Source organism: Schistocerca serialis, chromosome 5 (assembly GCF_023864345.2).
Source record: "Schistocerca serialis cubense isolate TAMUIC-IGC-003099 chromosome 5, iqSchSeri2.2, whole genome shotgun sequence".
NCBI classification, from domain to species: Eukaryota; Metazoa; Arthropoda; class Insecta; order Orthoptera; family Acrididae; genus Schistocerca; species Schistocerca serialis.
In genome coordinates this window covers 454,988,959-455,133,137 of record NC_064642.1, presented here as the reverse complement: position 1 = coordinate 455,133,137, position 144,179 = coordinate 454,988,959, and the positions used below count along the sequence as shown (strand labels likewise).

Sequence of the window (144,179 nt, the reverse complement as noted above, 5' to 3'; positions counted from 1 at the left end):
GCTGCTGCTGGTGCAGCTGCAGCCACTGCTGTTGCTGCCATTGCTGTTGCTGTTACTGCAGCTTTTGCCTCTGGACCTCTTCTATTGCCTGCTGGATATATGCTGAAACAATAAGACATGTATTCAGTACGAAATTGTTAATGAAAAAAAGTCACAGTTGCCAATTTTGATCCCTCAAAATCATCTACAGACTCGTTGGTCACACCAGTACTACAAAGACAAAATATGCACTTACAATGCTGATGATGCTGCTGCTGCTGCTGCTGCAACAGCAGTTGCTGCCACTGTACCTGCTGTTGCATCGCAGCACTCATTTCATCCACGATTTGGTGTTGGTGCATACACACTGAAACAATAACAAGAAATGTATTCAATACTTAGTGGAAGAGTTACTGATTTCAGTCTGTACTTACCATGTAATTCCCCATCATGCTCTAATGGTCTCTACCCTTTGCCACCATTGGCACTGTACATGGTGCTTAATTCCGCTGAACGCTTCATGTTAGATGAACCAAACTAACGATTAATGCATGCGAGTGAGAACAAGACAACCGTCTTCACACTACGTAGGATGATGGCAGCATGACGGCAACTGCTGCTATTATTTATATGTAATATATTGAAGAATCAGCCTCAGTTGTGCAAATTTTCTGGTCTTTACCAGGTTCCGGCTAAATTAATCTAGCCTTCTTCACAAGTATAAAATTACTATAACATGCCAGAGTAAGGTACAGTCAACATTAAAATTAAAATCTATAGTACCATGGTACCATGTCGAAATCTAACTGCTTAACTGAAGTCCAGCCCCAGCATCTCTTCACCACACAGTCGGTTGGCAGTAGCAACTACGTTGGCACTGACCGTTGCACGCGGAAATGCACTGAGCACATAGTAACTCATACGCGTGCGCATATGGAGAGTCAAGGCTGTATATCATTGGCTGTCTGCATATCACGAATTGGGAGCTGATAACCGTAATTGTAAGCAAACTCAGCATAATGTAGATGAAGTCCCTATGTGTATTAACTATACACAAATTGTATTAAATGGTAGGAAATTTAGTTGGTTGGGTATATATAGTTTAAGGATAACTTTTATGACTTTAAGCACATAAGGTCATCGTGTAAAGTATCCCCACTGAACATGCCTAATAGCGAGCACCCTACTTGTCTCACTTGTTTAAAACCTTAATCATTATCTATAATTTAATTAGGGTGTAGCTGGGTGTACAACACCCCTGTCATCACACTAAACTAGTATTGACCGACATAGGTCAAGCATATTATTTAAAGTGTGGTGGAGGGTACAACATCTCCACCGTCACACTTACTTGCTATTGACCGACATAGGTCAAGTATACTAAAATATAGTCTATGATGTACATTAGACAGGAAATATTTTCTGTAGGTAACATTGTGAGTAATGTGATACACATGTAATGTTATTGTTGTCATTAAAAGGGGAAATATTTAGAGCAGCTAAGTTCTACTTTACTTTGGTGCATAATTGTTAAATTCATCTATGGTAATGACAGACATACATCATGCATATTAATTAGAGAGTGGCAGAGGGTACAACATATCCGTCATCATGCTTATGTGCTATTGACCAACATAGGTCAAGTGTAATAACATATAATCTACAATGTAAAGTTCATCTATGCTATTGACCGACATAGGTCACCATATTAATTAAAGAGTGGTGGAGGGTACAACATCTCCATCATCATGCTTATGTCCTGTTGACTGACATAGATCAAGTGTACTAACATACACTCCTGGAAATTGAAATAAGAACACCGTGAATTCATTGTCCCAGGAAGGGGAAACTTTATTGACACATTCCTGGGGTCAGATACATCACATGATCACATTGACAGAACCACAGGCACATAGACACAGGCAACAGAGCATGCACAATGTGGGCACTAGTACAGTGTATATCCACCTTTCGCAGCAATGCAGGCTGCTATTCTCCCATGGAGACGATCGTAGAGATGCTGGATGTAGTCCTGTGGAACGGCTTGCCATGCCATTTCCACCTGGCGCCTCAGTTGGACCAGCGTTCGTGCTGGACGTGAAGACCGCGTGAGACGACGCTTCATCCAGTCCCAAACATGCTCAATGGGGGACAGATCTGGAGATCTTGCTGGCCAGGGTAGTTGACTTACACCTTCTAGAGCACGTTGGGTGGCACGGGATACATGCGGACGTGCATAGTCCTGTTGGAACAGCAAGTTCCCTTGCCGGTCTAGGAATGGTAGAACGATGGGTTCGATGACGGTTTGGATGTACCGTGCACTATTCAGTGTCCCCTCGACGATCACCAGTGGTGTACGGCCAGTGTAGGAGATCGCTCCCCACACCATGATGCCGGGTGTTGGCCCTGTGTGCCTCGGTCGTATGCAGTCCTGATTGTGGCGCTCACCTGCACGGCGCCAAACACGCATACGACCATCATTGGCACCAAGGCAGAAGCGACTCTCATCGCTGAAGACGACACGTCTCCATTCATCCCTCCATTCACGCCTGTCGCGACACCACTGGAGGCGGGCTGCACGATGTTGGGGCGTGAGCGGAAGACGGCCTAACGGTGTGCGGGACCGTAGCCCAGCTTCATGGAGACGGTTGCGAATGGTCCTCGCCGATACCCCAGGAGCAACAGTGTCCCTAATTTGCTGGGAAGTGGCGGTGCGGTCCCCTACGGCACTGCGTAGGATCCTACGGTCTTGGCGTGCATCCGTGCATCGCTGCGGTCCGGTCCCAGGTCGACGGGCACGTGCACCTTCCGCCGACCACTGGCGACAACATCGATGTACTGTGGAGACCTCACGCCCCACGTGTTGAGCAATTCGGCGGTACGTCCACCCGGCCTCCCGCATGCCCACTATACGCCCTCGCTCAAAGTCCGTCAACTGCACATACGGTTCACGTCCACGCTGTCGCGGCATGCTACCAGTGTTAAAGACTGCGATGGAGCTCCGTATGCCACGGCAAACTGGCTGACACTGACGGCGGCGGTGCACAAATGCTGCGCAGCTAGCGCCATTCGACGGCCAACACCGCGGTTCCTGGTGTGTCCGCTGTGCCGTGCATGTGATCATTGCTTGTACAGCCCTCTCGCAGTGTCCGGAGCAAGTATGGTGGGTCTGACACACCAGTGTCAATGTGTTCTTTTTTCCATTTCCAAGAGTGTATAATCTACAATGTACCTTTGATGGGAATATTCTTGCACAGGTGACACTGTAAGTAATGCGTCGTGTGTAATGTTATCATTATCATAGAAAGGGAAAGTATTTAAAGCAGCTAAGTTTTATTTACTCTGCTGCATAATTGTTAAATTCAATAAATAATAATAAATTCAATAATTGTTAAATTCAAGCTCTCGTGAAAGAGTAGTGGGCCAAACTTAAATTTAAAGGGTAGCGTGAGGCTTGATGTCTGAACACGGTATGCGACAACCAGGAGAGAAATATGGTGGTTGATGTAACAGGGATAAATTAAACCAAATGTAACAAATATTGGACACCTTCGAAAAAGTTTTTATTTCCCAGCAGCAGCTGATGGTTCAGAAGGTTTTCTTTATTGGATAGCAAGTGTTTAAAAATCTGCATCTCCTCTAGAATATCTAGCCTTGTTCCTTCTACCTCACAGTTCAACAGCTCAGTATTAGTTGGAAGATTGGGTGCATGGGCCATTTGGACAGGGTTCTTGGCAAAAGCCGAACCCTGTGTGCCATCACCACTTCTCATTGGCATATCCTCTTTCTATCTTGCTGACAACGCTCTCCCTGTTTGGCTGATATAAAAGCTAGGGGACTCACTGCATGTCATTTTATATACCCTGGAGAAAGATAGTTTGTCCTTAACTATTTTTAAAGAGTGGATTAAATTTTTCTTAAGGCTGTTATGGGTAGAATATGCATTGCCACTGCCAACTGACTGCATTGTGAAGAGATGCCGGGACTGGACTTCAGTTCGGTAGTTTCAATTTGACATGGTACGATGGTGCTATAGGTCTTAATTTTAATGTTGACTGTACCTTACTCCGGCATGTTATAGTAATTTTATGCTTCTGAAGAGGGCTAGATCAATTTAGCCGAAACCTGGTAAAGACCAGAAAATCTGTGCAATTGAGGCTGATTCTTCAATATATTAGTCTATCACAGTTGCTGGTGGGGATGCAATATGTTAAAAATTCTTAAATTCCTATATGCCTTTCCATTTGAAGCACCACAGTGCTTTGCCCGTCTGACTTCTAGCATGGCTAAATCAGTGTTTGAAGATAGCTTTTTTTAATTCGTTGAAATTATTTTTTGCATGCATGACTGTATGTCTGCATTTGTTAGTCCCTAAATTGTCTGGTTAGTGTGGGTATTGATCTGTTATCTGAAGCATTGGGATAATGTGCGCCTAGTTGATGTCTTTTCATATAAAGTTACTGACTTTCTTTTAAAGTATTTGAGAATGGATGGTTTGTCTAACAATTCTTTGATATGTGTGTTAGCATCTGCTTGGTGTGGATGATACAGTTTTGCAGAGTGCCAACTCTGTGCAGATGGGTGTCTGTCACCATCGACCAAACTTCTGATCCATATAATGTAGAAGGGAGGATAATGGCTCTGCACAGTTGCAGCTTTGTTTCTACTGTCAACCCCCCACCTTTTATCTATCTGTAGTCCTTGGTAGGTTGCTGATCCGCTCCAGTCGATGTCTCTGCCTGCTTGGGGGAGTTAATTTTCTGATGAACATTATTGCTACTGTTTTTCCTGGATTTATTTTAATATTCCATGTGTTACAACAGCTTACTATTTCGTCCAAATGTTCTTGTAGTTTCCCCACTATAAAGCTGAGATTCCTACTGGAGGTTGCTACTTCTTTTACATACAGTTGTATCATCAGGGTAAAGCACCATTTCATTGCCTGCCAATTGTGAATTGTCATTTGTATATAGCGAGTACAGTATGGGGCCCAGAACTGGCCCCTGCAGGACCCCGGCCACAGCATCCCTGAGGGTACTGACATGATTGCTACAGCTAACAGAGTATTGCCTCCCTGCTGGAACAGCTACCTCTCAATCAAGTAACTCCTCAGTTTGTCTCACAGGGGCTGAGTGCACCCCGCTTGTCAACAGCGCTCAGCAGACTGGATGGCCACCCATCCAACTGACAACCCAGCCCGACAGCACTTAACTTTGGTGATCTGGCGGGAACCGGTGTCACCACTGCGGCAAAGCGATTGGCCTAGGAATTCTATAGTACTTCTAAGAAACAAAACACACTTAGTAGACCTGGTCGGGAACTCCATAACCACGATGATATAAATTCACGTCGAAATTTGAAATTCCAGCTATCATTTCACACATCACTGCTTCTAGTTGTAACGTCAGATAATAATAAGTATGGATTATTTAATGAAATTTCTCGCCAGAAACATAACACTTTTGTTTATGCATGCACACTATAGTGTCAATCTTTTTTATTTTGAGTAGTGTTAAACTGTGTGTATGTGTTACGTGTGTGTGTGTGTGTGTGTGTGTGTGTGTGTGTGTGTGTGTGTGTGTGTGAAGCAAATTGTTTAAACGCCTCTATTAACGATTTAATATTTGTTGTGGCACATCTTCTCAAGCAACATTCGTAGAATCTTCAGAATATGATATTCTGCACCAGATTTAATAGCTCCTCAAGCAGTTCGTGAAGTTTACCGCAAGAAAGTTCGTCAGGAAGGCTAGTTCCTGTGTCATCTGTATGTAAAGCAAACTACAGCTCTCTCTGTCTTCTCTCTCTCTCTTCTCTCTCTCTCTCTCTCTTGGTGTGCAACTATCTTCTTTTTTTTTCTTTAATGTATATCCCGTAATCACGATCATGTGACCGAAAATTAATTATTTATTGACTTCAGCAGTAATTCTGGATAGATTGTCAGTCAGGCATTTGCTTTGGAAGGAAGGCATCTCTTGAGTGCGCTGGTATCTGATCATTTGGTTCACGCATGTAGACCACTTGAGATGATGGGGTACAATGAGAAGAATTTCTCAGGTATCAAATATCATAGGACTGCCGCCACCTGAAGTTTTCGTTACTGGGGGTTAGCTCGCTGCTACTTGTAGCGGCCAGCATGGACACCGACGGTTGCCAGCTGGTGTGGTCGAGCACTGTAGTCTGGAACCCGCGACCGCTAAGGTCGCAGGTTCGAATCCTGTTTCGGGCATGGATGTGTGTGATGTTCTTAGGTTAGTTAGGGATAAGTAGTTCTAAGTCTATGTGACTGATGACCTCAGATGTTAAGTCCCATAGTGCTCAGAGCCATTTGAACCGACTGTTCCAAGTCCCCCCGGCACATACACTCGGGCGTGCTGGTGCATGGGCTGTGACCCAGTACTAACCACCACAGATAAACTTTGGAACCAGGTGAATGCAGCATGGATGGCTACACCATAGGACGCCACTCACGCATTAGAAGCGTCGATACCTTCAGGCATGGAAGAAGTAATCAGAACCCGTGGCAGATCCTTTGCCTACCAGGCAATAGGACACACGCTGAACTGAGGTGACTGAAATGCTAATCATTTCTGCAGAACACACTAATGTACGTGTCCTGTGAATATGAACGTCATATCTCTAATCGGTCAAACTGTTCTGTGTTTTCTGGAAAAAATTTGGAAATTTGTGGTAAGGTCTTATGGGACCAAACTGCTGAGGTCATCGGTCCCTAAGCCTACACACTACTTAATCTAACTTAAACTAACTTACGCTGTGGAGAACACACACATAGCCATGTCCCAATGGGGACAGCCGCAAGGACCGTGACAAGGTGCCTTAGACCGCGTGGCTTGTTTCTTCTAAATATGAGCGTACAACTCTTAGGTTTCTACAAGAAATTTGTTCACCCTAAATTTCGAAGGTTTTACAGGCTCGCACCGACGAGTATGCCTGTGTCACAAATCATACACATATATTTGTTGCTTGCTTCAGCAACGGATGTAAATCAACTTACTCGAAACTTTTTTCTTGCATTTATTGTATTGGCCTCATCGTCTGTAAATGTGAAATCAAGCAAGATGACACAGTAGCCAGCACAATGGTCTCACATTTGGGAGGAGGGCAGTTCGAATCCCCTTCCGTTAATCCAGATTTTGGTTTTGAGTGATTTCCGTGAATCGCTTAAGGCAAATTCCGGGATGGTTCCTTTGAAAGGGCGTGGCCGATTTTCTTTCCCATCCTTCCTTAATCCGAGTTTGTGTTCCGTCTCTGACGACCTTTCTTTCGACGTGACGTAAAACCCCAACCTCCGTTTTAGGGTTCTGCGCTTCAGTCGGTATAAACAGAACCCTTGTAGGATTGTTTTGTTGTCCGTCTGTCTGCGCAACTGTAAAAAAAACCGTTTTCCTCACGAACGGATAGACGTATCAAGTTGAAATTTGTGTCTATGGCCCCTCAGAGGTGTGAAAAACAGAAACTTCTAATTCAATACAAAAAAGATATCTTCATTTACAGCACGTATTTTAATACTCGCAAACTCAGTCATCAACACATGCAGGGTACTTCCCATTGACCTAGAATCATGAAATTTGGCAAAAAGGGAAGCTTCACAGTACATCCAAAGGAAATAATCCGAAAACTCTAATCATACCGCACGAAAAAATTTTTTTTGTTGTGTCTCATCTGATTGTTTGTCTATTCGTCCGTCTGTTAAGGCCTCTTTTCCTTGGGAGCGAGTAGACGTATCAAGTTAAAATTTATGTCAAATACCACACCCTACGGTCCCTTGACGGTGTAAGAAAAGGGAGGCTTGTAAGTCAATGCAGTCAAAAGATACGGCGGTTTATATCACGAACGAAAAAATGGCTGACATCGAAATAAGTGTCCAAGGAATAGAAAAGCAACTGAAATCACTCAACAGAGGAAAGTCCACTGGACCTGACGGGATACCAATTCGATTCTACACAGAGTACGCAAAAGAACTTGCCCCCCTTCTAACAGCCGTGTACTGCAAATCTCTAGAGGAACGGAAGGTTCCAAATGATTGGAAAAGAGCACAGGTAGTTCCAGTTTCCAAGAAGGATCGTCGAGCAGATGCGCAAAACTATAGGCCTACATCTCTGACATCGATCTGTTGTAGAATTTTAGAACATGTTTTTTGCTCGCATGTCATGTCATTTCCGGAAACACATAATCTAACCAGTAGGAATGAACATGTATTCCGGAAACAGCGATCGTGTGAGACCCAACTCGCTTTATTTGTTCATGAGGCCCAGAAAATATTAGATACAGGCTCCCAGGTAGATGCCATTTTCCTTGAGTTCCGGAAGGCGTTCGATACAGTTCCGCACTGTCGCCTGATAAACAAAGTAAGAGCCTATGGAATATCAGACCAGCTGTGTGGCTGGATTGAAGAGTTTTTAGCAAACAGAACACAGCATGTTGTTCTCAATGGAGAGACGTCTACAGACGTTAAAGCAACCTCTGGCGTGCCACAGTGGAGTGTTATGGGACCATTGCTTTTCACAATATATATAAATGACCTAGTAGATAGTGTCGGAAGTTCCACGCGGCTTTTTGCGGATGATGCTGTAGTATACAGAGAAGTTGCAGCATTAGAAAATTGCAGTGAAACGCAGGAAGATCTGCAGCGGATAGGCACTTGGTGCAGGGAGTGGCAACTGACCCTTAACATAGACAAATGAATTGTATTGTGAATACATAGAAAGAAGGATCCTTTATTGTATGATTATATGACAGCAGAACAAACACTGGTAGCAGTTACTTTTGTAAAATATCTGGGAGTATGCGTATGGAACGATTTGAAGTGGAATGTTGGTAAGGCGGGTGCCAGGTTGAGATTCATTGGGACAGTCCTTAGAAAATGTAGTCCATCAACAAAGGAGGTGGCTTACAAAACACTCGTTCGACCTATACTTGAGTATTGGTCATCAGTGTGGGATCCGTACCAGGATGGGTTGACAGAGGAGATACAGAAGATCAAAAGAAGAGCGGCGCGTTTCGTCACAGGATTATTTGGTAAGCGTGATAGCGTTATGGAGATGTTTAACAAACTCAAGTGGCAGACTCTGCAAGAGAGGCGCTCTGCATCGCGGTGTAGCTTGCTGTCCAGGTTTCGAGAGAGTGCGTTTCTGGATGAGGTATCGAATATATTGCTTCCCTCTACTTATGCCTCCCGAGGAGATCACGAATGTAAATTTAGAGAGATTCGAGTGCGCACGGAGGCTTTCCGGCAGTCGTTCTTCCCGCGAACCATACGCGACTGGAACAGGAAAGGTATGTAATTACAGTGCTGCGTAAGGTGCCCTCCGCCACACACCGTTGGGTGGCTTGCAGAGTATAAATGTAGATGTAGATGTATAAAATTTGATAACTCGCAAACTCGCTCATCAAAACTAATAGGGTACTTTCTGTTAGTTTAGAAACATGAAATCTGGCAAGAAGCAAGGTTTCACAGTACATCCAAAGTAAAAAACACGAAAACCGTAAATTTTTGATTATATCACATGCATTTTTTTCATTTCTTATCTGACTGTCTGTTAAGACCACTTTTTCTTGGAAGCGGGTAGACGTTGAAATTTGTCGCATACTAAGATCTAGAGGTCCATGGTTGTGTAATAAATGTGAGCTTCTGTGTCATTGAAACCAAAAGCTATGGCCATTTAGATCACATATGTTGATACCCGCAACTCTCACCAAAATCTATAGGGTACTTCCCGTTGGCTTAGAATCATGAAATTTAGCAATAAGCAAGGTGTCACAGTGCAAGTAAAGGAAAAAATCCGAAATATGTTAATTTGTAACTAATCACACAAAAACTATTTCTTTTGTCATTTTTTACCAGATGTCGAATTTGAAATTCAGAAATCATTAGTTATGCGTTCAGGCTGACCGCCGATGTTTGTTCCACACACAAGTTGAAACGCCATATCTACATGCAGTAGCCGCTCGTGGATACTTGATGATGGATAAATTCCGAAACGCACCATATTAGCAATAAAGTCATTCCTTGCCTGATGTTTGCCTTTCAACATTGCGACGCAATCAGCCTGAATGCAGAGCTGCTGATTATATTTATAATGGTAGCCTGCCTCCTCCATAATTTTATGTCACGTTTACATTATTGAAATTAAAACATTCTCGAAAATCTTGGAATGCCTGGGACTAACATCTTTCCAGTATCAATGTCGGTAACAGGCAAAAATGGTCGAGATTCTCGACTCCCAAAATGGATGAACTGCCTATATACATAATTAAATTTGCACGTAACCCCCAGCGTGCGAGTTCCACTCGCACCTGGCCAATTTTTATAAATGTTAACAACATTAACAATAAGTTTCCGCACCTGTCCACGAAGACATTCCTGTTTGAACAACGCGGTGTCAATGTATAATGCTTCCGATTAGAGCGGCCAAGTCAGATCCCACTACGGTCGCACCCACTGATCGCTCTGTTGAACAAAATTAACCTTCATAAAACTTCACAGGTTTCTTGCTGCACAAGATCGCACTGTGAGCGAGACGTTCTGGGAAGGCTACTCTCTCTTTGCCTCTTTTGGCAAAGACGCAACATTCACAGTCGATGTTGGAAGAAGTGTGGTATCGATAGCTACGATGCCATGGCGTAGGTGCAAGTTAAGTTGGCACTATGACATACACCGACGATAGCGCCCTCTAGCAGGCGCTGTTGAAGTCCAGGAGCTCCGCTCCAGATTCAGCCCATTTGATCAAGAGCAGACGGCCAGGACACTTCGCTTGCTATTGAGACTATGTACTACTGACGATGGGTCTAAGGATTCACACCTAACTACAAAGTTATGTATGGCTCTGTATATATTCACGTTGTCATGTATTTAGTTACTATTGTGATACAGTAAAACCATTTCTAAGAGCAATACCGAGAGATTTTCACCTTTTCCTTCTCCTACTCACTTTCTACATTCGGCCTACCCTTCAGTTTACAGGAGCTGACCCACGCGCCGCCATCCAGGCGGGATACAAAAAGAAGTACATACACTGAGGTGACAAAAGTCATGGGATAGCAATATGTGCAAATACAGACAGCGGTAGTACCGCGTGAACAAGGTGTAACAGGGCAGCGCACTTCCGGAGCTGTCATTTGCACTCAGGTGATTCGTGTCAAAAAGTTTACGACGTAATCATGGCCACAGGAAGGGAATTAACAGACTTTGAACGCGAAATGGTAGTTGGAGCTAGACCTATGGGACATTCCATTTCGGAAATCGTTGGGGAATTTAATATTCCAAGTTCTATAGTGTCAAGAGTGTGCCCAAAGAACCAAATTTCAGTCGTTACCTTTCACCACAGACGGCCTTCAGTTAACAACCAAGAGAAGCGGCGTTTACGCAGAGTTGTCAGTGCCACAGGCAAGCAGCACGGCCTTAAATAACCGCAGCAATCATGTTGGGCGTACGACAAACATATCCATTAAGATATCTCGCGTCAGTCGGCCGTCGTAATTTAATATATATATATATATATATATATATATATATTATTTTTTGTTATTATTATTTTTTGATTGTTGCCGACTTACGTGGTGGGCCTTAATAAAAATGATATTTAAGTTGAACAATGTAATAAACTTTTCATATTACTTTCCTCGGCTAGTCAGTTCACTTTAAAGCAAGAAATCTTTAGTTATTAATTAAAATTGCGGCCCACACACGCGCGAGAGTATTTTTCTTACCTTCGTTGACCATTGTATTGTAGTCGGAGTCCTGGCTCTGGGTCTCGGCTATGGTACTGAAAATAAGAATCTTAAAGCTAAGTATTTCTGCAACTTCATGCGGCTGTGGAGAAAAATTAATATTATGCTAATAGCGGGCGAGTTTTCCGCTTCCGCTAATTTTTCATAAGTTAATATCGCCACGTAATGGCGTCGTTGGCTGCATCGGCCGCTGCGATTGTTGAACTGTAAATTACTTGAATGCAGGTTAATTCAAGGAAGGCGGACATGAAATCGGGATCACCTCTCACAAATTAAAATTGCACAATAATATTAAATCGGTACATTATATGCTTAACTCATACAAATATGCTTACATTTGCCAGCACTCGCAAGATGTTGTACGTACACAATAAAGACAAGAGAAGAAGTGAAGTCGACTAAAAAATTAACAAAAGAGCGTATCTTGTCGTCTCTTTAGATCATTCTGTCATAAATTATTTCTTTGCAATCTAAACCTACACAGAGAAATTATTATTTTACGGCTACATGATAAAAATTTGGCACTGGGGACGCTATAGATAGTGCGGCGAAATCGGGCGTTAATGGGGCATGGCAGCGGAAGACCGACGCGAGTGCCTTTGCTAACATCACATTGCCCACAGCGCCTCTCCTGGGCTCATGACCATATCGGTTGGACCCTAGCGGACTGAAAAACCGTGGCCTGGTCAGCTGAGGCCCGATTTCAATTGGTAAGAGCTGATGACAGGGTTCGCAGACCTCGTGAAACCGTGGAACCAAGTTGTCAACAGGGCACTGTTCAAGCTGGTGGTGGCTCCATTGGCTGTGTTTACACGGAATGGACTGGTTTCTCTGGTCCACTGAACCGATCATTGACTGGAAATCGTTATGTTCGGCTTCTGGAGACCATTTGCACCTGTTAATGAAGTTCATATTCCCAAACAACGATGGAGTTTTTATGAATGACAGTGCACCATCTCACCTGGCTACAATTGCTGCTATTGGTTTGAAGAACATTCTGGACAAATGATTTGGCCTCCCAGATCGCCCGCGTGAATCCAGTTGAACTTTTATGGGACATAATGGAGAGGCCAGTTCGTGCACAAAATCCTGCACCTACAACACTTTCGCACTTATGAACGGCTATAGAGGCAGCATGACTCAATATTTCTGCAGGAGACTTCCAACGACTTCTTGAGTCCATGCCACGTAGAGCTGCTGCTCTACGCCTGGTAAAAGTCGGCCCGACACGATATTAGGAGGTGTCCCATGACTTTTATCTTCTCATTGTGAAGTGGAACTGAGACTACAAATTGCCCAAATGAAGTGTGTGCCTGCAGGCAGCAGTGTGCCGTGTTGTGCAGAGGCGAGAATGGGAAAGAGCTAGTCGACAATTCAGTGAAAAGGAAAAATAGGACAGTCAGCATTATTATCCATTGCGGTGAAGGAGTATAAATGTGTAACAAAGGCGTATTACTATTACTGAAAACGGCTTATTGATGAAGAAATATTACATGTATACAGTACTACTTACGTTAAATGTTTGCTTCTTGTTGTTTCATGTTAATTCAAAGCACACAGCGGAGTGTTCACTCACTTTAGCACAGCTAACAGAAAAAGCGCTGAGAATACAAGTTACCAATGCTCAAGGAAAAGCATTCGAGAGAGTCAACAGAAAAAAAGCTATTTCAAGTCTTGGTGAACAAGTGTTTCACAACATCTAGTAACGGCAATATAAAGTATGTACAAGAAAACTAATATCAGAATTGTAGATGACACCACTCAAATTGAGATAACCGATGGTCTTCGACAAAAATAGCTTCTGTCACTCACACTACTTCATTTTTATATTGATTTCATTAATGAGTGGCAGAAGAAAAGTCCTATACATTTTAAAATTAATGACATCATTCTAAACATAATGCTCTCTGCAGTTGGGTAAGTGATGTTATGGACTTACAAACTAGAAGACTATCTCCAACGAAGGCCACAAATAAATACGCAAACACCACAGGAATATAAATTGAAGACCTTTACAACAAAGACCAAAGTGATGGCGTTCAGAGGAAGTGAGACAATTTGGGCTAATATATGTAGTTAAGAAGAACAAAACAATATAGCAGGTCAGCAAGTCCTATGTCTGACGAGTTGCGACGTTACTTATACATCACATCGTGACATTATATCAAAGCTTTTGTTACAGATTTTATGTGGAACAATAAAATGGAACTTCCGGAATAGCAAACGGGAGACATTTCTAAAATTTTAGAAAGTAATGGCAGTGTTATCACTGCTTTGTCAGATTGAATGCTGGACGGACACTAACGCAACAAGAGACCAGAAGAATACAGAGTGCAGAAATAAGGTACCTTAGAAGCGCGGCGGACAGTCTCTTACTGAACAGGAACCAAAATGAAGACATTAGAAGACAACTGAATACATATAACCTCGATGAAGAAATAATTAAAAAAAAAAAACAGAAGAAAATGGAAGGATCAAGTGTCAAGAGCAGACAGGGTCAGATACTGGAGATACATAGAGCAAAACGTTGAATGAATGGGCAAGTCATGGCTAAACAAATACTTTTGAAGGCAGAGCAAACAAATAATATCACGATGATGCTTCACGTCTCATCTGCAACATGCACAGTGTTCATAATTGAAGGGGTCGGCAAAAGAAAATACTAACCATCAATGTAGTAAGGCTTGGTCTGATCACATTACATGTTGAATTTTTGAATGCACCATATATTAGTAACAACTTTTTCCACATGTGCTGCTAGAAAGAGCTCACTTTGAATTTAACCAAACACATAATGTGGAACATCTCAGAAAACGTTGTGGATCAGCACTTTCTTACGCCGGCCCCTTCACTTGTCGAGAGGGAGACGCTCATACAGGTCGCATAAATGCCGCAGTTCGAAAATAGGCCTTTCACGCTCCAGGCACACACTTCGCTTTGTTGAGTTGTACTACATTTAAATCTTTTGCAAACCCTGTCAAGCATTACCCAGCCGCTTACTGCAGAACTAGCCTTCAAATTCTTTAGTTCAAGAATAGCAATGATAGCAACACGTCAGTTCTGACCTCTAATAAACAGAGCGGGCGAATCAGACGAGACAGCAGGGCTGTTGCAAGGGGCACTGCCAGGAAAGTATGCGTTCACAGTAAAATAAGGCAGTCAGATCTCATCACACATTGCAGGGAAGGTACAAACTGTGGGCAACCTTCAGAAGAACGATCCAAAGACGTAGGTAGAGGGGTGGGGGGTCCGGACTTCCTCCCCTCCCGCCAATCATCTAAATGACATTACACACGGCCTTGTTACCACGTAGTTAAATTGAAAGATACACTAACGGAAAAAAATTGCAACACGTAGGAGGAGTTGTGCGACATAAACGGAAGTTGAACGGCGTGCTTCTGCATTTGAAAGATTATGTCTGTGCAAATTCTATGCCAGTCGCTTAAAAGTGGCACTAGTAGCGCCACTGTGTGGGTCCAAATCAGGTTTGCTTTAAACACACATTGTAATGGTCGTGAACGTTAGTTACGTTTGAGATTGGACTTCGTGAGTTGATGTTAGCCAAAGAATGCCTTTAAGGCGACAAAGATGCCACTATCAGACCTCACTGAATTTGAAAAAGGTCGCATAACAGGGCTACGAGAAACTGGGTGTTCCTTTGGCGATACTGTAGAAAGACTTGGCAGGAATGTACCTACAGTACACGATTGCTGGTAGCGGTGTTCATGAGAATGTACAATTGCGAGAAGAACGGGCTCCGGATGGTCGCGTGGCCAGAGGGAAGTAGATCATTGTTTTTGGCGTATGGCTCAGGGGTATCGTACACCTGCAGCATCAATCTATGCAACAATTGGCACCACAGTGACACAACGAAATGTTACATATTGGTTACTTCAAGGACAGTGCTGAACCATATGTCCTGTAGCGTGCATTCCATTGACCGCAAACCACCGCCATTTGCGACATCAGTGGTGTCAGTAGAGAGGTCATTGGTGAGCAGGGTGGACATCTGTTGTGTTTTCTGATGAAATTTGGTTCTGCCTCAGTGCCAGTGATGGCCATGTGTTGCTCAGGAGGAGGCCAACCTGTCTGCATGCTAGACACACTGGACCTACACCTGGATTTATTGTCTGAGGCGCTATTTTGTACGACAGCAGAAGCATTGTTGTGGTTATCCCACGCATCCTTACTGGAAATCTGTAAGTCAGTCTGGTGATTCGACCTGTTGTGCTGCCTTTTATAAACAACATTCCAAGGGCGTTTTTCAACAGGATAACGCTCGACTACATACTGCTGTTGTAAAGCCAGTATGCTCTACAGAGCGTCGACATATTGTGTTGGCTTGCTCGATCACCAGAACTGTCTCTAGTTGAGCATATATGGAACATCATCAGACGGCAACAGTAGTAGAGCTAGGAGAGAATGACCCCATTCTGTTAGTGCGGGTTGCCTACATCAGGGGCAGGTATGCACTCTCCTTTGATTGACAGGTCCTTAACCTGTGGTTCTGTTAAGTGGTTTTCCATGACACCACATGTAACCTGTTGTTCCCCCATCCCTTCCCACTCCTCCCCCCCCCCTCAGGAAAACGCCACCCCTCCCTGCTACAGGTACACTTTCAGGTCTGCGTTAACCTATTGTTCTCTTAAGTGCTTTTCCATGTCAGCCCCATTTCCTTTTGATTGATAGGCACATAACCTAATGTCCCCCCCCACCACCTCCTCCTCCCCCAACCCCCTCCCTTCTTGCTGCTACAGGTACACCTTCAGGTCTGAGTTATTGAAATAGGCCCCTCTCTAACTCTTATCAATTTGATGGACTACTGAATTAAGTTGATCAATTAATTAACCTCTCTGGTGGGAAAGTGCTATGCCCCCCTCCACGTCCGCCTGGTGGGAAGTTCAAATTCCATTGGGACAATGCAACCTCTACTAACTTAAGAAAATGGTGGGAAGATAGGTCTCTTGGGCTACCTCCACTAACCTAAGTCATCCGACTGCCATCTCTTCCTAGGAAATGGTGGGAAGAGAACTCGACCTGTGCTGGATGTAAGTCTTTATTATTTTGCATGCACTACTTATTTAAACAATTAGCGGCAGTACATCCATACAGTGTGTTAACCATGAGGCCTGGAACCCAACTGACCGAGTACAAGTACTGCCACCAGAGGACGCTGTGATCCGTTCCATGACGTAATCCAAGATAGCGGGTAAAATGGCAGGAAATAGTGTGGTCGCCATGGGCTCCGGAGTCCAACTGATCTAGTACACAGTACCATCACCAGAGGGCACTGTCATCCATTCCGTGACTTAATACAAGATGGTGGTCTGGTGGTTGAGAGGATGGGTCTCATAACAGGAAATCCAAGGGGATATTGTGTATTTTTGTGGGGGTTGGATTTCTCTTGCTCATCATTCTCTGCTGTTTGGAAATATGTTGGTCTTGTAAGAAGTAATTACATGGAGCAAACAAGTTGCATAACCTAATATTTGGCACTGTACTCTGGGTGTCTTAATCTAATGTTTGGCCCTTTGTCAAGACTTAACCCATTGTTCCGTCAAGTGGTTTTCCATGTCACCCCCATTTCCTTAAACTATTCTACCGATTTTGATACCAAATTAAGTAATAAGTTATGTGCTCCCACCATTTCCTAGTACACTTTTCGAATTTCACATGCTTTTGACATGAATGCCACTTCTGGTCCATTCTTCTTTGTCACCCTACCCCTTAAACTATTGTACTGTGTTTTACTTAAAAATTATGCACATTAACCTATTATTCTGCAGTTAACCTGCTGTTCTGCTCCACGTCACCCGCTCACATACACTCTCCCCTTAACTATTGCACTGTTAACACCACATTGATATAAAAAAAGGTATGCAAATTAATTAAATCGGTTTTCTTCACATGTATGGGTAGTTTTTCTAAATTTGCAGCATCCTATTTGTCGGTGAATTCGATGGAATACAATTTAAACAGAAGATCGCTAATGAAAAACACATCCCCCTCCACTCGACGCCTGACGTAGCCGCCGTCAGCTGCCAAGCGACACGTAGGTGTCAGTTCGAGTCCCACAAGGATGAGGCGGTGACATCTCTTTCATACATGACACCCGAGAAATTCCTGTCGAAACATGTATTCAACTAGGTACCATTGCTGCTGTGATGATGCATAGCTGCAGTGCAGGACTAGCTCCAAGATAGATGCCCCAGTGCTCCCAGAATAGCACAAGGTACATCATCCCTTGCGATCCTAACAGAACTCGCGAGCTGTGTCTAGCGTGCACGAGTACCCACCACAGCTAACGCTTCATGACAAAATGTTTGTCTTGCTGTCTCAGAAACGTTAAACGTTCACACCGCTAAAAAGCCTGTGCACTAATGCAAAAACACCATTAATCATAAAAGCATTCTTGTTGTTTGGAAAGAGTTCACTGTCTAAGCACAAACAGGGGAAGTCAGACCAATTACACAAACAGAACTCGAAGCACTGTCATACAGAAGAGAAAACTGTCCTGAATTTTCTGTATCCTACAGTTACAGGTCTGGGGATGTCCTAATGGCACAGTGGAGGATGAGTGACGGCGTCCCTGCCAGAGATGGGTGGTCTGCTTCAACTTGTCTTTGAACATTTGCTTTCTCAGAACTTTCCATACATACATTACCTCCATTCTTGTTCAAATCAGTTTGTAGACACTCCTATGTCCCAGCATAAAGGATGTCTTGTGAATTAATAGAGCAATATGATTGCATTTTGTACAGATCACCGTATTGCATCGACAATTAAGCCCTGCAAAATGCCCTACAATCGTCAAATACGGAAAGTTGTTACTGAATTAGACTGCTCTCCCACTGACGACAGGAGCTTGAATATTAGAGCGCAAAACCGATATCCAATTGTGTCAATGAGGTAAACATACAATTCGTATTCTGCACCATACAAAATCATCCCTTTTACATCATCCGTACATATACCATGAAGACAGACAGCGCCGTATATACTCCTCACAGCACTAGATATTTCCCTGCGAGGTATGGCGGTCATCCACTCCCAATGGGTGACTAGAGCGCCCTCAGCAGACTGAAGTCACTCTCAGAACTGTTCTACAAATTCGGACTCGTTCCTCCTTGGCACAAACGCGTTACTGTTTCTGGTCCGGATCTGCTTGCTTTTCTACATCCATCTCCAGACTCTGGGATTACAAGAACAAATGTATTTTTGCATGGTTTGCCATGATATTATACCATTTTAGCGGTACTTCTCGATATTAAGCACACAACAGTAGCCTATCGATCGCTCACGCAACATAATTCTGAAGATATAGACTGGAAATTATTTCTCTACAAACCCAAAACTTAAGCACTTATCCCGTCTGCAAAGATCTTTACGTGAAAACTCGAAACAAATAGAGGAAACATATTTCCACTCGCGAATATCGATGTCTGTGATGTAACAGATTCCAAATCATCTCTATAATTTACAAAGTCAACTAACGTCTTTCTCATGTCTCAAGAACCAGCAAACATGTCTTTCACCTGCTAGATGCACAGACCACAATCCATGTTCCCTCAAATAAATAAAGGCGCGAAATGTGCAGAAGCAGCCAACTGAACAATTTACATGGGAGGGAATAACGGTCCAGCGCAAACACACGTCCCTATTCAATCTTCTCAAGTTTCCACGCGATCACAAAAGCTGCCCAACACATACTAAGTATCAGTTCGCTATTCTGCCCTCTAGAGGACGACAAAGTTAACTCATCTACATTCCTGCATTCCAACAGGTCTTTGCATTCGGACAGCTCCTGCCATTAATGGGAAACGTTAGTCATTCCTGCACGGGTCACCAGCACTGCAGGCCAAGCACACATAGACAGAATGATTCTACGAAATTGTTCACATATATATTTTATCCCTGTACTTACAACTAAATGTTACCATTGTGGTCTCACTTGAATGACACTAGACAGTGAGCAAAGTATCGGAAATACACCCTGCTGACGGCTGTGGCTCTGGAAATAGAAATATCGGTACCCATTCTTATGACTTGACATACTCTTCCCTTGCTGTCACAGTACTCCACGTCAAATCCATACCTTCATTGCGACTGGTCATAGTCATTTCCTATGCACATGTTGGAACAAAATCACATACTTTATAAGCCTGATGCTCAAATGCGAACCTATCACACACACCCTACTACTAAGTATAATACTTCATCAATAACTGATCGCTGGCGATATGAAACAATACTGAGAGAAAATTAGTCCTGGGTGGACATGTCTCAAAAGGTTTTCTTGTGAGTGCTACCACTCTGTCTTAGAATGAGAGGTTTAATCGTCTTACAAACCGCCAGATGTTAAAAAACCCGATCCCAATAACTACTGTGTATTACTGTCCACAAGGGGTATTGGTTCTACAGGTGCATACAAGTATCCATGTTAAAAGCTATATCGTCCTAGGTTATCTCTGAATGAGGTGGTCCTTTGTCCAGACAAATACCATGATGGCAATCACTGGAGTATATAGTGTCAGACCAACAGGGCGCTTACACATGATCGATAGTGCAACCTCATAATAAAATTACCCAATGTAATCAGTGATTTGGCTAAGGAACCTGATATGAAACCGGTATTTGCGAATCCCTAACGCCACTGCAGCTAAATATTTCTACAGTATTTGTAACGCATTCTGTCTCGATCCCATATCAGATGTTTGGTGATATATCCACTGGGCTATAGACGGTGGTTGATTGAGAAGAATCACAAACAATAGGTGGTGTGCTGATTGAGATCGTAAGAAATGTGGACTAATTTTTCAGATTTCTAATGCTGCGCTATCCGCTAGAAAATGCTGTCTGGGATTTGCAATCAAGTCTTTCCATTCAACCACATACCTGCGTTCGATCCTATGGAGAAGTCATTTAATAATTACAGCTACAAGTGAATCATATTTGTGGCACTCTCATATCTCGAAATGAGTCACTTTTCACGAACCTGTCTGCTACAGTAAAATTTCAACGTGGTTTTTGTCAGTCCCTACACATCCTGCATCTGCTGCCATTTCCGCAGCTTTGTGCATGTGATCGTTCCAGTTTAAGTCGGAACCGGGTAGAAGTCAGAGAACATCATAGCCACCACCTCATGCAACCTGTGTAGAAACAGAGCGACCTGAGTTAGTGCGACAGGCTGTGTTCTGACCATTCAGTGGAAATGGGTGCATTGTGGCACGTCCCCAAACTAGATACAGATACCACAGATCCACGTCCATTCGCATCTATCTCCCCAACATGCTATCGTTATTCTGCTCCATCCATCAGAGAAAAATTATGAACTATAAAAGCTCAACTAACTTCATCTGATACAGAACTAGATAAGATTTTAACACACCTCTCTCCTTACATATAGCGGAACCAAATACTTGATGCATGCAGGATCGAGCACCTGTGACGATCCTATTAAATATACATCAACTGCACAGACAAGTTTAGAGTTCCATCATCTGTACTCTAGGAGGATGGTTGTATCCCGTGGACTATACTGTAAGTCGCAACAGATGCCCCCGTCTGTGGCCCTGTCTCATTGTTTGAAACATTATTTTCTAACATGCTTTGTACACTGCCAAACATTTAATTTTTATACCACGACTCTGAGGTCTGTGTCAGGTTCTATACTGACTTTAAGACGTTCTGATCCAAGGCCTCTCACAGACAACGACATCACCCCAAAGTACAGTTATCCAAGATGTTGCACTGTGATGCGATTGACGTCATTCAAGATGGCTGCTGTGACGTCAGCTGATGACGCAAGTACTATTACCCAAGATGGCGGGAAAGTGCCATCCCCCCCCCCCTGCCAAGCGCCCCCCCCCCCCCTGGCAGAAAGTTTGATTTTCGGAGGGAAGATAGGTCAACTGGGCTACCTCTACATTTAAACTCATCTGTCACAGTGACAGAATATTTGATGGCTCTGCCTTCCATTTCGACTGATTCCTCATACTGTACCCATGTACGTGACCACTGTTTCAGTGCTAGCAACCCCCAGAATGTGTCACCCATCCACAAAACTCTTTCCCCAACTCAAACATAAGTTGTCAGTCAATCATCATGTGCCAACCAATAGGCTGTCAGTGGATGAATGCGATGGAAAAGACAGCGCCGATGTACTGTAATAATAAGCATCACAGTTGATAGCGCAAACAATTTTAGCAGTTTTACAGTAATTTCAACAACGGCCAATGACGTGACAGCGTGTTTCCCCAATTTCAGTATCATAGCTAAACTGCCCCTTCTCTACTTTGCTAGTATCATTGCAAATGTAGATAGATGACTGTGCAGTATGTCCATTCATTGTTAATTCTCGAACACATAAATCATCAAAGCATACCAGACAGTGCTCTACATATTTCTAACACCTCGAGCATAGTGCATAATCTACGATCTAGCTCTAAGCAGATGGGAGTCATAGAGCATTCTTACAGTCTTAGAATAAAATTAGAGACTGAAATACCTCCCCGAATTGTCTTTGACCAACCCACCCTGCAGCACCATTACCAATTTAATCTGTAGCTGACCAGAAAGAGACCGCTACATTCCACATCTTGTGAATGAATGGAGCTTGCCGAGTCCTCACCCATACAAGTGCACAAGATTTCCCCAAATGCACCCATGTCGAGGAGGTTAGCACCCCTTATCAGTGTATAGTAACAGGTTTGAAAGTGTTGTGATGAAATAGCACAGGGTTAAGAAGAACAAGAAACAGGTGATTTTTATTCATGTTGGAGCTCCAGACAGATGGAGTTCGAAGAATTTTACGTAAAAGAACTACGCTATCAACTCTAAAGTATGGTTCTAGAGTCCAGGATCAGTACCGGGGAGGTATTGGTAAGAGAGAACATAAGCACCTGCACTCCTAAGACTACAACATTCCACGCTTAAAACATGCTATAATGTTAGATCGCTTGAGTTTCCTACCTATCAGTCATGTGGAATGCAGCGCTATTAATATTCCAATGTAAGAAATATATTTCCAGCGCATGACATACATCGTTCTTGCAGGTTTCTCTACGTTAAACTATGGTAACAAACTGTAAAACACTGGCTCTTTGTGATACATGGACGATATAGCTTTCCAGAGATGTATACCGGCCACTGTCCACATCCGATCACGGTTCAGAAATTATACTATGCCCACATCAGTTCTATATAAAATGATCGTTAATAACTGAGAATACCTCTTACAACGAAACAGATAAACACACAGCAGCGGTATCCAGCATGTGAAATTACAAGTCTTGCCGCCACTAACTCTGTAAACAGCACATCTGTCAAGCAGGTGTATACACGGGGATTGCAGTGTCTCTCAAATGCCTATCGCTAACTTAGTTATGAGACTAAAGTATCCTGTTTAGTCCCCCTTAAACATACCAACAACCAACAACTAAAGTATCGATTTTACACTTAACATGCGACAGGGGAATGGAGTACATCGCATAAATCTTCGTTCATTTAGAGGAATGTGTCACATTTCATCACACGTGAGATGGAAGTCCTCTGATGAGCGAGAGGTTTACTGTTAACGATCGCAAGTAGACACTGCTCTAAGACCCACACAGAACAAGCGGTTGTATACGAGTCGAACGCAGGCTATATGACACACATCTGATGCATCCTGACGGAACATCAGCAAAAAAATTGTCAAATGACTTGCAGCAACTTACCCTCTCTCTCTCTCTCTCTCTCTCTCTCTCTCTCTCTCTCTCTCTGTAGAATATATCATCAGTCTACCATTAAATCGCACCTCGTTACAACCCCATCTCAACCGACCAATCCATTCACTCTATGTCGTCCTTTAATGCAGATGCAAGTGAGTTTAGAGGCAGATGGTTCTCTATATTCCTGAAAAGCGTCAAATACAGTAGTCAACTCGCGCGTATCACTGTTACATCAATAGACATGCAGTAGAATGCTGCCTTGATGGAAAAAAAGTGACTGTTTCCCCGCTGCCCTTCGCTTTCATGTCGATGTTTTCTCGGATACCTCTTGCTGTTGAATGCTTGTTCCCATATATAAATTGTTCTGCGCCAAGTAGAAGACGCGCAAGTACTTCCTCAATTTCCCCGCATTTCGGTGTATATTCGGTCAATTTGTCAACTAATGTCCACCTAACACAGCCCAAAAAGATTTCCTACAGTAACTTTACGCTAAGATACGCCATCCTTGTCACTTTAACAAATTATTTTCCAAGTTTATCGTCTATACCTTAAATGTCCGATGAATATTTTGCCAACTTGCGGATTCCAATAAACTTGCGATTTAAGACAATAGATTCCAAAATTATCCTGATTATGATATTTTTCATCCTCAGGATGCCGCAAAATCCTAATTGGCTAAGCTTATCAGTCTCTCACTATCCAAGTTCCGCCTCGTGTCCGCTATTATGAGCGAAGAATACCAACTGATTCGAATTTAACTGATTTGAATCTCATTGTCGTCCGAAATCTGTACGTTCGAGCGATGAAATCGGCTACATTGTGAACGCGAAAGTAGTGAAGTACTGTTTTGAAATGATCGGCCGTCTTCGGTCGATGTCGGACGTCAGCGGAAGCCACTGATATCGGTGCCGCTGTAACCACAGCATGAGTTGCCGTGAGCTATCCGGTTGCTCCTGCTGTTGAATAAGCACGAAGGAAGGAAGGACGATGAGGTTTAATGGCCTGTCAGCATCGACGTCTTTGGAAACGAAGCACACACTCGGAAGGAGTCAAGGATGGGGAAGGAAATCGGACTTGCTCCTTCAACGGAACCATCCTTGTGTTTCACTGGAGTGATTTAGGGAAATAACGAAAAACCTGAGGGCGGATGTACACGAGTAGTGGAACAAGGCCAGCATCAGCACACATTACAGGTTGTTTACATCAAGGGCAAGTATACATTCAGGGGCAAACCTATTGTTCTCTTTTGATTGAGAGATACTTAACCCATCGTTCTGCTAAGAGGTTTATGACCCACTGGCGATAATCCATCCTTTTGGTTGATGGATCCTTAACCCATTGTTCAGTTAAGTGGCTTTTCAAGAAACCCCCACCCCTTCTCCTCCCCTTCCTGCTCCTCCTCCTCCACTAATATGGGAAATCCCCTCCACAATACAAGCACACATCAATTTGATTGACTAATTAATTAAATCGATTACTTAATTAACTCCTCTCCCTCTGGGAATCCCCAAGCCCTCTACCTCCCCTCCCCCACGTGGAAATTGGCAGGAAAAACACTCAGTTGATTGGCCATTTGCCGTGTATGGAATTTGGTTAGAACAATTTAGACAGTATGTGGAAAATTGTTTATTTAAACAATTTATGGGATACAAGGGAATTTATAGAATATAGTTTATTCACTTACTACTTTACTTAAAGAATTTGCTTTGAAATCGATTGCAACATATGGAATATTGATTAAACAATATCTGGTAGACAAGGTACTGTGCAGAATATTACTTATTTAAAATATTTGTTGCATATGAGATGGGATATGAAATATAATTATTTATTTATGTGAAGATTTTAGCGGGAAATCGCTTGAAGTGCCTGAAAAACTGTTTAAAAAATTTAGACAGTTGATGGATAGTTTATTCACTTATTTACAGAATTTGTCTGGAAATTTACTGCAGTGAATGAGATACTGTTTATTTAAACAATTTACGGGACACAAGCTGATGTATGGGATATAGTTTATTTAAAGAATCTGTCAAGAAATCGATTGCAGTGTGTGGAATATTTAAATAACTGCAGCTTTTTTTCATTCCTATTGCATATAGAAACACGTAATTACACTGTTAAAGAGTGCTTAAACATTTCTGAAAAACTCTCACATGTCTCGGCATCTGCACAAGGTGCCCAGATTCGGGGCTCGCCGCAACACTGTTGGCTGCTCCACAGCTAAGTGAAGTACTGTGCTAACCCCAAAACAAAAGTGTCACGCGGTGGCAACCCTTTGCCACTGATACTTCAGAAATTTTTGTCGAAACACGTGCTCTTTCACAGGGGGCCACATCACGTCACGTGCCACTGTCAGACCTGCACACACCACCAGTTGCAGTCGGACTGAACCATAAACAAAGCAGCGTTTATCTAGTAAACTCCCAGCTGTGGATATCTTGGAAATATTCCCTCACGCTATCAAATTGATTGACTAATTAATTAAATCGATACACTTTGTGCAGGACAGTTTTTAGTTGCTTCCTATTGATGGATACTAGGGTTGGAATATTTGGTGAGATTTCATCCTGCAACCCACCAAGTTCCAAACCCTACTGGATTTGTTTTCCCTTGCTTTGATCTGTGGATACTGATGGAGGTAGTTGAAAATTGTCCTTAAACAATTTGGGGGACTGGACACGCATGCTCACAATATAACTATCAGAAACAGTAAATTGATCAATCAATAATTTAATGTCGTGATTGGGTTTTTCAAGCAATATAGCATTGCTGAACTGGTTCTCTCTGCTACATTTGGAAGGAGGAAGAAGGGTTTATTACTTGATGGGATACTAACAACAACAAATACCTATGCAAAACAGAGTCCACTGTGATGTATTGAGAAGCACTAAAAACAAAACACTTAAACTGTGGTCAATCCCTAGTAATAAGTTGTCAGGCTACATGTCAAAGATCGCTGTCAATCGGAATTTGACATCGCGATTGTGTTTTAATGCGCTTTAGAATTCCTAAATTGGTTCTCTCCTCTACATTCGGAAGGAGGAAAGCCCTACTGCATGATAGTAAAGAGACAACATCAAATACCACTGCAAGAGAGAGTCTACTGCGATCTATTGAGAAGCACTAAAAATAACGTACTTAAACCACAATCCAGTCTGTACCAGTAGTTGTCATGGCTAGATGTTAGAGATGGCTGAAAAATTTGCACATCCTGCGTGCTCATGTCCTGAAGTCCACACACAGTGTCGCCAATCACCTCATACACTGCTAGCGCCAACTCTTAGAGGTTAGTGAAAACTACCGCCACTGCTGCACCCACAGTCATGGACTCTTGTGTATGCCAGATTACACCACCTCTGGCCATGAAGACATTAGGGATGAATGGAGTGGTAGGAATTCAGGTGTTATCAATACGTCCATTGCAAAAACCTGTCATTTTGAGTGTCCTCTCATGCAATACACATGCTCACTTCTATCCACACTCACCCAGCACACTGGTCACTTCACTAGCTCCCACTAATGCAGACAAGAGCAGTCAGGTCTGTACCTAACTGGTCATCACAGGATGAACTAATCCATTACATCTGGTTGCCAGCTCCTCGTGCCCACTCTTGAAGCCATCCACAGTGAACTGCGAAACAAGCAACTCCAGCTTGGATGTATACAGTAGTTGTATTCATTTCCATCCAGACATAGACCCCTCCAGTTTAACACATCCACTTTATCCAATCTGAGACAGCGATATTGCTGACCATACACTCGAATTTCTCATGCAAAATGTAGGTTTCTCCTTTTTATACAAATTATTTTCGTACACGGAATAAATCGGGGCATACACACTTTTTCACATCGCTCAAGTATCGTTACTTGTTGCGAAAATCCTGTAACAATATGGCACAAGGCTACATTTCCTCTAAGTATTTTCTCATCAGCTAGAAATAAATCTGTATTAATCAGCCTAATACCTATTACGTCGTGCATCACATGACTAGAATATTAAACTCATTTTTGGCTCATGATGGAGTGCTAAGACGTACCTTCCCCACTGGCACAGTACGCCTCCTCACTTTCGAACTCCCTTGACGTAGCTGAATGCCTAACCACATACAAAGTCTCATAAGGTAACAGCACAGAGAAGTTGTAAATATCAGGTTTATACTACATATCACTTTGTAAATTTGGTAATACATCAGAATTTATTACAATAGTCATCTCTCCATGTGTAGGCAGGAGATTGAAATCTCGTTAAAAGATATCACCATAACGATGAAAAGTGCCTGATTACCCCTCCAAGTTTAGATTCATATCCTTCGTACCATACTCATCACTTCCACCTTCCAGACGGTTCGTCATTGATATCAGATTAATAAACTACATAGAAAGATCATGACAGTCATTTTGCATGGGGACTAATTTCGTTTCTGCAGTCGAATTGCACTCGCCAGATAGCTCAAATCGGACCCCTGGAGGTAAGACGATTTTCCTTTCGAGGAACGCTATTGAGAACTGACATTTGAAGCTGACTGCGGGAGGATTCTACAGTTGTCAACATGAATTTCGCATAAGGACTGCGCTATTAAATCACGATCACAATGACTATGTTACCGTCACTCTGCATAAAAAGCAGTCTTGGTTCAATGGGCACACACAAGAGTTGCTGATAGTGTTACGTTTTCTGGTAGAAATGCTGTCTGCAATTTGGAATCAAATCTATCCATTCAACCACATACTTGCATTGAGTCCTATGGAGATATCTTTTATTGATTGCAACCACTGGTGAATCATATTTGTACCAATCTCATATCTCGAAACGAGTCACCTTTCTCGAACCTATCTGCTAAGGATCCTATACAGCAAAAACCCCAACCTGATTTTTTAGACAGTCCGTCTGCATCTTGTAACTGCTCCTCAGTCTCTGACCCGCCCTCCTGCACCGTTGTCCATGTGACCATTCCAATGTAAGTCAGAACTAAATGGAAGCCAGAGAGCGATATATCTAAGAAGTTCTGCATCTCGTGGAGAAACAGGGTAAGCTGAGTTAATGCGACAGGGCTCTGTTTTGGCCACCCAGTGGAAATGGGAACATGTTGTCATAGCTCAGCCAACCACGTACAATGTGTAAGGCTAGTGCCAAACGAAGCATTCTCATCCAACAAAAGGTAGTGGAAAAGACTGTATGAGCATGTTGTTGGTGTTTCTTATTAGAGAAATTAGGAAGACTCCACATCATACAGGAACTAGAAGAAGGACGAGGAGGATTTTGGCACTGCATTGCGGCATGTCTCCAAACCACACACAGGTACTGCAGTCCATAGGAGATCTCTGTCCCTCAGGGTGCATTCATGTCTGTCACCTAAACATTCTCTCCCTCCTTGTTACTATCCACCGTCCAACACAGGAAAACCATGAACTAGAAAAACTCCACTAACATCACTGGATAAGAGATTACCATGTCCCTGTCTTCTGATATATCGAAAACATATACTGTCTACGTTCTAGCATGGAGCATGTGTGGCGATCCTACAAAAATTACAGTTGTTGGTTCCTTAGGGCAGGTGGCTCATGATCGAACTCGTTTCCACATACCAGTGAAAAGTTTTGTCACCTGTACTGTAGGAGGACCATATCCCACAGACTATCAGTCACAAGACGTCCCTTCATTGTTGTTTATTACATTGTTTTTTCTGCTGTAACACTTCCAAGCAGCGTATGACCACAACTACACACAGCACCATCACTTTGTTTTTTCCACCACAACTTCCAGGTCTGCGTCAGGTGCTAAACCTACAATAACACATCTCGATCCATTTGCTCCCACGCAAAACTGAACATTGCATGGTGTAAATTATGCTGCTGCTGCTTCCACAACACTTACAGGATGATTGAAATAAAAGACAGAGTCAGTGTTTCTTATTGACAAAAAAATGCAGAAGACATCATGACATATGGGAACTGGAAGAGTTTTGAGGCATTGTGAGGCATATCCAAAGAACTGTCTACATTTTAAGTCATCTTTCAGTATCAGATGTTTAGATGTTCTGTTTCGATTGATCCCTCATATTGCTGTCACCTCTGGAGGGTGTTCCTCCTACCAACACTCTCTCTACATCTCAAACAAGTAGTGTCAGTCAGTTATTACGTGTAATCAACAGCGCACCAGTGGATGGATGGGATGGAAAAGATACCATCAATGTACTGTAATAAGCACCACAGTTGATAGTGCCATCAATTTCAGCAGTTTACCAATTTTTCCGTTATTTCACCACTGACCAATGATGCAGCAGGATGTTTCCCAGTTTCTGTATCATAACTATGTCACCCTTCCACTAATTTGTGAGTACCATATACTAAATTTCGAATGTAGATAGATGAATGAGCAGTCCGCCCATTCATTGTTAATTCTTGAACATATGTATAACAGACTATACTGATCTACATATTTCTAGCACTTTGATCACGTGCGTAACTTACGATTACAATTGCCCATTTTTCCCAATTAAGATGGATATCACAGAGCATTCTCGCATTCTTAGGATAAAGTTTTAGAGTATAAGATCTCTCCTTGTTATGCAGTGCACCATAGCTTGCTGCAAGTGTGGTCACGAGGATCCGTCAATCGGAAATAATGAATTAGTTCATCCTGTGATAGGCAGTTACGTACAGAGAATGCGCAGGCCTGTCTTGTCTTGTCTGCAGTAGTGGGGGCTAGCGAAGAGATCTGTGCGCTGGGTGAGCCGGGGACAGGAGTGGTGATGTGTGTTGCATGAGAGGAGATTCGAAATGCTACGTCTTTGCGCCATGACGTTGTGATGACTTCCGAATTCCTACCACTCCTATCATCCCTGATGCCCTCCATGACCAGGGATGGTGCACTCTGGCATACACTCGACTACGGCTGCAGCTGTAGCGCTAGTTTTCACTGACCTCTGAGCATTGGTGTGGCGAGGTATGAGGGGATTGGCACGCTGCATGTGGACCTCGGGATATGAGTGTGCAGTATGTGTAAGTGCCTTAGCGATCTCTGATATCTAGCCATGACAACTACTGCTATAGAAGGGATCCTGGTTTAAATGTGTTGTGTTTAGTGCTTCTCAATACATCACAGTGCACTCTGTCTTGCATTGGTACTTTTTGTTGTTACTAGTCCATCAAGTGGTAGATCTTTCTTCCTCCTTCCAAATGTAGCGGGGAGAATCAGTTTAGGAATTCTATAGTGCTTATAAACGCAATCGCGACATCAATTTCCCGGCTGATCAATTTATTGTTTCCGATAGTCGTATCGCAAGCATGCATCTTTCCAGCCTCTCCCGCAAATTGTTTAAGGACATAGCATGCAACTGAGCTGAAATTTGAAATTTTCCGCTACTTCCAGCGTAGTGGACTTATTACCAAATGACCCTCGCCAGTATTGACAAATAGAAGGCAAGGGGAAAAAAGGCCATTAGGGTTTGGAAACCGTGTGGTCGCAGGATCGAATCCCACAAAATATTCCAATCCTAGTACCCACAACAGGAAGCAATGAAAAACTGTCCCACATAAAGTGTATCGATTTAATTAATTAGTCAGTCAATCTGAGAGAGTGAGTGAATATTTCCAAGACATCCACAGCTGGGAGTTTACCAGGTAAATGGTGCTTTGTTTATGGTCTGGTCTAACTACAACCAATGGTGCGAGCAGGCCCAGCAGTGACACAGGACATGAAGTGGCCACTGTAGAGAGATAGTATATGTTGCAACAGGAAATCCTCAAGTATCAATGTCAAAGGCTTGCTACCACTTGACGCTTCTGTTTGGGGATTAGTGTGGTACTTCACTTAGCTGTGGAGCAGCCGACAGGGGTGCTGCAGGTCCGCTGGCATTTGTAAGTCCCTTTGGCATACACTGACTCTGAGCAGGCTGTGCAGACAGCGAGAAGTGAGAGACCTTTTCAAACATTTGTAAGCAGTCTGTGACAGTGTAATTATGTGTTTCACGTAGACGATCGGAATGAAAAGCTGGCCGGTGTGACTGAGTGGTTGTAGGTGCTTCAGTCTGGAACTACGGACCGCTAAGGTCGCAGGTTCGAATCCTGCCTCGGGCATGGATGTGCGTGATGTCCTTAGGTTAGTTAGGTTTAAGTAGTTCTGAGTTCTAGGGGACTGATGACTTCAGATGTTAAGTCCCATAGTGCTCGGAGCCATTTGATTTTTTCGGAATGAAAAAGCGCCTCAACTGCTTAAATATTCCACACACTGCAATAATAGATTTCTTGAAAAATTCTTTAAATAAACTATATTCTATACATCACCTCGTGTCCCATAAATTGTTTAAACAAACATTATTCCATACAGTGCAGTCAATTCCCCAACAAACTCTTTAAATAAATATGCAAACTACATTCCAAACGTGTCTTGTATCCTATAAATGGTTTAAACAAACAATATTCCAGACATTTTCTACATTGTTTAAACAATATTCTATGTGCCGTCTCACACCCCATAAATTGTTGAAATAAACAATATTCTGCACATTGCCTAGTCCAACAGAAACTGTTTTAAAAATATTCCTTATACTGCGACCGATTTCCCACCAAATTCTTTAAATAAATTAATAAATAAATTAATTATATTCCATACATTGCCTTGTATCCCATAAATTGTTTAAATAAACAATTTTCCACATATTGTCTAAATTGTTTAAAGAATATTCCTATACAGCAATTGATTTCCCATCAAATGGCCAATCAACAGAGTCTTTTTCCCACCAATTTCTAGGTGGACAGGGAGATGGGGAGGGTTGGAAAGTTTCCCAGAGGAGGAAGAGCTAATTGATTAATTAATTTAATTAATTAGTCAATCAAATTGATATGAAAAGTGTGCTTTTATCAGGGAGTGGAATTCACAGAGGGGTGGGTGAGGAGGAGGGAGAAGGGGAGGAGGAGGAGTGTGGGTTTCTTGGAAAACCACTTAACCGAACAATAGGATAAGGACTTGTCAATCAAAACATAGATTATCCCCACAGAGTCATAATCCTCTTAGTAGAAAACTAGGTTAAGGACCCGTAAATCAAAAGAGAATAGTAGGTTTGCCCCTGAATGTATACTTGCCCCTGATGTAGGCATCCCACAAAGTATTCTGATGCCGGCCTCGTACAATTACTTACATAGTCCTTTTTCATAGCACGAATAGACACCATACTGCAAAAAGCACGCCAAAACGCAACGTGTACGCGCGAAACAGTATGCTGTCTACTCGCAAGGCTTCTTTCTGATAATGCAGCGCGAGTAAACTGTAGTGGGGAAGGAAGGGAGGTATTAGCTGGCCGGCCGAAGTGGCCGAGCGCTTCTAGGAGCTACAGTCTGGAACTGCGCGACCGCTACGGTCGCAGGTTCGAATCCTGCCTCGGGCATGGATGTGTGTGATGTCCTTAGATTAGTTAGGTTTAAGTAGTTCTAAGTTCTAGGGGACTAATGACCTCAGAAGTTAAGTCCCATAGTGCTCAGAGCCATTTGAACCATTTGGTATTAGCTGGTGGAGGGGAAAGCTTGTAGCTCACCCCAGCTTCGGAACTCGCATTGACTAGCCCCACTTGCACTCATGTTTCTTTGAAAGTTTTGATCACCCAAGCTGCAAAAGCCAGGCCATTCAGATGGAAAGACCGCAAAACTATTGAGTTCACTAAAAAAATATAAAACTGATCTATATTTGTGGGATACTAGCTCGAACCTTTACAAAAATCGTGACGCTAGTTAGTCCGCCTGCCGAAAAATGGTGGGAACAACTCGGCATATCCGACGTTAGTGTCAGTAACATTAAAAATAAAATAAAAAGTATCAAATCTACGTATCATCAGGAGACAAAGAAGATCAGGGCTTCATAGGCTAGTGGAAGCTGTGGCAATTGCTACTTACCATGTTTGCCTTGGTTTAATCTGATGCAAGAAGCAATGGGAGGCCAATTGACAAGTGGATCTACTTCAAATATGGTAATCATTTATTTAAAATCTGTATTTACATCAGTGAACCTGAGAGAAAATTGATCTTTCAATGAATTCTGCCATGGCATTGCACCAGCGCCATTGAAGTAGTTTACATATTGTTCCCTTTCCCAATTAGCGTGATAACAATACTTATTCACTCAATGTTGTGTGATGTCTTGGAGACCATTTGCTCTGTGATTTAACTCCAAGCCCACAATTTCAACACTGCCATCTGTAATCCTTGTTGTAATGTAGTCTGAATCTGTTTTGCGCAACCAGCTATGCAACTCACACGTTGCCTTCACGATTTTGTCTACTAATCCAAGTTTAGCTTGTATTGGTTTTTCACACATTCGGATCTTCATGATTAATATGCCAAATGCACTTTCCACCATCCTCCTTGCTCTGGAAAGGCCGTAATTAATAATTTTTTCTCTTGTTCTTCAGCAGTTTTAGGAAACGGTTTCAGCAGATATGTTTTGAGAGGCAAGGCACTATTACCACTGTATTTGATGGTATATTCAGAGAGTTTGTTTCCATTTTTTCGTACAAAGTTGACCTAAGAAACATCCCACTGTCTGAAGCCCTACCATTGCATGCACATCCACGTATGTATATGTAGCAGTAATTGTCGGCAACCCAGGCCAACAATATAATACTGTTTGATAATTTAAAATAAAAAAGCCCGATCCCAAATTTGGAAGTGCTCTTATAACGACATGTTTGCTGTCTAACGTTCCTAAACATTCAGCAAAATGTCTTTTGGTTCTGAATCCATGTTCAGTGTACTTCATTTCTTCTTGATTTGTTGGCACCTGAAATAAGAATGTGACATATATTCTTCTGTCTAACTGCCTAACTCACTTTGTTTCTTCTCAGACACCGAATTCAGATAACATCGTCTCCAACACGAACATAGAGCATATGGGATTCGATGAGTCATCATCTGCAGACTTTCAGTCTACATCCTATGAGTCACAAGAGCAGCCTGTCGTTACATCTCCCCAACATGAACATGTGTCCAGAAACGCATCGTTGCCATGGTAGATGGCGCTGACAAATGAAAGTTCCTGTGACCACGTACCATGTATTCCTTGTGTGCTGCAGGCTGTGTTATTGATGTAACATACTGTAAGCAGCAGAGTGGTCAGTATTCATGTTGGGAACAACCTGAGGTGGTGCTTGAGTATGGTCAAGCAGAAGGAAATGGTCGAGAGGCAGCACAGTTAAACCAAAACAAGTACCCACACAGACACCAACCACGTCACACAACATTTCTAGCCATTTTTGGACGTTTGTGTGATCATGGGTCCTTTCAGACAGACGAACGTGCAGGGAGGCGGGAATGTGCATACACAGATTTGGATGACTGGCTTCTACAGGATATTCGGATGAACCCTACTACCAGTTCTAAGCAAGTGTCCTGCCAACATTATGTAAGCCAAAGTACGATTATGTGTATCCTGCTTGACAGGAGTAATTCTCGACTACCATCCCTATCACCTATAACGAGTTCAAGGATTTTCAGCAGCGGATTTCCCCCTATGGGAAGAATTTTGTCGATTATTTTTGCACCAACTATCAAAATTATTGGATTTCTGTAATCAGTTCTCTTTACTGACGAAGCAACCTGTACCAGAACTGGCATCATGAGACTGCACAATCGTCATCTGTTTGTCTATAGACAATTCCCAGGAATTAGTTGTGGCAACTCGTCAGTGTTGGTTCAGCATCAGTGTGTGGAGGGGGGGGGGGGGGAGGATTCTTGGTGACCACATGCTTGGATCGTTTACTATTCCACAACACCTCGACAGAGGAACATACCTGGACTCCCTGCAGAATACCCTTTGGCAGAATGACAGCTTATGTGGTTTCTGCATGACGGAGCACCACCCGACTTCCACATTACTGTTCACCAATACCTCAACAACATCTTCCCTGGACGTTATATAGGATGTGGAGGCCCCGTAGCAAGGCCTGCTTGATCACCAGACTTAAACCCCTGGATTTTTACGTCTGGGGGCATCTGGAAATCATTGTGTATACTGAACCAGTTCCTGGCGTGCAGGTCCTTCAACAGCGTGTTCACATCGCCTGTGACGCTATTCAGAGAGATGTTGGTACGTTCAATAGAATGCGGGAAACCATGATGCGACGTATGACCGCGTGCATTGCTTCTCATGGAGTCCACCTTGAACATCTGTTGTGACGTGGATGCGATGCAGCTCTGTACCGTTTTCATATACGATTATTTTCTCTTGCACACTATCCATTTCCGGATACATGTTCATATTACCTTTCTTTCCTCTATTTCCAGTCAGGAATCAGTTCCTGCGGTTTGTCAGTTTTATTAATGTTCACCCTCATAGTGTTAGGTGTTTTTCTCGCAAGAAAGTCGGTATTAGGAAGGTTTTTAATAGGATCGGAATTGGAATTTTTTTATGGCTGCTTACAAGTCCCATTCGTCTTCCAAAGTATTAAAAAGTACTCCATACCTCCAGGTCTAGCGGCAACCCCCCTACCATCCCCACCCCCCACCCCCACCCCCCGCCCCCCGCACCACCACACTCCCCTAGAAAGTACTGTATAGGCGGTCTTGCACATATTTCACGCGAAATAACCAAACGATAAAGGTTAACAGATAGTCATACTGCTCGTCCACCTTTCGCAGATGGGACAAGAAATGGAGGACATTTTAGTGGTTCACAAAGTAGCCCCCACATAGATCGACAGTGGTGTAGAGAGAATAGGTATTTCAAACTCACTGTGCAACATTTCTTCTGCCTCCATGATAAATCTATCTTAGAAGCAATAAGAATAACAGAGTACAGTGTACTTACGGAGGCAAGCAGACAGTCGTCTCCCCTCATTCTTCGCGCAAATGGAAATCAACAACGGTTGATATTAGTATTTTGTACCCAACGCCGTGCAATGTCAGTGGGATACAGAGGATATGTGGATGTACAAGTTGGCTGACCCCGTAAGAACAACAAATTGAATCACTAGCTTGGTTAAGAATGCACTATCTCCGGCACACCGCGATGCTGTTGAAGTTCAAAAATCCGTTGTGTTTTCTACGTCCAGGAACCTGTGTTGAAATTTCACAAGTCTCTAAACACAACACCGCAGTTCAGAATTAAAGTCCATGAAGCTAAGGGGAAATTTCAGAAGTCTACAACCATTCTACTGTTGGGAGTTAAAGTCCATGTGTGCAAGTGTCAGCCGGCCAGTGTGGCCGTGCGGTTCTAGGCGCTTCATTCTGGAACCGCGTGACAGCTACGGTCGCAGGTTCGAATCCTGCCTCGGGCATGGATGTGTGTGATGTGCTTAGGTTAGTTAGGTTTAAGTAGTTCTAAGTTCTAGGGGACTGATGACCAGAGATGTTAAGTCCCATACTGCTCAGAGCCATTTGAACCACTTTTTTTTTCTTTTTTTTTTTTTGTGCAAGTGTCAAAACTTTTGTAAGTTTCCGAATCCCTGCAGAAATTTTGCACCACTGGACTTATCGTCTGAAAACTTTTAAACACTTTGATCGCGAATGACTTGCCACTGATCAGCACATGTTCATATGCATCATCTTTCATACCATATGGACACCCAGGCCAACATCGCTGCTGCCCTTATGCACTGGTGTCCAAAATTAAAGCAACAAACCGCTATTTCCCCGTTGTTGTTGTTGTTGTGGTCTTCAGTCCTGAGACTGGTTTGATGCAGCTCTCCATTCTACTCTATCCTGTGCAAGCTTCTTCATCTCCCAGTACCTACTACAATCTACATCCTTCTGAATCTGCTTAGTGTATTGATCTCTTGGTCTCCCTCTACGATTTTTACCCTCCACGCTGCCCTCCAATGCTAAATTTGTGATCCCTTGATGCCTCAAAACATGTCCTACCGACCGATCCCTTCTTCTAGTCAAGTTGTGCCACAAACTTCTCTTCTCCCCAATCCTATTCAATACCTCCTTACTAGTTACATGATCTACCCACCTTATCTTCAGCATTCTTCTGTAGCACCACATTTCGAAAGCTTCTATTCTCTTCTTGTCCAAACTGGTTATCGTCCATGTTTCACTTCCATACATGGCTACACTCCATACAAATACTTTCAGAAACGATTTCCTGACACTTAAATCTATACTCGATGTTAACAAATTTCTCTTCTTCAGAAACGATTTCCTTGCCATTGCCAGTCTACATTTTATATCCTCTCTACTTCGACCATCATCAGTTATTTTACTCCCTAAATAGCAAAACTCCTTTACTACTTTAAGTGTCTCATTTCCTAATCTAATCCCCTCAGCATCACCCGATTTAATTTGACTACATTCCATTATCCTCGTTTTGCTTTTGTTGATGCTCATCTTGTATCCTCCTTTCAAGACACTGTACATTCCGTTCAACTGCTCTTCCAAGTCCTTTGCTGTCTCTGACAGAATTACAATGTCATCGGCGAACCTCAAAGTTTTTACTTCTTCTCCATGAATTTTAATACCTACTCCGAATTTTTCTTTTGTTTCCTTTACTGCTTGCTCAATATACAGATTGAATAACATCTGGGAGAGGCTACAACCCTGTCTTACTCCTTTCCCAACCACTGCTTCCCTTTCATGCCCCTCGACTCTTATAACTGCCATCTGGTTTCTGTACAAATTGTAAATAGCCTTTCGCTCCCTGTATTTTACCCCTGCCACCTTCAGAATTTGAAAGAGAGTATTCCAGTTAACGTTGTCAAAAGCTTTCTCTAAGTCTACAAATGCTAGAAACGTAGGTTTGCCTTTTCTTAATCTTTCTTCTAAGATAAGTCGTAAGGTTAGTATTGCCTCACGTGTTCCAACATTTCTACGGAATCCAAACTGATCTTCCCCGAGGTCCGCTTCTACCAGTTTTTCCATTCGTCTGTAAAGAATTCGCGTTAGTATTTTGCAGCTGTGACTTATTAAACTGATAGTTCGGTAATTTTCACATCTGTCAACACCTGCTTTCTTTGGGATTGGAATTATTATATTCTTCTTGAAGTCTGTGGGTATTTCGCCTGTCTCATACATCTTGCTCACCAGATGGTAGAGTTTTGTCATGACTGGCTCTCCCAAGGCCATCAGTAGTTCTAATGGAATGTTGTCTACTCCCGGGGCCTTGTTTCGACTCAGGTCTTTCAGTGCTCTGTCAAACTCTTCACGCAGTATCTTATCTCCCATTTCATCTTCATCTACATCCTCTTCCATTTCCATAATATTGTCCTCAAGTATATCGCCCTTGTATAAACTCTCTTTATACTCCTTCCACATTTCTGCCTTGCTTCTTTGCTTAGAACTGGGTTGCCATCCGAGCTCTTGATATTCATACAAGTGGTTCTCTTCTCTCCAAAGGTCTCTTTAATTTTCCTGTAGGCAGTATCTATCTTAGCCCTAGTGAGACAAGCCTCTACATCCTTACATTTGTCCTCTAGCCATCCCTGCTTAGCCATTTTGCACTTCCTGTCGATCTCATTTTTGAGACGTTTGTATTCCTTTTTGCCTGCTTCATTTACTGCATTTTTATATTTTCTCCTTTCATCAATTAAATTTAATATTTCTTCTGTTACCCAAGGATTTCCATTAGCCCTCGTCTTTTTACCTACTTGATCCTCTGCTGCCTTCACTACTTCATCCCTCAGAGCTACCCATTCTTCTTCTACTGTATTTATTTCCCCCATTGCTGTCAATTGTTCCCTTATGCGCTCCCTGAAACTCTGTACAACCTCTGGTTCTTTCAGTTTATCCAGGTCCCATCTCCTTAAATTCCCGCCTTTTTGCAGTTTCTTCAGTTTCAATCTGCAGCTCATAACCAATAGATTGTGGTCAGAATCCACATCTGCCCCTGGAAATGTCTTACAATTTAAAACCTGCTTCCTAAATCTCTGTCTTACCATTATGTAATCTATCTGATACCTTTTAGTATCTCCAGGATTCTTCCAGGTATACAACCTTCTTTCATTGTTCTTGAACCAAGTGTTAGCTATGATTAAGTTATGCTCTGTGCAAAATTCTAGAAGGCGGCTTCCTCTTTCATTTCTTCCCCCCAATCCATATTCACCTACTATGTTTCCTTCTCTCCCTTTTCCTACTGACGAATTCCAGTCACCCATGACTATTAAATTTTCGTCTCCCTTCACTACCTGAATAATTTCTTTTATCTCGTCATACATTTCATCAATTTCTTCATCATCTGCAGAGCGAGTTGGCATATAATCTTGTACTACTGTAGTAGGCATGGGCTTTGTGTCTATCTTGGCCACAATAATGCGTTCACTATGCTGTTTGTAGTAGCTAACCCGCACTCCTATTTTTTTATTCATTATTAAACCTACTCCTGCATTACCCCTATTTGATTTTGTATTTATAACCCTGTAATCACCTGACCAAAAGTCTTGTTCCTCCTGCCACCGAACTTCACTAATTCCCACTATATCTTACTTTGACCTATCCATTTCCCTTTTTAAATTTTCTAACCTACCTGCCCGATTAAGGGATCTGACATTCCACGCTCCGATCCGTAGAATGCCAGTTTTCTTTCTCCTGATATGGACGTCCTCTTGAGTAGTCCCCACCCGGAGATCCGAATGGGGGACTATTTTACCTCCGGAATATTTTACCCAAGAGGACGCCATCATCATTTAATCATACAGTAAAGCTGCATGTCCTTGGGAGAAATTACGGCTGTAGTTTCCCCTTGCTTTCAGCTGTTCGCAGTACCAGCACAGCATGGCCGTTTTGGTTAATGTTACAAGGCCAGATCAGTCAATCATCCAGACTGTTGCCCCTGCAACTACTGAAAAGGCTGCTGCCCCTCTTCAGGAACCACATGTTTGTCTGGCCTCTCAACAGATACCCCTCCGTTGTGGTTGCACCTACGGTACGGCCATCTGTATCGCTGAGGCACGCAAGCCTCCCCACCAACGGCAAGGTCCATGGTTCATGGGGGGGGGGGGGGGGGGGGGGTATTTCCCCGTATTGCGTCTAATACACGGTATAATCATACGAAACGTCAACAGATGTCCATGCAATTATGTTCTGCACGAAAGATGGCGTTCCAGTTAGCGAAAAACCACGTCAACGATGACGTCAGGACACCTATCAAACAGATAGTGTTTGCCGGGTAGTCCCACATCCACAATCACTATATATACAGCGACAGACGGTGCACTACGGCGCAAAGAAGATGCCTGTCAGACTCTCTGCAGTGAAGGGCCATAAGAAGAATGGAAACAGGATAGTAGCAAACTGACGTGGCCCAAAGACTTAATGTATAGAGACCAAAACAGTATCACGCAGAACAGGGCAGGGCCGACCACGTGTGGTATCAGAAAGAGAAGACCGTTATTTGACCGTAAGAGCACGACGGTACCGCCTTAGTACTGCACAGCAACTGGCATCTGACATGTGACCTCGAAACATCCACTGGACGTGTTGTATCGAGACAAACGGTGTACAGAAGGCTTCAGCAGAGTAGCCTTTACTGTCGGAGAGCTTCTATACGTGTAACTCTACTGCGTCTTCACAGAAGGGAACGTCTGAAGTGGAGTCGTCAAAGTGCTACCTCGATGGTCCAACAGTGGGCCGATGTTCTTTTTTGCAGATGAGTCGCGTTAGGTCTGGAGAGTAATTCTCGACGCATTCACATATGGAGGGAAAGTGGGACCCGATTTCTGCATACAAACATTGTGGTAAGAGACCGATATCGAGGAGGATCTTAATAGTGTGGGCAGGGATTCTGTTGACCACTCGAACACCTCTTCATGAAATTGTATTTGTAAATAGGCAAGGTTTAACTGCTGTCAGGTATTGCGACGAGATCTCGGGATCTCACGTGCGGCGTGCGGTTGTTGCGAGGTGGTGTGGGCCCCGACGTTGCATTGACGGACGACAATGCTCGACCTCACAGAACACGTTTTTTTTTTTTTTTGGGAACCGGAGATACCGCATGAATGGCGTGGCCTGCTCGCCCTCCCTAACTTAATCCCATAGCGCATGTCAGGAATGCACTAGGGAGACAGTTTGCATCACGTTAGCATCTACCGACCACTGTCCAAGACTTGAGAGCAGCTCTACAGGAATAATAGGTATTATTCCCTCAATATGAGACTGATGACATCACTCACAGCATGCGCCATCGTTGCCAGGCTGGGTGGCCACACCCCACGCTGTGACCATTAACCAGCTGTCGGAAGGGGTGTGCAAATTCATTAAGTTGGAAAAAGCGAAGAACATTTTTTTCTCCCCGTATGAAAGTTGTAGTTGTTTATGTTCTGTGTTCTTTACATTGTTTCTACTTTACTGTCATCTGTCTATACTGTTCTGTGGCAAAATGAACTAAACCTAACCAAATTTCCGCTTGTTGTTTTCATTTTGTACATCAGTGTATATACGAGGGTTAGAACTTTAATAGTGGCAACTATTTATTTACAGCTCATACAAAATAGATACGTGTTTCAAAGTTTTACTGACCTTCAGAGTAGTCACCAGCATTGTGTATAACACGTTGCCAGCGATGTGGAAGTCGTAGGATATTCTTAGAAGTGCCAGTTGTGTTGAGAGTTCGAGCGGCGCCGTCTATTGCCCGACGAATTTGTAGCAGTTCTGAAGCGAATGCCGTGAAGTGTTTCCTTCAGTTTAGAAATCGAGTTGAACTCACGAGGGCTTAACTCAGGGGAGTGCAGTAGGTGGTATAGCCACATCAGTCACACAAGTCAGTAACAGCTTGCACTGTACATGCTTGAGCATTGTCCTGCAAAATGATGGTCAGGTCTTGCAGAAAGTGTCATCACTCCTGTCTCTAAGCTGGTCGTAGGTTGTGTTCCAAAAATGAACAGCATAGAGACAGAAGTCATGACACTTTCTGCAGGACCTGACCATCATTTTGCGGGACAATGCTCAAGGATGTACAGTGCAAGCTGTTACTGATTTGTTTGACTGATGGGGCTGATAAGTGCTATACCACCTACTGCATTCCCCTGACTTAAGCTCTCGTGAGTTCAACGCGATTTCTAAACTGAAGGAAACACTTCACGGCATTCGCTTCAGAACTGCTACAAATTCGTCGGGCAACAGACCGCGCTGCTCGAACTGTCAAAACAACTGGCACTGCTAAGAGTATCCTACGACTTCCACATCGCTGGCAACGGGTTATACACAATGCTGGTGACTACTTTTCAGGTAAGTAAAACTTTGAAACACATATCTATTTTGTACGAGCTGCAAGTAAATAGTTGCCACTATCAAAATTTCAACCCTCGTAGTTTCCATTGTAAGACCAACGAAAACGCCTTACTTGACTCGTGCTTTCACGATGATTTCTTTGAACTGTTAAAAGTTTCACTTTCGTTGTCTTTTTATCGGATAGTCTAGATAATACTTTTCGTTGCTTGCACATACGTCTTATAAAGAATAGAATTGAATTAAACTTATCGCTGTCGTAAGTATTATACACAAACTAGCGCTAGAATTTCACCAACTTTTCTGTAGTGACTACAGGTTCCTGCCAGGGGCCAACCGTCCTCGCACGGGGCGAGGCCGCTAACGTTGTGTGGATGCGAACGGGACACCCGAACTCACGAAAGACCGCCGTCGGCACTGGATGGTTAGTGATTTGCGCTCTCAGCGCTCTCCAGCGTCGTTGAAGGCTTTATTTGGCTCGCAAACCACACAGTTTCTTTACGAAAATGGACGCGCGCAGAACAGCTGCGTCAACTCGAGTTAGCAACGGTCGAAATAGAGCGGAGGAAATCGTGAAGTAGATTTTGGACTCGACGATGGCTTGAACAGCAAATTGCTGGTAGAGGAACACTACATAATGCTGTACAACGATCTCAGAAGTTATTCGTATAAGCAATTAAATTTTTATCCCGTTTTTGGTTTTACATTAAACATAGTTAAGCCATAGTGTCTAACGTCAGTTTGTGTATGCATAATATCCATATTCTCGATGCCATATTGACTAACAACTCAGTCAAATAACGTATTTCATTATACAGATTTCCAGATGGAGATCCGTTTAGTAATTACATTTCAAAGGAAGAGGAGATTCGTTTGAAGATGCAAACCATCAGTGAAAAAAGATATTTACTGGTAAGATAAAGCATGAGTGAGTCCATAAACCCATAACACCAAACAGTTTCAGTGTGTAACTTGTGTTTACTTTACTTTCAAACAAAGATTGGCAGTCACGTTAATATTTCTGGCCTTTGCAACAAGAATTTCAGCAAATACATTATTTATAATAAATATCATCGACTTTTGTCATGATAGTTCCATTGAATGAGTAAGAAAGACCCCAACTCTTTTCAAAGCAAAATATTTAAAAAATTAGAATGATGTGAATGCCAACCTGTAATATTTCACTTCAGAATGGAGGAGGTCACGACACTATCAACTGCGCTACACCTTCGGCAAGCCGTATGTGATATACGGACTGAATCTACACTGCAGAGCCAAAGAAACTAGTACAACTGCCTGATATCGTTGAGGGCCCCCGCGAGCCCGCAGAAGTGCCGCAACACGACCTAGAATGGACTCGACTAATGTCCGTCGTGCAATTATCAAGGGTACACGAATAGATCCTCGGCTCTGAAAGCCTATATCGATGATGTTTCGTTGAAGGTTCGCATGCTGGCACTTGTTGATGGCCTATTATTGAAATCAGCAGCAATTTGCGGAAGCGTTGCATTTCTGTCACGCTGAACGATTCAGTCGTCGTTGGACTCGTTCTTGCATGATCTTCCTCCGGCTGCAGCGATGTCGGAGATCTGATGTTTTGCCGGATTCCTGATATTCACGGTACACTCGTGAAATGGTCGTACGGGGAAATCACCACTTTCGCTTCCTCAGAGATGCTGTGTGCCATCACTCGTTCGCTGACTGCAATACCACGCTCAAACTCACTTAAATCTTGATAACTTGCCGTTGTAGCAGCAGTAACCGATCTAACAACTGCACCAGACACAAAGCTTTACGCCTCGCCTGGGCCCGTCAACACCGACAATGGACTGTTGATGACTGGAAACATGTTACCTGGTCGGACGAGTCTCGTTTCAAATTGTATCGAGCAGATGGACGTGTACTGGAATGGAGACATCCTCATGAATCCATGGACCCTGCATGTCAGCTGGGAACTGTTCAAGCTGACAGAAGCTCTGTAATGGTGTGGAGCATGTGCAATTGGAGTGATATGGGACCCGTGATACATCTAGATACGTCTCTGACAGGTGACACGTACGTAAGCATCCTGTCTGATCACTTGCACCCATTCATGTCCATTGTGCATTCCTATGAACCTGGGCAAGTCCAGCAGGACAATGTGACACCCCACACGTCTAGAATTTCTGCTGAGTGGCTTCAGGGACACTCTTCTGAGTTTAAACACCTCCGCTGGCCACCAAACTCCCCAGACATGAACATTATTGAGCATATCTGCAATGCCTTGCAACGTGCTGTTCAGAAGAGATCTCCACCCCCCTCGTACTCTTACGGATTTATGGTCAGCCCTAAAGGATTCCTGGTGTCAGTTCCCTCCAGCACTACTTCAGACATACGTCCAGTCCATGCCACGTCGTGTTGCAGCACTTCCACGTGGTCGCAGGACCCTACACGATAGTAGACAGATGTACCAATTTTTTTGACTCTTCTGTATATTTTGCTCTAAAATCCGTTTTTAGGGCTCCGTATCTCAATCAGTAAAAACGGAATCCTCACATTATAGACATACACTGAAATGACAAAAGTTATGGAATTCGTCCTGTATAATGTCTGACCTCCTTTTGCCGGACGTGGTATGGACACCGCAGGTCGTTGGAAGTCCCCTGCAAAAATATTGAGCCAAACTGGCTGTATGTTTGTTGTTGTGGTCTTCAGTCCAAAGATTGGTTTGATACAGCTGTCGCTGCTACTCTATCCTGTGCAAGCTTCTTCATTTGCTGACTAACTACTGCAACCTACAACCTTTTAAATCTGCTTACAGTATTCATCTCTTGGTCTCCTTCTACGATTTTTATCCTCCACGCTTTCTTCCAGTACTAAATTGGTGATCCCTTGATACCTGAGAATGTTTCTTTCCAACCGATCCCTTCTTCTAGTCAAGTTGTGCCATAAATTCCTCTTCTCCCCAATTCTATTCAGTACCTCCTCACTAGATACGTGATCTACTCATATAATCTTCAGCATTCTTCCATAGCAACACATTTCAAAAGTTTCTGTTCTCTTCTAGTCCAAACTGCTTATCGTCCATGTTTCACTTCCATACATGGCTACACTTCATATAAATACTTCCAGAAAACACTTCCTGACATTTGAATTTCTCTTCTTCAGAAACGCTTTTCTTGCCGCCGCCAGTCTACATTTTACATCCTCTCTTCTTCGCCCATCATCTGTTATTTTGCTGCCCAAATAGCAAAACTCTTCTACTACTTTAAGTCTCTCGTTTCCTAACCTTATTCCCTCAGCATCATCTGATTTAATTCGACTACATTCCATTATCGTCGGTTTGCTTTTGTTGATGTTCATCTTATATCCTCCTTTCAAGGCACTATCCATTCCGTTCAAATGCTGCTCCAAGTCTCAGCAAAAATCTCTGACAAAATTACAATGTCATCGGCAAACCTCAAAGTTTTTATTTCCTCTCCCTGGATTTTAATTTATACTCCAAATTTTTATTTTGTTTCCTTTACTGCTTGCTCTGTATACAGATTGAATAATATCGGGGACAAGCTACAACCCAGTCTCACTCCCTTCTCAACCATTGCTTTCCTTTCCTGCCCCTCGCCTCTTATAACTACCATCTGGTTCCTGTACAAATTCTACACTACTGGCCATTAAAATTGCTACACCCAGAAGAAATGCAGATGATAAACGGGTATTCATTGGACAAATATATTATACTAGAACTGACATGTGATTACATTTTCACGCAATTTGGGTACATAGACCCTGAGAAATCAGTACCCAAAACAACCACCTCTGGCCGTAATAACGGCCTTGATACGCCTGAGCATTGAGTCAAACAGAGCTTGGATGGCGTGTACAGGTACAGCTGCCCATGCAGCTTCAACGCGATACCACAGTTCATCAAGAGTAGTGACTCGTGTATTGTGACGAGCCGGCTGCTCGGCCACCATTGACCAGACGTTTTCAATTGGTGAGAGATCTGGAGATTGTGCTGGCCAGGGCAGCAGTCGAACATTTTCTGTATCCAGGAAGGCCCGTACAGGACCTGCAACATGCGGTCGTGCATCATCCAGCTGATGTGTAGGGTTTCGCAGAGATCGGATGAAGGGTAGAGCCACGGGTCGTAACACATCTGAAATGTAACGTCCACTGTTCAAAGTGCCGTCAATGCGAACAAGAGGTGACCGAGACGTGTAACCAATGGCACCCCATTCGATCACGCCAAGTGATACGCCAGTAGGACGATGACGAATACACGCTTCCAATGTGCGTTCACCGCGATGTCGCCAAACACGGATGCGACCATCACGATCCTGTATACAGAACTTGGATTCATCCGAAAAAATGACGTTTGGCCATTCGTGCACCTAGGTTCGTCGTTGAGCACACCATCGCAGGCGCTCCTGTCTGTGATGCAGCGTCTATGGTAACCGCAGCCATGGTCTCCGAGCTGATAGTCCATGCTGCTGCAAACGTCGTCGAACTGTTCGTGCAGATGGTTGTTCTCTTGCAAACGACCCCATCTGTTGACTCATGGATCGAGATGTGGCTGCACGACCCGTTACAGCCATGCGGATAAGATGCCTGTCATCCCGACTGCTAGTGATACGAGGCCGTTGAGATCCAGCACGGCGTTCCGTATTAGAACCCACCGATTCCATATTCTGCTAACAGTCATTGGATCTCGACCAACGGGAGCAGCAATGTCGCGATACGATAAACCAAAATCGCGATAGGCTACAATCCGACCTTTATGAAAGTTGGAAACGTGATGGTACGCATTTGTCCTCCTTACAAGAGGCATCACAACAACGTTTCACCAGGCAACGCTGGTCAACTGCTGTTTGTGTATAAGAAATTGGTTGGAAACTTTCCTCATGTCAGCACGTTGTAGCTGTCGCCACCGGCGCCAACCTTGTGTGAATGCTCTGAAAAGCTAATCATTTGCATATTACAGCATCTTCTTCCTGTCGGTTAAATTTGGCGTCTGTAGCACGTCATTTCGTGGTGTAGCAATTTTAATGGCCAGTAGTGTAAATAGCTTTTCGCTCCCTGTATTTTACCTCTTTCACCTTTAGAATTTGAAAGACAGTATATCAGTCAACATTGTCAAAAGCTTTCTCTAAGTCTACAAATGCTATAAACGTTGGTGTGCCTTTCCGTAATCTTCTTTCTATGAGGAATCGTAGGATTAGTATTGTCTCGCGTGTTGCTACGTTTCTACGGAATCCAAATTGATCTTCCCCGAGGTCGGCTTCTACCGGTTTTTCCATTCGTCTGTAAAGAATTCGTGTTAGCGTTTTGCAACCGTGACTTATTAAACTGATAGTTCGGTAGTTTTTTTTTAAGTTTTAACACCTGTCAGCACCTTGAAATTGGTATTATTATATTATTCTTTATGTCTGGCAGTATTTTACTTGTCTCATACATGTTGCTCACCAGATGGAAGGGTTTTGCCATGGCAGGCTCTCTCAAGGCTATCAGTAGATCTGACAGAATGTTGTCTATTGCCGCAGCCTTGTTTCATTTTAGATCTTTCAGTGCCCTGTGAGTCCGCCCCCGGTAGCTGAGTGGTCAGCGCGACAGACCGTCAATCTTAAGGGCCTGGGTTCGATTCCCGGCTGTGTCGGAGATTTTCTCCGCTGAGGGACTGGGTGTTGTGTTGTCCTAATCATCATCATTTCATCCCCATCGACGCGCAAGTCGACGAAGTGGCGTCAAATCGAAAGACTTGCACCAGGCGAGCGGTCTACCCGACGGGAGGCCTTCGTCACACGCCATTATTATTAGTGCCCTGTCACATTCTTCACGCAGTATCGTATCTCCCATCTCATCTTCATCTACATCCTCTTTCATTTCCATAATATTGCCCTCAACTACATCTGTCTTGTACAGACCATCTGTATACTCCTTCCACCTTTGTGCTTTCCTTGCTTTGCTTAGGACTCTTTTTCCACCTGAGCTCATGAGATTCACACAGCTGCTTCTCTTTTCTCCAAAGTTCTCATTAATATTCCTGTAGGCGGCATCGATCTTACCCCTAATGAAATACGCTTCTACATCCTTACATTTGTTCTCTAGTCATCCCTGCTGAGCTATTTTGCACTTCCTGTCGATCTCATTTTTGAGAACTTTGTATTCATTTTCGCCTGCTTCATTTACTACATTTTTATATTTTCTCCTTTCATCAATTAAATTCCATATCTCTTCTGTTACCCAAGGATTTCTACTAGCCCTCGTCTTTTTATCTACTTGATCCTCTGCTGCCTTCAGTGTTTCATCTCTCACAAAGCTACCCATTCTTCTTCTACTGTGTTTCTTTCCACTGTTCTTGTCAATCGTCCCCTAATGCTCTCACTGAAACTGTCTACAACCTCTGGTTCTTTCTCCTTAAATTCCTACCTTTTTGCAGTTTCTTCAGTTTTAATCTCCAGTCCATAACCAATAAATTGTGGTCAGAGTCCACATCTGCCCCTGGGAATGTCTTACAACTTAAAACCTGGTTCCTAAATCTCTGTCGAACAATGTACAGCTGACCCTATAGCTAACATAATAGCGAAAGTGTTGCCAGTGCAGTATTTTGCGCACGAACTGACCTCTAGATTAAGTCCCATAAATGTTTGACGGGATTCGTGTTGGGCAATGTGAGTGGCCAAATCATAAGCACGGATTGTCCAAAATGTTCTTCAAACCTATTGTGAACAACTTTGGCCCAGTGATGGTGCATTGTCATATGTAACAATTCCATCGTTGTTTGGGAACATGAAGTCAAAGTCTATGACTGCTTCAGTTGGGCCAAAGAACCCAGTTCGTTCCATGTAAATACTGCCAATACCATTACGGAGGCACCACCAGCTTGCATAGTGCCTTGTTGACAACTTGGGTCCGTGGCTACGTGGGGTCTGTTCCATAGTCGAACCCTATCATCAGGTCTTACCAACTGAAATCTGGACTCATCTGACCAGGGTCCAGCCGATGTGGTCACGAGTCCAGGAGAGGCGCTGCAGGCGATGTCGTGCTGTTAGCAAAGGCAGTCGCGTTGGTCGTTCGCTGCCATAGTCCATAAACACCAAATTTCGCAGCAATGTCCTAAGGATAAGTTCGTCGTACGTTCCACAATGATTTCTGCGGGTATTTCGCGCAGTGTTGCTTCGCAAACACCGCTGCTCTTGGCCGTTGAGTGAAGACAGTTGGTCACTGCGTTGTCTGTGGTGAGAGGTAATGCTTGAAATTTGGTATTCTCGGCACACTCTTGACACTGTGGATCTCGGAATATGAATTCGCGAACGATTTCCGAAATGGAATGTCCGGTTCGTCTAGCTCCAACTACCATTCCGCATACGAAATCTGTTGCCGGCCAGTGTGGCCGAGCGGTTCTAGACGCTACAGTCTGGAACCGCGCGACCGCTACGGTCGCGGGTTCGAATCCCGCCTCGGGCATGGATGTGTGTGATGTCCTTAGGTTAGTTAGGTTTAAGTAGTTCTAAGTTCTAGGGGACTGATGACCTCAGAAGTTAAGTCCCATAGTGCTCAGAGCCATTTGAACCATTTGAACGAAATCTGTTAATTCCCGTCGTGCGGACTTATCACGTCGGAAGCTTTTTCACTTGAATCACCTGAGTACAAATCACAGCTGCCCTTTTATACCTTGTGTACGCGGTACTACCGCCATTGTACATGTGCAAATCGCCGGACGTTTGTCACCTCAGGGAATATTTTACGTGAACCGATGTCGATAATAGGAAAAAACAGTCGAAATTCTTGATCCTCGGGATCGTTGAACTATCTATCTGCGTAATTAAATTTGTATGGATTTTTCAATCATCAGAACCTGCTTTCGGAGTCATAATCAGTGACAACTCGTGTGTATATATTCTGGGTGTTCACAAATTTTTGGATTCAGATAGATTTCTGCCGTATGACAGTGCTGCTTATCAACAAGTTTATACAACTACAGGCACTGCCAGTAATAACAACAATAATAATAAGGTGCATAACGTACTGACAAAAGAAAGAATTGTTTTTGCGGGATTTTGTTGCTTTGTACATAATTAAGTACAGTTTAGGACAATAACGAAATAACTGTCCATTTCGAATTTTTGTGTAAGTGGGAGTTTTCGTACTTTTCCATTTTTTCGGACAAATGTACAACATCCCTAATGGATGTATTAGTTCACGAATTTACTTCCGGGCTGAAAATCAGACATTCTTACGCAGCACCTATACAACCTGGGCTAACTGTACTTCCTCGTTAAATGTTCGCTTGTAGTCAGGCTTATCTGATATCGTCACTCACTCAATCAAAGGATCTGTTCTCGGAGGCCCTTGTTCCTTTGGAGCTAACTTCTCCCGGTAATTTACTTTTCTGTTCCCAGAATGATGTTTTCACTCTGCAGCGGAGTGCACGCTGATATTAAACTTCCTGGCAGACTAATGCTGTGTGCTAGATCGAGACTCGAACTCGGGACCCTTGCCTATCGCAGACAAGTGCTCTACCGACTGAGCTACCCAAGCACGACTCACAACCCATCCTCATAGATTTGCTTTTCTGTTATCATTTAAAATAGATTCAACACAGTTCATGTTTACACTGCACACGAAAGCTGATTACCGCACACTAAACAGCCAACTCCAAACACAAAGTGCCGTTTGTGGAAATGATTAAACTCAAGTACTAATGTCTACCAACATGGTCACTTGACTAGAGAATAAATGAGGCACTGAGATCAGTAAGGGCCTAAAGCACACGACCGTCGATCCGTCATGTAAGTGAATATCAGAGAAACCAGTGATACAGCTTTTCGTGAATTTTATTACCTACAGCGTAGGCCTACAACTCAAAGAAACCTGACTCATCATAAGATCAACAATTTTCAGAAGCATGAATAAATGCTACAATATCACAATCGATGGTCATGTTCTTTAGGCCTATATGATTCTCAGCACCTCAAATGGATTACTCTATGATAAAATTCATTAACTTGATATTCTATGACTCATTCAGACACCCAAAATAGGTTTACTGCCTGTACAACTTTAACATATACAAGTGTCCGATCTTATTTTACAACAGTATATAGTGAATCAATTAGCCCATCTCACGAGTGTTCTATCATCTAGCAGGATTTTTGTCGAGCAAACACAGATAGAAGTCTGCTGCAGTGTGACACCATCTGGTTGCACTGAAGTAAACTTCTAGTTGAGTGACAAGAGCTGGCTGTACACATTACGAACCGTGCTTGTCGTTTATCAAATCCGTATGTATTTGGCCCGTAAGGCAATTACGTCACGTGAGTCGCGCATGCGCAAAAGCTCTTTAATCCGTGCACAACAGGTGTGCTCACGACCCTGATGCCAAGTATCACAGAGTCTAGAGCAGCAGTAGTGCGGTAGATGTAAGAGCCGTATCTTTCAGATTGAAGCACCCATGTTACATTTAACCGCATTCAAAGAAAAATAACCAATAAATCCTCAAGGTGTCGAAAGTTAGGGTGTTCATGTGCTCTTGTGCGCTTACACAGCAGCTGCCACTGCTCATAACTCAAATTGTAATGCTTTACTATAAATTCTGAAGCTGCTATCCCATAGTGTTGTCTATAGACAGTTCAGTAAAATTGTTAGGATTTTAATTTTCAAAGGTAATAGATACATACATATCTTTCGATATCTAGAATACCATTTCATCTTCAGAATGGGTGTAAGACGTTCTGCCTCGGTTCATTTCTTTCTTTCATGTCATGCCGTTGCCTGTTATGCATCTTTATAAGCTATAAAGTAGCTGTGATATAATTTGCTGTCTTTGAAGTTGTGCCATGATGGCATCCTCACACCACACACAGACCACTCATGTGGGGAAAACCACTCACAGTAACTCTTTAAACTACGTGCTATCTTTGAGCCCGGTGACCACAGGTACTTAACATGTGCATCCTCCTACACCACTCATTATGTCAACTTATGTATCAAAACACTCTACTTCACACTGTCGTGTAATCTTACTTGTAAGTTACGGAAGTTAAAAGGCGTTTAACTTTCTTCTTACCTCCTCCACCATTACCTACAAGCTTCACCAACTGCTGCTAGGTGGATCTATTCTCATACTGCTTTCGTTCACTCGAAATTTCAGACCTGAGTCGTCTGTTTGTGACCCTGAATAGTTAGCGTCATGGCAAAGTAATAGACTTAGTAACGCGCGCCTGTAGGCGGATGTGGCTTAGTCTTTAACTAGGCACTAAGTAAATAAGTACTTTATAAAGTGACAAAATTTCGTTAAACCAAGTGACTGGTATCTTATTCTAGCATTCAGAAATTCCTTATTATCACTTATTTGTAACAAAACTACACAGCATCATTTGAAGTGACAGAACTAAATCTGGATGTATTGTAAATGAGAGTGTTGAGTTGCTGAGGCTCATACTTCTGCATAACACTCACTATTGTAAGGATATTTTTTGTTTGAGCGTAATTACAAGTTCCTGCTTTGGTTACTGAGTGTAAGTAATACAGTGAAAAGGAAATACACATTTTATTTGTGCCTTTAGAGATTTGAAATTACTCTTGACCCTAATTAAAATCCTAGTAAATACAGAAGTGTTTGCTTTGGTGGAATAACTGAATAATGTCTGTTCTACACAGTAGTACAAAGTTTGATTACAAAATTAAGTACTGTAATGGGTAAAGAAAAGCAATAAAACAAAACAGAATTGTTGAGACAAAATCTTACTTTCCAAAGCAGCATCTAGTACTTCAGATAAAATTTTAGAATCATTGTTCTTTGGAATGTGATATGTGCATTGCAGTGATGATAAGTGTCTGCAGCTGTCAGGTATCACAATTTTACTTGAAATTTAATGCGAGCAGACACAGCAACTGACATACATATATTATGTATACTGACATACATATATCATTTTCGAACGAAACCTCGTCCTCAGCAGATAACTTTCTATTACCTTAAAGAATGTCCCTAAATTATTACCATGAGATAGCCCATTTCTGTATGCTAACATACATGTTAAGAGGAGTGGTGGGTGGATGTGCATGCCTGTGGAAACCTGGCTTCATTTTGATAAGACTATGTAGAGACTCGTCTTGGACAATGCCATGTCACCTGTCTAACCAATGCAGATGTAGCTGTGCCTGTCTGTCTACCCACTGAAGAAAGCAATGAGTAAACAAAAGAAACTAAATCTAAATCAGAAGATTATAATTTAATCATTCAAAGCCACTTTGACTCTTCAGAAAGAAATCTATTACACAAGTATTAAATTCTACAAACGAATTCAAATGCTGCACACACAGTGTGAGGGAGTAGAATCTTATGGGAGATGATATTTGTTGGCATTGAACTGTATGAAATAATCACGAAGGCAATCTTACCGACTTGATGCAGTTTTTCGAACAAATAGGTTCAAGGAGCTCTTGTCACACTCATGTAAGGGTTGTTGTTGTTTTCAATTAAAAGACTGATTTGATCCATCTCTTCATGCTACTCTATCCTGTGCAATCCTCTTCATCTTCGAGTAATTACTGCAGCCTACATCCTTCTGAATCTGCTTGCTGTATTCGTTCTTAGTCCCCCTCTACGATCCTCGCCCTCCACACTCCCCTCAAATACTAAAATGGTGATCCCTTGATGTCTCAGATTGTGTCCTATCAACCGACCCCTTCTTATAATCAAGTTGTGCCACAAATTTCTTGTCTCCCCAATTCTGTTCACTACAGTACCTCCTCATTAGTTACACAATCTTTCCATCTAACGTTAATCATTCATCTGGACCACAACGTTTCAAAAGTCTCTATTCCTCTCTTCTCTAAACTGTTTATCGTCCACATTCACACTCCACACAAATACCGTCAGAAAAGACTTCCTAACACTTAAATCTATTTTCGATGTTAAGAAATTTCTCTTCTCCAGAAACACTGTTGTTGCCATTGCCCGACTACATGTTATATCCTCTCTATTTCGGCCATCATCAGCCCACAGAGTAAAATCATTTACTGCTATACGTTTATCGATTCCTAACCTAATTCCTTCAGCTTCATCTGATTTAATTCGACTGCATTCCATTAGTCTTGTTTTGTTTTTGTTGATATTCATCTTATACATTCCTTTCACGACACTATCCATCCTGTTCTGCTGCTCTTCCAAGTCCTTTGCTGTCTCTGACAGAATAACAGTGCCATTGGCAAACCTCAAGCTTTTTATATCTTCTTCTGCCTACTCCTGCTTACTCACTGTACAGACTGAACAACTCTGGGATAGGCTACAACCCCCTGTCTCACTCCCTTCTCAACCACTGGTTCCCTTTCAAGCTCCTCGACTCTTATAACTGCCGTCTGCTTTCTGTACAAGTTGTAAATAATCTTTCGCTTCCTTTATCCCAGCTACCTTCAGAATTTCAAAGAGAGTATTCCTGTCAACATTGTCAAAAGCTTTCTCTCAGTTTACAAATGCTTTAAATATAGGCCGACTTTCAGTACCCTGTCTCCTAATGTAAGTCATAGGGTCAGTACTGCCTTCTGTGTTCCTACATTTCTTCAGAACCCAAACTGATCTTTCCCCAGATCTACCAGTTATTTGATTATTCTGGAAATAATTGGAGTTAGTATTTTGTAACCAGTCTTATTAAACTGATAATTCGATAATATTCACGCCTGTCAGCACCTGTTCTGACACCTAAGACGTTTGCTCTTTGTGTAAAACTAAAATAGAAAATCGCGAAGAGAGAAAGGGAAACAAAAAATTAACTCTTTCTGTGTGTATCACAAGGTTTAAGGGCAGTATAATCATGACTGCCAACATATACTAGTTACAATGTACAAAATAATACAAATAAGATAGGCCTGATATGTTGTCACATTGAAGGGCTATGATGTAAGTGGGGAACGGCATCTTGTGCAGAATGCAAAGGCTGACATGTATCGATTTACGACAGCCGTTCAACAATGATTAGTAATATTATGAGGCATTACACACAGCTTTTTCAACTTGGAATGAGGGCTGCTACCTTAATATATTTACAGGCTGCCAGAGTAAGACTCTTAGAATCAACTGGCACATGTAAACTGGCTAGTGATGTTTAGGACAGAGCAGGTCAATTAAGTTTCATCTATCATTCTCATTGAAACTTGAAAACTCTTCAGCTGAAAGCTGCACAACCATACTGACTACTGAATGAGTAACAACACTTGTCGCTATCCTGAAAGCCGAGTATCCAGGTTCAGCTTGTGTAAATGCTAACTTTCATATAAGAAGTGATCGGTGGAGCAGAGTGGCGGGGGGGAGGGGGGGGGGAGGTTGGCGGAGGGGAAATAGACATGTAAAAAATAAAATTCAGACCTGTATAAACCAAGCTTGATGCTTGGAAGTAGTGACCTTTGGGCCACCTTCGGTTCATGCTCTGTACAAACATATCTTTTCGACAGGGTAGCCGGCCGCTGTGGCCGAGCGGTTTCCAGGCACTTCAGTCTGGAACCGCGCGACCGCTACAGTCGCAGGTTCGAATCCTGCCTCGGGCATGGATGTGTGTGATGTCCTTAGGTTAGTTAGGTTTAAGTAGTTCTACGTTCTAGGGGACTGATGACCTCAGACCACTTTTTCGACAGGGTAGGATACTCAGGTAACACTTAGTAACCATTATTGCCCTTGAAAGTGACAATAAATTCACCTATTAATCGTCAGCGCCATTACACATAGCAGCTAAATATACAGTGGAAGAGAAAAGACCAGTGATTTAGTGAGAAGAATCGAAATCCGCTCTGTTCAAATACTTGTTGGAACGTGTCAAATGATCGTAATTTCTGAGCGATCAATTAAAGTTTGTTTGTGGTCCAGTCTTTTGTTTGGACATGGTCTGACAGGTAATAGAACAGCTATCACCAATGGATGTGAAACAAACCATTTTATTCACGGCAACCTTGATAAATATCTAACATGACACTCAACACTCTGCATCTAAAGAGAAAACTGACATAAAAGAGCCTCAAGAATGAACATTACCACATGAGAACAACGCAACACTTCGTAAATTCTATATTGCAGTATCTTTATTGCCAAGAAGAATGTTACAGTGTTCCTGGTGTATTAATGTATTTCATAGCGGTTGTAGTCGCTGCAGTGTCTGTTCCTTTTGGACATGCATACATCTCTGAAGGAACATAGCATCATTCTTCTCCTTAGTAACACAGGCACAGTAACATTGTATTTATCCGCCGAGACCAGGCAGCGACCTTCAATTAAAATGTCCTCCAAGGCACAGGAATTACGTAATGTGTGTAAGAGTACAGGCTGTGACACAGGAACAACAACATATGGAAGTGTGTGTCTGGCGAAGCATTGTACGTCGGTAGCCAAAGCGGTTAAAGCAACTTCTTGCGTAAACTGGAAGTCTGGGTTTGTGTCCCGATCTGGCAAATATTATAATTTCTCGTCATTCTCTTATGCAGCTGATGCTTGTTTGTATTCACAACTGGATATACATTTCACGTATATCAGAAATCAAGAGACACATATCTCATAAAAGGTGATGTCACTCAAATACTTTCACTATTATCGAAGGGATAATGATGAAACAAACTACAATAGAAAAAACGAGTCAAGGACAACAAGGATATTTTACACTGCAACAAGAAATACTATGTAAATGTGTACTTAGTGACTGCACCAAAGTCAACATAGTGATTTACCCCTCCATATTGGTAAGAAATACAACAACAGGAAATAATGCACAGAATTACAATGGAATGGATTAAAAGCTACCTGACTAAGTGAAAAATTTTCATTAGCGATCAGGTGACTGAAATACTTCAGTATCCTATAGTCAATCAATGGAAACACTGCCTGAGTGATCGAAATTCCGCACATTATCCCATGTGAGGACAAGATACAGACCATTTTGGAAAGATGGAAAAATCAGTGGCAGGTCCTGATTGGCTGTTAAAAAATTAGCTATTCTGACTGTAGCATTCCTGTTCCCAAGCAATAGCAATGACAATAGCAAGAAATACGAACAAGTGTTACACTTATATCATTCAACTCTTACTCACGAGCACTGCATATACAGCAGTATTTGGCTTTTGATACATTAAGAGTGCCCTTTGGAACAACGAAATGTGTTAATATGTTCGGCATACTGAACCAAGAAAATTAAGAGGAAAAATTTGCTGCTTAATTATTTGCATCCCAAAGAAGAAACCTATTACAAAAGCTATCTAAAATAATTCCTTTCATTGATTTTGTCGGACAATGGTCTACCCTGCTCTGCAGTGTGTAGATGAAGAGAAAGGAGGTCAAATTGCAGTGTTAGTTAGTTTCATGTTGATAAAAGATATTGACAATAAGTATTAGAATGTGGGACGTGTCAACTGAGCAAAAGATTGTAGACATTATGTATGTGTCAAAGCCCCACTTTGTGAATTAATTAAAGTTAATTATATTTGTTAATAGTGACAATTTTGATTCTGGTGTTTGAAAATTAATATACAAGCTGCAGGAAAAGAAATACAAACTGTTGTAACGTTTTATTTGCATTACAAGTTCTGATTTAAATAATGGAAAATAAACTTCCCCATTCTTAAAAAGCAATTACAAAACAATTAATATATCTCCATCATTACCACTGATAAAATGTAAAGCCTCAACATATTCTACAGATAAATAAATAAGAGTATTAGAGAAAAAAAGAATGGTCTAAATAGTCAAGACAGCGGCTCTGTAAGGGACAGCAGTTTTCACATATTAATTCACTTCATGTGCTACAGGGTGAACATGATGCCTGGCGAATTTTTGTGATTGCACATGGAGATGTACAAATATTTACTGACACTTATAACTACTTATATATCGTTTCCTCTTATACTACCTCTCCAACATCGTGCTTAGTCATCTTCTGGGTGGATCTCTATATTTCCTGATCGACTGGCAAGCACAAGAAACCAAAATACCAAAAACTTGGATTATTTATTTGGTTTTCACCAGCACTAGTTTGAATAGATAGTGTTGTTTTATTTAATGTTTTGCAATAAAGGATCCGGAACATTTCCCTGTTTGCTGCTTGTTGATTGCTCTTACCTTTTCGATTAAAGAACTGTAACCAGTTGCCCTCTTGCTCTTAAGTTTCCAGATACATGTGTCACTCCCATATATCTCATTAAATTCAGCAATCAGCTATCTAGAGCACAGACACTCATTTGCCATTTCAGACTACAGTGTCCTCCAGAAGAAGCACTCCACTGAATAAATAAGTACCCACATGCTACAATTAGTCTTTGCACATGCAATTTATGCCCATAGGTTTGAGCAATTTCTCTCAGACTTCTCTGCTTCCAGGTTTGCACACAACTCATGCCTACACAAGTTCCCAGTCCATAAATATGATGGGTGCAGATACTTGTGCAGGCTGATCATTGCCTGTGGACTGGCATTTAGTAATATAAAACTTTGTGCTGTCTGATGATCTGATGATCTATAAAGTGGACGTTATGAAATGAAAATAATACAATACAATGCTTAATACCCAAACACAACCTTACATACAGTTCATCTGCAAAACGTGTCACTTCTAGAGATTGTTCTTCTATCTTTATATGCTGCTCTCTTGGTATTCCTCATTACATTTTCAGCTTCCTTTACATTTCGCTGTTTCAGTTCCATGTCTCTATCACATGTTTTTCTTTCTAACAGTAGTATAACATCACTTGCAGTGGTAGAGCACCCACCCCTTGGGTGAGTGGCCAGCATGTCTGACAGCCTTTAAGCGGGCATGGGTTCAATTTCCGAGAGGTTGGAGATTTTCTCCATTTGAGAACTGGGTGTTGTGTTGCCCTCATCATCATCGACACGCAAGTCACCCAGTGTGGCGTCAACTGAAATGACTTGCCACTCAGCAGTCGTGCTTCTTCAGGTGGAGATTGCCAGCTGTCAATGCTATATAATCATTTCATTTTCTTTTTTTTGAGGTACAACAACACTATTTTACTTTGTGTGTTAAAGCCTACAAATGTTCAAAAAAGATTGAATGATCACCTCAATGTTCCCATGTTGACCAACAAGATCGCCCTTTAAAGACTCCTGTACACAATAAAAAAAATTTGTCAAATTTTGCTTTGTTTACCAAATATCTGACCACAGATGGTGCTGTTTGATGTGCTGGTCAAGTGTAGAGCGTGTCTGATATGTTTGATAGAAATTTCGATTGACAGAAAATTTAACAAGAATGCAGACATTGTGTGATAAGCTGTTTTGCTATCTATTACAATTTGACTCACTCTGTTGTGAGCTTCCACAACTATGGAAACTATAATCAAGGATTAAAATAAAATATCACTGGCAGTTACTAAAATGGTAGAGGTGTCACACCTTTCCAAACCATATACTGTGCAGGAAGCGGCTAAGGAAAAAAAATTCTAAACCCGTTATAGAAGCAATAATGCAATAAAATAAAAAAATCTAAGTTCTCCAATTCTTCCACAGACGATGTTGGCTACATTTTCCCACTTTGCGGTATTTTCATGCACTGTATTTAGAGAACCAAACAGAAGAGAATAAATTTTCATATACTTGCAACTTCATTTTCAGTCTGAGGGCTATGTAACTCTAACCAAGTTATTAAAAGTTTCACTATCCATCCACAGAAACTTGATGTAATCATCAGGTTCTGAGTGTAAATTCCCTGTAACAGACTTTCATGTGTATATTCCTCTCTCACTTTAAATCATTCCCTGGACCAGCACCTTGTTTTTTTCTTGTTCTTCTTCCTCTTCTTCTTCTTTATATTCAGTGCCAGAGATAAGTTAGTTATACTGTATGTGTATTTGTAGCCATTCCCACCAGAGAGAAAATACACTGTAAACGAAATGTATGCTTCAAGTGTGAGATTAAATTGACAAACGCTTTTGGTGTAAGTACAGGCTTGCTCGACAAATCTGTATCTAGGTAAGAGCGAACTTCGATTTTTTTATTTTATTGCATTATTGCTTCTATATTGGGTTTAGAATTTTTTTTCCTTGGCCGCTTCCTGCACAGTATATGGTTCGGAAAGGTGTGATACCTCTACCATTTTAGTAACTGCCAGTGCTATTTTATTTTAATCCTTGATTATAGTTTCCATAGTTGTGGAAGCTCACGACAGAGTGAGTCAAATTGTAATAAAGCTATTTTTCACTAAGCATAGATAGCAAAACAGCTAATCACACAATGTCTGCATTCTTGTTAAATTTTCTGTCAATCGAAATTTCTATCAAACATATCAGACACGCTCTACACTTGACCAGCACATCAAACAGCACCATCTGTGGTCAGATATTTGGTAAACAAAGCAAAAAACAGGAGAAACAAGTCAAAAACACATAATAGTATCCTGCATACAGGCCTAAAACTGTGCAACCGGTGGCCACAGAAAATTAAAAATGCGAGAGCTATAAAGATATTTAGTTAAGTAAAGCTGTTACATTGTAAATGAATCTTTAAATTAACTGTATATAGCCACTTAACATTCATGAATACCCTATGTATTAACCAATAGTATGTGACATAATTATAAATTCTGTAAGACTTATAAGAAAGACTGTAAAAATTGTAAGAATCATTGTATTCTTATTTAATAAGAAACACTGTGTCAACAGTCCACAGATCCCATAGAGTTAATATTGCTCTGCAAATGAATAAATACACGTATCTATCTATCTACAATCTATAATCCATCACCCTATCTATCTATATATCTATCTATCTATCTACCTATCGGTCTATCTAACTATATATTAATCTTAGAGGTTGCCTGAAGCAAGAACTGACAGTGTAGGCAGTGGAGTGAAATGGTGAAGGAAAACAAAATTAAATTATATTCTTGTTCCAAGCTTCTCGTAATGAAAACTTTCAATTCTTCAACCAAGAAATTGCTTAGTGAACTTTAAACAAGTAGCAGCACCTAAGAACCGCAGAGTGATTGCCAGTCAGGTTGTAACTGGGGTACATTCTCTCATGAATAGCTGGCTGCTGTGGCAGAGCAGTTCTAGGCGCTTCAGTCCAGAATCGTGCTGCTGCTATGGTCGCAGGTTCGAATCCTGCCTTGGGCATGGATGTATGTGATGTCCTTAGGTTAGTTAGGTTAAAGTAGTTCTAAGTTCCAGGGGACTGATGACCACAGATGTTAAGTACCATAGTGCTTAGAGCCATTTGAACCATTTCTAATGAGTAAATAGATATGTCTATTGATTTTAGCAATTCTCTGACCAGTTGCTTATACGAGATGTATGCAAATCTGTTTCTACACTCTGACACAATTCTGGAACAGATATGTATCCAACATCAGTTTACTAGTGAAATTTCCTGAAAGACTCCACCTACTTAAAAAAGAAAATATTCCATTTACTTAAAAAAGAATGTATCCACAAAACCTGATATCCCTTGTTCTTTTTAATTTGATTTATTCTGTGAAGAAAAAGCATTAGAGCCTCATTCACTTCCACTGGCTCACTTTCTCCTTCTGTGGCAACAGTGTGACTGTCCCTGAAAGGTATTGCCACAAACACTGCTCGGCAGTAGTGACCTGACATGTAGATGCAATTCGTGTGGCCACAGTATTGCCTCACAACATTGTCGAGATATATTACCGACATATTGAGCTTTTATGGTTCATATAAACGTTCCTTAAAACGTCGACTCTCACTTGGCAGAATAGAACTGGATAGAATAGAATGTCAGACCATTCCATAATTCATTTCAAAAGCAAATAGCAGCACTCAAACAGGCCTTTAGCTCAACGGAATGAGGCAGGATGGAACTTCAAAGTCAATGTTCTTGGGAAAAACGTTTTGTGCTAGCGTTAGCGGGGAAAGAAAGGGGGGGGGGGGCGTGTCGTCTGCTGCTAACTTCGAAAGTTAACCTTTATACGCAGTGATTGCAGTAGAAGTTTGTGCTTTTGCTTCTTCTAAGTATTTATTTTATGTTCTTGCTTTGTTTTCGTGGCGCATTGCAAATGTTCCTTGGCATCTTGGATATCTTTTATATTAAGTATTCTTCTGCAAGAGAGGCCAGATATCTGAAGGCGAAAACTGATTGAAGATTTGCAATAACTGTACCGAACTGACTCCTACACTGGGAATAAATAAGAACATAAATTGATGAAGCAGATTTTTTAAAATAATAATTTTTTACATGAAGAAGTTAGCGCTTCATGTAATATGTTACACAGAGAAGAGACGTGACAGGTAAAGTAAACAGGTTCACTGTATTCTCTTTGGTGTTTCCCTATTTGGTGTTTTTGTATGTATATGTTTGCTAGCAAATAAATGTCTATGTTTTTATTTATTGTATATGTACACGTCAAGTTCCGCAGGACCAAACTAAGGGCCAAATCTCCAAGGTAACAAAATGTGTAAGTATAAGAAATTACAACATAAAAGTAATAGCAGATAAAAATAAAATTTTTATAAACCCTAAAAAATCCAAGCCGTAAGTTTAAGTAAATGCAATCAAGAATACAATAAGAATCAGTTTAATTTTTCAAGGAAATCCTCGACAGAATAGGAGTGACCCCTGAGGAAACTCTTCAGTTTCGATTTGAAAGCACTTAGATTACTGCTGAGATTTTTGAATTCTTGTGGTAGCTTATTGAAACTGGATGTAGCAGTATGCTGCACACCTTACTGCACAAGAATAAGGAAGTCCGATCCAAATGCAGTTTTAATTTGTATTGAGTATGAAGGAAGTGAGAGCTGCTTATTCTTTGGAATAAGCTACTATTGTTAACAAGAAAACAGTAAGGAATATATACATTGAGAATCCAATGTCAAAATACCCAGACTCATGAACAGGGGTCGACAAGTAGTTCATGAACTTACACCACTTATTGCCCAAACCGACCATTTCTGAGCCAAAACTATCCTTTTAGAATGGGAAGAGCTACCCCAGAATATAATACCATACAGCATAAGCGAATCAAAATAAACAAAGTAGGTTATTTTTCGTGTCAAACGATCACTCACTTCAGATACTGCTCGAATAGTTTAAATGGCAGCATTAAGTCTTTGAACAAGATCCTGAACATGGGCTTTCTATGACAGTTTACTGTCTATATGAACACCTAGAAATTTAAACTGGTCAGTTTCACTTATCATATGCCCATTCTGTGAAAGTAAAACGTCAGGTTTTGTTGAATTGTGTGTTAGAAACGGTAAAAACTGACTCTTACTGTGATTGAACGCTTGTTTATTTTCTACAAGCCATGAACTTATATCATGAACTGCACTGTTTGAAACCAACCCAATGTTACACACAACATCCTTTACTACCAAGCTAGTGTCATTAGCGAGTAGAAGTATTTTAGGGTTGCCCGTAATGCTAGAGGGCATATCATTTATATAAATAAGGAACAGGAGCAACCCCAACAGTGATCCCTGGGGTACACCCCATTTGACCGTACCACACTCAGACCGCACATCACAGCCATTCTCAACACTGTGAATAATGACAGTTTGCTATCTGTTGTACAGTAAGGGGTGTACCAATGGTGAGCTACTCCCCGTGTTCCATGATGGTCCTACTTCTGGAGCAATATTTTGTGATCAACATAATCAAGTGCCTTAGTTAAATCAAAAAATATGCCTAACTCTCGAAACCTTTAGTTTAACCCATCCAGTACCTCACAGACAACAAAGAATATAGCATTTTCATATGTTAAATGACATCTGAAGCCGAACTGTACATGTGATAGCAAATTGTGTGATATGAAATGATCAATTATCCTTACATGCACAGCCTTTGCAATAACTGTAGCAAACACTGGTGGCACAGAAATAGGTCTAAAACTGTCTACATTATCCCTTTCTCCCTCATTATGGAGTAGCTTTACTACTGAGTACTTTAATCATTCAGGAAACTGACCATTCCTAAAGGAAAAACTACAAACAGGGCTAACATGTGCAGCACAGTATTTTAATATTCTGCTAGGCAACCATAATATCCATGAGAGTCCTTAGTCTTCAGTGATTTAATTATAGACACCATCTCCCCCCTGTCTATGTCAAAGAGGAGTATTTCAGACATCAATCTCAGAAAGGCATTTGAAAGATGATGCCTTGTAGAAACTAAATTTTTATTTAATTCACCAGCAATACTCAGAAAATGATTGTTAAATACTGTACATATATCTGATTTATCAGTAACAGAAATATTTTTACTATGAATTGACTTTATATCAACAACCTTCTGCTGCTGACCAGACACTTCCATCTCAACTGACCATATGGTTTTAATTTTATCCTGTGAATTAGCTATTCTATTTGTGTACCACATAGTCTTTGCCTTCCTACTAACGTTTTTAAGCACATTACAGTACTATTTATGATAGGTTATGGTAGCTTGATTGGGACTACTTCTAACATTTTGATATAATTCTCGCTTTGTTCTACATGAGATCCTTATCCCACTAGTCATCCACCCAGCCTGCATGTTACTGCTAGTGCCCCATTTAGAAAGTTGTAATGCAAAGCAACTCTCGAAGAGCATGAGGAATGTGTTAAGGAAAGCATTATATTTGTCATCTGTGTTATTGGCACTATAAACATCCTGTCATTCTTGTTCCCTGACGAGGTTTAAAAAACTCTCTATTGCTATTGGATTAACGTACCTACATAGTTTGTAATTATATGTGACATTTGCATGAGTGCAAATGCCTTTTAGTGTTAAAATTTATGTATCATGGTCCAAAAGGCCATTCACGCTTTTACTAACATAATGCCCATCTAGTAATGAAGAGTGAATAAAAATATTGTCTATATCTGTGCTACTGTTCCCCTGTTGGAAAAAATACAGCCTGCATCAGATCATATTAATTTAGGAGACCTACCAACATCCTTTTTCTTGCACCATCATATACAAAATTAATATTGAAGTCACCACATATAACTAATTTCTAGTACTTCCTATAAAGTGAACCGAGAACTTTCTCTAGCTTGAGCAGAAATGTTCTGAAGTCAAAGTTAGGAGACCTATAAACAACAACAATTAGAAGTTTAGTTCCACTAAATTCAATTGCCCCTGCACAAACATTCAAATAAATGTTCAGTGCAGTGCCGTGATACGTCTATGGACTCAAATGGAATACTGTTCTTCACATAAATGGCCACTCCCCCATCCGCAAGGAACTCGTTGAAAAACAGCCAGGTAATCTGTATCCTGGTAAAGGAAGCCTCTGAATTGTCAAATTATTTAAGTGGTGCTCTGATATACCCATAACTTTAGAGTCAACATCTATAAGCAGTTCACTAACTTTGTCTCTAATATCTCTTATATTTTGATGAAATATGCTAATTCCTTCTCTACTTGGATTCCTGACCTCCTCTGAAGGTAATTCCTTTAAGCAGATATACCTAACAGCTGACTTCAATCTAAAGAAGGTGCAGCTCTAACACCAACTACTAGAGGAATTTTTCCATGAGTGATCCCACCACCACCCACTACAGTCACCTATAAACTTTTCCAGCCTCCCCTTCCCAGACCCATTGAGGTACATGCCATGCCTAGTTAAACCTGTCTACTGATAGACTCAACTGGCAACGATGCAGTGTGACTCATGCCCTTTGCCATTTTCCTTCTCCAGCCCCATGTTAACGCATCTAACAGCCACATTAAGATGAGATCGATCATGCCACTGAAACAGTTGGACAAAATGCACATTAGTGCCACCAGTTTGAGTAGCTATCTTTACCAGGTCACCACCTACATCATACTCCCCATCCCTATCAAGACTATTCCCTGCAGCACCCCCTATCACTACCTGATCCTCCTTTGTAAAATTCCTACATAGCTCCCCTATGCTGTCAGTCACCTCAGCCAACCCTGCACTAGGCTTCACACTGCTGGTGATCTGGTACTCGCTTCCCAACACTTCCTGCAGCTACTGGCCCATGCCTCTACCGTGCGAACTGCCTAGCAGCAGAAACTTCTTCTACCAGCTAGACTTTGCAACTGACCCAGGCCTCCTAACTGCTGAGGGCTGCTGCGTGTTCCCTACACCTACATATACAAGAGGCTCCTCTCCACTTAACTCTGACAGTTGACAAATCTATTGCACATATGCAAAGTATAACTGTCTGAATACCTCCTCCTCTTAGCAGCCGTCTTGTCAACTGCCAGCACCCTTCACCCTCCTCAACCTATCTAGTTCCTTTTTTGCGTGTTGTTACTTCCCCTGAAAGGCACAGATCTTACGCTCCTGCTCGTCCATCAATTTATTTTTACTACAGACTCTGCATTGCCTGGAGATGATCTCGCTAGAGTGCCCACTGGCTTCCCCCTGCATTCCCCCCAGTGAAAATACTTTCAACAAATCTCACACAAACCTACGATAGAGCCTACTCTTGTCACTCATTGCAAAATTTTACATTTTTTGAAAAAAAACTAGATCTCGACATTACCTATGTTTAGATACACCAGTAGAACTCTTTATAGAGCTAACAATAGCCGTCTCGAAATTCCCTCTCTACTAAGAAAGCAACTACTTTTATTAATACTACTAAACCACAACTAATACCAATAGCAACAAAACTTCACAAAGTTGTTATCTAAAGCCAAAAATTCAAGCGGCCACTGGAACACTGAACGAAGTTAAAACAGTGAATGAAAACTTTACTGAAATATTTTTCTAGAAACAATAAGAAGCATGAGCTGAAAATTAAAGCACAGAATATACTAAACGACTTCAATGCACACAAAACTCTAAAAAACACAGCTACTGAACGTTTTCAAAAGTTTATTAAATCGACGTTTAGTCACAAACAGCACGAAACACCGATATTTTTCCGAGTTTCACAGTTTATCATACAAAACTCAACGAGAAATCCATCATGAAGTGTGCTTTGGCCATTAATAAACTTCACCATTTCTCTTTCCTAGATTCTGATAAAACATCCTGTTGAAGTAGTGACAGTTCAATATTGTTCTTTGACTCATTTTTCCTATGTTTTTAATATGTGCTTTTCTCTGTGTTTTCTTACTCATTCTGTATCTTGCCTTCATGGTTGTACTGTGGTTGTAACTGCAAATGTAATTGGAATAGCACCCCAGCATCGAACGTGCAGGTGTAGGTACTTGAACAAATGAAATGACACAATTTCAGAGACTTTACTGGTCTTGTACAGGTACGATTTTATGTATATAGACCGAAGCAGCGAGTGAAAATTTGTACCAAGGCCGGGAATCGAACCAGGTCTCCTACTTACTAGGCAGGTGCGGTAGCTACTAAGCCACCTTGCCACAGCATTTCACACAACTGCATGGATTACCTTGACTCACCTCCCTCCTTGATCCAAATTCTCACTGTCGCCCCAGTCTACTTTCAATTCCCCCTTACACAGGAACAGAATTCAAAAAATGGTTCAAATGCCTCTGAGCACTATGGGACTTAACTTCTGAGGTCATCAGTCTCCTAGAACTTAGAACTACTTAAACCTAACTAACCTAAGGACATCACACACATCCATGCCCGAGGCAGGATTCGAACCTGCGACCGTAGAGGTCGCGCGATTCCAGACTGTAGCGCCTAGAACCGCTTGATCACTCAGGCCGGCGGAGCAGAATTGCTAAGGCTCTCAGTGTTCTGGAATATCACCCCATCACCCCTGCATCGAATGTAAATGAGGGATCCAGCCTGAAACTGAAAACATAGAAAGCCTTGGCAAATCCATTCGCATGTGAAGGGGAATTTAAAGTAGACTGTGGCTGCTGTGAGAATTTGGATCGATAGTCTGCCTTTGGCAGGGCAACAGAGCAGATGCGTCTGTGTTTACCGTGTGCGGAACGTGAGCTCGCCTTGTTTACTTTTTGCCAGCTTACCGTATACGATACATGGCGAAGAGTTACCGTAAATCTACAATCCGATTTACTTTCTGTAACGATTATGCCCGCCACAAAGCACTCAATGTAGAGCGTTTTCTGAGAGAGGAAGTGAAGATCCCGACGAACAATATTATCGGCATACATTTGTCGATCGTGAGCAGGACGGTCTATGTTAAAATCATTAACGACGTGGCGTGCGAATGCATCCTACGTGAGACCAAACAGGGGCTCCGTTTTTGTCATGCTGATAGCAGTGTGGGGGCAGTAACCATCAACCACGTGGGCTTAGGTAAGCGTACGAAACGCATTTTCAAATCGCCATTCAAACTTCCTGCTGAGGAAGTCAACGCGGCACTCCTACCATATGGCATAGTCCACAGCCATTTTGTGGAGAAGTGGACTTAGTTTCAGACATATACTGTCATAAACGGCTTCTGACAGGTCACCATTGATCTCTGAAGCCATGTCCCGTCCTACTTACAGATTGGCGGATGCTGTGCAATAATTATATACGACGGCTAGCCTCGGATCTGATCCGGGTGCGACAAAGAATGGCACCTACGATCCGAATACCTACAACGGTGTATTAAACAGCTCCAGCTGCCTAACGACCACCCACGTCGCAACCTAGGGTGCTACCGGTGATCTATGCCCCTGCTCTAGCTTCTCCTACCGCTTCCCAACGCCGCCCTCCACAAACGAACCTAACCAGACACCAACGGAGAGCGCATTGGACGGCCAACCGCCTCGACCGGCCGTCGACGCCGCTCCGACGATGCCGACGCGACAGCCCGCTGACCCTTCCCTCGTCAACACGATGGAGATCGACTCGCTCATAGCGGCCTTCCTGCCAGAGCAAAGCAACTCCCTTCTGTCGTCGGACACAGAGGGTCGCATAAGAAAAAAACGATTTCCGAAACGTCGCAAGAGAAGGCATCGCACCGTTTCCAGCCAAGAGGAGACAGTGGAAGTCGAGAATGACACAACCGTCGACCAGCACGACGCCCCCAAATCCTCTACTGCCGACGAAGACGTTATGAGCATGGAGACATCCACCGGTGTGCCTACACCCGTCTCCCCAACGCCCGATGCAGACGCTGAAATACTTCATGGACATAGCACAGCCAGCTACACCACGAACCATTAAATCATCTTCTGCAGACATAATGGACGATGCACTGGTGCCCACCACCAAGGCGTGGCTTGAAGAGGAGGTCAAGGAGCAGGACGTGTTATGGGCCCTGTGCTGTCGGAGCCGATCCACTAATCATACTCTCCCCAGGATCATCTGAGGACGAGCGAGATAACATTCCACTGTGACGCCCATGCCCTTGCACCGAAGCCAGACTAGTCCAGCCTCCAGCTGTCCACCACCAGGCCTACCGGGTATCAACCATCAACGCCAACAACATCCGTTCTGGGGTGAAAATCCGCCTTATGCAGGAGATGTTCTGGGCTGCTGATATTGATTTCGTCCTTCTGCAGGAAGTTCACTTGGCCAGTCTCCTGGATATCAATGGCTACACCGCCCACAGGTGATCCTATGGGCTGTGGAGTGGCCATCTATGTCTGCCACGGGATTTCTGTCACTGATGTCACCTTCCTTCCATCAGCTCAGGGCATGGCACTCACTGCCATTGGGACACACATCATTAATATCTACGCTCCTTCAGGCACTGACCAACGACATGAATGGGCCCAGTTTTATTCAGAGGAAATCGCCACCCTGTCTTTAGGGCAATATGACCACCGCCTACTAGGAGGTGATTTTAACTGTGGTCTGCACCTTGAAGATCAGATTCCACACTATACTACATGCCAGGAACTACGTATAGTGGTGCGGGAGCTCCTGCTTCACGATACCTGGGAAGTTAAACACGGCGACCTTTCTGGCCGTACCTTTCTTACCAGTCATTCTGCAAGCCGAGTAGACAGGATATATGCCTCACAAACTCTTAAATTTGCGATACGGGACGCCAAACGCTGGCCATTGGCCTTCTCCAACCATTGCGCTTACATCTGTACGGTTCTCCTTCCGCCGCAATCTGTATGGCGCAGCCGTGGGCCATGGAAACTAAATACTTCTCATCTGCATTACCTGAGTTGTCGCCAACAAGTCACTGAGACGTGGACAGCCTGCAAACGACGCCTTCCCCGCTACTACCCGACTTTGGCATAGTGGATAGACTACACCAAACCAGCGATCTAGAGGACACTAATGAGAGACGGGAAGGACTTGGCCGACTGGCATCGCAACACTGCTGACTTCTATTATGCGATTCTCCGTGATCTGGACACTCAACCGCCATTCCCAGACAACCAACTGGAACGGCGAGGAACTAAGGCGAGGATAATTGCGCTGGCACGCCGGAAATTGCAATGGCTGGTAATACGTACGCGTCGCCACGATCATGCGGGTTTTGAAGCTCCATCCATGCATCTTATAGTGTCCGATGAACGATGACGTCGTAGGCAGATCATCAACACTCTGACCACGCCTCATAGCATGCAGGTGACCAATCAGAATGACATCGTACACACATTCGTCGAACACTACCGTCGTACTTATAGTGAAGAAGATGCTGATATTGAAGGAGACGACTCCATTTTCCATTACGTCACGCTTACCCTCCGCCACACAGAGGTGGATGCTTTGACAGTGGTGGTCACACGAGACAAAATCGACAATGCAATCGACAAGGGTGCAGTCAACAGATCACCCGGCATTGGCGTCTTACTGATTGTGTTTTACCGTGCCTTCAAGGACCTCATGGAACCGTGGTGGACGATTATGTATTGAGAACTGATGACATCTGACCAAGCAATCCCATCGGCCTTTGTTGAGGGCATCATCACACCAGTCCACAAACCAGCCCATGGTTAATGGTAACGAGTTACAGATCGCTCACCCTAATCAATACCAATTACAAGATTTTTCCCTCGCTTACTGGCAATGCGTCTCTGAACAATACTCCCTCATATCCCCTCCTGAGGGCAAACGATGCCTGGGGGACAGGTTACCGCACAGACTGCCACAGGGGAATGCCAAGACTTAATTGCGATGGTGGCGGCCTGCAGACTCCGTGCAGTGGCCGTCGCTATAGATTTCAATATTGCCTTCGATAAAGTGCGCTATCGTTTCCTGTTTTTGGCGGTGGACCGAATGGACATCCCCTCTCCGTTCCTCGAAGTTCTACAGCGTCTTTACAACAGTGCCAGTTCATGTGTCCAAGTCAATGGATGTTTAGCAGGGCCGGTACCCATTTGCCATTCCATATGGCAAGCGTGCCCCCTCTTACCCTCCTGTATGCCATTGCCCTTGAGCCCCTCATTGAGGGCTTGAAAACCATGCTCTCTGGACTCAAACTTCGCCAGCATGCTTTTCGCTGTCAGCCACATGCTGATGACCTCCTCCTCCTCATTCGCTCCGGCTCTGAGATTCGAATGGTCCTTGAAAGAATCACACGTTACGGTGTTGCCACTGGCAGTGCCATGAATGTCGCCAAATCTTCTGCAGTGCACGTTGGACGAGGCCTCCAGGGAGGTGAAGTGGCACCTCTGCCACTTGTGCGGATTTTCCGGTAATTAGGCATTGCCTTTACCCCCATGGCTCACACACAGTGGCAACGAATTTCCGTCGTATATTACACGTCATCCGCAACGACGTCCTCCAGAACCTCCTGCGCCACCAGGGCACACTTTAACGCATTGAGTTTCTTAATCATTATGTGGCATCAAAATTAGTCCACATTGGGCAAGTTCTCCCTCTGCCGACGGCGGTTGGGCGCAGCCTTCAGGCAGCCTTTGGGTATTATGTCACAGTGGGTTCCATGTTCAAAGTCCGTTATGAGACACTTACCCTGGCCTCACAGGATGGTGGCCTCGGGCTCGTCAATGTCTGTATGCGACCTGTGGCCTTGTATATGAGTACCATGAGAAGACAGTGGACCAGACGGGACACATCTCTAACACACAGCTTGCTTGAGGTCCCCCTGCCTGCTTCCACCCCACCACCGTCCGCCACATTGTACTTCATTTGTCTCACGTTTCGACCTTTTTTCGTTGACTAGAGTTACACACAAATCAGTCTCCCACATACGCGCCCACCCGGGACAAAGGATTTTTACATCTTACTATTGCGCCGTGTTCCCTAGAATGTTATGTAGACCAAACATCCCTCCATCCAGTAACCCATAGTGTGGACTAGCATCCACCACCCCTTCCTCCCTATGGACGTCCGGGCACTGTAGTATCACATCGTCAGTAGGAAATTTTCCACGAAACAGTGACTGCACAACATAGGCTTGTCAGATTCCCCTCTTTGTCTCCTTTGCCAGAAACTGGAGACTGATGATCATTGTCTGACATGCACCTCTTCGCAAGATGTCTGGCGTTTCCTGCAGCAAATCATTGCCTACTATCTCTGAGTGCCACCAGACTCAATAGTACCTCGAATGTTTCAATACCCGGAGGACAAACATTTTCCGTCCACCGTTTACGTGGGTGAAGGGGTGGGAGGCCGCTTACCTCTTTCATGAGGGACCTAAATCCTGCCTCTAAGTCTGGACTTATTTATGAACAGCCCATGCAGCTGTCGAAAACACGCCACATTACCAAACACTATTTGCTAACTATGTTCGAAGGGTCTTTGTTAGACCTCCACTAAGTTGGGGGGGGGGGGGGGGGGTGCCTGGAGCAGAGGGCACCTACCGTCTACCCCTCACTTTATGAGCCCATTAAAGTCTCGTAAATGGTGTCATGTCATTTATCTAAATACCTGTTAGTTTTAAGCATTAACAACAGGTTATGGGCCAAGTTGACAGATTTTACCATACAACAAATAAAGTTGGGAAAATTGATTAATTAGTTCAGTACTTAATTCACAGTCACGGCTCAGGAGATGGATAAGTACAGGGTATCATTGTTCGATAGCATGTTTTTTAACAACTGGAAATTTAGGATTGAAACGCTTTTAACTGATCTGGAATTATTGAGTTTTGTGGAAAAGTCCTACATGGGAGTGATAAGAGTCTGCTTAGGATGACACAAACGAACAGTGCAACAGAAGAAAACTCTTCTGAAAAAACTTAGCAAAACGATAAGAAGTGAAAGTCACAAATAATTCAAAGAATTACAGACAGTTTCTTGGAGTATGCTAAGGACAAGGAAACTGCCTATGATTTGCGGAATTTGGTAACTCGAACTTCTGAGATAAAATGTAAGGCTAGTTAACTTTTATTAAGAAAGTCTCTGATGACTATGAAGGTTAATGCAAATGATGATACTCTTGAAAATCATTTTTTGAAATTTGATAAGTTAACATATGATTTTAAAGTATCAGGTACAAACAATCCCCCAGAATATGAAGTGGTTGTTACTGCTCTGGAGGCCATTCAAGTGAGCAGTTGAGTTTTGTAAAGGGTAGACTATTAGATGAACAAGCAAAATGTAGTAATTCTAAAGGTAACAAAAGGTCATTAAATGAATTGTCTTCATCAACAGAGTTTGTCTCACAGTAAGGTGAAGGGAAGTTTCGAGTGATAACCACGTTTCCAGGTATATATGAAACAACCAAAGCTTAGTCCAAACATATTTGTTATAGATATGGAAAACCATATCATATTAGGACACAATGCAAAGTTACATCGCCACAAAAACATAAAAGTTATAATCTGCATATATATGGCGGAAAATGTGCAAGCAATAGATGATTTTTAAAGTAATTCTTCTTTCTTGCCAAAACAAACACATATTTGTTCCCAGAAAGATTGGGGAAGTTGATATTGAAAGCATTGTCTGTGGAAAGAAATTTCAAATAAAAATGAAATATGTTCTTTTGGTATGAGGTTTACTAAATAATTTAATGTCATTGTGTAGACTAAAAATGGATGGATACTGCATTATTTTTGAAAATTCAGTGGGTTAAATTCGAAAGGGTGATAAAGTTAAAGCTGTAGCCCACATGAAAGATTCAGGCATGTATAGCCTTTAAATCAAACTCAGTAAGAGTTCTATGTTTATTGTTTATGTTTCAGATAGTGATGTAGACCTTCGGCATAAATGTAGAGGACATTTGAGCCTTAAAATATGAAGAAACATCATTACCATCAGAGGGACTGGACAAAGTATAGTTTTCTGAACCTGTAAATAAATGTTTGGCCTGCAGAGAGGATAAACAAACACGGTTACTAAATATTCAGTCTCATGGTAGAGCCAAATAACCACTTGAACTGATATGTAGCAATGTACTTGGACTAATAATGCCTGTTTCTTTTTACAGAAAGAGACATATAGTGACTTTCACTGATAATTATATTCACTTCACAGCGAATTACACTCTTCAATCAGTTTTTGAAGTGTTTCATTATTTTAAAGTACACTGTGGACTGACTATCGCTAATTTTAACACGAAAATTGGCAGATTTAGATGTGATATTGATTATGAATGCATTTCAAATGAAATGATAAAATTCTTTGAAGAAAATGGGGCACAGTTCGAATTTATCATAAGGTACACTCCTTAGCAAAATGGAGTGGGATAACAACTAAATCGTACTATCATTGTAAAGGCTCCTTATATGGTTGTTGTACACACACTTGGAAAGCAATTTCGATCAGAAGCGGTATTGGCAGCTGTTTTTATCATGAATCGTAGTCCTACTTCAGCTTCAGATGGAGAAACTCTGGCAATGGGGTAGTATAGATGGAAGCCAAATTTGAAGAAACTTACGTGTTTTGGTGTATTGCATACTCACACATTCCAAACTAGCAATTGACAAGAAAGTTTGACACCAGGTCATTAAAATGTTTAGTGACTGGACATTTTCCCAATGGTTGCAGATTATGGTGTCACAAACAACACAAAATTAAATGAATTTTATCCACAGAGGAGGCTGTTGAACTCTGTGACTATTCCTTTATAGGGTTTAGAAATATAAATTTCGTGTTACAGGGTGTAGAAAAATTTTTCTAGGCCATATAACACAAAATTATGTTTGGAAGAGACATAATTTTTGAGAAAGTAAGATTCTATTTGAAGGTGAAAGTAGTAATGACTGGATCTTGAAGGAGACTGTTCAGATAGATAACACAACGCAGAAAGTACCAGGAGCTCAAGAACATCAGAATAAAACTAACTCTGAGTCAACTGAACAATCTGTTAAAGATACCACAGACCCCTGTGACTTAGGGAGAAGTTAAGGAAGCAGAATCTCTGCGGAAAAGAAATAGAATAAAAAGAACACTGAAATACTTGGAGGATTGTTGAGTGTTAACCTTGAAGGCAGAAGCACTTTTGAAAAACTTACCTCAGAATTTTAAACATGTGAAAGGTTGTCATGATATAGAAGAATCGAGAAGAGCAATAAAGGAGGAGTTAGCTAATGGAAGTTAGACTTAGATTCCACTTCTAGCAGTTAAACGAGCCATTGACACTAAGTAGGTGTTCAAAGTAAAAAGAAATACATCTGGAAATACTGAAACGTATAGGGTGTGTTTAATAATTAAAAGGATACGACTATGGGGAGACATATTCTCCACTCGCATGCCTCACAACATTGAGAACTTTTCTGTGTTGTTGATTTGTTTATAGAACTGCTAGATGTACAAAATGCTTTCCTGGAGGACTGACTGAAGAAATTTATGACACTTCCTCTATGGGTAAAGATTAAGGAATGATTTCTATGCAAACACAATAAGCTTTATGTGGACTGGTGCAGGCAACGAGAACTTGGAATTCTGTATTTGACTACTTTATGAACGAAATAAGGTTTCCACAATCCAAAGTTGATAGGTGTCACTACGTTGATAGCACTGATGATTATAATACATATATGCTACAGTATGTAAATGATATTCTAATTGCTGGAAACTGTAAAACCGAAACTACCAATATCAAGAATAAATTGATATTAAAATTTCGAACATAAGAAACTGTAGAATCAAAATCATCCTTTAGAATAAATATACAGAAGACCAATGGCAAAATGTTCCTTAGTCGATGTGTTTATCTTGAAAATTTATTGAAAAGATTGAACAGGGGAGACTGTAAACCCTGTAAAATACTGGTGGAGGTCAAATCCAGTGAAGATACTTTTGGTGACATGATTCAAAATAATTCATACACAGAATTAATAGGTTGTTTGATGTACGTAATGACAGCTACAAGACAAGACATAATTGAATCAAATAACTATTTGAGTAGACATCAATATAAACCAATAGAATTCTACTGGAAAAGTTTGAAACGAATTCTTCAGTACATTAAAGTAACATTTGATGTTGGTCTGTGTTACAAAAAGGGAAGTCAATTGCTCTCCTCTGCTATGTTGATTCTGACTGAGCAAGTGAAGAAGATGGGAGACCTGCAAAAGGATACATCTCTAAGTTTTTGGAAGTACTGCTTGTTGGGCTACAATGAGACATACATATGTTTCACTATCTTCAGCAGAAGCATAGTATATTGCTTTGGCTACAGCTACAACAGACACCCTGTGGATGAAGAATCTTCTTGACAAATTTAAAATATATATGAAAACTCCGACAATTTATGAAGATAATCAGTCAGAAGTGGAAACATAGGCAGCTCAAGATTGTGAATATTAAATACAGTTTTATGCATCAGCTATTAACGAAAGACATCTGCAAATTCGATCCATTAGGTTCAAGGAACAAGTGGTAGATATTTTAGCAAAAGAACTATAAGTGTACAGTTTAATAGACTGTATCTGAAGCTGGGAATAATCAGTCAGAAGTGGAAACATAGACAGCTGAAGCTTGTGTGTATTGAAAACAGTTTCATACATTAGCTATTAACAAAGGAATCTGAAAATTCAATATATTAGGCCCAAGGAAAAAGTGGTAGATATTTTAGCAAAAGAACTACAAGTGTACAATTTACTAGATTGTATCCAAAGCTGGGGATAGAGAAATTTTCAGATACCTAATGAAATTATTAAATCGTCGGGGTGGGGGGTGGTTGGTGGGAGGGTGTGTGGAGTGTTGAAGTAATGACAAATTTAATAATTATGTTTTAACTTATTTTCTCTTTTCTTGTATGTGCTTTTCTCTGCCTCTCCTTCTTCATTCTACATCTTTTCTTCATGTTTATACAGTGGTCGTAATAATTGTGATAAGTAATACAGTGACATTAATTATTTAAATATCTAATATTAACAACTCATACTGTCTTTTTGTATCACGGATAGTACCTCATATTCTCACTTTCAGCATTCCATACTGGCCTAAGCCAATTTACATTGTGTTGACATCCCATCCAGGGTGAACAAGCCACCATTTAGTAGGAACGTCGCCTGACATTCCATTTCGTTCCGTTGGCGTATCGGCCTTTATTGCATAAAATGTCTTGTCATCTTACCATACCCAGTCACTTCAGTCTCAGTACTGCACCGATATAAGTAAAAAAGAATTCCTAAACGTACAATCACATCAGATACCTATGGAAAGAAACAGGAACTTGTAGAACTTTTTTGAAATACATTATTTGACAATTAAAAGCTTTTTTGTTACATGTTGGAAAATGGTTTTTAATACAATAGCAAAAGGCGCTATGAACTTGTAATCACGAAACATGATATTTGTATTGCTTATCAATTTACTAGTTGTACGACCTGCCTTGTGAAATTTGTTTCTAGACTTCTACCTTTTATAACTATCGAATGCCGGATAAGAATGTATCGCGATGGTGCTGCCGCTCATGGTGCGTCCCTTGACTTAGTTTTCTCAAACCTGATCTTTGTCGTCAGCTCACCGGCGGGAAGGCTGTCGGTTAGGTGCTGTCGCTCGAGAAGATGACTACGACATCTGAAAAAAGAGCTAATGAGACTGATGATGTATATTATAAGGCAAATGTAGTTTTAGTTGATATTGAAGGTACCACCACTTCGATTGATTTTGTTAAGGTGAGTGTAATTTGCTCTATAAGCGTAAGACCTGAAGTAACGGGAAACTGACGACATTTTTAAACTTTTTTTTTTGCTTACTCTACCGTCATTTTGTACACTGGTGCAGTGCGTTTCAGGTTTCTGTCCAGATTTTGGGGAAAAACTGAAGTTTCAAAAGAGAACTTGACCCCGTGCTTTTCCTTAGCCCTAACTTGTCCGTTAGAATTAACCATAAAATAAAACCGTTTATTTTCCAATTGTGATTGTAATGAATACCTGTGTGACAGTTCAAAATATAAGACAGAATTTACATAAAGACGTATTTATCTCCATTTACCATTTCTTTTAGGGCCTGTCTTACTAAAGAATTATGGGCCATAACTATGTATGATGAATCAGAGGAAAGTTTTAGTAGCAACTATTCCACACTATAAAGAATACTCAGAAACGGATGCAATATGAGAATAGAAAATGAAATTGTAACAGTATTTCAATAATTCAGCTCAGTATAGTCGAGCTAACAGTCGGATTCGAATGTTGTTAAATGTGTGTGGGGAAAAAGAATTGAAGTTGGCTTCCACAGAACTTTACTGGACAGATGTGAACAACCTCCCTCCCTTTCCTTAGCAATACATGTATAAACGAGAACCACACTGGAGTTCTTAGTTGCGGCAGTGATGCACTGTTACATTTGTTTATATGAAATGGGCCTATGAAATCCACTTTTCTGTGAGGCATTGTATCTGGTACATCAGTTTCTAAGTCTTACCTTCTGCTGACCACTGAATAGTTAGACATAATTATTTATGTATCTTAATCATTTGTGTGTGTAAAGTGAAAATGTTTCAGCATAAAAATTCCATTGAAAATTCTTTTTAATCTTAATTGCCAATGTAAATATATTCAAAAATCAGGAAAACTAACCTGAAAGTTTCTGAAACTTATCACAAGATTTTAGGTACTGGAAGTAGCTAATTTTGAAATGGCCTTGGCACTGAAAGTGTTAAGATTGAAATAATTTTAATATGTTACGATTTAGCTGTACTTTCAAAACTATTGCTATTACCAGCTGTAATTGTTATTAAATCAATGATATTGATTGCCATTTTAACCAAATGAGCTAAGATATCACAATGGCTATGGTTTCGTATAGTTTTTAGAATAGTTGCTGTTAACCATTAACTGCAGTTTCATTAATTGAGCTTACCAGACTTCAGAATTGTTTAATGCTCCATGTAAATAGTTAGCAAGGTAGTCGATAGCCTAAACTGATTTCATTTTCTAAATAGGCCTAGTTTACAAAATGTTAAACCTCATTTTATTCTTTAGAATGTTCCACAACACTTCTGAATGCACAGACAGTGAATACAGATGTTTGTAATCATAAATTAAATTTCCAGAACACCCTTTTCCCATACGTGAGGAAAAATTTAGACGTGTATTTGAAAAGCAAGTGGAATGATGCTGAATTCAAAGAAGACCTAAAATTGCTCCGAGAGCAGGTAATGAAATAGCTATCAGGGAAATGCTGTTTTGGTATTTAATGTATACTTGGTGAAATCCTATTATTTCATTGACACTAGAAAACTGATTCAGTACAGAAAGTAATTTCACTTTAAAAAGTCACATTCCTCTTTATTTTAATGCAATTCATCATTAGTCTAAACAGGACGAAGCAGATGGTACAGAAGGCTTTGTTAAAATACCAGAGGGTGTCTCAGAAGATATTTCTGAGGATGTGAAAAAAAATGTTTTATGGCAGATGGACTTGGATCGTAAAACTAAAGCACTGAAGCAGCTGCAGGGACACATATGGCGAGATGCTTATAAGAAAGGAGAGGTTAAAGCTCAGTAAGTACATATTTTCCATAAACTAAAATGTATGTAAAGCTTAGTTAAAAGAAAATAAACTGAAAATTGTGCAGTCCATAATGGACTTTCTTTTGGCCAATGTAAGTATCTCAAAGGTTAATTGTGTTTACAATGAGAATAGAAAGTATTGACTGAAGTTGTACTTACATAAGTCAATAAAACACTTCTATGTGAATTTGGAACAAATAGGGTAATCAAAAGTTCTGGTCAAATAAGTTGTGTAAAGGTAATAACTCACCAGATAAGATGTGTTGTTACGGACAGGATTATAAACAAGACTGAAAACTTTACTGGCCTTCAGAGTAATCATTTGAGGTAGTGCATGGTTTGTACATATCCTCCATCCATCTGTCTGACCATAAGCCTTGTTTATTGTTAATAACACCAGAATTGGAAACTGAAGTTACAGAAAGTGAATGGCTACAGTGCTTTGGATTTTGTTGTATGGGGTATGAAAGAGAACCTCTCCAGCTACTGAATCTATGAGGATGATGGATTCTACATCTATACTCAGAAAACCAGTGAGGTGCATGGCTGATAGTCAGTTCTTATAGCTTTAATAGACTTTCTCGGGATAATTTGTCTATTGTCAAGGGTCTTCAAATTCAGTATCTGATGCTCTCCCACAGATTAAACAACCTCTCACCATTCATGCTGCCCTAATCTGTATATGTTAAATATCCCTGTTTGTCCTATCTGGTATGAGTCCCATGCACTTCAGCAGTATTCTAGAATGGGTTGCATGAGTGATTTGTAAGCAGTCTCCTTTGTAAATTGCATTTCTCCAGTATTCTATCAATAAACTTAAGCCTACTGGCTGCTTCAATGACAGTATTTTGCATTGTATTCATCTGTAAACAGATTGGTTTACAAAGTTAACTGTAAACACAACTTTGTTTCCTGTTACAACTGACATAGAGGTAGAAGACAAAGCAGGGTATTGTATACAGTCCTTGTGTACAATTATGGACAAAGAATAAATAGGAGAGGAGTTGCCTGATGCTTTAAATGTCCTGTTGTACTCGAAACTGTCTGTGACAAACAAAACAAAATTGCACATTAGTGCAGTGCATCACAGCATAGTATTTCCTTTCTTCCAGTTCTGTTTTGATACAGAACCTATACATTGTAATTTTAAAAAAATTTAGCTTACGTCTGTCTGGATGTTAGAGTACGATGTGAAAATTATGTATAACAACTGTATAGTCTACATCTGTCAGGTTATTTGAGAATTGTATAAAAAATTTGAAGCTGATCACTAACTTGTGATTTTTGATAAGAATGTGAAGTAACTTACCTTACTATACTAGTACTGACAAGATCCCAAGAGTACAACATGCTGCTGATTGTCTTTGACAATATCTTATTGTGTTCATTCTGTGTCAGGTGACACAGTGTAACACTTATAAACTTCTTGTTTACTCTTAAGTTGAAATGTGCTGTTAGGTTGCACTGAGTTCAGAATGAATGGTGCTTTGTGGGTCATTCTGTGCAATCTCACAGGGGGTGCTAAGGTGACCATTTCAAAATTGTCATATTTGGTACATGGATACCTACATATCTTAATAGGAAGACTGCAAAATAGCTCTGTCCTTACTCAAAAGCATTTGATAAATTCAGGTGGAAGACCTGAGGGTGTGTACGTTGTCATTAGTCATGCATCAGTTTCCCTGTTTTCAGAGATCTGCTACAAAGTTGAGTTGACTAGTAGATCTCGGTTTTTATGTATCTAGTATGTTGGCCACTGAGTTGATATAAGGTATAAAAGTAAATACATAATTCAGATTTTTAGTGAAAAATGTTGACACCTTTTCTGTTCTGTGCTTTGAGTTGATCAACAACTTCGTACACAGGAAAACAGAACAGACCTTAGCTTGTGTGCTGTTCCTCTTAAGTCCTAGTATGACAAACATTTGGTATTGCAGTTAACAGTTGTTGCCTCCACTTACAGATAACTGCATTTCAGGAAGTCAAATTTGACTATCTTCAGAGCCCAGAGGAGGGGGCCCAGTTACATACAGTTGTACCTGAACTGGGGGGGGGGGGGGGGGTTTACATAGGCAATTGAATCTGAACTTTTTTGCTGAAATGTTTTTGTATTTGGTAGCACTCTTACGTGCAAAGAATATTGTAATCCACTTTACTAAATGGCAAAGGTTAAAGTGAATATGCCAGTTACATTGACCACACTCAACACTACAGGGAATTGGTAAATAAAAACATTGTGTGCTACTTGAAAATTTGCTCCAAATATATTTTTGGTTGACTTGTAGGTTGGAACTGTATCAGACGAGAGCTGTAAAGTTGTCATTTTTATTAATGTATATGTTGATTTCACTATTAAACATCTTCACTCTTAAGAATTGACAGCTTGGGTACACAGATGTGACCATCCCTATTCTGTTACTGTAAAATAAAGACAGCTTCAGTGCAATAAACGAAAAGAGCAAGCAATGATACATTCATAATTGTTCTGCATATTTGTGTAGGTGTCTCTATAAATATTGTGAAAAACAGTTTAATAAACATTCATATATAAAAAACAAAAAGATCTTCTACCTTGCTTATAAGATTGTTTTCCTTGACATCCTGATCCAAAAATGGAATAAGTTCTCTTGAAGGTGAAAGATACAATCTTTTTGACATTGATTTTAAAGTTCATACAACCATGCACTGTGACTCTCTAATAATGGGTCATACAATGTACATACAACACTGAAAAGGGGATCCAAATAGCATCTTTCCTGATTGGCAATGGGAGGAGTTGATTCAGCAGGAGACATACAGTTAATCTCAATGTCTTTAAATTAAGGTGATGACTGGGAAAGTTTGTCAGACTTGAAAGCCACACACTGCCCAACTTGCAGCTGTTCCAACAAAGCATTTTCACAAGCTGCCATTGAGTGGTCCCATTTGCATCGAAGTCTCATAATTAAAAAGGCAAATTTTGGTCTGTATACTGGTATATATGTAAAAAATTCTCATTGCTCGCATCTTTGCATTTCACTGAAACAGCCTTTCTAATTTACAGTAACAGAATATAACCACATTAGTGCACTGTCTCTCTCCTAATTTTCAATGCAGAGACATTTATAGTAAAATACAACATATAAATCAAGAAAAATAATTTGACTGTTTGAGCTCTCATTTTAGTTTTGACCCACAGGTCAACAACAAATATATTTGGCACAAGTTTTCAAGAAAACATGGGTTTTTATTTACATTTACCTGTTGTGTTGAATGTGGTCAGTAAAAGTGGCATACTTATTTTAATCTTCACCAGTTAATAAAGGGAGTTAAGACATTTGTCTTAGCATGTGAAATTGCTACCAGATTTGTATAAAAAACAAGTTGAGATTGTCTTTGTAATTCCCCCCACCCACACCCCCAAGGCTTTGAAGGTAGTCAAATTTGATGTTTCCAATGGCCTGTCCAATCATGATGCACAGCTAGTTACAGTATTTGACATAGCTCCATATAGTAATGCAAAACAGCCCTTCAAAATAGTCCATTCAATTAACAATTCAACAAACTGCTTCACTGTATTAAGAAAAGTAAAGTCCAGAAGTATGTGCATTATGTCAGATTAGCAACTCTGATGATAATAAAACTAAAATGTTGGTGTTAGGACAGCAACCAGCCACAAGTTTGCTTTGTTCCTTTATTCAAAGGGCACTGTTACCGTTTTCGAATCGTGATTCATCCACAGATGGTTCGAAACCGGTAATGGTGCCCTTTGAATAAAGGAACAGAAAGTAAACTTGTGGCTGGTTGCTGTCCTAACACCATCAACATTTGTCTTCAAACAGTCACGGTCTCAATCATGCCATTATATTACAAAATTGTATTAAAATTAAAACAATTTGGAACATTGTTAAATGGGAAACAGGCAATTGAGAGCACAGGAAGACTGTATTTCTATCAGGCTCAATGAAAAGTTTAACAAAAATTCAGGAGTAGTTAATACTTCAATAATTGTTTTTAACTGTTTTAGAGGAAATAGAATCCAGCTGTTCTTTAGGAAATGCGAGGCTGTATATGGAAGAGGTAAGACGTGTGCAGTTTGATAAAACTGAAATTCTACCCACCTCTCCTACTGAAATTAGGAAAATAATATATTCAGTCAAAATTACAAGCTTGAATGGAATCCATGGTATTTCCAACAGAGTACTAAAAGCTTGTTACCAACAGATAAGTAGGATTCTCACCCACATATGTAATAGCTCAGTGAAACAGGGCATCTTTCCAGATAGACTTCACTGTGCTAGTGTTAAATCATTGTGTAAGAGGATAGGTCTGAGGCTAACTTATTATCAATCTCACTTCTGACAGCCTCATCCAAAATTCTTGAAAAAGTAATGTATACAAGAGTAGCTTCACATCTGATAAAAATGTACTAACAAAATGTCAGGTTTTTAGCAAGGCTTTTCAACAGTAAATGCTATATAAGCTTTCACTGTTGAAATATTATGCTTTGAATAACCAAACACCACCCATTGGGATATTTTATCACCAATGGCTTTTGACCATGTGAATCATGAAATACTTCTAGACAAGCTTAAGTATTGTGGTATGAGTGGGACAGTCCACAAATGGTTTAATTCATATTTATCTGGAAGAACACAATTAACAGTACAGATAGTTGGCAAGTATCAGCAGTCCTCTAAGTGGGAAGGTATCAAGCATGGTGTCCCATAGGGTTGAGTCTTGGGCCCCCTTATTGTTCTTAAGAGAATATATTAATGGCTTGCCACTCTATATTCAAGAAAATGTAAAACTAGTTCTTTTTGTTGCTGAACGAGCATAGTAACCACTCCCAACAACCAAGAATAAGCTGAGGAGATTGTAAATGTCTTCCAGAAAATTATGTGGTTCTTTACAAATGAACTCTCAGTAAATTTTGAGAGAACACAGTATATACAATTCTGTGCAGTAAATTGCATAACACCATTGATAAATATAGACTTTGACCACATCTCTTCCTAAGGAAGAATATGCAAAATTTCTGGTGTACAAAAATCTTTGGTCATTTACCAAATAGTATAAAGTGTCTGACAGATAGCTAACATTTAGAAAACAAATTAAAAGAATTTCTGGATGGCAACTACTCCTACTCAATAGATGAATTTTTTGATATGAAATAGTAGCTGGAAAAAAATTGGGTAATGAAAACTTGTGTAAACAGGTGCACTCCATATCGTAATAAAATGTATTCATGATCTATGGAACAAGTATTAATGTAATGTAAATGTTTTTGTTATTATACTTACAGAGCTAAAGAGGTACAGTGCACAAGCTGAGGTCTTTACTGTTTCCCGTACAAATTTTTTTTTTAATTGCAAATTTAAAGCACAGAATGAAAACTGTTGATATTTTTTGAGTTGTGTTCTACTTTTTATTATTTATATCAACTTGGTGGCCTACATACTAGATGCATAAAAAATTGTGATCTGTAATTCAGTTCTTTACTAAGTAGATCTCTAAGAATAGGGAAATTGGTGCTGAAATGGTCACTTTAGGATCCACCAAAATATGTGTTAACAAATATCAGTATGCGTACTTTGCCTCTCTTTGATACCAGGTGTAGTGATTTTTTTTTTTAGTAGCTATGATTTTTGACATGCAGGTCTCATTCAATATGGAATCCAGTTTTGTTGTCTATCTAATGTGCTTTGAATTAGTCCCACATCAGCGCTACAATCACTATAGCATTGGTGTGTAAGCTATGAACAAAATTGATACTGAAATTGTATAATAATTCTGAAAATTTGACTTGGTGTAGTCAAATGAAGAAATCATTTTGAAATATCAAATTGAGAGATTAAATATTGATTATACATATGTGCTAACTGCATTGTGATGGAATGGTCTGAAGTGAATGAGTGCTAATTGCATTGTGATGGAATGGTCTGAAGTGAGTGTAATGTTGCTGATACAAAAATATAGGTATTATGCTCCTGGGACCAAAGAGGTCCACAGCACAAATGCCAAAGTAAAAGAAATAAGATGAGTAGAAAATTGTTTAAGCATGTATGTCCAGTTGGGAGTGAGAAAGGCAAGGAATTCAGTTGGTGCTTCTATGAAGTGGGAGCAGTGAATTAGCACAAGCTTGTGTATTTTCTATTAAAATGGAAATGTATTTGCTTAAAGATAAATGTGCAATTTTGTATATATTAAGCCATTTAAAATTAAAAATATGTGGGATACCTGAACATCCTCATTGTGTAGGTTCATGGTAGATGTAATTACATGGTTAATGTCACTCTTGTAGATTTTTCTTGATAAATGAAATGGCTTCCCTGGGTATGCGCTATCTGCTCTATAACAAATTATGTACCACATTTTATGAAGTAATTAGTGGCAGGTCATGCATATATTTAAATATCATAAATCATATTTTATTGGCATATCTTCATTCTGCATACTTCAGTAAAATCCTTGAAGTACTTTATGTACTTTACTGCATACATCAGAAACTATCTGGGTCATAGTGCCTGTTGAAACAGCTAACAATTGCTGGTGTAATTGGCTCCACTTTCTAACTGTGTATGAATGCTACAGTTTCTTCAGGTTATGTTGATCATCAGTAATTAGTGTTCTGTTTTCAAATTTGCAAAATGCATGAACGGATATATGAGTGCAAAGTTTTGGAATTGTGTGTCGGAAAACAGGAACTATAATTCAGTAGGTGCACGACCTCCATGCATTTCACAGATAACTACAAATTGACATTTTCTTTGCTCGTGTCACTTTAACGCAATGAAAAACAACGCAATCGTTTTTATCATATACTATGAACTGTACTCCAATTGGTGCATAATGTATCTAGATGAAAGAATAGGAGATTATAAAGGCACCAGAATAATGCAACAGTTCACACATTGCGAACGTCACACCTAAAAATGTCATGGGCAGAAACACATGATATCAGGAATTTTCCTGAATCGCATAATGTTGAAAATATAGGGAAACGTGACTAGCAGCAGCAAATGTTGTTATAGCTAAACCATTCTAATAATATTCTTGCCAGTCTACATCAAGACATCCAAAAGAACTCCATTAATTTTTGTTTGTTAAAAATGAATAATTAGTAAATGACCAAAGGAAATTGTATTTCCAACAGTGTGTATCCAGATGTTGCCCCAGCACTGAAGTCTTGGAAGCAGAGTGGGAAAGATATTTATGTATATTCATCTGGAAGTGTTGAAGCACAGAAGTTACTGTTTGGTCACACACAGGATGGTGATTTACTTGAGGTATGTGGATTCCATGGGCAAATTTGTCAGATAACCAGTTCTCATTACTTAAGCTGTGTGTGTGTGTGTTTTGCTTCTAGCTGAAAATTTATAATTGTGTTCGTTGCAAGGTTTGTTATACTTAGACATTTCCAGAAAAGTTTTTTTCCATAAATATTGCCATGTTCCTATGGTTAATTGACTACTAAATATGTAATGCTTTCTTTTATGCTTTGGTGTTATTAGCTTTGTGTTGGTACATATATACCTTGACATAGAAGTTTCGCAAGCTTCCCAGTATATAAGATATAAAAAGAATTGAAAGGCAGCTAAGTGAAGTGTTCTGTGCATGGAGGAACCCTCAGATACTCGTACTTAAGTGGATATTACACGACGATCCACTGCAAACAACACTGGTCTAGCGTGACAGCCATTTAGTGCTAGAACAGGTGAAACTACGAAAATTAGCAGACACATTATCTGTGTGCCAGAATAGAGCAGTTCTAAACTGCTGCCAATCCACACATGCTCTGAAGGGTGTACTACTGTTGGTTATTACTAGGCGGCTAGTGGCTAGTTTCAGATTTTCATGTTAGGGATTTTTCGTGTAGGGTCTCTTCAGCGTTTTTTTTTTTTTTTTTTTTTTTTTTTTTTTTTTTTTTTTTTTTTTTGCCCCCCTCAGTAAGCAGGTTTCATAAATGCAGTAAAGTAAGTTTTTTCATTACACTCTCTTATACCGACTGACTGTAAAAGGATTGCGGTAGAACAACTTTACAAGAGATCCGACAGTTCTGTTTGCGTCCGCAGCTCGTGGTCGTGCGGTAGCGTTCTCGCTTCCCGTTCCCGGGTTCAATTCCCGGCGGGGTCAGGGATTTTCTCTGCCTCGTGATGACTGGGTGTTGTGTGATGTCCTTAGGTTAGTTCGGTTTAAGTAGTTCTAAGTTCTAGGGGACTGACGGCCATAGATGTTGAGTCCCATAGTGCTCAGAGCCATTTTTGAACCAGTTCTGTTTGCGTTTTGCGCGTTATCACTGTCTACCGTGTGTGCATGCCAGATTCATCCCATGTGGATGGTGTAATAGGTCTACGTGAACCAGTCTGTAGTTACAGATACGTACACATGGGGTGCTAGTGCATAGGTCTACAGTTTAGGTGTATGGGCTTTGGTGTGGGATAAGCTTGCTGATGTGTCTTAGTGTATTGGTTATGGGTGTATATTTTGAATAGGTTATTAGCAGTCGCTCACTATTAATTCCACTCACTTCGTATTGTAGACTTTAATGGACTAATGTGTTTTTACTGTGTGACTGAAAGAGTGTAAATATAACATACATTACTGTTTGCCTTGTGCATATGTTGACTCCTGTGTGAATTGTCTTGCATGTAACTCTCCTTGATAAAATGTTAACCATCAGTTGTACTGACAGGAATTAATCTTAGCACTGTATTAGGCAGTAGAGATGGCTGTTATCATTAACTTATTTTTGGTTGTATCAGTTTTTTCTACAAGAGTTTAACTGGACTACTAGAACCACTTAAAATAACTGTTTTATGAAATAACTGATTTGTTTATTCCTATTTCCAGTAATAAACATAGAAATTGAACCGACATTGGAAAATTTGGACTTCCTCAGTTTCAAGATACATAATCAAAAAATTAAATACGCAAATAAAAGAAAACTTACTTGATCCACTGCTTGCTGCTTTTCTGTCAGAAGTGGTTGACTTCTACAAAAATCCAGAATATTCTCCTATTGATTCTGATTTTTTCGAACTCTGCTAAAAAAAATCATTTTAGAGTTCATATCACTATTTAATAGATCATTGCCAAAGGATAATAACTGAGGTTGAGGAACTCTGGTTTCCGTGTTTGTTTCCAAATGCTACATGCAGATAAAGGCTTGTTAGGTAGACACAGACAGATCAGCCCTTTGTTTCTGTTGTAAACTTCTGAGTTACGGAGGAGGCACATTACCTTATAACCCAAATTGAAGACTACAGTGCAAGAGACACAGAACAATACATATGTGCAAACATCACACAATGTACTTATGTAAATACTTGTGCTCCAAAATGAGAATAAAATATCAAAACACATTCTGCAAAGCACGAAAAATTAACTGTTGCAATGTTACGTTACTTAAGTAATGAATGACATGGATGCAGACTTTTTGAAAACATTGGTGAATGAAATGGATTCAAATGTTTCTACATCCCAGACAGTTAAGTTTGTCAGCAGCTAATTGTAGTAAAAAAAAGTGTTAGACATGTCACCGATTAGTATTTTGGTGCCTGGTAAACAATACATAAACTACAGAAATGCAAGGGGGTTTCTGTATAAAACATTTTACCACTTAAAATGTTGTTTCCTGCATTCTACATGATTTTTTAAAAGTCCCTACAAAGTGTAAAAAGCATTGTTTCACTGTATATTGCTGTGAAGTAGGACCAACTTTGACAGGTGAAAATTTGCATGTTGAAATCCAGTTAAGATATAATTGTCAGTTTACAATGTAGTGACATTACAAAAGAATGCTGGTTTTGTACAAAAGTTCTAAGGAAGTTGTTGTTGTTTTTAACATCTAAATATGACTATGCCTCTTCTACACTGCTGGAGTTCAAAATATTTTTTATCTGTAATGGTAAGTTAAGGAAGTTATCAGCTATGTTTGTAATGAATGCAAATAATAGTTGATCTCATACCAATTCTTGGAGATGTCTTGTAGTTTGTGATGTTTAAAAGTTTATGGGCACTTACAGGCAGAGTAAGAAAGGAAAATTCAAAATATTTGCTGTGGACAGTTCAGCATGTTGAATATCTCTTCTAAATGCACACCCTTGACTAACTGTAGATTATTGAACAGAGATGACTTTAGCATGACTGATGGTGCTCAAAACACCACATTTTTGTGCCTGATGGTGAGTGTGTGTGTGTGTGCAGATACTGATCTGTGTGTAGGTTTCCTGTATACAGTGTGGCTCAGGCGTCCATTGGTTTTTCAGTGAACAAGGATATCAGGGAAGAGCAAAGCACCCTCTCTCTGTGCTTACATTGTAAGTGTAATGTGGTCATGAATGTCATTCTGGTGTTCAAAGTATTCTCGCAGTTTTTTCACAGGCCAGATAAATGTCATAGACGTAATGATCAGACGAACTTGGTGTATCTGGAACCGTGTCCAAAGTGATGCCTTCAGATTTCTCTATAAAGTTTTACAAGGGATGGAGCTAGCAGACTTTCTGTTGGCACACAGTCCAACTGGGCAAAGTACTGGCCGCCATTTAGTAAATACACCCTCAACATGTGCTTGTGCTATTAAATAAATGGGAGAGGAGATCGATACAGTCTTCTATAGGAATTCGCATAAGTAGGGAGACCACACCAAAACTGACAAATCACCTTGGCCAAAAGACAGATGTTTGAATCGGTTGATAAAATCATTGTCCTTTAAGTGATGCACTCAGTGATCCACATTTGTTCTAAGGAGGCTGGCCAGATATTTTGCCAGTGTCTAAGGTGGTGACCCAATAGTGTTCACAATGGGGTGAAGAGAACACATTTTTGTGGATCTTCAGTTGCTCACAATTGGTAGGTGGCCTTGGTGCATGAGGGAGGAGATTATTAATAATAGCCTCTTCCAATTATTACTGTTACAGGGGCTGTGGTGTCTTCATTATTCTTGGCATCTGGTCATGTGGCCCTTTCCAGTAGGGATTCTCCTAGAGACTCAGCTGGATTTTACTGTCATAAAGTTTATTCAGAATTTGGATGCATAGCCCTTGTCAACTGACAATACCACAATGAGGTGGTTGTGGAGTGCGTAATTTTGATTGAATTGAAGAACACCAGTTTTATGGAACAAATTAAACATCTGCATTTTGGGCAAGGTGATTATAATGCTCTGTTTAGATGTGGTCTCCATATTTACATGTGTCCCTGTCAAAGATTGCATAGATCTCCCCTCCCAATTGATAGTACACTTGTGGGATTGTTAAGCACATGTTGACATCACCGTCTTTCTTATGGCAGCCAGTATCTTGACCAGTTTGACAGCATGGCGATGGGAATTCAGTTATCTCCATCCATAGCCAACCTTTCTGAGAAGAAATTTGTAGACATTGCTTTGGACATGGCACCAAATAAGGCTAGTTGCATTTATCATTGCGTTTATCATCTGGTCTAACGGATCTGAAAAACTGGGAGAATTCTTAGGACACTTGAATGGCATTCAATAATGTAAAGTTCTGATGTGCTGTGCAAGAGTAGTTGAATGTGGTGGTGTGAATTTAACTGCTGTTCTGTGTACCATACACATTAGAAAGCTGGTGACAGTGCCATTAACATTTTAAGTCTAAACTTCATGTACCAGCCATGGTAATGGATCACAAAAGCACCAAATATGTAAATGTAGAAAGCCTGAGCTATAGAGTGCAAAGATGCTGATGTGTGGAGTCATGTGGTTTTTTATATTACTTGCACTTTATGTATGTTGGTTGCAACTTTCATGCCTTTCTGAGATTTTAGACCCTTTTCTGCAATTGTATTTTGTGGACATTATTATCTATATTCTCAGTATCATTTTTAGATTCCATTGTTATTTAACACATTTGTCAATTTTCTTCATGCATTTCACAAACCTCTTGATATCTGCTCTGTATCTTAGCATCTTTGCTTTCCATAGCTCATAATCGTTGTATATTTACATCTTTGCCACTTGTGATCCATTTCACACATGCCACATAATATTTATCATTATTCCACTAGCTTAATAATGTATATTGCATATGGAACAACAGATAAAATCGTACCACCACATGCAGCTTAACTCTCACAGCATGTCACAGCTTTATATTATTGAATGGGTTACATAATCCCCATGTAAGTAGCTTCAAAATTTTCATCTTCAACATTTGATGTCTGAAAGCTTTCAGAATGCTTGAAAATGTCAAAATCACGATCACAGTAAATAACATTTTAACAGATTAAAGTGGAATGTTTAATTTAAAAATTATATCATTATCATTGGATAACACAGAAGATCCTGAATTCAATTTATGAAAGGAGGAAATATAAAATGAAGTAGGTGAAAGGGGATACAAGCATCTAAAAAATAAGATTGATAGGAAGTGCAAAATGGCTAAGCAGGAATGGTTAGAAGACAAATCTGAAGAATTTTGAATCCTATTTCACTAGATGAAAGATACTGCCTACAAGAAAATTAGATGCCTTTGCAGAAAAAGCTGTTTGAATATGATTAGCCCAGGTGGAAAAATTCCTAAGCAAAGAAGGAAAGGTGAAAAGTGGGTGTATGTAGTGTCTAGACAAGGAAGATAAACCTCAAGGGAATATTATATAGAAGGAAGATGATGATGAGATATGATACAGTGAGAAAAATTTCGGACAACTGAAAGACCTAATGGTGACATAGTAATTACAGATAGCCTTGGGAGAGCCAGACAGAACAAAACTCTTTGATCTGGTGTGTAAGATGTATGAGACAGGTGAAATAACCCTCAGGCCTAAAGAAACTTGTAATAATTCCAATTCCAAATAAAATAGGAGCTGATAGGTGTGAATCCCCACTTCTACACTTTTCAAGGGACATGTTATGAAATGGTGTAAGATGTGGGAAATAATGTTTTAGTGGTAAATTACATATGACTCCCATTGCATTTTCACACTTCATAGTAAGATGACACACACACACACACACACACACACACACACAGTTTGTGAAACATCGCAAAAAAATTCTTATGTAAACATTGCATTGTGTTCGACAAAGAATAAATTCTTGAAACACGTCTTGCTAAGCATGAGAAAATATGTAACTGGTGCTCTGTTTGAACCAAAAATATTTGAGCAGTGTGTCAACAAGTGCTAGAAGTGGCCAAACAACAAAACTGCCAAATATAGTTCAACAAAGGTGTCAAGATCACAAACTTCACAACAATCACGAAGCTGTGCAAGCACAATACAGTGTGGAAATGGTTGTGATTGATCATGAAAGCTGTATTTGATTGAGCCTATTTACTCCCATCTGCCACCATTCTGAGTACAAGTGTCAGGAGATAAAAGTACAAACTGTTCAGACTTTGACCTGTTTGCCAGTTCAGATTTGCTGAGTAGATTGCCTTGCTGTCGAGAAACTTAACCATGGAAAAATGTTTGTGAACACTACTTGACAGCCAATGTCACACCATCATCATTTTGCATCAATGTCAGTTTTTTCTCCACTAATAATTTTTTTTACAAAGTGTGAATCTTACTAAGATTGTAAGTATGTTAATGCAAAATAGTGTGTGAATTAACATTGTGAACATAGGAAATTTGATGGGCGTGATTAATATGGTACACACTGGGAAGAATGTTAATTTCAGGAATGTAATAGCAGGTTGCAAAATATGAACACAAATTATTTATAGAAGAATAAAATGAGAGTAATGTCAGTGGGAAAGAAATATAAACGGATTGACTGCCAAATAGGAGGAATAAACTTAGAACAGGTGGATGGTTTCAAGTACTTAAGATGCATATTCTCACAGGATGGCAACATAGTGAAAGAACTGGAAGCGAGGTGTTGCAAAGCTAATGCAGTGAGCGCTCAGCTACGATCTACTCTCTTCTGCAAGAAGGAAGTCAGTACCAAGACTAAGTTATCTGTGCACCGTTCAATCTTTCGACCAACTTCGTTGTATGGGAGTGAAAGCTGGGTGGATTCAGGTTACCTTATCAACAAGGTTGAGGTTACGGATATGAAAGTAGCAAGGATGATTGCTGATACTAGTAGATGGGAACAATGGCAGGAGGCTGTCCACAATGAGGAAATCAAAGAAAAACTGGGAATGAACTCTAGATGTAGCAGTCAGGGTGAACAGGCTTAGATGGTGGGGTCATGTTACACGCATGGGAGAAGCAAGGTTACCCAAGAGACTCATGGGTTCGGCAGTAGAGGGGTAGGAGGAGTCGGGGCAGACCAAGGAGAAGGTACCTGGATTCGGTTAAGAATGATTTTGAAGTAATAGGTTTAACATCAGAAGAGGCACCAATGTTAGCACTGAATAGGGGGTCATGGAGGAATTTTATAAGGGGGCTATGCTCCAGACTGAGCACTGAAAGACATAATCAGTCTTAGGTGGTGGTGGTGGTGGTGGTGGTGGTGGTGGTGGTGGTGGTGGTACTGAGTAGAATTAGAGGGAAAAGGAATTTGTGGCCCAACTTGATTTTGAGAAGGGATCGGTTGATAAGACACTGAGAGGTCAAAGGATCACCAATTTAGTATTGGAGGGAAGTGTAAGGGGGGGGGGGGGGTGAAAATTGCAGAGGGCCCAAGAGATGAATACGGTAAGAATGTAAGTTGCAATAGGTATTAAGAGATGAAGACTTGGGCAGGATAGAGTAGCATCAAACCAGTCCTCAGAGCTAAAGACCACAATATAATACCATCATGTTGGTCAATAAGGACTGTGGCTTTGCCACACAGCAACATGGGGTTCATTGATTTAATAGCTTTGCTAGTGTCTCATTATTATAACTCACTATTGATTCTTGGTCTGCTTTTTGTATGTTTCTCTCTCTCTCTCTCTCTCTCTCTCTCTCTCTCTCTCTCTCTCTGGATTATTCATAGGACTATTTGTGAAGCTGTCTTCACGTGTCCATTTTTGCTTTTCTTTTCCCACTTGGTAATTTACTGTTTGTTGATGGATGAGTTGGTCCACATCAGGTTTCCCTTGCTATTGTTCTTTGAGATTTGGTTGAATCTGCCAGAATACACACAATAGCCTTGCCTTAGGCATAAATCCACCTGATGCAGGGATAGCCATCTGAAATGGGTGGTTGAAAGAAATAATCATTGAGGAGCATTTTCTCAGAACTTGATAAACATAAAGTAAATTCTTGAGAAAAAGCATGCTGAAATACTAATTACAACAGAAGCAATTTTTGACAATATAATGTAATTGGGCAAAATAAAAATCTCACAAAGTGGTGGCAGGGGGAAAACACACGACTGCAGTCTCAGGCATCTGAAACCACACTGCAAGCAGCAGCACCTGTGCATGATGGGAGTGCCAACTGGGTGGGGGAAAGGAGGCTGGGGCGGAAAGGGTGAGGAATAGTATGGTGGGGATGGTGGACAGTGAAGTGCTGCCAGGTGGGTGGTGGGCAGAGGGGGGGGGGGTGGAACTGGGTGTGGTGGGGGAATGATAGCTGTGTAGTGCTGGAATAGGAGCAGGGAAAGATGTGTATGGATGAGGACAGTGACTAACAAAGGTTGAGGCCAGGAGGGTTATGGAAACATATATTGCAGGAAAAGTTCCCACCTCTGCAATTCAGAAAAGCTGATGTTGGTGGGAGGGATCCATATGGCACAGGCTGTGAAGGAGTCATTGAAATGAAGGGTATCGTGTTTGGCAGCGTGTTCAGCAACAGAATTGTCCACTTGTTTATTGGCCACAATTTGTCGGTGGCCATTCATGTGGACAGACAGCTTGTTGGTTGCAACTTCCTGGCAGATTAAAACTTGTCAGATGGAGACTCGAACACAGGACCTTTGCCTTTCACAGGCAAGTGCTCTACCACTCCGCTGCGGAGTGCAAATCTCATTCTGGAAACATCCCGCAGGCTGTGGCTAAGCCATGTCTGTGCAATATCCTTTCTTTCAGGAGTGCTAGTTCCGCAAGGTCTGCAGGAGAGCTTCTGTAAAGTTTGGAAAGTAGGAGATGAGGTACTGGCAGAAGTAAAGCTGTGAGGATGGGGTGTGAGTCGTGCTTGGGTAGCGCAGTTGGTAGAGCATTTGCCTGTGAGAGGCAAAGGTCCCGAGTTTGAGTCTTGGTCTGGCACACAGTTTTAATATGTCGGGAAGTTTCATATTAGTGCACACTCTGCTGCAGAGTGAAAATCTCATTCTGGAAGCTTGTTGGATGTCATGCCTACATATAATGCAGCGCAGTGGTTGCAGCTTAGTTTGGTAGACCACATGACTGGTTTCACAGGTGCCCTGCCTTTGACAGGATAGGTGGTGATAGTGACTGGACTGGAGTAGGTGGTGGTGGGAGGATGTATGGGTCAGGTCTTGCATCTAGGTCTATTACAGCGGTATGAGCCATGAGGTAAGGGATTGGGAGCAGGGGTTGTGTAAGGGTGGATGAGTATATTGTGTAGGTTCGGTGGACAGCAGAATACCACTGTAGGAGGGTTGGGAAGGATAGTGGCAGGACAAGGCTGAAGTGAGAATGATTGTGTACTGCTGTAAAGTTTGCATCCAGACAAATAAGTCTGCCTCAAATGCCAAGGCTATATGGGAGGTAATGTTTGATACGGAAATAATGGCAACTGTTAAAATGTAAGTACGCTTTAATAGGTTTAATGTGGACAAAAGTGTGTAGTTGGCCCTTCAGTGAGGATGAGATCAGCAAGGAAAGTGGCATGGGATTCAGAATAGGAACCTGTTAAAATTAGTTAGGAGGTATTAAGAGATACCAGGTTGCTTCACAATGAGTCCATATGGCAAAGATGTCATCAATGTATCCAAACAAAATCATGGGCTGAAGTGGTGACAAGGAAGGTGTGTGGTGGGAGTGGCACAGATTTCAATTAAGGAAATGGTTGGTGTCTTTAATGGGTGAGTGCTAGACTCACCACCTTCCTTTTTTGTACCTTTGCTAAGGGAGGAGTTTTGGTGCCAGTATTTATCTTTGTGCCTGCAAAATGTGCCCATATAGTGCTGCTCACATTTGACGGCAAAGGTTACTTGCAGTAGCTTGTAGTGCTATTTTTCAGAACTTCAGTTTGCTCAGTGTTCGTTTCTAAACTTCAAGCAGTTTTTTGGATCCTGAAAATAAAAAATTGGAGCTTGGTTTCAAGTATATGGTGTCAGATACTGACAAGATCACCTTCCTGGGCTTCCTACAAGCCATCAATTGCTGAGCTGTTATTTTGACAGGCATCTTGGATTGTAGGGCTTCCAGTGCATGGGATTTCCGATCCTTTGTTTGCCAGTCTTCATTTAGTATCAAGACATTGCCATGTTGTTCGAGCACTGTATATTATTGTTGGTGAAAGAATATCTTCCTTTTTCCAGTAGTCTTCATCCACTCTACCAAACAGTCTGTTTTATATCTATCATCACAAATGGGAAAATAATGGACCAGCTTCTTAGATTTTCTGCTTTCTTCCATGCTGCCCATTAGTGTGCACATCATTACTGAATATTTATTTCGAATGGTACAAGAGTCTGAAAATTTCATTTGAACAATTTTCTGGTTGGGAAGCTTCAATGTTTGAGAAAATCCAATAGAACAGAGGCAATGATATTGCACTGCCATTGTTAAGCAGAACGATAGTGTTCCTTTGGATGTGCATGCACATGCGAAGGAACAGGCTCTGTGATGATTACAGCCATCATGAAGTACACTGGTAAGTCAGTATATTATGACCACCCATGTAATAGTTTGTGTGTTGATCTTCGGAACTAAATATCACTGATTCTGCTTATAGGGTATCAGACAATCTGAAGGTAGGTTTGTGGAGGTATGTGGTATTAGATGTCTATGCACAGGTAACGTAATTTTTGTAAATAACAGGACACCGATTTGTGTATGTGGTGATGATGCCTGATAGGGATGCAAGTATGTTCCATAAGATTTACGTCAGGCGAGTTTAGCTGAGACATTATGAGTTCACTATAATGCTCATCATACCACAGTAGCAAGAGTCTGGCTCCAAGTCGCGTACAATTATACTGCTGAAAGATGACAGACTGCATTTGTGGAGTGCTGCAAGTTTCGAGCTGCTATTCGCCTAGACAGCATTTGTGGACACGACCATCGACCTAGTGTAGCAAAAAATGTTACTCACCTGAAGAGCTGGCATGTGTCCATCAATGAATGATCAAATCGTGATAGTCCTGTGCCTACTGCAATCGTAGTTGATAATGTTGGGGGGGGGGGGGGGGTGAACATGTAGGGGTGGCGTGCTGCGGTGCTCAATGTTCAGCAATGTACAATGAATGGTGTGTTCTGGACTACTTGTGCGTGCCCCAGCATTCTGCTTTTACAATAGAGATGCCACAGATCACTGTCCTACTTTACTGAGTAGCAAAGTCGTCAAGCCACACATTCTGTGACGGCTTGGGCATCCAACCATTAGTGTATAGTGGTAGTTTAACTTAGTTGCCACATCATACACAACCATTACCCCAGCCCAAGGGATAGGTCAAAGAAAGCATTTCTGAACAAGAGAAATTTAACATAGAGTATAGATTTAAGTGTCAGGAAGTCTTTTCTGGAAGTGTGTGTGTGTGTGTGTGTGTGTGTGTGTGTGTGTGTGTGTGGAGTGTAGCCAGGTATGGAAGTGAAACGTGGACGATAAACGGTGTAGACAACAAGAGAATAGAAGCTTTTGAAATATGGTGCTACAGAAGAATGCTAAAGATTAGATGGGTATATCATGTAACTATTGAGGTGGTAATGAATAGAATTGGAGAGAAGAGGAATTTGTAGCACAACTTGACTAAAAGAAGGGATCACCAATTTAATATTGGAGGCGGGGGGGGGGGGGGGGTGTAAAAATTGTAGAGGGAGACCAAGAGATGAATACACTTAGCAGATTCAGAAGGATGTAGGTTGCAGTAGTTATTCAGAGATGAAGAGGCTTGCACAGGATAGATTAGCAGTGAGAGCTCCATCAAACCAGTCTCTGAACTGAAGACAACAACCACCACCAGGTATAGGTGGGTAAATACAGTATTTTGATGCCTGTGTTAAAAGGTATGATGCTGTGCTGCTTTGAACATGGACATCAATTAAAATGTCCCACTTTTCAGGAAGTAGTGAGTGTGTGTGGGTTGTGATGCATGAACGAGATTTCAAAGTTTTGGTCTGGCCATGAGTTGCGCACAGGTAGCTAAAGTGGTTAGCAGCTTTTCGCATAAAGCAGGAAATCCAGGTTAGATTTCTGGTCTGGCACAAATTTTCATTGTTATTCCATTATACAGCTGGTTGTCCATATTTGCAATAGTGAATATATTTCATGTAGAACTGAGGCTACTTGGTTGTGTCCTTTTGCTCTTGTTTTAAGCTAAGTTTAAAAATCAGTCCTTTCCTTTATCAAGGCTCTGTAATGAATCAAAATGCACAAATTGTGTAGCCAAACCTGTCTTAAAAGAATTTCATGTACAGATGGCATTGGCAGTGGCTCAATTTGTTACATATCAGAACATACTTTAGCCACATTTGGATGTTCCTCCTTCATTAGTGCATAGAACTTTTTTGCACATAATTTGTGTGATCTGTTTATTGTTCTTTTTTCTTAATATCTTGTTCCTTTTGAGTCTCTGTGGATCCATGATATTGCTTGAAATGTTGTGGTGCGTGGAGGTACTGCTGGCTATCTTTTTTCCTTATGCTGTAATTCATCAAAACAGTAATTTTCCTTTTAACTTTTCGTGAACTGACAACTTGCTTTATAGCTACAAAACTCTAAATTTTGAACAATTGCGCATTTATAGACTTTGAAGAAACACTTAACTGAAATCTGATTATTAACACTTCTGAGTTTCCATGGTTAAAATTTGGGCAAATTCTGTATCTGTGAAGACATGAGAAACTCTGCTTGTGTACAGAATATGCTATTAGTGTGCCATACTATTTAGTGTGTATTTTGCCATGCTGAGGGATAATTACCCTCAGACTTTCATATTACAAATGTCTTAATGCTATTGTGAATTGCAGCTTTTTTCGGGTTACTTCGATACAGCAGTGGGGCCAAAAGTGGAAGAGAGCAGCTATTCCAACATTGTTAAGTCCTTGAAGTGCAGAAGTGAAGAAATTATATTCTTCACAGATGTTCCAAAAGGTTAGTTTAAATACACCTTTCAAATGTTTAGCAATGGGTATGGCAGTTTCATTGTTGTGCAGCTCACATGTATAGTGGAATGTACTGAATACAGTAGTACACTATATGTAGTACATTCCACAGTAATACTGTTTTGATCATGTTGGAAATGGTTTATGTAGGAAAAGTGATTTGATGTTGCTGGTTTCATAATTTTATTAATCCAGCAGTTTACATTACAATAGCTTTGAAGATCGTCCATTGTGAGGAAATGAAATAGATGTGATTCTGAATGAGGTTATGTAAGAATAAAACCTGTTTTCACCATTTGACTGGTCTCTGGCCTAGGTTAGGTTAGTGTAATTCACTGTTTAATACTGACACAATGGTGTGCATTGCTTGCTGTTCGCATTTTTTAAATGTCCATTGAATATTTTGTTGCAACTGTGAAAGTGTTTCTGAGAGCAATACAAATCATTTGTTTTGTTGATGTGTTTACCTGCCTACCTAAATTGTGAAATGGGCTTTTAAGTGCTTAAAAGCAATACACCGAATGAAAACAAACTTACTTGAAGTGGTATCAAGCCAATTTCATTTAATAAATTTTCATTCATCCAAATCTTTCATAATTTGTAAAAAAATTGTACGTAGTGAGTATTCAGCAAGAGGGTAATGTTTTAATTTTCTAGTTTCGTGTTTTGCTTGAAAAATGTGTTCCCATTTAATCATTTTAGTGGCCAACTTTTGCCAGGTATTTTTCGCAACTACTTGCAATTATCTGAATCTGTTGATATTCAGATATGAGTGAAAATTTTGCAGAAGTGATGTAAAATCTTGCTTTCTTGAAAATGTAAAAGTCAGCTTAAAATACTTTGCTTTTGGTTGTGTGTACCAATGAAACGCTTTGTGTAAGCAATCACGATGTGTGTGATATGGAACCACTAAAAAAAATGCTTTCATTTTGACCATCCACTTTGTGAGCAGAAATTTAGTAACCGTTGTGGAACAAATCATATTTACCACTTAGAGCTTGTCATGGATTCCTTCAGAAATAGCAGATGTAGTTGAACAGATGTGTACTTCTACATCCATATTCAGCAGACAACTGCAAAGTGCATCCAGAGGGTGCATTCCTTTATACCAATTATTAGACTTTCTTCCCATTCCATTCATTTATGGAGTGCAAGAAGAATGATTGAAGGCATCTGCTTGTGCTGTAATTGTTTAATATTGTCCTCAAGATACCCATGTGAGTGATACATAAGGGGTTGTAGTATAATGTCATGATTTAAAGCCGGTTTTTGAAACATTCTCAGGGTAGTTTGTCTATCTTAGTCAACAAGTTAAGTTTCTTCATCACTGTAACACCCTCCCATTGGTCTTACAAGCCTATGACCATTTGTACAGTCCTCTAATCCTATGTTACGGGGCCTCCACACTTCAAAAATATTCTAGACCTGGTCACATGAGTGGTTTGTAAGCAATTTCATTTGTAGACTAAGTGCACATTCCCAGTATTCTACCAGTCAGTTGAAGTATACTCCTGCTTAACACATGATTGAGCCTATGCACTCATTCCATTTCATATCCCTACAACCTCCCCAGCCTTTGCATCATGTTTTCCGTTCCGTGCTATGTGTCATTATTCTTGGTATTACTTTTCCCCCTCCCTTGGGGAATATGTCTGGGATGTTTTAGGGAATGTGTTGAGCATTTTCAGTTGCTGAGATAGTTTCACCTCTGTTTCTCACTTATTTTTTCCTTTCTTTGTTTACCTTCTTCCATCCTTTCTCTGCTTTGGCATTTGAGGCTCCTCTTTTACTTCGTCCTCCCTGTGCACGCCTGAAGACAGACCCATGCGTCTGATGCATAACAGGTGACTGGGTAACATGTAATTCCCAGGCTCAGGTTGACAGGTAGGGTTCACACATACCCCTGGTACAAGCCAGGCCTGGGGAGGGTTGCTTGCCTGAGCTGAGCTGCTACCTTCCCCAATTGCCGATTGGTCCCTCTGTCAGATGTTCGGGAGGTGTAACCTTAGGTGTGAACAATCAAGGTGGATGGACCCCCCTCCCCATTGGTAGTCATGAGAGATTTTATTGCTAGGAGCCAATCATTGCAGTCGATGTCTACCAAATGTAAACAGAATGAAGCTCCTGATTCAAAGACCCTCCCAGCTGCACCACAGTTCCTTATGGTATAACATACTGAAGATGATCAGTCCTTTGCAACAATTAGTCTGTTTCTTATTCAGAAAGGCATTAATGTAGTTGCCAGCCCTGTGAAATTCTGCTCTCATTTATGCGATGGCACTTTGCTTTTGGAGATTACTTCTGGTTCTCAAACACAATTATTGCTTGCTGCTAAGCTTCTCCACAGCTATCCTGTTTCTCAAGGCTGATAGAACTCGGAATTCTTCCCGTGGTATTTATATTACTCTGTTCAATGGTCTGATTGAGGCAGAACTTTAAACGTACCTATGTGATCAGGATGTCATTGCCGTCCATCAGGTGATGAAAAAGGTAGACGCCTCCTTAGTGCCCATGCACTGTTTGATAGTGGTGCTTCTGTCCAAGATCAAAGCAGGCTATGAAGTCATCAGTCTGACCGTAAATTCCAAACCCGATGTGCTGCTACTAGTGTCATACATACCACACTGGGATGTCTTGTTGACTTCGGCCAGATGTGTAACCTGCGGTACACACACATGTGGCCATGCTGCCTCATCTCTAGATTGTCCACTGTATCTCGATGAGCAGGCTGTCCAGGACATTCAGGTAAAGGAAAAAGTTTGCAGAATGAGATTTTTTACTCCATGATGGAGTGTGCGCTGATATGAAACTTCCTGGCCGGACCAAGACGTGAACTCGGGACCTTTGCCATTCATGGGCAAGTGCTCTTCCCCATGAAAGGCAAAGGTCCCAAGTAAGAGTCTGTCTGGCACACACTTTTAATCTGCCAGGAAATTTCAAAAGTAAAATTGCTGTACCCAGTCGCTCAAGTTATTGGCAAGTTGCAAACCCAGCATTCTACCACCTGGCACTTAAAGTACTGTTTTTGCTACATCTCGCTCCACGAAGGACATGGCCATGCAGACATGCAGCCTCAAATTCAGCCTGAGGTTGTGAAATTGCCAAGTGTCATGGTAGCATCGCAATCTCCTCATTCAGCTGTACAAGCAGCCACCAAACCTTTGTGTCCTGGGGCAAAGTCACTTGCTACACAACTGGCAGGTCAGAAAGAATACTGCTGTGAAGACTTCCTACATCCCTCTGGCCAACAGAGGAGTCTTCCTCTCCCAACTGGAAAGGCTCTGAGAAGTTAAATAAAGGCAAACGGACTTCTCTTTCACTAAGAGATCGTCTTTGATGGTGTCATCATGCAATCTATATGACCTCCGTGTCGCTGGTGTGCACCACCAACTGTTTTCCTTCCCTGGGCTCCGCAGATCGACAGGGGGAGAAAGCTGATGCCTCTGTAGATCTCGTGGAGTGGGATCCTCCAGCCTCTGTGCCCTGTAGCAGTGTCTTCGAAGGCTGGCACTGGGCAGCAGCTGAGGTGACACACTCTTCATTTTTCCCTCCTCCCCTTCCTTGTTATGGCTCTCCTTCAATGGAAAGTTTGTGGCCTTCAATTAGAGGATTTACGGCTGCTCTTAGAATCGCAGTGTCTGTTCTCTGCCTCCAGGAAACAAAATTGTCCTCACAAGCTTCCAATTCTTCCCCTACACCTCTCCCCTCTCTCCCTATTAGAGTGTGTGTGCCATGCACTAAACACATGAATTGAATTGTACAACATGTAGAGCTCCTACAGGGCTGCTATCACTACTGTTTTTCCTCCTACTTTATTTATTGTTCTGTGGGACCAAATTAAGGAGAAGTCTCCATGGTCATGGAACGAGTCAATACATGAAATTATAACACGATAGTAGAAACAGATAAAATGAAACGTAAGAAACATATTCAGGTGACAAGTCATAAGTTTAAATAAAGAAAATCAACAATGTAACAATGGAATTTGCTAATTTTTCAGCTCTTCCAGGAGCTCCTTGACAGAATAGGAGTTAGCCATGAGGAAACTTTTTAGTTTAGACTTAAAAGTGTTTGGGCTACTGCTAAGATTTTTGAGTTCTTGTGGTAGCTTATTAAAAATGGATGCAGCAGAATACTGCACTCCTTTCTGCACACAGGTGAATGAACTGCATTCCACATGCGGATTTGATTTCTGCTTAGTATTAAATGAGTGAAAGCTGCCAACTATTGGGAATAAGCTAGTATTGCTAACAACAAACAACATTAAAGAAAATATATACTGTGAGGGCAGTGTCAGAATTCCCAGACTATTGAATAGGGGTCGACAAGAGGTTCTCTAACTTACACCACATATAGCTCAGACATCCCATTTTCGAGCCAAATACCCTTTTTGAATCGGGATTACTCCAAAAAATAATACCATAAGACATAAGCATATGAAAATATGCGAAGTAGACTACTTTTCATGTTGAACTATCACTTATTTCAGATACTGTTCTAATGGTAAATAAAGCAGCATTTAGTTTCTGAACAAGCTCCTGAACGTGGGCTTTCCACAACAGCTTACTATCTATCCGAATACCTAGGAACTTGAACTGTTCTGTCTCACTTATAATATGCCCATTCTGTCTGATCATAATGTCGGTTCTTGTTGAATTGTGAGTTAGAAACTGTAAAAACTGAGTCTTACTGTGATTTAGCATCAAATTATTTCCCACAAGCCACGAACTTATTTCATGAACTACATTATTTGATACTATTTCAATATTACACACAAGATCCTTCACTACCAAGCTGGTGTCATCAAACAAATATTTTTGAATTACCTGTAATACTAGAAGGCATATCATTTATATAAATAAGAAACAGCAGTGGCCCCAGCACCAACCCTTTGGGAACGCCCCACTTAACAGTGCCCCATTGGGACTGAACATCACTACCACTTTCGGTATTCGGAGAATTACCTTCTGCTTTCTGTTCTTAAAGTAAGAGGGGAACCAATTGTAAGCTACTCCCCTTACTCCATAATGTTCCAACTTCTGCAGTAATATTTTGTGGTCAACACAGTCAAAAGCCTTCGTTAAATCAAAGAAAACACGTAACGTTCACAACCTTTTATTTAATCTGTCCAAAACCTCAGAGAAAAGAGACTATAGCATTTTCAGTTGTTAAGCCATTTCTAAAACCAAACTGTACATTTGACAGCAAATTATGTGAATTTAAATGCTGCAGTAACCTTGTATATACAACCCTCTCGATAACTTTAGCAAACACCGATGGCATAGAAATAGGTCTATAATTAACATTATCCCTGTCTCCCTTTTTATAAGGTAGCTTCACTACTGAGTACTTCAATCGGTCAGGAAACCGACCACTCCTAAAGGAAAAGTTACAGATATGGCTAAGTACTGGGCTAACATACATAGAAAAATACTTAAGTGTTCTGCTAGATACCCCATCATATCCATGAGTTCTTGGTCTTCAGTGATTTAATTATTAACTCAATCTCCCTCTTGTCAGTATCATGGAGGAGCATTTTGGATAAGTCTCAGAACACATTTGTCTAAGAGGTCTACCAGCATCCTTTTCCTTGCACAATCATTTATACAATTAATATTGAAGTCTCCACATATAACAAACTTCTTGTATTTCCTATAAGGTGAACCAAGAACCTCCTCTAGCTCTAGCAAAAATATTGTGAAATCGGAGTCTGGGGATCTATAAATAGCAACAGTTAGAAGTTTAACTCCACTAAATTCAACCACACCTGCACAACATTCAAACACCTTTTCAGTGCAGGACTTTGAAACATCAATTGACTCAAATGGGATACCGTTTTTCACATTCATGACTACTCCCTCCACACCGCAAAGAGCTCCTAGAAAAGCTGCCAGCCAACCTGTATCCTGGTAAAGGAAGCCTCTGAATTCTCTTTATTTAAGAAGTGTTCAGATATACCAATAATTTGAGTCAACATCTATAAGCAGTTCACTAACTTTAGAGATAAAACCTTGTATATTTTGATGAAAGATACTAATTCCCTCATTACTTGGATACCTAAGCTTTGTTGAAAGTGGTTTCTTTGTTAGAGAGACTTCCCTTATTCAGGAATACCTATCAGCTACTTCAATCTAAAAAAAGGTGCAGCTCTAGCACCCACTACTACAGGAATGAGTGATCCCACCACCCCCACCTGTGCTGTCACCTATAAGCTTTGCCAACCTCCCCTTCCCATACCTGTTGAGGTGCAGGCCATGTCTAGTGAAACCCGTCCTGCTGATAGACTCCACCGACACCACTGAAATGTGACCCATGCCTTCTGTCATCAGCGCACCCCCAAGTCTCATGTTATTACGCCTGACGGCTGTATTAAGATGAGGCCGATTGTGATGCTGAAACAGTTCCACGAAAAGCTCATTCGTGTTGCCAGTCTGAGTGGCTATCTTTTCCATGTCACCATCTGTCATACTCCCCATCCATATCAATACTATTACCAGCCCCACCCACAATCACAACCTGATCCTCTTTAGTAAAATCCCTACATAACCCCCCTATATTAAGTCACCTGAGCCAATCCTGCATTAGGCTTCACAATACTGGTGACCTGGTACTCACTCCCCAAAACTTCCTGCAACTGCTGGCCTACACCTCTGCCATGAGAACTACCTAACAGCAGAACCTTCTTCTTTCTCTTCGACTTTGCATCTGTCCTAGCCACCGTAACTGCTGAGGTCTGCTGCATACTTCCTACATCTACAGCTACTAGAGATTCCTCTCCACTAGACTCTGACGGTTAGTCATATCTATTGCAAACACCAATAGTAAAACTATCTGAAAATCTCCTCCTAGCAGAACTCTTGCCAACAGCCAGCTCCCATTCCCCAACTTCCTTCTCCCTCCTCATCCTATGTAGATCCTCCTGTGCAGTTTTTCAACTGCACCTGAAGGGCACAGATCTTACACTCCTGCTCCTCTATCAACTTACTCTTGCTACATAACCTGCAGTTCCAGGAGAGGATCTCACCAGAAGGCCCAATGGCTTCCCCATTGCATTCCCCCCAGTGAAAATACTTCGAACAAGTCTCACACCGCAATTCACTACTCGCGAACCTATGATAAAGCCCACACTTCTCTCTCATGGTAAAATTTTAGTTATTGAAACAAGAAAACTACTTTATCTAAGTTCTGCTACTACAATAAGATGTTGTTAAACTGACTACAGTAATCACAAACTTACTCTACAAGGGAAGTAACTACTATTATTAATAGTATTAAACAACAACAAACGAGAATATAATCCAAGACTAACACAGAAAGAAAATCAAACGTCTAATGACACAGTAATGAAACTGAAAACACTTCCCAAAAACTACTTCTGAAATATTCACCAGAAAACACAAAGAACACCGGTTGAAGACTACTAAAGTTTCTAAATAAACCACTATACACAAACAATTAATTAGTACTTAGCTTTCGATGTGCCTCTACAGCTGCAACTGGTCAGCATGGAATGTAAACACAGGTAAGAGGTTAAGTTGCTCGGTGTGAAACACTCACAAATTTCTGGTCACAACACAGGAAAGGCAGAGGTGAATGAAGAAACTAATAATAAGTCACTTATATAATAAATATTATCACAAAAACCCTTAAAATATGTATCTGAAACCTAAAATATATAAAACTTAGAGAGCGATCTCATGCGCATATGACGTCACACCAAAGATATCCAATGTCTTCTTCCCAGTCGGCTAAACAAAACACCAACAGAATGCAAAAGATACTAACGTGCTCTGCTGTTGCTGGCCACAGAGCGATACTATGCAGACACCACTGTCGTGTTGCTGGCTGGCATAGTGCTAATGTTTTGGCAGTTAACAAGAATTTTAATACTCACCTGTGACAGGCATTTCTTTTGGTCTTAGACTGATACTTGTGGATTTCTTACTGCTGTTATCTGGATTGGATGGAGAGTAGCCTGCTCTAAAAGTGCACACCACACACTGTCGGCTACCTGGGTAGCAGACTGTGAGGTCTGGTGCACATCTGACCCATTTAGGGGGACCCTACAGCTCTCAACCTTAATGGTGCAAGTCCAGAAAGTCATAGTGTAGCTTGTCCCAGAACCTTCAAAGTATCTAGTTTAGTCATTCCATTGGATTCAGAACCAAGGGGGACAATGCTATAAATTGTGAGCTTCATTGAAACTCCATGTGTAAAGCTGGTCTTCTCAATCATCTCTGCAAGTTACAGGAATGATCAAAGTAGGACCTTGGAGCCCAGATGACAGGCATCATTAGTTCCAGGATGTGCCACAATCTGCAGTTGCTTGCACCCTTTTCCCTCTGTGGCATAACATCATGTTGAAGCCCCCAGGCATACACATTGGTTGCACCTGGTGTCCTTTCTTGTCCCTTGAAACTGTTTCCCTAAGGATACCATAATTTGTAATGTATTTGAACTACTGATTATTACTAAAGTGCATGTCATTTATGACGGCAGTAGAGTTTAGGTTCGTTCTGCGCATCTGACGTCACAAAACAGTCAGCCAGTGAACAGAACGACGTTGCCAGAGCTCAACTGCAGTGCAGAGCATGGACGAGTAGCTTCAGTTTTAGAAACGTTCAGTCATAAATAAAGTAATTAAACAAAAGCAAGGTCTTGGTAGCAGACTTTCTTTCATAGTAAGTTTGGAAAAAGCATTCTTTATACAGATTGCTTCATATTCTATTAATTAAATCAAACGAGCAATAAGCCTCCTAATACAGGCAATAGCAAGGAAAGGTATTTGTATCATTCTCACGAACTGCTTTTCTGCAATAAAGAAGAGCGGTAATTGTTTGTTTACTATTGTACTTCAACGAAACGTGAATAATTCATAGTATACCAACAGTGTTTGTCGGTATTTTTTGAGATATTTTAGAGTCCTCCATGAATTCAGTTGAATGACGAGCTGTGTTAGCGTAGTAGTCAGGGTGTTTGGCTGTTAAGCAAAAGGTTCTGTGTTCAAACCTTGTTCGGTACTTAATATTTTCTTTATTTAAAAACAATATCAAAGTGTCTTACTTCATGAATTTTATTCATTTGAATGTAATTTTTTGAAATTTCTAGTGCTTTATCTCTTCATTATAATCATATAAGTTTTCGGTTTTTCTAATTTTGTCCTCCAATATTTCTTTTCACAGCAGTTAAAAACAATGAAAAGGCACACACAAAATATTCATGTTATCTGTTTTGTTTGCATATCTTCTCTTCTGCAGTCGCTGTTTTACTATTCATATTGAGATATATTCTTTGCGACAGTATTAAAAGTATTATTTAGAGCAGAATTTCGGCTTGTACGTTGCCGAGCTACTTGATTCTCTGATGCAATTCTTTACTTCGCTGCTTTGGCGATATCATATTCAATGTTTTCGTCGACTGATCTATGTTTTGTCAAGTATTTGGTGTCCGTTGTGACAAACACAAATTGTTTGCGCACTGCGCCTCACCGACAATACATTTTAGTTTCTATGTTTTATTACGCCCACAATTCCAGTTTTGTGTACATCACCAATTTTGTTTTAATCAGAACTTTTTAGAAAAAAGCGAAATGACTCTGGTATAAATAAAACTTTTGTTACAGTCGCGAAAGACGGAATATTTCTCAATATTACATATGACACCTATCTGGTACTTAAATTAAATGGGATATTGTTATTCAGTAAATTTTATATGAAATTTAGGTATCTTGTCCACATTTCATTCTCAACATTGTGGCAACTAAAATAGACCATACGGAAAGTATACGCTATGGACTTTTACCTCTGCAAACTCTTCAAAATTTCGTGCGATGGTTTACTACATTTAATGCTGCACAATAACTGCATTGAACATCGAAACAAAATTAAGTCATTTATGGGGGGAAGATATCAGTCAAGATGATGTGTAAAAATCAAATTTTCGGGACAAATAGTTTTTGTGAAATCGAATGATAAATGTGTCAAAGCACTCGGAACACCGTGTCAGCACAGGCGAGCTATGCAGTGATGACAAAATCGCGCACTGCATGGAATGCGGGGAGGACGTCGGTAGCAGCGAAAGGGTTAATGTGGCCATAGTGGCTTTACTCTATAAACTGCGTGCTCCCCTCTAAACGTAAGTTTGCGAACTATACTGTACTATGGTGCTGCTTCTCGTGGTGCGTACATTGTTTGCAAGCTGGCAACGCAGCAGTCTCCCGCGTCTGGGCGGGCATGCGCAAGCCGCCAAGATAAAAGAATGGAACTATAGAACCTACTGCTTTGTTTGCCTGCTCTTGACACAGGGCAAAACAGATTTTTCCGAAATAGGTAAAGTGAGGTCCACTGGCTCAGTTGCAATGGAATACAGCACCTTGATCTTGTTGATTAGGGGAATGTTATAACACCCTGAGTCACCTGTGATCCCCATTCTCTCCATTCAGGACACTTAGGTATACCATTGAAACGCCACTTGCAGTCAAGTGGGGAGTAATGAGAGATGTACTTCCTGCAGAGGAAGCAGGGTTACACAGGAGAGAATAGTACTTAAGGTACCTTTAATACTGTTACCACAGGTATGAGGTTTGATCCCGAAGTACGGTTCCCTTCATTTTTACAAGTGGACAGCATTGGTTTACTCATAGAAACTCACATTGTTGGAAAGAAGAAACTTTGTTGGCCACTCAAGTGTTCCCTTAACTTGGAAAACAAATGATAATCACTAGGTACGATGTCAGGACTGTACAGTGGGTAGGGCATGACAATCCAACTGGCTTTGTCGGGATACACGTTTTCGAGTGTTATCGTGAAGCAGTGTTAAACCTTCCATCAGTTCTGTCCGGTGGTTCTGGATAGCCCACCTGAGCTTTCATTGGGTTTCACAATAACTGAGTTTTTGTCCCAGGCTGTTATGAAATTGGTCACCATTATCCCCTTATGATCCCAAAACATAGTGGCCATGATTTTACCAGCAGTGGTAGTTTGTTTGAACTTTTGTGACTGGTGCCCCTGAGTGATGCCATTGTTTGGATTTTCAGTTGGTTTTGGGGGTGAAATGAAACACTCATGTTTCGTCTCCCATACCCATTGTGTGCAACACTTGGGATACCCCCGTTTTGCCATCAAAGCTCTTTCAACTGTTCTGGAAGAACTCCCAGGAATACAAGTAACAAGTTCATGGATATTGATCCTCCTGTTTTGAAGCACTTCACGTTGGACCATCTCTGTAACTGGCTCTGAAACTGAAGGTATTCCAATCTGTTCGTGGACATCCTTCCGACTGGCGCTAAACTCCCTCCACTATTTTCGGACATGTTGAACGGACACACACTTGTTGCCATATGCTTGTCAACTGACAATGAATATCCACAGACGGAATCCCTTTTGTGTGCAAAAACAAAATCAACAATGGACAACTCCATTACAGATGGCTGCTGACCCAATACTGCACAGTGCAGCAAAGTGCAGCTAGGAGGAATCAAGAGTGAGGAACAGCTATGTGCAGTGGTGTTGACAGATTTCGCCTAGCACCTTCCTGTGTGGCTGGAGCTCCCTTGGGAGTCTTACTTCTGGATCACCCTCTTGCATGACCCTCACCTCTTCCAACACACTGGTCTACAGCACCTGCCAATCATTTGACAGTGGTCAGGGCAATTTCCAGTGACTTACAAATGTCAACTAGTTCATCCTGTGTTCAAGACCATCATTCTCAATGAGGCTGCATTTTGGCTGTGCAATGTATTATAGGGTAATGAACAAATAACTTTAAGCCTGCTGATTATCTTTTAATCTCTTGGGCTATGAGGCTGCAAATTTTCTGTAAGAATTGAAGCAAATACAGATTTCTGCTAAGGTAACAGATAAAACCTATGCTAAAAATTACTAATTTCCTAAAACTTCGAGGGTAAATTACAGTTGTTAGCAAACTTGGAAGCAGATAATTTACAGTAAATGTAGGTTATACTGCTCTTTAAGGGAAGACTAGATCCAACACATGATAGAATATCTGCTACAGTAAATAAATCACAAACACTGATTTACTACAAATTAGATTGTGCAGTTCAGTGATGACAAAATCGCGCACTGCGCGGAATGCGGGGAGGACGTCGGTTGGAGGAAGAAAAGTAGGGTGCTTGAGATTTGCTGATGACATGGTCCTTCTAGCCACAGGGGAAAAAGAATTACAGGATTTGGTGGACACCATTGCAACTAACGGAAAAAAATATGGAATGAAAATTAACACAAATAAAACAAAAGTATTGGCAATAGGAGGAAATAAGGAAATAAAAATTGTGCTGAATGGAGAAACACTAGAACAGGTGCAAAATTTTAAGTATCTTGGAAGCAGGATAGACACCGACTGGAAGTGCACCACAGAAATTAAAACAAGGATAGCAATGGCAAAAGAGGCTTTTATAAGAAAAGGAGAATCTTCTGCAGCGGTCTGGACAGAGAACTCAGAAAGACTCATAAAATGTCTTGTATGGAGTGTTCTTCTATATGGTGCTGAAATATGGACTATGAGGAAAAAAGACAGAAAGGCTGGAGGCTTTTGAGATCTGGACATGGCGGAAGATGGAAAGAATAAGTTGGACAGAGTAAAAAATGAAGAGGTACTGAGAATAGTGGGAGAGAAAAGACAGTTACTAGATGTAATAAAGAGAAGAAAAAGAAATTGGATTGGGCATATATTAAGAAAGAATGACGGACTTATAAAAACTGTTTTAGAAGGTAATGTAGAAGGGAAAAAGTAGCGAGGAAGGAAGAGATTCCAGATACTGGATGACATGATGGACGGTACAACATACAGCAGCCTTAAGAAGGAAGCAATGGATCGCAGAAAATGGAGAGGCAAAGGACCTGCTAATATAGCAAATAACATGATGATGATGATGATGATGATTGTGCATGGGACAAAGACAATATCCGAAATTTCTAAGAAGTGTATGTTTATTTGCACTAACATAGAATGAAATTAAGGGTGATACAGTCATTGACAGTAACTGAATCACACACTGATTTGCTGTGTAATAATTATCCAAAAACACTCGTACTGGAAACTTATGAAAATATTTTTGTAAGTGTCTGAAAATTGTCAAACGGCGATTTTCTCACATATACAATGAAATTAGACTTTCTTGAACAAAGATAGGCTTACTATTCTCAAATTTTAAGAGCACAGTTAAGTTTAAACCTGCAATTGACGATAAGAGTATGTTGCGGCACTTATGACTATTCAATATTTCAATATATCCTAGCACAAACAGATATTGATAGAATCAATGAAAGATTATGCAGAAGTGAGGCGGACAGTAAAATATGAGTCTAGAATGTCAAATCGGCATGTGAATCTTGCAAACATGGTCTCGCAAAAAGGCAAATTCCGAAGTCAGCTGTTACATATAAATAAATGTGAATTGCACGGATTTTTTACTTAGCTGTTTCTGTGCCAACTTTGACACTGGTGTGACAAGGAACGACATTGCAGTGTGAGTTTTTGGTCAGAAATTTAGAAAAATGTGTAGCACCAACAAAGTATGCGTTCTGCCTGTTGCAGATAACAATGCTAATATGTGATTTACTCTGGTCAGATTCAAAATTTCTGAGGTGTTAGAAACATTGAAAACATAGGTTGTTCTTCCACTGTAAACACTTTGAGTAAATCACAATAATAGCATTCACTTTCAAATAATTTTTAAGGGTAACTGAAGCAGTCTGAAATATTTCAGTTAATTATGATCCATACCATGCATAACTCTATAATATTAGTAAAGGCAGTCGAAATTAAAATACAGTGAATAAGTGATAGTATTTAAATTGCAGTATCATGTTCAGAAATGGATTGCTTCCTCTGTAATTGTTACGGGGCAGTTTGAATTTTCTTCTTCATGATTTGGACGTATTTACTGAAATTCATATTACATGGTCAATACAAAGCTGTACTTTCTACACTGTGAGGGGGATTGATGATTGAAGATGATCACCTGATCGTGAAATGAAGCAGTACACAGAAAACAAGAATGGAAGTAAAATACCACATATATAATATAAAATTTTATCATTAAGACACACTCTCGAAGGCAGCTAAGACTATTTAAGCAAACATATTCTTTAACATTATTTTAAATCGGTTTTTTTTTTTCAATTGTCTGTTGTGTTTAGTAGCCAGAGCCCAATTTTCAATGACTACAAATTGTATTTATATTTTAGACTTTTTGAAATCAGACAATGAGTGAAATGAAAGGTATCAATTTTCCAAATGATAGGACAGCATCCATCATCTGCTCCTTGTCTGGTGTGATGTCGTTCACCACAGCTTAGTTCCTCTTCTACCAACCTCCTCTCCAGATAGCACCTGTGCCCTTTGTCCTAACTTATTTGTTGGATGCATTCCAATATGTTGTCACAGGGTTTCCTCTTTATAGCTATATCCAGTACTGTAGAAATTGGTCCCTGATCTCTCATCACATGTTAAAGCATCCTATCCCTTCTCATCACCATCTTCGATATTTTCCTTTCCTCAGTGATTCTGGAGAGTACTAGCTCATCCCTAGTATTAAAAAGTCCACTTGATTTTAAGTGTCCTCCTATAGCGCATCATTTCAAATCCTTAGATTGTCTTTCATGGTTTTCTTCAGTCTGTGATTAATGCTGTGCTTGAAATGTACATTTCTTCCTCTAATTTAGACCAAAATGTTGGTTACTAGTTTACTTCTTTGGGTGAGGAATTATCCTTGTACTACTGCTTTTGTTGTCCTTTCAGCTGTCGTGTTGCTTTGCTTCAAAGATTGCAGATTTCTTAACTTTGTATAGTTCATGTTTGCCAGTTTGCTAATCCTCATTACTTTAGTCTTTCTTTGGTTTATCCTCAATTATAATTTGTACTCATTTCTGTTCATTCCATTCGACAGATCCTGTAATTTTTCTTCACTTTCACCAAAGACGGCAATGTTGTCATATCTTATATTGATATCCTGTCACCCTGAATTTTAATTGTGCTCTCAAACCTTCAATTTGTGTTATTGCTTTTTCTACGTATAGACTGAACAGTAGAGGTGAAGGCTGCATCCCCTGCCTTTTACACCATTTTTAACCTGAGCACTTGATGTTTGGTCTTCCATTCTTATTATACCCTGTTGGTTGATGTGCATATTGTATATTACCCATCTTTCCATGTAGCGTCCAGATTTTTCTCGCTTGTTACTGGGTTGCAAATTTTCCAAAGCCCTGCTAAACTCTGACTCTAATATTAAACACCCGATGGTGTCCATATTGTGTCTTTGCACAGATCCTTCTCCTTGCAGAGGCTTTCAGTGTACTTGGGTACTTTTGTCACCTACTTGCTCTGTCTGCAGTTAACAGTGGAATTCATATTGCACTCATAACCCACTAGTGGATGTGCCTATGTATACAGTGCACCAGCCACAATTAAAATTGTTTTGCACCATTCCGTTGTTTCACAATTGCGAACCTGTACCTATTCCTTCATTATTGCTTCAACTAACACAGTGATACATTGTCCCATATCTTAGCAGCAGTAATATAAAATAAACAGCGAGCTGGGTGAGAAATTTAAAATTACTGCAAGAAAATTATCCAGACCATGAGCTAGCAGCACACTCCCACAGTGAGGAAGTTGTCAAAGAAATAATTAGTAATTGAATAAATGGTTGGCCGATATCTGATGCTACTATGCTGCATTGAGTGGGTCATTACTGTGGGGTAAGATCTATCTGTGGCAACAAAGCAATATAATCAAAGTTCATTTCATTATTGTGTTAGCTCATATTATGTAAGTTTATTTTATCATTCTTTACTTCAACTAAAATTAAACTAAGTCTGCTCAGTGTTTAACTCAGTACTGTAAAGACAGTAAAGACTGCTATTCTTAACATGTGTACAGAAAAAGCATGCTTACTCAAGGCTTCATGAGGAGTCAGTCAGATTAGATGTTAAGATGACATGTTTTGTAATTTTGTAACAAGTTGTATTTGCTCATTACATGTATTGCTTTTGCAGATACAGTGGGTAAATTTTAGTTAATTTGGTTCATACTACAATTAAGTAATTAAATGATATACAGTTTATTGTAACATGATCAATTTTGAAGCATTTTCCATCAATGATGGAAAGCTTAAGTGTATACATGCTTCTCCAGGGTATGGAACTGTTCAGATATGTCTGAAGAGATTATTAGCTTGAAAATCAATCGTGTTACAATAAAAAACTGAAGATCATTAATTGCAGTCTAAGGTAAATTCATTCTTATCTCTAACTTGTTATGTTTATGTTCCTGAAGTTCTGCCAGTGACAAACATTAAAAATAAAAATTGGTATGTTTGCTACTGTGAAGTGTACTGGGCCTACTGTTGGGGCAGAATTTTAATTAGTCTTTCATTCCATTACAGAAGCAAGAGCAGCAAAATCAGCAGGCTTACAGGCTGTCATTGTGGTCAGAGAAGGAAACCTTCCTATTACAGATGAAGATAAACTTGAGTTTCCAGTAATAAAGTCATTTGATGACATTGTATTTGAAACATCTGTGAAGAGAAGAAAGAAATCTGAAGAGGAAACATTAGAACAGGGAAAGGAAAATTCTGCTGTAGTTGATGTATCTAGTATGCAGGATGTGGAAATGCAAGAAGAGCCAATTGCTGATAAAACTCAAACATCAAAAGCAGCTGAAGGGGTAAGTAGTACTGAGATGGTTGAGGCTGTAGTACAGCCAGATTCCATGAAGCAAACAGCTGTGGAACAGTGTGACAGCATTGAAGAAGCAAATCAGACCAGCTGCAAAGACAAAGATAATGTGAGCAATGATCTTAGCAGTACTAAGAAAACTGGTAGTGAGGTACTTGCTGATAAGGGTACTGTTGCAATTACGGAGCAAAAAAAGTCAAATGAAACAAATACAGATACATTGGAAATAAATGGTGCAGATAAGTTGGATGTGAATATTGATAACCAGGTAGAAACCAATGGGCCCAAATGTCCTAAAGACAGTCTCTCTAAATCTGATGCTAATAATATTGATACTCCAATAAAAACAAATAGTGATAACTCTACAAATTCGAAAGATGCAATATTAAATGAAAAAAAGAATAGCAGTTCATCTTCGGAAAAGTGTCCTAGTCCTGAAGCTAAGAACTTGCCAATCACTGGTAATGACACTGTAGTTCCTGATGGTAAGACTGATATTAAATTGGCTGGCAGTGATAAGGCCAAGCTTTGTGATAAGACTGAAATGGGAGAACATGACAGCAATATTTGTGATGACTCACCTCATCCATCTGGTAAGGATGGTACAGAATCTCTCTCATCTGATGCTACTGACAGTAAGACAAAGGTAGAATCTCTGACTGAAAAGACTGAATCCACATTACTTAACACAGCTGAGCTGCCAAATAAGACTGAATGTACACATACAGAAAAGACTGAAAACATTTGTGCAAAGACTGAATGTGTCACTACTGATAACTCTGAATCTGCTCCAGTTAGTAAGACTGAATCCCTAAAACCTGTTGAAGCTGAACCTGTCACTAAAAAGACTGAATCCGAAGTAAATAAGACTGAACCAATGGAAACAGAAGATCTGACACCTGCACGCACAGAAGACCTCAAAAGTAAGGATGAATCAGAACAAAAAGATAAAGAAGTTGCACAGGAGAGTGCACTAGTCAGTGGGGTAGGAACTGATATTTCTCCAGCAACAGATGGGGTTAAAGGTAAAGCAGCTTTGCCCTCAAGTGAGACCAAGGCTCCAGCAGCCGTAGATGGAGGTAAGATTGAGGTTGCTTTGGAGGCAACTGAGACTATGATGGAGGCAGCCGTAGATGACAGTAAGGCCGAGGATGTAAGGGAAGCAATTCCACATGATGGTAAGGCTGAGGTTACAGCAGAGGCAACACCATGTAGTGGTAAAGCTGAGCCTACAGTGGAGGCAATCTCGGATGGTTCTGAGGCTGCAGTGAAGGCATCCTCAAATGATGGCAATGCCAAGGCTGCAGTGAAGGCATCCTCCAGTGGTAAGGCCGAGGTTGCGGCGCAGGTGATCCCAGATGGTGGTAAGGCTGACACTGCAGTGAAGACAATGTCAGATGATGGTAAGGATGAGGCTGCTGCAGAAGTGATGCCCGATGGTAGTAAGGATGAGGTTGCTGCAGAAGTGATACCAGATTGTATTAAGGCCGAGGCTGCAGCAGAAGTCACGCCAGATGGTGGTAAGGCCAAGGATACGGCAGAGGCAACGTCAGATGGTAAGGCTGTGGTGGAGGTGACGCCAGATGCTGGTAAGGCCGAGGCTGCGGCAGAGGCAACCCCAGATGCTGGTAAGGCCGAGGCTGCGGCAGAGGCAACCCCAGATGCTGGTAAGGCTGAGGCTGCGGCAGAGGCAACCCCAGATGCTGGTAAGGCTGAGGCTGCGGCAGAGGCAACCCCAGATGCTGGTAAGGCCGAGGCTGCGGCAACCCCAGATGCTGGTAAGGCCGAGGCTGCGGCAGAGGCAACCCCAGATGCTGGTAATGTCGAGGTTGTGACGGAGGCGACCCCAGATAGTGCTAAGGTTGAGGCTGCTGTGGATGCAACCCCAGATAGTGCTAAGGTTGAGGCTGCTGTGGATGCAACCCCAGATAGTGCTAAGGTTGAGGCTGCTGTGGATGCAACCCCAGATAGTGCTAAGGTTGAGGCTGCTGTGGATGCAACCCCAGATGATGGTAAGGCAGAGACTGCAGTGGAGGTGACCCCTGAGGACAATATGATGGAGGCAGCCCCAAATAGTTGTAATACAGATTCTGTGACAGAGGCGGACCCAACTGGTGATAAGGCTGAGGTGAATGGTGGCAATGCTACAAAAGTCATTTCAGATGTCAAGGCTAATAGTGTTGCATCTGTGACTGAAATTAAAGCTGATAACAAAACTGATGTGCCCATGGAAGATGTTGAACCAATGGTCACAGATGACACTGAACGAATGTCAACTGAGAAAGCCGAACCTGTGATCAAAGATGAGTCTGAACCAATGGTCACAGATGAAGCTGAATCTGTAGCAACAGATGAAGCAAAGCCCGACACTGAAGGAGCAAAAAATTCATCAAGTGATGCTGAACATATGGTGACGGAAGATCCTGAACCAATGGTTACAGATGATGAACCCATGGCTACAAATAAGGATGAAGCTGTGAACAGTACAGTAAAAGATGATGGTAATGACAAACCTAAAGCAACACAGGCTGAGAGAGAGACAGCAGCTGATGAGGAAAGCAGTAAATGTACAAAAGATGCTCCCATAGATTCCACCCCTGTGGTTGACAATGCTAACTGTAACTCTGTGAACAAAGATATAGCTATTAAGAAGGAAAATGATCCTGCCGGCACAGGGAAGCTTGATGCAGTGTCAACTGCAAAAGATGATATACTTGAAACTAAGACTGAATCATCAAATAATGAAAATAAAATAAGTGAGGCTCAAGGTCAGAATGTTGCAGATAATGTAAAAGAAACTGAAAATGAATTAAAGGAAGGGAAAAAGAATGTTAATAGTTGTGTTGAAAATGGTGAGAGTACAGAAAAGACTGAGAACACTAGTGAGAAGCTTAAAGTAGCAGTGGAGAGTACTAATAAAGTGGCTGACAATGTTGTTAGCACTTAGACCATGCTTGCATAAATAAAATTATTGAAACTAACATAATATATGGTTGTTAATGTAAGCGATGTACCAGTGAGACTGCTACAGTTTAAAATACAGATGGAAAAATGTACTTTCAGTCTTAAGTGCCAAAATATGGAGCTTTAAACAGTTTCACTATATAACACTTTCCCAACAATTGCTAGCAAATGAAGGGTACCACTTGTACTTCCAGGCAAGTCAGGCTGTTTGATGTTCCTTATGTCCCATATTTTACAGTGTCTGGCTTTGCCATTTGGTAAACCATGTTGCTAATAAGAATTCACATGTTGTAAATATATCATACATAATGTAATAAGGTCCATTCCTGAAATTTAGAGTACATGGACTAGTTGTGCTCAATTCTGCTACATTCCGAGAGCTGCCATAAGTGTTCACTTTTACAACTACCTTAGAAGATAACATTTTAATGTTTTCACATGGAGATTATATTTTTATATCAATGTACTACTGTAAAGTTAATCTGTACTTCCTAAACTTTTTTATTAATATATTCCTTCTTATAATAGTAATAGGACTGAGTTAGCTGTTGCAGTTCATATTGCAGCAACAGCAGATACGTGAAAGTTGTCAGTTTTCTACTTGTCCTGCCTCTGTGAATATCTCCTGCACTGTTCTGGACACTGTCAAATGTTTTAATGTACAGTGACCACTTTGTATTATTTTGAAACAATGTTCCTTTTACCACAGTATTGCTGTAACACTAGAAGAGTATTGAAGTGATAAGTTTTGTAACTGCAGTACAGGAATTTTACTCTTTATAAAGTATAATTTTTTTAAATTAGCAGTCTCGTAAGTAAATTTTAGGGCAGTTGCAGTGATCTTGTACTTATGAGAAATGTATTATGTACTATAGAGTATTGTGAAGTAAAATTTTCAAAAATACATTGAGGGGAGAAAGTGTCAAAGCCTGCAATTTTGTAATATTGTGAATAATAGTTGTATCTGCGTAGTTGTCTTTGTCAACGATGTAAAATGACAATAAAAATTGTCTTAAGCAAGGTTGTTTTACTAAGTGTTTGTAGTTATCTACCTTAAAGTCAAAAGGGTGGGAAGTAATACGTGGAAGTGATGTCAGTATTGCTGTGTAAGATAAGGAATACATTAGTTTCAATGTGAAACACTTTGCTGATAAATTCCCGTAATATTCATGTTGCATACTTTACCTGCTATATTTACCCATCTATGAAGATAAAATACTTGCAGCATTCACATTGTGGACATACTATTCATGCTAATGCCTTTATTTCAGTAATTCTGTTTAAATACAGACCATGACACCTACAAAGTTTTGCTACTAATTTTACCAAATGTGGAAGTAGATTTGTTTGTAGGAAAGATCTGGGGTTACAAAAATATAAAAAAGATCAACCTAATTTGAACCTGTTCAGTGACCTTTGTCACTTTGCCGTAGTTGATTCATTTGTATTATTTCAATTGAGTCAGTGATTAAAGCTTCAAATTGTTTCTAACAGCCCAACTATTCTTTTGTGCTACAAAGAACTTTGTTAGAATTTTCTTTTCTTACTATGGGTCAAGTTGAGAGATGACTATTGACCATGTGTGAACAGTTAAAATGTATGCCAGACAATGCTGTGAACTTAAATTCTGTATTTTATGATCTGTGGGCTTGAATTCCTGTCCTACTAATCATATCAGTGTACTGTGATGCCAAGTGGTGAGCTGCTGTACTTGCCAGTTGTTGTTACATATCCCCCAGCTATTTTTCACCCACTAGGCTGTTGCCCCAGTGAAAATACCAGCTATGAGTTCTGTTGTACTAAGAACAAACAAAAACCACGATAGAACTTTTCTGCTGCAGTTGTAATATTTATGCTTTCATAACATTGTCAGTTTGTTTGTTCTCCTTTCTCTTTGCTTCTGTGAGCATTTTGTTGAATTTCATTTAATTTTTTTTTCATGCTTTCCAGCATTGTGCATATTTATTAGTGACATGACAGTTTGTCTGATGTATGACAGTCTTAAGTGAAGTTTTCTTTTCTTTATGCAGTTGATTTTCACATTCTCATTGGGATTGCCTTCTGAACAAAAAATACATTAAACCAATAAAGCATTCAGTGTCTTCCAATCCAGAACAGTTTTTTGACTAGCAAGGGACCTTCCAGCCTTGGAAATTCAGTTTGGGTGGAGACTTTGTGCTCTTCAGAAAATTCTGAGAAAAAGGCCTCTAGAGTATTAAGTGTAGCATATATGCAGTTCATATATGGTCAGTAGTAGTATTCCAGCGTACAAGTGATATAGCTCAGTCAGTAGCATGCTAGAATGTCGTAAGACTAATTTGGGTTTGATCGTACCTGCAGACTCGATTTTATTTTGTTTTCTTAATTGTTTTAAAAATTATAACATATTTTAAGTAAACCTAAGTATTATCAATTAAATCATATATAATTTTATTTTGTTTATGAAATGGCTGTAGCAGGCTACTTAAAATTTGATTTACACTCAGTACTTTCTTTTTGAAAAGTTGAATACATTTTTTCCTATACTAATTGAAGAGGTGCAGTACCTAATAACCTCAAAAGATGACTGCAGTGAAAGAGATGCTGAACAACACATACAGACACCAAAATACTTAAGTATTTTCACTTGTAAAAAAAGAGTAAAATCTCGAAACACGTTATGCTAAACATGGAAAAAATGTGTAACTGGTGCAATTTTTATGTAATGAATGACAGTTGCAGGCTTTCCAGAAATGTAATTATGATGTATGCAATTAAGTCACATTTTCTTCCCAGACAGCTTACTGTTCATTACATTAATAGTTTTTATTTGATAATAATAAATACCCTGACAAGTATTTTGATGCCTGTTACACATATATCCATAGTGTGAAACTGCAAGGGAGGTCATATACATAACTTGTAATGCTTAAAACATTATTTCCTGTATTTTACACCATTTTTTCTAGTCCATTGAAAGCTGTAAAAGTGGGGTTTTTCATTATATCGCATTAATGTTACCTTGATTTACTCATACTGAAAATCACTGTGATACCAAATTTTTGGATGATAGCCAATAATGGATGTTTTGAGGAAACATCGCCATAAAAAAGAAGCTTTGTAAAGGGCTGTAAGGCAGATTACCTGAAAAGATTTCATTGACAGATATTTCAAATTTATATGAATTTTGTTCACCAGGATTATGGCCATAGTGAAATGCAGTCTGAAATGGTTCAGTTAAATTTTAAAGTGGGAGACGCAAATAAACTATGTAATACATCAGATGAAAATTTGAATAGTGCTAAATTTTCCACTCTAGAAATGTGAAACATACATCCACATTTGGTACCAGGAAAACTAAAATAGTAAAGTTCCTTAACTATTTTTCAGCCTAGGCAGAGTACATACTTAACCTAGTGAAATCCAGTTCTTTCATTGCACTATATAAGAAACGTTTGCCGTACAAAGTACTCAGTTGTGAAGTTTTACAGTTACAGAACAAGAAGGGAACACTTGTACTAGAAAAAAGTTTGAAATACACTCAATTGTACAATAAACCATATTACCTGGAGTGTTAATCTGATGGTGTACCTAGTTTTCCAGCATTGGTCTCTTATCAATTTGTGATGGATTCACAGTCCAATTTGGGTCAGTTAACACACTGACTGCTGTGAGTCCTCTGATGGACACAACAGTCTCACCTGATGCCATGTGCCCACTTGCGGCCACAAGCTGAACTTGTTTAGTATGTTAAATCATTGGATGGCACTTGTATAGTAGTCGCATGTGCCTTGATGAAACATTGTCTATTAATGTAACCTCCTATATACAGTGTTGGCTTGGAAATGTTTTACCATTTCAGACTTTGTAGCATTTGTGGCTTCTTACGGTTCTACTTAAAGCAAATTTCTTTAAATTTGTTTCTTCACTGACACCAGTGTTTGGTAAGTTTGGTAACCTCTCTTCTACTGCTCTCTAGGAGTCAATAAAGGTTACCAAACTTGTAAACAAGTTTCAGGTAATAGAAAAGTGTGAAAGGGATGTTGAGTTTTCTGCAGGGATCCTAAACTTTTCAATTTTGACCTGTAAGGGACAAGTACAGTAAAACTTACTTTTTCGTTTAGACATTAAAATACTGTGTCTGTGTGTGTGTGTCTGTGTGTGTGTGTGTGTGTGTGTGTGTGTGTGTGTGTGTGTGTAAGTAAAACATTTCATAAAGCGTGTAATTTTTGTTTGTTTTATCTTTGCCATGACTAGAGTACACTGTACCGCAAAAATGGGTACCCGTCATTACATCGTCAGAAACATTGATGTGTCACAAATTGTTTAATTCTAACGAATATGCTTCATCATGGTGGAATGATGGGGGTGTTATGTTGACTTTATCGCTGGTATCTTCTTTCAGTCCCGCAATGCACCCTGAACTCCCTGAACTAGCCATGAGCTCTGTAGTGATGAGGTTTTTGTCAACATTGATGTAATCGTCTAACAGAGCATGCTCGTAAAGTCGGTTTCAGTCTTCGTCATTAGGTGAAGTACAATCAGTAACATTTCCATTATGATTGTGTACTTAATTTCCAAATCCAGCTTTTCAGAAACAGTTGCAAAGAGTAACATATGAAACTCTGAGCCATCAAGCTGTGTTGTGCATTGTCTTTCAGACGAAACAAATTCAATAATTATTTCTCGAAGGTGTTCTTTGGCGCCTATAGTACGATAATGACAAGTAAAAGTTTTACCCATAAAATGCTTATTTTCATTTATTTATTTCATTGTTCACACACTTGATGGCATGCTGCACAAGCATTTTACAATAATGCGTCTTAAAATTACATATTACTCAAAGATAAATTGGCTGGAGCTCATTCATACAATTTCTTGGAAAGAATTATAGTGTCACTTTTCTCAAATAGGAAGCAGGGGAGGGTGTACTGCACACCAATCTACAAACAATAAAATGTTCGGGCCTGCTGCACCAATTTTCACAACACAATTTCTTATTAGCATACTTTGTGGGGAAACATGAAATTTTTAAAATGCTGCTTGGCAAATTTTCTGACCTTAATTGGGAGTTTTTCACTATCTTCACTGTTACTGTATAACAGAACTGTTGGCATTATTTACTTTCTCCTCCTTGGCAGTTCTCACCTTTGAATGCCATTGTGCAGTCAGGCATTACATTGTAAAAGAGGCCTTTCTCATCCACAATGAGAGTTTTTTCAGGTGGTTTTTTTTCCAATTAACTGTCATCGATTCGACACTTCCGCTTTTGCCACACACATTCTGACAACTAACCATATCTAACCTTAAACTGATGCAGCCAACCTGATGCATTAAAATTTCCTATGCTAAGGACTGCCAATTCAGTTGCTTCTTCACAAAGCAATTGGTCATTAATACGAATGCCTTCTGCTCTGTTGGCTGAACCACTGCAATAATCAGTCTTCATATTTTCCACCCTGAATGCATGTCTGCTTATTAGCAGAAATCCTGAACACTTGCACTGTCTTTAGTTTCCTTTGTCTCCGCTACGATATAATTTGATTCCTAATTTCTTGGCAGTATCCACTTGCTTTCTATTACTATTTTCCTCCATTAGACTCGAAGTTCATAGTTTTCAGCGATCATATTGCTCTTCCTCCAAACATGCCACTCTAAAGATAATCAGAAATACAATCATTATGGTACTGTACCCTGTACAGTTAAGCCTGAATAAAATAACTGATTGTAATATGCATATTACTTCACCGAATGCAGATAAGTTAATGAGCTGTGGTATGCTGAGAGATCCCAGAGTGACATGCAAAATTCTGTCCAGTTGCATCCAAGTGCTGGTTCAGCAGAAATGATGTAACTTAGGAAAAACAAATGACAGCTACAAATAATAGCAAACTTTTGTATGGATATCACTGCCACAACTGTCATACTTCATATTTTTGAATAATGTACAGTAATACATGTACACACACACATCTGATTCTTGTTAACTGTTGTTGCAGTTTTTTACTGTTCTTTCGCATCTGTCATCTAAAAAATCTCAAGTCTGTCCCATTAAAAATTATTTGGCTGAAAGTGCTTACAACAGTGTGATTTCCTAGTTTGACATGGCACTGATGACTGCTATTACACCACTCCCTTCCACAGTGCCATGGTAAATGGAACTTACTGATCTCCTTTTTTGCTACCTACCTCTGAAACTGCACATCGTAACTTGCCCACACTGTAGATATTTTGGTGGGTGCTCAGTAAACATGAATATTAACACAGCAGTTCAAGCAGAATACAGGATTGTTTGGCAGACCTGCACTCATATAGTGTCAGTATGTTCCTGTTGCTAATGACTTGGTTCTTTTTTCCCAGTTTGTTTCTATCTTTGCATGTGCTTCCCTATAGTGTCTCTTGTACGTCTTGGAATTTGTTGGAGAAAGTAGGGACTTCATAATTCTTATTCTGTATTCATATAGCACTCTTTCACTCACCAAGCATTAATTGTAGAGGTAATGCAAATTGAAAGGTAGTGTGTAAATTATCAAGAGAGAGAATTTATTAGGACAGCAGATGGTCTTTCAAAATTCAACAGCAATTAGTCCTATCTGTCAATCCAACATACATGTATTGTTTGTCACTTGAAAGTTTTGAGAGTATTTGCTGGCATGAATTTCGCACTTACGTGGAAAAGGTAATTGACCTCTTTGTGTAGCTGTCCATTTTTCTAATCATCACACTTTGTTAATTTGAAATCATATTTCCTTTTTCCAGTTTTGCTGATACAGCTTCATGACTTATTCCTCCTGTTATATAACCACCCACGCAAACATGTTGGTCAAAATCCAGCTTCTGTTCCAAAAAATGCAAAACCTTTTCATTGAGATATTTTGAACCCATATTGTGAAGCCCATCCTTAAACACAGCATGGTTATTTGCTAAACAGTCTGGATTGTTCAGCTTGTTCATTTTTATGTCTTTTGAAACCTGCCGGCAGATGAATTGTGCACCAGACTGGGACACTAACCTGGAACCTTTGCCTGTTGTGGGCAAGTGGTGTACTGACTGAGCTATCCAAGCACAACTTATGACTTGTCCTCAGTTTATTTCAGCCAGTACCTCATCTCTTACCTTCCAAGTTTGTCATATTTTCTAAACATTTATTTGCTCTTATTGGCTAATGCACTTTACACATTCTGTTGTTAAAGTATTTTAGTTTAAGTTGCTTTTTGTAAAAGCAGTCATCTGTTTCTGGGTGTTCTGTGGGTAGATTTTTAGCAAAAAAAGGTTTCCAGTTAAAATTTCTGGACCAGTTCTTTCTATATATGATCAGAAGTGTGTTAACAGCACTGTCTTCAGTTTCATAATCTGCAAACTGAAGTATGTCATCAGTAACTAGTAGACTGAAGAAATTTAAGTGTATTGCTAATAGGATGAGTAAGTAAATGTTCTTGTGTTGCAAACAAATGACACTGCATGTTTGGTGACATGATTTTTCATTGTCAAGAAACGTATTAGGAAGTTCTGTTTCCACACTATCATCACAATGAAAACTTCCTATTTCTCAAGATTCCTCCACTTCATTGTCTCTGAAGTCAAAATTGGTATCTTGTAATTCGTTCAGCAAATTGTCAGTAAACTTTTGGTTTTTACTGCTCTTCTAGGTGTTAGGTGGTGTCAATGTCAGTTGATTAACTACAATTTTGACCGATGTGTCACAGACAGCTAAGTGCAACGGAAAATAGTAATTGTGGTTCACAGGGGTTTTCCGTGTGCATCAGACGTAGCCATTCAGTTGAAATGGCTTAAATATTAACTCACTTTTGTTATGCAGTCTTTCATTAATGTTTTATGAACGTGTTCATTGCTTTCATGTATATTCCAACTGACATTAATGTGCTTCTTCTGTGCATTTAACATTAAACTCTTGTACAGGGCATTCAGTGTTATTTTTGATCTGAGCTACGAAAAACTGATTCCCTCACTTATTCACACTTACTTCATATGGCTTTTAACCAACTAATTTGCCCAAATTATTTGAACCTTAAATGCTTCATTTATCCGATACTCTGTTCATACCACGTGTAAGTTAAATTGATAGTGAGAAACTATCTAATAACTCTTTAACACGTTTATTGCCAAATGCTTAGTGGTGGATGTTTCCTCAGACAGGCTTGGCCCAAGGCTTTAGGTGTGAGGTTCTGCTGTAGGCACCAGTGGCCACACGGCATCAATCACGCAGTTCTCCTGTGGCTGGTGGCAATTGAAGTATTAATTGTAGTTTTCATTCTAGTTTTCATATAACTTGTGTAACTGTCAATACAAAGCGATTAGTTTTTTCCTTAATTTAAGAAATCTTACTGCTTCATTTTTCTGTTCTGGGCAGAAAAATCTGATGATAGGACAATATATATTGTTAATATATACCAGAAAATAACTGCTACCTATTTCATCTCATTATTATGCAATGATGTGTCAAGGTAACTCATAAGAGGACTTGCATTTTTAATTTCTTTATTATTATTATTATTATTATTATTTAAAGTAGTAAAACCCTTGTGAATGTGACATGCAAGGTGCAGTTCAGACACCACTAATGCAGTGACGGCTATACCTGAAATGTAATAGACCCACAAGTGAGAATAAACTGATTACATTTCGTATTGTTATAGCAGACAATTGCTAGAATTACGATGTAAATGTAGTACTAATAGACGTTGTCACAATACGCATACATCAGAAAATTTCATTTGCCTTCTGAATTATTTGAAAAGTTGTCATTCATTTTTTAGTTTCAAAACAATGAAAATGGGAATGTAAAAGGAATAAAATCAATATTAACACATTGACTGGTCTGAAGCTGCTGGTGAACACGAAGTTCACAACTGACACTGTGTCCATTTGCAACTGCATGTTCCATTCTGTGTATTACAGTACAGTGTATCTTTGGATGGTCTGTAGTGTTGCACAAAAAGTTCATAATGTTAATCAAGATACTGTAGCTGATTTCCTGTACACAGACATCAGCTGAATAAAAAAATACAGAGTAATGCCCAGTACTGCACTACACATTAAACACAGTGCAGTATGTTGCTATGTACACTGGTGGCCTCATGGCAGTCACCGTGTTGAGATGTAACATGTAAAGCTTGTCATCGCCATACTTAACTTTTCCAAATTCACTGAACAACAAATCTGTTTCTGTTTGAATCTATATACAGAGATCTCTCTAGTAACTGTCTTTGAATCCCCATCCCTGCAAATTTTTGTCATATATCTTTTGTAATCTTCAAGCATGTTTCTTGCTACTAATTTTCTTGCCAGAGAAGTATCACAGCTAAAACCAAATAAAATATTAAAATATTGGAGTGTCTGTCCTACTACTCATCAGTCATTTATCTGTCAAACTAATTTTGTTTGCAAGAAGTATATTACCCATATTGTCCCACAGTGGACAATTGTGCAAAAAAGTGATACATTGTCAGAAGACATATTCTCAAGGTTTCCAGCAGAGGCAGTTATGCTGCAGTACAGATAATAGGCCACCATTTTCAATTGTAATGGTGTGGCAACTGTGTATACACACTCCAAAGTTGAACGTGGGGTGGTATGGTTCTTGTGTGCAAAACATAGATTGCACACATATCACGAAAGTGTGGCAGTATATGGACCTAACGCAATGCTGTGTCCAACCGTAGTGAAACGCTTTTTAATAGAATAACAATTTAATGAAGGCTGCTTAATGGGGTAATGGTGATTGGAAATCCAGATCTTGCATAATAAGAGTTCCATGTTTTCAGCAAGCTGGAAATTCATCTTGGGTAAAACAATCTTCCAATGACAATAACATGGTGGTTCTCAAATGGGACACATGGTGACTGTTAAAAAATAGTGCCATGTATCTGTGTCACTTTAAAGTGTAATGCAGTATTCAGGGAAAATTACTTGTCCTGCCATAAAATGTATAACTAACCATTCAAAGTTCCCTCATACAACCAATCTTCATCTAAAAACCTAGAGATTACTGGTGCAAAAGTTGCTGAAGAAACGAAGGCAACGTAACATTTGAGCAGCAGATTCACTGGTCATAGTTGTATTCTCAGTACTTCGCGAAAAGCTCTACACTTTCTTGAAACAATATATAACACGTGCAGTAGTAAGTCATATTATTCCTTCATACATCCATGAACCATGGACCTTGCCGTTAGTGGGGAGGCTTGCATGCCTCAGCGATACGGATGGCCGTATCGGAGGTGCAACCACAACGGAGGGGTACCTGTTGAGAGGCCAGACAAATGTGTGGTTCCTGAAGAGGGGCAGCAGCCTTTTCAGTAGTTTCAGGAGCAATAGTCTGTATGATGGACTGATCTGGCCTTATAACACTAACCAAAATGGCCTTGCTGTGCTGGTACAGCGAACGGCTGAAAGCAAGGGTAAACTACAGCCGTAATTTTTCCCGAGGGCGTGCAGCTTTACTGTATGGTTAAATGATGGCGTCCTCGTGGTTAAAATAGTCCCCCCATCGGATCTCCGGGCAGGGAGTATTCAGGACGACGTTATCAGCAGAAAGAAAACTGGCATTCTATGGATCAGAGCATGGAATGTCAGATCCCTTAATCAGGCAGGTAGGTTAGAAAATTTAAAAAGGGAAATGGATAGGTGAAAGTTAGATATAATGGGAATTGAAGTTCAGTGGCAGGAGGAACAAGACTTCTGGTCACAGTGAATACAGGGTTATGAATACAAAATCAAATAGGGGTAATGCAGGAGTAGGTTTAACAGTGAACAAGAAAGTAGGAATGTGGGTAAGCTACTACAAACAGCATAGTGAACTCATTAATGTGGCCAAGATAGATACAAAGCCCATGCCTACCACAGTAGCAAAAGTTTATATGCCAACTAGCTCTGCAGATGATGAAGAAACTGATGAAATGTATGATGAGATAAAAGAAATTATTCAGGTAGTGAAAGGAGACAGAAATTTAATAGTCATGGGTGACTGGAATTCAACAGTAGGAAAAGGAAGAGAAGGAAGCATAGTAGGTGAATATGGATTAGGGCTAAGAAATGAGGAACCTGCCTGGTAGAATTTTGCACAGAGCATAACTTAATCATAGCTAACACTTACTTCAAGAATTATAAAAGAAGGTTGTATACATGGAAGACTCCTGGAGATACTAGAAGGTATCAGATTTATATAATGGTAAGACAGAGATTTAGGAACCAGGTTTTAAACTGTAAGACATTTCCAGGGGCAGATGTGGACTCTGACCACAATTCTAATGGTTATGAACTGAAGATTAAAACTGAAGAAACTGCAAAAAGGTGTGAATTTAAGGACATGGGACATGGATAAACTGACTAAACCAGAGGTTGTACTGAGTTTCAGGGAGAGCATAAGGGAACAATTGACAGGAATGGGGGAAAGAAATACAGTAGAACAACAATGGGTAGCTCTGAGGGATGAAGTAGTGAAGGCAGCAAAGGATCAAGTAGGTAAAAAGAAGAGGGCTAGTAGAAATCCTTGCGTAACAGAAGAAATATTGAATTTAATTGATGAAAGCAGAAAATATAAAAATGTAGTAAATGAAGCAGGCAAAAAGGAATACAAACGTCTCAAAAATGAGATCGACAGGAAGTGCAAAATAGCTAAGCAGGGATGGCTAGAGGACAAATGTAAGGATGTAGAGGTGCATATCACTAGGGATAAGATAGATACAGGAAAATTAGACCTTCGGAGGAAAGAGAACCACTTGTATGAATATCAAGAGCTCAGATGGAATCCCAGATCTAACCAAAGAAGTGAAAGCAGAAAGGTGGAAGGAGTATATAGAGGGTCTATACAAGGGTGATGTACTTGAGGACAATATTATGGAAATGGAAGAGGATGTAGATGAAGATGAAATTCAAGATAAAACACTGCACGAAGAGCTGTACAGAGCACTGAAAAACCTCAGTCGAAACAATGCCCCGGGAGTAGACAACATTCCATTAGAACTACTGATGGCCTTGGGAGAGCCAGTCCTGACAAAACTCTACCATTTGGTGAGCAAGATGTATGAGACAGGTGAAATACCCTCAGTCTTCGAGAAGAATACAACAATTCTAATCCCAAAGAAAGCATGTGTTGACAGATGTGAAAATTACTGAACTATCAGTTTAATAAGTCACAGCTGCAAAATACTAAGGTGAATTCTTTACAGACGAATGGAAAAATGGCAGAAGCTGACCTCGGGGAAGATCAGTTTTGATTCTGTAGAAATGTTGGAACATCTGAGGCAATACTGACCTTACGACTTATTTTAGAAAAAAGATTAAGGAAAGGTAAACCTACGTTTCTAGCATTTGTAGACCTAGAGAAAGCTTTTGACAATGTTGTCTGGAATACTCTTTCAAATTCTAAAGGTGGCAGGGGTAAAATACAGGGAGCTAAAGACTATTTACAATGTGTACAGAAATCAGATGGCAGTTATAAGAGTCGTAGCAAAGGAGTTTTGCTATTTGGCGAGCAAAATAACTGACGATGGTCGAAGTAGAGAGGATATAAATTGTAGACTGGCAATGGCAAGGAAAGCGTTTCTGAAGAAGAGAAATTTGTTAACATGGAGTATAGATTTAAGTGTCAGGAAGTCGTTTCTGAAAGTATTTGTAAGGAGTGTAGCCATGTATGGAAGTGAAACATGGACGATAAATAGTTTGGACAAGAAGAGAATAGAAGCTTTCGAAATTATGGGCAAATTTTAAACACATTCTAAATCACTCATTAGAGAAGTATGTGCCGAAAAAGTGGGTTACGGATGGAAAAGACCCATCGTGGTTTAACAGTGCAATTCGGAGAATGTTCAGGAAGCAGACAGTTGCACTCGCGGTACAAGAAAGATGGAGAGAATGAGGACAGGCAAAAGTTAGTAGAGATTCGTGCTGCTGTAAAAAGAGCGATGCGATGCGCGAAGCATACAACCACTTCCACCGTCATACCTTAGCAAAAGATCTTGCTGAAAACCCGAGGAAATTCTGGTCTTTCGTAAAATCGGTAAGCGGGTCGAAGGCTTCCGTCCAGTCACTCACTGATCAGTCTGGCCTGGCAACGGAAGACAGCAAAACGAAAGCTGAAATCTTAAATTTAGCATTTGAGAAATCTTTCACGCAGGAGGTTCATACAAACATACCGCCGTTTGAGTCTCGTACAGATTCCCGTATGGAGGACATAGTGATAGACATCCCTGGGGTTGGGAAGCAGCTGAATGGGCTGAAAATAAATAAATCGCCAGGTCCTGATGGGATTCCAATTCGGTTTTACAGATAGTACTCTACTGCATTGGCCCCTTACTTAGCTTGCATGTATTGTGAATTCCTTGCCAAACGTAAAGTCCCGAGCGACTGGAAAAAAGCACAGGTGGCGCCTGTATGTAAGAAGGGTAGAACAACAGATCCTCAAAATTACAGACTAATATCCTTAACATCGGTTTGTTGCAGGATTCTCGAACATATTCTCAGTTCGAATATCATGAATTTCCTTCAGACAGAAGTTGCTGTCCATGCATCAGCACGGCTTTAGAAAGCATTGCTCCTGCGAACCATGGATGAAGTTGTATCAGACGGATGCCGTATTCCTTGACTTTCGGAAAGCATTTGACTCGGTGCCCTACTGCAGACTCCTACCTAAGGTACAAGCATATGAGATTGGTTCCCAAGTACGTGAGTGGCTCGAAGACTTCTTAAGTAATAGAACCGAGTACGTTGTCCTCGATGGTGACTGTTCATCGGAGGTGAGGGTATCATCTGGAGTGCCCCAGGGAAGTGTGGTAGGTCCTCTGTTGTTTTCTATCTACATAAATGATCTTTTGGATAGGGTGGATAGCAATATGCGGCTGTTTGCTGATGATGCTGTGGTGTATGGGAAGGTGTCGTCGTTGAGTGACTGTAGGATGATACGTGATGACTTGGACAGGATTTGTGCTTGGTGTAAAGAATGGCAGCTAACTATAAATGAGGCACTGAGAGCACAAGCGGACTAACCCCGGAGAAGTCAATATGGAGGAAACAGGTCTCATAATACGGGCCCACAAATAATGTATGTTTGTGATACATTGCAGCCTTGTAACATGCATATGATGTAACTGTGGTTTTATTGAACAATATTTTGACATAGATAAATTACAAAAGTACTATATAGTAGAATATTAGCAGTTTTGTTGTGGCTTAGTCCATTTTCGCTCCAAGTAGTTGAACATTCTCAATGACAGGTCCGTTAGTACGCTGATGCATGTGACAATAGTATTCATTACTAGTATACATTGTACACATTACATGTACCATTTTACATTGGTTTCTGTAATGTTACGCATTGTGTTACATTTCAAAATCATCCACAGGCAATGTTTCTACAGCATTTGATGATGTTTGTAAAGTTTTGTAGAAATCATGATGAAGTGGAGGTACATACGGAAGCAAACTTAGCAGATCCTTCTTTTTTGCCTCTGTAATTACATTTCCATTAGGATAAAGCAGTTCGAGATTGCTGATGCATGTGGATGTTCGTTTGGCCACATCAATTTCCTGAAATGGCTCTTGGTTTTGGTTCGAGTATTTATACAATATTTTGAATCTGTTGGTTGCTTCATACCGCAGCCACTGTATGTTCAACCATTGTACTTTACAATTGCCAGAAGACATTTTTCGATTCGTGATGTTTCTTTCGAGTTGTTTTGTTGAAAAGAAACATTCCGCATTCATATTAATTACCTTGAATGGATTCCTTTTTCTGGCACTCACTACCACATCATTCCAGTGTTTAGGACGGTAAATATTAGGAAAATACTTTTTTCGTTTCTGAACTAAGCCAAAATCCTGATCACAGGGCAGGTACGAGTGTCCGCTAACTAAAAATTTATGGTCTATTTCCTTCACAGAGAACTCTGAGCTGTTGACAATGTATTGGCACAGTACAGCAACCTTTATGTTTCTATTCTGGCCTCCGCACTGATCAGAGTACATAATTAGTTTTTCAGTCCTGACAAAATTGCGTATGAAGTACAGCAAACAAGAACCAATTTCTTGTGGCCCTCTCGACGCAATGGATTCATGCCACAGAAACATGTATACATCATCATTGTGCATATTGTGGAAGCCAAAGCAATATGTCCACAACTGACATTTGTAATAGCAAACTCCAGTTGAGATGATCGGTGTAGGCAAAGTTTTCATCAAATCAAATGTTATCACTGTAACGTTACCATCTGATTTGCTAAGCAATGTATCACTATGTAAACCTGCCCGTGCATACTCAGCTTTTTGCTGGTGGAATTCACGTTCTGCAATTAACTCCGTCCTCTCCTTATCATTATCGGCAGCTGTTATTTTTACCTGCAAAGCATCACATGTTCGACAAGAGTCGGACACTGGTGGATGAAATGACAAATTGAAGTTTTCGTAAAAAATTTTGCGGAAAATAAAATGAGAAACGGGCATTTGCTCCTCTGCACAGTACAGTGAATACATGACTGATAAATTTAAATCTGGTCCTAAATACTTTCTACCGTTATTTTTATGATACGCATAATGGCTTTCATACGCCGGGAATTTTTCTATGAAACGTTTTACTACATCAACTTTGTGGCGAGGTGTTTTATTACCAGGTTCACCTTTACCTCTACCATCACGAGGAGGGGTGGCTTTTTCCCCTTTATTCTTGAGTACCCTATCGATTCTTCCAGCAGATACGGCTAAAGTATTCTGAAAGAATCTTTTGCACACCCTCGTTTCAGACCCATTTGAATTGAGCAAGTAATACAATCTCGTCTTCTCCCTACGTGAATGTTGCTGACCTACGTAAGACCGTGCTTTATCAACGACTTTAATCATGGTAAACAGGAAAGCCGACTGCAGATCGTGGCTGCCTAAATTATAAAACTCATTGAACACTTGTTCCTGCTGTTCTTCGTTGATGTGTTTGTGGCACTCATACCGGCACGTACACTCGCTGATTTTCCGCAATTCCTTTCGAGGTACAAGGTTACCCTTACGGTTTACATACTCTTGACCTAGAGCTCTCCGTTCTTTCCTAACGTTACGAAGCCATTTATCTTCGTTTCTAAGGCGCTTCTTTCCTCGGCTCCGTACCACGGCATCGTCGTTCGTCTCTGGCACGTCCTCTGGAACAGTTGTTGCTGCAGCCGTGCTCGCTCTCGCTCTCGCGTCTCCCGGCACTTCCCCATCGGACGCAAACATCTCTGTAATAACAATATCCATCCCTCAATGTAATATTAACTACACTACAGTAATGGTCAACGTGTGCATTGGTATCCACAGGCGAAGCAATTGCTCAACACAACTCGGCGGGCGGTAAAACATTGTTGTACACATAACATTACAAGTGATCGTTACTTGATTACACAAAATAGCAATACATAAAGTATTGTTTGTATGTCATTCTGTTTTCGTATGGAAAACAACCTGCATTTTCTGAACAAAGTCACCATTCGAGATACGGTACATCTAGACGTGTTTGCATATGAACGCGTTAGTGTACAATCGACAATGTTATCCGCAAAAAAGGAATGGAACACAATACAAACTAACCTTCCAATTGCTCCTCCACGCTTTTCGCAGGGGCTGCCATGCTGATCAACTGAAATACACGTCCACGTGGTCACTGGTCCAATACGTTGTTCCACACTAAATACACAAGTCTTTCGTTCGCTGGCGTCACGCGCAATGGCAGTGGACGGAGAGCATAGAGCACAAATGGACTATGACGCATAGTCCACTCCTGCTCTCAACGGTATCTATCGGCGGTTGAGTGCAACAGCAATGTTTACATTGCTACATTAGACAAACCTTCAGATAAACAAACAGATCAACATGCATTGCATAATACTCGTATACTGTTATCACAACATGTCAATACCTCAAATTCACAAAACGTGTGGGTTAGTCCGCTTGTGCTCTCAGTGCCTCAAATATAGATAAATGTAAATTAATGCAGATGAATAAGAAAAAGAATCCTGTAATGTTTGAATACTCCATTAGTAGTGTAGCACTTGACACAGTCACGTCCATTAAATATTTGGGCGTAACATTGCGGAGCGATATGAAGTGGGACAAGCATGTAATGGCAGTTGTGGGGGAAGGCGGATAGTAGTCTTCGTTTCATTGGTAGCATTTTGGGAAGATGTGGTTCATCTGTAAAGGAGACCGCTTATAAAACACTAATATGACCTATTCTTGAGTACTGCTCGAGTGTTTGGGATCCCTATCGGGTCGGATTGAGGGAGGACATAGAAACAATTCAGAGGTGGGCTGCTAGATTTGTTACTGGTAGGTTCGATACTCACATGGGAGTCTCTAGAGGAAAGGAGGCATTCTTTTCGTGAATCGCTACTGAGAAAATTTAGAGAATCAGCATTTGAGGCTGACTGCAGTACAATTTTTCTGCCGCCAACTTATATTTCGCGGAAAGACCACAAAGATAAGAGAAATTAGGGCTTGTACAGAGGCATATAGGCGGTCATTTTTCCCTAGTTCTGTTTGGGAGTGGAACAGGGAGAGAAGATGCTAGTTGTGGTATGAGGTACCCTCCTCCACGCCCCGTATAGTGGATAGCAGAGTATTTACGTAGATGTAGAAATGTGGTGCTACAGAAGAACGCTGAAGATTAGATGGATAGATCACATAACTAATGAGGAGGTATTGAACAGATTTGGGGAGAAGAATAGCTTGTGGCTCAACTTGACGAGAAGGGACCAGTTGGTAGGACATGTTCTAAAGCATCAAGGGATCACAAATTTAGCATTAGAGGGCAGCGTGGAGGGTAAAAATTGTAGAGGGAGACCGAGAGATGAATACCCTAAGCAGATTCAGAAGGATGTAGGTTGCAGTAATTACTGGGAGATGAAGAAGCTTGCACAGGATAGAGTAGCGTGGAGAGCTGCATCAAACCAGTCTCAGGACTAAAGACAACAACATCAGGGTATAAATGTGAAGTGATTGAAACAAAATATAATGGAAGAGTATGTGACATAGATCAAAATTATATGATCACTATGACTTCTTGATACTGGATTACTACAGAGCGATACACTGAAAGTGTTGCCCTTGTCAAGTGTGCATACTGTTCCATTTCACTGTGTTTTTTAACCACTTTATAGAAACTCCACATTTGAATTTACAAATATGGGAAGACCATACAACAAAGCAGTTTCAATTTTGGGAAATATGCCTCTTTAGCACTGCATGTGTTGTTGTAAATTGTTTGAAGCAAATGTGTAAGTTCTTCCTGAGTAATACCACCTTTAAGAGACATGAGTCTGCTTGTCGTTATCACATATTTTGTTTGCACCGACTTTTGTTACAATTGATTCCGTGATATTACAGACTTTCAGGGATGATGGGGAAGGGTATATCTATCAATTTCAGGTAGGGTACTGTGGTCCAGAAATGACTATGTCAAAATTAATCAGCAAAAATTGTTCTGATACCTCTTGAGTGTGGAATACATGTATAATTGCAGACTTTTACATTGGCCCCCCTCCAATCAGTGAAAGGTGGCTGACTTTAGGTCGCTCTGGAATGTTTACGGTCACTGCCAACATTAGCTACTAAGTATTGTGTGCTGTAGCAATAAGTAGCCATTCCATGACTAATGTGATTTGTCTGCAATGTTGTGCCTAGTGATTTTTAATATTTATAAATGTGGGTGAAGAGGCTTTACCGGTACCTGGTACTAGCAACTTGCCATCAAACTGCCTGTCACACATTCGCCTATTACACATTTGTTTCTTTAATAAACTATAAGTTAGCTGCATGCGAGGAGGAGAAGAGGTTTATCCAAGCATCCAGTGCACTACTAGTTGATTGTAAGCTTCCCTCCCAACATTCCTCTGTACAGGGGCCAATGAAAAGTGTGGGATGGTTACAATTATGGCTGTTGCTAAGATTGTTAGGTGGACAATCATGATGAGCACTTAGATGTAGGGGTCGGGATAACTCCAATAATTTAATGCAGGTGGCATAGGGTGTCCTGTCCTGAGCAGTTCCTAATGTACAAAGTCCTTATTGTAGTAGACAAGTCTGTGTTTACAGATTGAAATACTAGCATCAATCAAGCCTAACCAAGTGGAGTAGTACCTGCTGATGGAGCTTGCAAACATGATTGTCATTTATGAAAGGGCAAATGGAAGCAGTAGAGAAGACAAAAGCTTACAAGAGACCAAATATCGCATAGAACATAACTAGTCACGCCATGTTTCCAACACTGTTCCATCATTTAAGTGAAGTAGGGCAATTGGTACCTTAATACAACAATGAGGACAACATACTACATGGACTCCCAACTTAGATGATGCAGTGCTTGCTTAAGTGGATGAGGCACCTGCAGTCAGCACTCGATCAGTTGCATGTGAAATGCATACAGGTACCATCCACAGAAGCTGCATGCTTTGACACCTGCTGACTTTGGGACCTTGTCGTGTTCAGCCAATGGTTTTTGCAACACATTCAAGTAGGTCCTAACTTTTCTGTGTGTGTACTTTTCATAGATTCAACCTGTTTCGCCAACGGAATGCTAAATAGTTGGTGTATTCACATTTGTGCTAGTATGAATACCGACACTACGGATCTGAAGAGCTGTCAACACAGATTATCAGTCAACATGTGGGCAGGCACTGTTAGTGATTATGTACTAGCCTATTTCTTCTTCCTCCTTTCTTAAATGCTCCAGTGTTTATCGGAGACACACTACCAAGGTTCCTGGGACATATCCTAAGAATTACTTGTCAACGGATGATGATCAAACATGGAGTTCCGCCTAACTTTGGACTGAGGGTTCATGATGCCAGGAACGCGCATTCCCTGTAAAGCAGGTAGGCAGAGGTGGTTCAGTGCAGCTAATGTTACTTGAATATTGGAGTGTCTGCATATCTATTTCCCTTGGCATTGCCTCGTCTTACTGTGCTAACGGGCAACTCAGGTACAGCATAGAGTTCATCTACATCTATGTGATTACTTTGATATTCACAATAAAGTGCCTGGTAGAGGGTTCAATGAACCACCTTCAAGCTGTCTCTCTGTACCATTCCACTCCCAAATGGTACGCGTGTAAAAAAAAAAAAAAAAATACTTAAATATGTGTGAGTCCTGATTTCTCTTATTTCATTGTGATGATAATTTCTCCCTGTGTAGGTGGGTGCCAACAGAATGTTTTCACAATCAAAGGAGAGACCTGGTGATTGAAATTTCATGAGAAGATCCCGTCACAACAAAAAATGCCTTTGTTTTAATGATTGCCATTCCAATTTGCATGTCATGTCTGTGGCACTATCTCCCCTATTTCGCAATAATACAAAAAGAGCTGCCCTTCTTTGAACTTTCTCCATGTCATATGTCAGTCCCACTTGTTGCGGATCCCACACCGCACAGCAATACTCTAGAATAGGGCGGAGAAGCGTGGTGTAAGCAGCACCTTTAGTAGACCTGTTGCACCTTCTAAGTGTTCTGCCAATGAATTTTGGTTTGAATCTACCCACAACATTATCTATGTAATTGTTCAATTTAGATTATTTGTAATTGTAATCCCTAAGTATTTAGTTGAATTTACAGCCTTCAGGTTTGTGTGACTTATCATGTAATCGAAATTTAGTGGATTTCTTTGAGTACTTATGTGAATAACTTCACACTTTTCTTTGTTGAGGGTCAGTTGCCACTTTTTGCACCATGCCGATATCTTATCTAAATCTTTTGCAATTCATTTTGGTCATCTGATGACTTTACAAGATGATAAATGACAGCATATGTGCAAACACTCTAAGAGGGCTACTCAGATTGTCTCCTATGTCATTAAAATAGATCAGGAACAATAGAGGGCCTATAACACTTCCTTGGGGAACACCGGATATTACTTCTGTTTCACTCGATGACTTTCTGACTATTACTACGAATTGTGACCTTACCGACAGGAAATCACAAATCCAGTCGCACAACTGAGGCGATATTCCATAGGCACGCAGTTTGGTTAGAAGACGTTTGTGAGGAACGGTGCCAAAAGCCTTCTGGAAATCTAAAAATATGGAATCAATTTGACATCCCCTGTCGATAGCACTTACTACTTCATGAGTATAAAGAGCTAGTTGTTTCACAAGAACGATATTTTCAGAATCCGTGCTGTGTGTCAGTAAATCGTTTTCTTTGAGGTAATTCATGTTGTTTGAACACAGTATATGTTCCAAAACCCTTTTGCAAAATGACATTCAGCGGATTACTCATATTTCTCTTTTTGGTTATTGGTGTGACTTTAGCATTTTTTCTGTCTTTAGGTACGAATCTTTCTATGAGCGAGCGGTTGTATATAATTTCTAAATATGGAGCTATTTTATCAGCATACTCTGAAAGGAACCTGACTGGTACACAATCTAGACTGGAGGCCTTGCCTGTATTAAGTGATTTAAGCTGCTTTGCTACACCAAGGATATCTACTTCTGTTTTCCTCATTGTGACAGTTGTTCTTGATTGGAATTCAGGAATACTTACTTCGTCTTCTTTAGTGCAGGAGTTCCGGAAAACCGTGTTTAATAACTCTGCTTTTGTGGTACTGTCATCAGTGACTTCATTGTTATCGCACAGTGAAGGTATTGATTGCATCTTGCCATTGGTGTGCTTTATGTATGACCAGAATCTCTTTGGGTTTTCCGCCAGATTCCAAGATAGAGCTTTGTTGTGGAAATTATTATAAGCATCTTGCATGAAGTACGCACTATCTTTCGAATTTCTGCAAGACTTACATTGGACGAACTCGGGAACACGCGTCTAAAATTGTAACATGTCAGTATAGTGCCAGTCTTGGGGATTTTGTGTTCTTTTAAATTCGGCGTGTTTTTCTCATTGCTTCTGCAACAGCGATCTGACCCGTTTTGTGTGCCATGGGTAATCAGTACCATCACTGATTAATTTACATGGTACATATATCTCATTTGTTATCGATACTATCTCTCTGAAACCATTCCATATCTTTTTTATGCTTACATGATCAGATAGAAATGATTGGAGACTGTCTCTTAAAAAGGCATTTAAATAGATGTACTTTGTGTTTCTTTTTGATGGTTCAGCGTGTTAGGGTTTTCAGCCTAGCAGCAGCTGCCTTGTGGTCACTAATCTCTGTAACCGTCATGATACTCAGTGTTTGTCCAGGATTATTTGTTGCTAAGAGGTCAAGTATGCTTTCGCAACTATTTGTGCTTCGAGTGGGCCCATCTACTAATTGTTCAAAATAATTTTCTGAGAAAGCATTCAGTACAATTTTGGATGACATTTTATGCCTGCCAACAACTGTAAACATATTATTTTTTCCAGCGTATCGAGGGTAGATTGAAGTCATCACTGAGTATAATTGCATGAGTGGAGTACCTATTTGAAATGTGATTCAAGTTTTCTTTGAACTGTTCAGCAACTATATCCTCGGAGTCAGGAGTCGGTAAAACGATCCAATTAATAGTTTAGTCAGATTGTCAAGTACAACCTCTATCCATACTATTTCTTAGGAACTATCTACATCACTTTCACGACAAGGTAAACTACTTCTGACAGCAATAAATACTCCACCAACCATATTTAATCTATCCTTTCTGAACACTATTAGGTCGTTTGAAAAAATTTCAGCTGAACTTATTTCCAGGCTTTAGCCAGCTTTCTGTATCTATAACTATTTGAGCTTAAGTGATTTCTATTAGGGCTTGGAGCTCAGGTTCTTTCCCAACAAAGCTATGACAATTTACAACTGCAATACTGATTGTTTCTACAACTACCTTACTGTGTTTTACCTGCCCCATTTTAGACGGGTGCCCTTTCTCTGGTTGCCTGAGACCCTCTAACCTGAAAAATTGCCCAGTCCCTTCCACAGAGACCCCCGCTACCCGTGTAGCTGCTTTGTGTGTGTTGTGGTCTCCTGACGTACTATTGAGCATAACCCAGAAACCCACCACTCAATGGTGCAAGTCAAGGAATATGCAGCCTACACGGTCACACAATCACCTGAGCCTCTGATTCAGACCCTCCACTCAGCTCTGCACCAAAGGACCACAGTCGGTTCTATCGACGATGCTGCAGATGGTGAGCTCTGCCTTAATCTCACAAACAAGACACAGTCCTTACCATTTCTGCTAGCTGCCCAGAACCAGAGAGAATCTCCTCCAATCCAAAGCGACATGTCATTGGTACCCACATGAGTCACTACCTGCAGTTGGCTGCGCCCTATACTCTTCATGGCATCTGGAAGCACCATTTCCACATCCAGAATGACCCCCCACTATTTACACACAGCGCACACTAGCTTCTTTCCCCTCCTTGGCAGCCTTGTTTCTAAGGGCCCCCATTACACGTCTAACGTTGGAGCTCCCAACTACCAGCAAACACGCCCTCTGTGAATGCCCAGATCCTGTGGCCTAAGAAGCTTCCTTTGGAACAGGATGACGACTGCATCTGGCTCAGAGACATCGTTGGCCACAGATAACGTCCGAAACCTTTTTGTCAAACGAACCTGGGAGGCTCTAGGATCGGCCCCTTGGAAAGTCTTTTGCTGCCTGCCAGACTTTGGAATGATCTCCCACTCGACCATGGGAGAGGGGTCAACCTCAGTGCAGGCAGTACCCGGAGTGGCCGCTGCAGTGGACCAATTGGGGACACGTGGGACATACTCGACGTCCCTCGTATCCCCACGTCCAACCCCCCACAGTGATGCCCCTTGGCAGCAGCCTCAAGCTGCGTGACAGAAGCCAACACCGCCTGGAGCTGTGAGCAAAGGGTCACTAACTCTGCTAGCATCTGCACACAGCAATCGCAGTTTCTATCCATTTCTGAAGTCACTCCTGTTTGAACCTCGTAGAAATATGTAACAAACTAACGGTGTATCGGCTTAGCAGCAGGAACTCAAGGTGCTCTGTCACTGACGGTCTAACCGACCTAAGCTGTTCTAACCAAAACAAAAAAAAAAAACGTCTGTATGATAGGGGGGTTGATACAAGGGTCGATGACAATGGTGGTACTGTACTCTACACTGTTATTAAAATGAAAGGTTCTGCCTAGTAATCACTCAAATGTGCAAGAAATTACAAATATAAACTAGTAACTACACAGATAACTGAAATTAAGTCGCCCCTGTTTGAAGTTCGTAAAAATATGTAACAAATGAACAGTGTACTCGCCTTATTTTCAGCGGAACTCGAGGTGCTCTCACACTGATGGTCTAACAGACACTATTCACACTA

At 40.6% G+C, this 144,179-nt stretch overlaps 2 protein-coding genes across 6 annotated transcripts; both read left to right on the top strand.

Moving 5' to 3' along the window:
- Window positions 1-76,412: 76,412 nt before the first annotated feature.
- On the top strand, window positions 76,413-76,940 carry LOC126481990 (uncharacterized). The gene has a single exon (XM_050105954.1). The coding sequence runs from the start codon at window positions 76,413-76,415 to the stop codon at window positions 76,938-76,940; it is 528 nt and encodes a 175-aa protein (XP_049961911.1).
- A 1,256-nt stretch (window positions 76,941-78,196) lies between these two features.
- LOC126480828 (enolase-phosphatase E1) lies at window positions 78,197-120,981 on the top strand. Of its 5 annotated transcripts, none has more exons than XM_050104170.1 (7): window positions 78,197-78,347; window positions 79,730-79,831; window positions 79,990-80,180; window positions 87,325-87,457; window positions 100,166-100,289; window positions 116,706-118,411; window positions 118,451-120,981. In XM_050104170.1, the coding sequence occupies exons 1-7, from the start codon at window positions 78,237-78,239 to the stop codon at window positions 119,942-119,944; spliced, it is 3,861 nt and encodes a 1,286-aa protein (XP_049960127.1). In that variant the 5' UTR covers window positions 78,197-78,236; the 3' UTR covers window positions 119,945-120,981. The 5 variants fall into 5 exon arrangements, with proteins under 5 accessions (XP_049960127.1, XP_049960130.1, XP_049960128.1 ...); XM_050104173.1 differs by having other exon boundaries at window positions 116,706-118,603; window positions 118,727-120,981; XM_050104171.1 differs by having other exon boundaries at window positions 116,706-118,642; window positions 118,727-120,981.
- Window positions 120,982-144,179: the final 23,198 nt, after the last annotated feature.

What these genes read in the sequence shown, in the direction of transcription:
- LOC126481990 (XM_050105954.1), top strand. Translation starts at nt 76,413, where the DNA reads ATGTTCCTTAGTCGATGTGTTTATCTTGAAAATTTATTGAAAAGATTG.
- LOC126480828 (XM_050104169.1), top strand. Translation starts at nt 78,237, where the DNA reads ATGACTACGACATCTGAAAAAAGAGCTAATGAGACTGATGATGTATAT. An exon ending in TAAAATTGCTCCGAGAGCAG is followed by an intron (nt 79,832 to 79,989) that starts GTAATGAAATAG and finishes ATTCATCATTAG; the next exon opens with TCTAAACAGGACGAAGCAGA. An exon ending in CTTCACAGATGTTCCAAAAG is followed by an intron (nt 100,290 to 116,705) that starts GTTAGTTTAAAT and finishes ATTCCATTACAG; the next exon opens with AAGCAAGAGCAGCAAAATCA.